The sequence below is a fragment of the Larus michahellis genome, chromosome 3 (assembly GCF_964199755.1).
Source record: "Larus michahellis chromosome 3, bLarMic1.1, whole genome shotgun sequence".
NCBI classification, from domain to species: Eukaryota; Metazoa; Chordata; class Aves; order Charadriiformes; family Laridae; genus Larus; species Larus michahellis.
In genome coordinates, this window is record NC_133898.1 from 39275094 (window position 1) to 39387145 (window position 112052).

General features: G+C 59.8%; 6 protein-coding genes across 32 annotated transcripts; 2 read left to right on the plus strand and 4 right to left on the minus strand.

Annotated features, from left to right (window-relative positions):
- The first annotated feature begins 1590 nt into the window (after positions 1-1590).
- On the plus strand, positions 1591-14819 carry NFKBIE (NFKB inhibitor epsilon). The gene is made up of 6 exons (XM_074579741.1): positions 1591-2100; positions 12407-12509; positions 13062-13293; positions 13438-13526; positions 13792-14040; positions 14318-14819. The coding sequence occupies exons 1-6, from the start codon at positions 1739-1741 to the stop codon at positions 14381-14383; spliced, it is 1101 nt and encodes a 366-aa protein (XP_074435842.1). The 5' UTR covers positions 1591-1738; the 3' UTR covers positions 14384-14819.
- A 1744-nt stretch (positions 14820-16563) lies between these two features.
- On the plus strand, positions 16564-23216 carry SLC35B2 (solute carrier family 35 member B2). 5 transcript variants are annotated; one of them, XM_074579746.1, is made up of 4 exons: positions 16564-16676; positions 19101-19294; positions 19558-19718; positions 21028-23216. In XM_074579746.1, exons 2-4 carry the CDS (start codon positions 19117-19119, stop codon positions 21964-21966), a joined length of 1278 nt encoding a protein of 425 aa, XP_074435847.1. In that variant the 5' UTR covers positions 16564-16676; positions 19101-19116; the 3' UTR covers positions 21967-23216. The 5 variants fall into 5 exon arrangements, with proteins under 5 accessions (XP_074435847.1, XP_074435848.1, XP_074435846.1 ...); XM_074579747.1 differs by having other exon boundaries at positions 16603-16672; XM_074579745.1 differs by lacking the exon at positions 16564-16676 and adding an exon at positions 17210-17277.
- Positions 23217-25251: 2035 nt separating this feature from the next.
- Positions 25252-31569, minus strand: HSP90AB1 (heat shock protein 90 alpha family class B member 1). 2 transcript variants are annotated; one of them, XR_012586113.1, is made up of 13 exons: positions 31311-31448; positions 31077-31223; positions 30691-30897; positions 30260-30419; positions 29926-30059; positions 29119-29436; positions 28522-28687; positions 28136-28326; positions 27713-27860; positions 27182-27450; positions 26945-27056; positions 26392-26725; positions 25252-25849 (listed from the first exon to the last, which is right to left on the minus strand). XR_012586113.1 is itself a non-coding variant. In XM_074579742.1 (12 exons), exons 2-12 carry the CDS (start codon positions 31221-31223, stop codon positions 25740-25742), a joined length of 2184 nt encoding a protein of 727 aa, XP_074435843.1. In that variant the 5' UTR covers positions 31311-31569; the 3' UTR covers positions 25252-25739. The 2 variants fall into 2 exon arrangements, 1 of the variants encoding a protein (XP_074435843.1); XM_074579742.1 differs by lacking the exon at positions 26945-27056 and having other exon boundaries at positions 31311-31569.
- Positions 31570-33202: 1633 nt separating this feature from the next.
- On the minus strand, positions 33203-68575 carry SLC29A1 (solute carrier family 29 member 1 (Augustine blood group)). 15 transcript variants are annotated; one of them, XM_074579751.1, is made up of 16 exons: positions 67486-68138; positions 65549-65692; positions 60950-61112; positions 58385-59352; positions 40126-40208; positions 39546-39627; positions 39098-39270; positions 38730-38869; positions 38387-38521; positions 38114-38211; positions 37633-37723; positions 37413-37504; positions 37164-37272; positions 36804-36889; positions 34872-35071; positions 33203-34217 (listed from the first exon to the last, which is right to left on the minus strand). In XM_074579751.1, the coding sequence occupies exons 5-16, from the start codon at positions 40152-40154 to the stop codon at positions 34106-34108; spliced, it is 1347 nt and encodes a 448-aa protein (XP_074435852.1). In that variant the 5' UTR covers positions 40155-40208; positions 58385-59352; positions 60950-61112; positions 65549-65692; positions 67486-68138; the 3' UTR covers positions 33203-34105. The 15 variants fall into 15 exon arrangements, with proteins under 15 accessions (XP_074435852.1, XP_074435855.1, XP_074435861.1 ...); XM_074579754.1 differs by lacking the exons at positions 65549-65692; positions 67486-68138 and adding an exon at positions 68467-68575; XM_074579760.1 differs by lacking the exons at positions 58385-59352; positions 65549-65692 and adding an exon at positions 68467-68575 and having other exon boundaries at positions 67486-67615.
- Positions 68576-69255: 680 nt separating this feature from the next.
- Positions 69256-89934, minus strand: LOC141740691 (uncharacterized). Of its 7 annotated transcripts, none has more exons than XM_074579766.1 (33): positions 88676-89934; positions 85396-85503; positions 83811-83966; positions 82973-83104; positions 82666-82857; positions 82494-82577; positions 82223-82341; positions 81948-82062; positions 81587-81673; positions 81153-81268; positions 80828-80972; positions 80499-80605; positions 80308-80389; positions 80003-80128; positions 79794-79925; positions 79267-79523; positions 78964-79087; positions 78598-78792; positions 78136-78291; positions 77395-77615; positions 76920-77097; positions 76444-76590; positions 75838-76236; positions 75376-75495; positions 72743-74290; positions 72261-72341; positions 71940-72026; positions 71704-71795; positions 71389-71474; positions 70749-70815; positions 70466-70623; positions 70036-70167; positions 69256-69824 (listed from the first exon to the last, which is right to left on the minus strand). In XM_074579766.1, exons 1-33 carry the CDS (start codon positions 89102-89104, stop codon positions 69589-69591), a joined length of 6414 nt encoding a protein of 2137 aa, XP_074435867.1. In that variant the 5' UTR covers positions 89105-89934; the 3' UTR covers positions 69256-69588. The 7 variants fall into 7 exon arrangements, with proteins under 7 accessions (XP_074435867.1, XP_074435866.1, XP_074435865.1 ...); XM_074579765.1 differs by having other exon boundaries at positions 70036-70170; positions 81587-81670; positions 88676-89931; XM_074579764.1 differs by having other exon boundaries at positions 70036-70170; positions 88676-89929.
- A 6499-nt stretch (positions 89935-96433) lies between these two features.
- CAPN11 (calpain 11) lies at positions 96434-109601 on the minus strand. Of its 2 annotated transcripts, none has more exons than XM_074579774.1 (22): positions 109502-109601; positions 106403-106685; positions 105719-105788; positions 104155-104273; positions 103879-104012; positions 103540-103708; positions 102865-102948; positions 102693-102778; positions 102440-102514; positions 101867-102027; positions 101615-101784; positions 101382-101393; positions 100906-101117; positions 100756-100795; positions 100423-100488; positions 100016-100073; positions 99853-99917; positions 98919-98987; positions 98709-98787; positions 98130-98246; positions 97996-98054; positions 96434-97763 (listed from the first exon to the last, which is right to left on the minus strand). In XM_074579774.1, the coding sequence occupies exons 2-22, from the start codon at positions 106646-106648 to the stop codon at positions 97737-97739; spliced, it is 2118 nt and encodes a 705-aa protein (XP_074435875.1). In that variant the 5' UTR covers positions 106649-106685; positions 109502-109601; the 3' UTR covers positions 96434-97736. The 2 variants fall into 2 exon arrangements, with proteins under 2 accessions (XP_074435875.1, XP_074435876.1); XM_074579775.1 differs by lacking the exon at positions 109502-109601 and adding an exon at positions 108406-108494.
- Between the last annotated feature and the right edge of the window lie 2451 nt (positions 109602-112052).

Genomic DNA, 112052 nt, shown 5'->3' on the forward strand with positions numbered 1-112052 from the left:
ATACACGCAAATGTCTATAAGAATTCATTCCATGATGATGCTCTAGTAGCATCTAGTATGTTACTTGAGAAAATGGCAAAGGTATTTTGGAAGGTATTTGATGGGTAACCTAGTAGCAGTTGGGTACAGAAAGCTGAAACGATAGAAAACCTGTGTGGGCGTCAAGAACATCAGCTGCAGAAGCACATGGAGCCACCACCAGAGTGTGAGAGGGACTGACATGAATATACGGCCCATGCTTTGGACAAAGCTGATAAGATGTGGGAAAAGCTCCTTCCCCTTAGCAGTTGTAGTCTTGTATCCAGGCAGTGCCAGGGACACCACAGGAGATACTGAAACAGATCCCAAGCGTGGGAGTAAAACTTGTGACTGGAAGTTATTGACGCCAACAGAGATTTCCCCTGCCTGCCTCCTGATGCCCTCACACCCCAAAACCTTTCTTCCCAACCAGTCAGAGGCACTTGTTGTGGGTCACTCACTCGCAGCAAGGCTGTGGTTGAAGGCCTGGTGGCCAGTGCTGGGGGAGTGACGCAAACCCAAAGTGGCAGCTGCAGCGCAGGAGGGGGAACTCATCGGTGCCTTGCATGTGGTTTGTGTGAACCCGTACCCACCACCAAGCTCTTCCCAGGTGAGCTCCAGTGCAGGTGTGTGGCAGGAAGAGACCCTTCCCCTCCTGCTGGGCTGAACTGTAAAGACTGGCACCCCACGGAGGCAGAGAGGCACATCAAGCAGTGAAAGCAACAAGTGAAACTGATTTTAAAGCATCACCTGCATTCAGAGCTGAGGGAAGTCCACTGCTTGGGTCACTGGAAAGTAACTAGACGAAGTCTATGCAGATCCATGAGGAACATAACTGGGTAGTTTTGATGTTGGAAGGAGAACAGTGAAACGCAGCCTGGTCAATCATTCACTGGGCCTTCGTTTGAGTTTCTCTTTTCAGCTTTGATCTCTGTGCCCCGGCTGCTCTTGTGTAAGCCCCGGCAGCCACTCTGGGCTTTGGGCTTTCTGTTTGCAACACAGAGAGGCGGCAGGAAGTGGCTGTACAGCCCACTGTAGTGGCCACCTAGCCTTTCCCTTTGCCTGTACAGGCAAGAGAGACAAGAAAGGTGTCTCAGTGAGTGAAACGGGTTAAACCGTGCACAGGGGAAAAAGCTCAACGTCTCGTTCTCACCTATCTCGGCTACCGGTAAGTGACATCCACCATACCGTTTCCCACAGAGCCTGCGGCTTCAGTCAGCACCTGCGCTCGCAGCAGCAGCATCCTCACCCACGCACCGCCTGGTTTGACGAGGTCCCTCTCCCACCCCTGACAAACCTGCCTGCTATTTAAAGAACCCAAACAAACAGGGCAGGGGAGGAGGCAGCTCCGGGAACGCATCGGCACCTCCCGTCACGAGAGCACAGCGCGGCCACCTCGCCTGCCGTGCCCACGGGTGGCTTTTCTCCCTTCTAGTGCTCCTGCGACGCCCGCGGGCAAAGCGGGCGGGGAGAGGCAATCTTCCTTCCTCCCTCCCCCGCCCGGTTTAGGGGGTGCCGGGGCGGCGGCGGGGGGAATCCCGGGCAGGCGGGGCCGGGCGCGGCTGAGTCAGTGCGGGCAGGGGCAGGAGGAGGAGCCGCGGCGCCTTAGCCTTCGCGCCGGCCGCCGCTCGCTGGCTTTCCGGCCATGAGCCCCCCGGCGGCGGGGCCGGGGTCGGGGTGGTGGCCGGGGCCGGGGAGGGCGGGCGTCGGTCGCTGAGCCATGTCGCGGGCGGCGGGCGGCGAGTGCCGCAAGGATGCGGCGGGCTGGGAAGGGGAGGACGGGCAGTGCGACTCGGGCATCGAGTCGCTGCGCTCGCTGCCGGGCGGGAGGGAGACTCCCGCCGCCGCCGACATCCCCCCCGCCGCTGCCGACATCCCCCCCACCGCCGCCGCCGAGACCCTCGCCACTGAGACCGCCGCCGAGGAGCGGCTGGACTCCAGCTACGGCTCCGGCGCCCTTGCCGAGGCTCTGGCCGGGCTGCCGGCCGCCTGCCGGCCCGAGGAGCCGCCGCCGCCGCCGCCCGAGGGGCTCAGCCGGCAGCAGCTGGAGGCGCTCACCTACGTTTCGGAGGACGGGGACACGTAAGTGACAGCGGACTCTGCCCTCCCTCCATGCTCGGGGGAGGCTTGCGAGCGCCGGGACACACACCCCCCCAGCCCCAGGCTTGGCCCCTAGCAGCCGGCCGGTGGCGGGGAGCCGGTGCCTAGAGATAAGCCGAGCTTTATCTGCAGTGGTCCCCAGCCCTCGCCCGAGGAGCACCCGTTCAGCCGGGCTGGGAAGGACTCCCCGAGTCCCTGTCCTGAGAGTCTCCCAGATTGCGTTGCACGCAGATGCTCAGCAGCCTGGCGTGGGTTTGGGTGGGTGACCAGTGGGGCATCCGAGCTGGGTCCAGCACAGTGAGCAGGGAGAGGCACTCAGGGCAACGTGGCACAGGACGGACCTGCCATTGGAAGCCAGCTTCCACTTGCTATGGGACTGCTAGCAACTAGAAGGTGGTGTGGGAGCTAATCAAGCCCCTCCAGCTGCCTCTTCCCCAGAGAATGCAACGTTTCCTCCCCGATGGGGAAGGCTTGGCTGCGTGAGGTGGTGTGTAAGCAAGACCAGAAACGAGATTGGCTATGCAGGGCAAGACCTTGAGATGGCTGTGTCAGGGCCACAGACCAAGCAACCCAAGAACTGTTTGTTCTCAGGTGGAAATCGCCTTGCCTTGCCAACCCGCCTGCACAGTCGTGGCTTTCAGCACAGTTGTGACGCACTCCCCACTATGGGGCTGCCCTCGTGAGCCTCTGACGGAGACAAGTGTTTCTCTTAACTTGGGGGGGGGGGGGGCTTCCCACATCCGTAATGCCCTCTTAAAGGCAGAGGCATCACGCTTGAGGTATTTGGTTTGGCTTCTGGTAACTGCCTCTAGCTAATCACGGCTCTTTCCTGTAGTACATTCCCTCAACGGAAGGTTTTCATCACAAGTGCACACACGGAGCATGAGCAAAGCATGCTCGCAGCTGAGGAGGGCAAAGCTTTGCCCCAAACCCAGACTGGAGCTTAATACTGAGTAATGGTGCAAGAGGAAGAGAAACTGAGAAGCACTAAGACGAGCGCGCATGTAACTTCAGTCGTGGGAGCAGCAAGGAGGCTCTGTCCTCGCCTGGCAGAGCACATCTGATTCTGAGGCTGAAGATGAGCTGGGAGCCAGCCCCAGTGTTTACTTCCTGGTTAGGAAGGAGCCTGTGCCTCTGCTAATTAGTTCATTAATGCTCACTTGTGGGATCTGCCCCGAGGATTGGTTGGAAGTCTCGCAGCAAGCAAGGTTAGACTAAACCCAGCCTCCCACGCGCTCCAGCCGGGCACCTGGATACTACTTTCTAGTCCTGGCCTATCTACAGGCTGGCTCTGGGGCTCCTTGGCATGGAGGAGCTTCACCGCCTTTCCCAGCTGTAACACTAGAGCCGAGGTGCCCACGGAGAGAGAGCCAGGGCTCTTTTAAGCAGAGCTGTGGAAGTAATGCCTCAGAAAAGCCCCCCGGGCTAGCCCGTCGTGGTGTGCCCAGGGCTTCCTGCTTGCTGCTCTTTAGGGAGTCTGGTAGATGCAGCTGCTTGGAGATGCTTTTGCAGCTTGGGGCTGTTTTTGTAAGGTGGCTGAGCCCTTCGCTTGTCAGACTTGCTTGGCCAGAGCCTAACACAAGCATCTCATTAACTAGGGGAACATTAATCGGTGGTGCCTTGGTTACTGTAGGCACAAGAAGCTCTCAGAGAGCTCTCCAAATGGTTGCAGTCGCTCTTCTGTTTTCTCTCGCTTGCAGTGCAATTCAGAACAGGAAATCTGTAAAGAGGGAGGGAGCAAAAAGTCTGCTGGCGGTGCAGCTCGTACAGCTCTGGGCTGGTCGTGTCCATGCAGGAGCCGTTTTCCTAGGATCTGCTCCCAGCACTGTGGGGGGAAAAAAACCCACGCTATTCTTGTGGTGAAAGCGGGGAGGCTGTGGATTTCTGCCTCTGCTATTCCTGTCTCTCCTCCTGACCCTGCGGCAGAGGTAGGCGGCATTTATATTTAGAAATGCTGAACATCCACCGCTCCGGTGGATACAAATGCAGACTGCGAGAGTGCCCAGCGACTCATTGAACTGCCACCGGTTTTGTATGCAAAAACAAGTCGGGGCTGATGGTAATGTTAAAGTCTAAGGAGCATTTGCTCATCCAGTGACACAAGGTCCCCAGAGAAAAGGGATCAGATGGCCAGAGGCTTCACCCCTTTCATCCAGCCAGCCAAACCCATCAACTTCTTTTCATGTCTGTCAGCAGCACATTTCCTTGTGTGCCTTGCTTGAATGTCTGCCACAAAACATCTCCAGGCCGAGAATTAAAATCATACTATCATTATATTTCAGAAGACTTGGGCAACAACGCTTTCCTGTAATTGTAATTCTGAAAATACAGAAAGCTCAGGGGTTTTAGCCGAGTAGTTGCTGTTTCCCCAGCCGCCCTGGCTGGTACCGAGTGAAGAGGAGCACCGGGCTTACATAAAGGGAGATGGCGGAAGTCTTGGTTGCCCATCCATGGCTCCCCTGGGCTCGCCCACCCGTGCCACCTCGAGGTGTCCCTGCCAGGGGGGCTGTGTTGGTCAGCTGACGCTTGGGCCGGGGGGAAGTGTACAAGGTGGAGGCAGAGGCTCGGAGCATGTGCTTGGGCGGTTGGAGTGTCCGCAGGATCTTCCCTGGATACCTGCCTGCCTGCCTCTGCGGGAGAGGAGCGTTAGCCCAGACAGAGTGAAGCAACGGGGCTAAAACTGGCTCTTCCCGTGCTCAGAAGGGGTCCCGCTTTTGGAGGAAGGAAATTGGCCAACAGGGGAGATGTGGGTGTGATGGACAGTGAAATGTGTGGGTGCCGTCTTCCAGGAATTGTTTGCAAAAACCTCACCCCCCCCATGCTGCCCCCATGCCACTGGTGGTCCCTCTGCCTCGGGGAAGTCAGAGCTGCAGTAATGGGGCTACAGCACATCAGTCCTTGAGAGGGAGAGCGGCAGAGCTGGCGCGGCAGGAGAGGTCAAGGACGAGGAACAGGCAGATGGTGGATGCACTTGGGGCAGTGGTACATATCCTGCTTATTCTGCGGCAGGGTAGAGAGCAAGCCCTGGGCGCTCAAGCAGTCTCCTCCAAGCATCCGTCTTTTCCTTGTGAACCAAGTGGTCTCCTCCAAGCATCCGACTCTTCCATGTAAACCAACTCCTTTTCTGCTGAATTGAGTCCCGATGGGACTGCTCTGTGTGGAAGCGTAGAGAGGGGCTTTCCAGCTGCAGGCATGGCTGGCTCAGAGCAGGCTGCAGGCAGCTTTATCGCTGTGCCCCGGCCTCCGGACAAGCCTAACCTTTGTTAGGATTTACTGAGGAAACCCCCTCCTTCTGGCCTCGCCGGGCAGATGCGTTAGTCCAGCGTCCTGGGAAAGGGGTGGGATGGGACCAGCTCCTTCAGGGTGGGATGGGATCACCTGTTGTGTTCCAGCACAAGGGAAAACCTCCTCATTTGCTTGGGCTTAAGGCAGCCTCTGCCAGCTCTGGAGAGGCAGAGTTGATTCATCAGGGTGGGAAACTAGGCTGAGCTTCCTCTCTCTGTTCTCTATATATTCTGTCTGAAAACACTTGAACACATGCTTCCCTTTCTGCCCGTGCTGGTCCGTGGGCCACGCACTTGTTTATGCCGTCGGTACCTGATGCCACAGTGATGGGCAGCTGGGTCGAGTGCATAGGGTCTTGCTTAGGGCCCTCTGGCTGTGCCGTGCTGCGGAAGGCTGGGGGCTGCGCCTCCGCAGGAGGGTGGCCATCTTCTGCATGGGGGCTCCGGATGCGGGGGTGAAGGTCGGGGGTCCCCAGCTCAATCACGGGAGGGAGGTCTCGGCCTCCTTCAGATGGAAAATGGGACCGAGTGGTTTTGGTTGGGTGCGTGTTTCGGGGAGGGAGGGGAGCAGAGGAAGCCTGACTTCCTCCTTCCACCAGAGACAAGTGCTGTCCCGTCTGATGATAAGAAATCACGTGCCAGTGATTCGTGGGCTGAGATGCCTTAACAAGGGCTTGGGGACAGTTAGTTGAGTAAAATTGGGGCCCCACGGGAACTGATGTTCTGAGCTCTTCTCCGTGTGATGGTAACCAAGGGGCCTTCCCCGCTGAGCCCTTGCCCGCGTGGGTAGGCACTGAGCATGAAGGCTCATCTTGCGAGGCCAAGGGCCACTTAGAACCATTCACCAGTGCTTGCCAGTTGTAACCCCCTCCCCCCATCTCGTGTAGCCCTGTGCCCAAGATCTTCCCCGTGCAGGGGAATGGAGGTTGTCCCCCTTCCAGGGGGGATGTTCCCATTCCAGGCTGCCTGCCGTCCAGTGTTCCTGCTTGCTCAGCGTGCATACCCCTGCATCCCAGCATGTGTGCCTGGGGGAATGTTCGGTGTGTGACATCAAGGGAAAGACCACTGTGAAAGAAGAAAAAAGGAGCAGGGGACTGGAGAGACACAGTTTTAGGAGAAGGATTAAAGATTAAAAGTGTGCAGAGAGCGCACGTGCTTGCTGGTCAAGCTGGGAGCCCCCCGCTCGGCTGGGCTGGGCTGTTGCCGGCTGCCCAGCAGCAGAATGGCCATAGTTAACAGGAAGCAGGGATGCCCTTGGTTTTTCCAGGGGGGGCTTTGGAAAGCTCCTTGCCTGATTGCCAGGGGAGTTTGAGTCCATCCTGCGTTGCTCCCTAGTACACCGCCATTGTGGGGCAGAGAAGAAAATGAGCCTTAATGTGAGGCTGGCCGGAGGGAGTAGGGAACCTGCTGTGTCCAGCATCCCGTGCCTGGACTCATCCCTTCCTCTAGGCGTGCTCAGGAGTTTGGTGAGCAGGGGAGGGCTTGGTGCCCCTCCAGGCGAGGGCGGGCAGCTCTGCACAGGCTCCTTTCGGATGCCTCAAAAGTTGCTGGCTGCCATAGGGGTCACACACATACAGCCTTGGCGTAAGGTGGGTAAGTCCTGGCAGCCCTCTGAGACCATGCAGGCAAGAAGAGATTTCCCCCCACCCCCTCCCCCTTCGGATGACTTCAGCCTGGCCTGGAGGAAGTTTCTTCAGACTTTCCACCTGCATACGTTTGCCTTGGAGCTGGGGAGAGGCACAGGGAACTTCAGCACAAAGGAAGGGAAAGAATGGCTGGAAATTTCCGTGTCCTGGGGTGGAGAAGCCTGATGCCAGGCTGTAACAGATCACTGGAGGTGGGGAGGGCTTCAGATCCTTGCACTCTGTGGGCAGGCTTGGCTACTGCTGGGAAAGGGTTGAGCTCAGCTAAATTAACAAAGAAAGTTTTGATTTCTGTTGGTTTGGTTTTTTTTTTTTTTTTTAATACAATGTGGATAAAAGAGGAGTCAGACGTGACTGTGTAGGAAGAGAGGCTGTGGGTTCTGAGCTGTGAGAGTGGTTACTGGGTGCCTCTCAGTAAGCTGCGTGGGATGCTCTCTGCGTCCCGGAGACGGGAAGCCCCTCTGACTGGGGCAGATGCAGGGCTGAAGGGGTGCCCTGAGGCCTCCTAGACCCACGGCTGGTGCCTCGTTAGAGGAAAATCCTGAGGCAGCGAGGGTATGTGCACGGGGCTGTAAATGATTGTTAGAGTGTGTTGTGCAGGCTCTGGCGAAGTCCAGGCACTGTCCTCTTGCAAGAGGCTGTTCTGACCCAAAGATATCTCTGTGTGTACGGAAACCGTAGAGCGTATTTTCCTCCTGATGGGCAAGAATGGGAATTTGCTTCATTTGAAATAGAGTTGCCACGGCCAGTGGACCTTTCAGGATGTTTACTGCTTTTATTGCAATCATTCGTTTCCCTTCTCGGCCCATGTCTGTGAAACCAGTCTGGAAATCCTCCTGGCACAGGCTGACCTGCTTTCTGGCTTGGCTCATCCCTGCAGTGATGGTAGTGCAGGACAGACCCCTCGTCTTGCAGGGGCCAGTCTGCGTGCATCTGGTGTTCGGGGTTTCTGCAATCCAGGACCCACCCGCCCACTCAGAAATGGAGCGAAATGCTCAAACATGTGGGTGGGTGCAGAGTCTAGAGGATGCAAGGCCAGGGGTGCAGTGCGTGGGTGAATGGGGCCACCTTCATCTCCCCACCTCCTCCTCCCCTATCTCACTAAAAAACGAGGTGCCCACAGCCCTCTCGCAATGCCTCCCCTGCCAGTCGGCCCCCAGCACCCCTCATCCAACAGCACATGGACCAGATCAGGGGGGATGAAGCCAATGGCTGGAGGGGCTTTGCCCAGGGAAGGGGAGAAGAAACCTGCAGAACAGGAGGCCCAGGGCAGGAGCAGAGGACGTGGGGGATCAGCCTACAGCCGGCTGGGATCTGCTGCTCCCCTGGAGCTGCCAGAGGGCAGCTGGCACAGTTTTATGGAGCCAGACAGCATCGCATTAGTATGTGGGGAGGAAGGGAGCTGGGCTGGGCTGGCGGAGGGCTGCAGGGCAGGACGGAGCTGCGCTTGCTGAGCCTGCTGGCAGAGGTTCATGCTGATGGCTGAGGAAGCGGTTAGCAGGTTACGGGGCTGGAACAGGAGAGCAGGGTAAGCGTGGAATTCCCCTGCTGTTTTCCTCCTAGCCTCGCTCTGCTCTCTCTCTTGCTGCTGGGGCCATTTCCTCCCCTGAACAAGTTTCTCTTGTGTGAATTGTTTGCATGATTTCCTACTGCTCCGCTCAGCCAAAATAAGGAGCCAGGAGCAAACTGTTCCCACTGCAGACAGTGACCTTATCTAGAGAAGGAGAAAAATTTGTCAAAGCAAATTCTACTGAATGCCGAGTCCCTTGTCCTGTGTGCTTCTGGGGTGAGATAGTGAAGGGAGAAGCTGCTTTGAGGACAAAGTGTCTTGCTGCACGGATGGGGGGGATCTGCACGGTCAGCCCCTTTTCTAGAGGGAGGGAGGAGGGTAGCCAGAGAGCTGGTGGGACTTCATCAGTTCTGCTTGTGTGTCAGAGCTGGGTGTCACCCTTACCCTTACTCCTTGCCCCCAGTTGCAGGCATCCTCAGACACGGACGTTTTTCCTACCAGGTGCTTGAAGTCACTCAGAAGCCTGGGAGATGGACAGCACTGTGGAAATGGGTGTTCTTCTGTGCCTAAACTTGTACCACCTTGGGCATGGCAGTACTGAGTGTTCAGGCTGGGGGACATCCCCTGAGACGGCCCTGACCCCTCTGCTCCGGGATCGTTACCGCTCTGATGATGGGTAGATCACCTTGTGCCAGGAATGCCCTGTGCCTGTGGGACCTTTGTGATTTCAGAGCACTAACGAGTCCCCTTGTGCCAGGATGGAGCTGGTGAGCAAGTGGAAAAGCTGAGAACGAGCCCAGCAGTCTGTACTCCCAGGCTGGCCGCGTTTCCCCTGCCCACAGCTCCTCCTTCCCTTGCCCTTTCCAAAAGCCCCCCTGGGCACACACACTGCCCCCCCACTGTGTCAGGCAGAGGTAGGGGGCCGTGGCTGGGTGACGAGGGGTGTCTGGCAGCGAGCGTGTATCTCTCCATCACCGTGCAGTGGCTGTGGGCGTCAGCTGTGACTGCTGGATGCCAGCATGAATGAGCCTGTCAGCATCTGGACCTTGCAGCTGCCATGGCAAAGAGAGGTGTGCTCGTGGCCTTGGCCGGAGGAAAGTGGAGATTGGCACGATGCCTGCATCTCAGCTCTCCTGGGCGCAGGAGGTTCCCTGCGTTAGCAGGAGACAGTCCTGATCCCTGGTTGGCATCGCCCCCCATGGCACAGAGTCCCTCGGTGCACACGTGCTCTTGGTGGGCTCACCCCAGCCCGGTGGCTTGGCTGCGATTCCCCTGAGCAGCTCACAGCTCTCGCAGGCGTTTCAGGAAGCTGAGGGCTGGCAATGAGGAAAGCGGGGAACGAATGCAGAAATGAAAGCGCAGGAGGAGGCTGCGCCCGGGTGGAGAAGGAAGAGGGAGGCGTGGGGGAAGTAATCCTTCAAAGCAGGCACGTCCCAGCTTCAAGGTGAAAGCCTGAGCTGTGGCCGGGTGGGGATGGTCACCCCCATCACCTCCATGGCATAGATGCCCAAACTTGCTTGGCATCAGCTGAGCCTCGAGCGCCTCCATCGCCTCATTGAGCTGCAAAGCCACCCAAGCCAGGAAGAGCGAGGTGGCAGAGGGCTGCCCGGGGTTTCCACCTCCCCTGGGTGACTGCCCCACTTGTCCCCACATGACAGTGCGGCACGGTGTGGGTTGTGGCAGAGGGGCTGGGGGGATTCCTGGGGGCGTGGGGGCTGGCTGCTGTGGGACGCGACCCTGAGCGCTGCTCTCTCCCCCGGGAGCCCGGCGTGGCTCTGGAAAGTGAAAGCTGCAGAGGTTTAAAGTTCAAGCCGTATTGCCTTGGAAAGTCCCCTATCTGAGCGGTCTTATCTCTGCAGTACCTGAAGAAGGCAGATCCCTCAGCCTCCTGCTGCACGTGGTGCCTGGGAGTGGGTTTGGAGAAACGGGGGCTGTCCCTGCAAGCGGGCAAAGGACACCTCAGTGCAGGTGCCACTGCTGGGACCGTGGGCCTGATGCAAAACACAGCAGGGAATCTCCCTGCCAGGATCATACCCAGGCCAGGGCCAGCAAGAGTGTGCTGAGGCAAGGGGTATTCTTGCAGCAGGTCCTCCAGCTCTGCCCCTTGCTCCTGCCCCCAGCTAGCCTGGCCTGGGCACCTTGGCTGTGCCCTTGCCCCATGGTCCACTGAGAGCCGCCAGACTCTGCCCGTGGGGCTGCTCAGCCCCAGCTCACAGCCCCCTCCCCTACCCCGGGGAGCACCGGCGGCGAGGGGGCACCCCATGGCGGTGCGTAGGCAAATGTGGGTGGCCTCTCCTTCCAGCGGGGAATTCCCTGCCGTGACCCGGGGCTTCCCCGGGGATGCAACCTCTCCTGTCAGCCTCTCTCCTGGCAGCAGGGTGAAGAGGAACTGGCTTTCTTTTCCCACCAAAGATGGGGCTCAGCTGAGGTTGGCCAGGGTCCAAGGTGCTGGCTTAACCCTCAGGCAGCGCTTGGGAGGAGGTGGATAAAGGACATTTTGGGGACTGGCCTCTGTCCACAAGCGTCCCTGCTGCAGCTGGTGAGAAGACAGCCCCAGCCCCGCTGCTTTGCTGGAAGACTTTAAGGTCAGGTCTTGCCATCTCGCCTGTGGAGGGATGCTGTCCATCCCCTATATTGCAGGTGCCATCCCAAAGCTGGGCTGTCTGGCAAGCGGGTTTTCTTTTCAAGGCTGGCACAGCTCTCGCCCTCCGTCCCTTGTCCCTGCCCACCTCTGCCAAGCAGCATGGGTGGCAGGAGCTCGCTTAGAACCCGGCCTTTGGTTCAGAGCTGATCGCTGCCAAAGATAAAAGCCACCCAGGGGCCCCAGCGCAGCAGCGAGGAGGTAGCAGGAGGTTCAGCTCATGCCTGCCATGCTCTGCAGAGCACAAGCTGCTGCCCGTTCCTCGCTGCTGCCTGCCGTGGCCCAAGGGGGCCGCCCTGTGGCAAGTGGCCAGTCCCTCTCCACAGGAGCACAGCAGGTCAGTGGAGGGGATTGGAAATTCCCTCTCGGCTTTGCCTCCATCACGCTCTGACCTAGCTGGAAATAAAACCTCTCCTTGGGCTAGGGGACTTCAGGCTGCTTGGCCACCCCATGGCCGTGGGGGCCACAGTCCTGAGGATGTGGGCTCCCTGCTAGCCACCGAGCTCTGACGGCCACACCTCTGGTGTCCCTCTGTGCCGGTGGGCTGCATGCTAGCCCTGCCACAGCAGTGCCGAAAGGGAAGGATGTGGCGGAGAGAAGAGGAAATTGGTGAGGGCCAGCAGACCAGCTGGCACGGGCACTGTGCCGCGCAGGTGATCTTGGACCAGTGCCGGGCTCCTGCCTGCCTTTGGCTGCCTGCCTTCATGGAGGGGAAAGCAGAAGTGCGGTGTGCAGCCGGCAGTGGGGAACTGGAATTCCCCAGGCAGCTGCCAGAGCCCGGACATCCATCCACAGCCGCCAAACCCAGCCCTCGGGCTCTGTGAAATGCTTCCCAGGCTCTTTGGACCCGTCCCAGTTGGAGGCTGGTCTTTGGGCAGTGCCGGGTCCGAGCCCCACGCATGCTGTGAGGTCCGAGGGAGGACTCTGCAGTGCTTGGCGGGGACAGGAGAGTCCATTCCCTGCGGGGATCAGGGCGAAGAACTGCCCTGGGGAGCCTCAGACCATGTTCCTGCCTTGTCCTGCTGCTGAGCTTCTTTGGGGAGAGGGCAGGATGGAGGAGCTTTGAGCTGGTGGGAAGGGAAGGGAAGCAGAAGAGGCGGGAAGGTTATTCCTCCATGCAGCAGTGGAGGATCTCTGCTCCTCAGCATGGCGCTCAGGACTCTTTTCTGGTTTTTTTTTTCCTCCCCTGTCCTCTTTATTCCCTCTGTAGATTGGTTCACCTAGCCATTATCCACTGTGTCCCAGCTGTGGCACTCTGCTGCATTGCTCACCTGCCCAGAGAGGTGCTGGAGATCCAAAATGATCTTTTCCAGGTATGTGGATGTGATAGGTGGAAGATGGGAGGAAGGGAGGTGCCACAGGCTGCTCCCTGGATAGATGCCCAATCCATCCGCCCTTTCCCCGGGACTCCCCCCCCCATAATTCCTTCAGAGCGTGGTGAAGGTCCTGTGTGAGCAGCCCCTTTTCAGGGAGGGGAAGAAGGATGTGGGAGATGCCCTGAGAGAGAGATGTGACAGCTCCCAGCACCGGAGGGTGAAGAGGGTGAAGGGGTCCTTTACAAGGCCCCAGGACGTCGCAGACAGACGCGGAGGGTGGAGCAGGCATAGCTTGGATGTGGCAGGGTAGATAACCTGGCCCCATGAGTGATCCTTGAGCTGAGGCGGATGTGGGGCAGCAAGTCGTTTGCACCCCCCAAGTGTCAGCCATGCTTAACCTCGGGACAGGGACAGGCTCCTGCGCAGCAGCCTGCCCGTGCCACCAGGCTGGCTCCTGTAGGCTGGCGTGGTTCATCACACTTGGTGTCCTCTGGGGCATTCCCCCGCCCCCCCGGGCTTTCCTAATTTCTGTCCCCACCTCCTCTCTAGACGCCGCTCCACCTCGCCGTGTACCTGGAGCAGCCCAGCGTGATCCAGGCGCTGATCCACAAGGGAGTGAACCCGGGGCTGCAGGACCGCAACGGCAACACCCCGCTGCACCTGGCCTGCCAGCAGCAGCGCCTGCAGTGTGCCCAGCAGCTGCTGCAGGCATCGGCCCCGCCGCAGGGCACGGCACAGCCCCACGGGCAACAACAGGACCTGCAGCTCCAGAACTGGCAAGGTGAGACCTGAAGGGCAAGCCTGGTCGCCCAGTTGGGGCAGAGACCATGCGTTGTGTGTGCAGGGATCCGGGAACACCAGGGATGGCATTCCTCAGTGTTGTCCAGGCTGACTGTGGCTCTCTCTCCCGTCTCTCCAATCCCAGGCTTGGCCTGTCTGCACATCAGCACCTTGAAGGGGAACATCCCGATGATGTCTCTGCTGCTGGAGAGCGGTGCCAACATCGATGTTCGGGTAAGGCTGGGCATAGGTGCAATGTCTGGGTAAGGCTGGGCACGGTGTGTGGCTCCCTTGGGCACCGGCCTCGGGGCAGGCACTGCTGTTGGGCTGGGAGGCACTGAATTTTGAGGGAGAAGAGAGGAAAGGTCCTTGCGGGGCTCTTGGGTGCCATGACAGAAGTCGGGTGGGGACTGCACTCTACCAAGGATGTGCGGGTGGGTGCTGCAGGGCCCGTCTGAGGGGACCCCGCACCCATGCCCCTGTGGTCTGTGGGTTGCAGGAGGGCACGAGCGGGAAGACGCCATTGCACCTGGCCGTGGAGTGCCACAACCGCAGGGCTGTCCAGTTCCTGCTGCGCAACGGGGCGTACGTGGATGCCCAGATGTACAATGGGTGCACCCCGCTCCACCTGGCTGTGGGCCGCAAGGATGCCGCCATCGCCGCCATCCTCTCGCACTCCGGGGCTGACACCCTGCTGAGGAACATGGAGGATGAGACAGCCCAGGACCTGGCCGATGGCAACGATGATGTGAGTCTGTGGGGTTGTATGGTTTGGGGGGAGCTCCTAGGGGGAGGTTCTAGCTCTGCTTGTCCTCCCCTATAGGGTGCAGGCGTTGGCTCTGGGGGTGCATGGGGTGACTGCTTGTTGCCTCAAGCCCTAGGGAAAGCCCAGCCAGGGTTTCTTGGCACTTCTGTGGGGAGGTGAGAGGCTGCAGGGCCGGGGGGGAAGTTCTGGGCCCCTACCCCAGCCCTGAGTGGAGACACGACCCTGGATCCTTACATCTCTGCACCCTTGGCCTTTGCAGCTCCTCGCCTTGCTGCCCTTTGATGATCTGAAGATCTCAGGGAAGCCCGTGGTGTGCTCTGAATGAGCGGCTGGACTCCTTTGGCCCGTCGGGCTGCTGCCTCACCCTGCGCTGTTGCCCTGCTGCCCGCTGGGACCTTGCCTGCCTTCAGTTCAGCGGGAGCAGAGACACTTTGGGAGACGTTATCATCCCTCCCTTTCCTCATTGGAAAAGTTTTGTTGCCCTCAGGCTGCCTTCTCGGAGGAAAGAAGGTGTCGCTATGAACACTACACACGGGAGGCTTTTCCTGTAGTATTCGTGCCCTGCAGCAGGACTGAATTTCCCTTCCTTGATATGGGTCTGACCTGTGGGGGTCTCCAGCTTACCCAGGGAAGGAGCAAAAGAGGACCCCTTTTCACGCTGTACGGTGGACGGAGCATCCTCTGGCACCCCCAGACGCCGTCAGAATAAGTGTGGGGTGAGAGGAGTTAATGCTCACTCTAATAAACATTTGTTCTTGCTGTGGGCGCCTGAGGTCTCATGTGATCTAACCCCCCCGCTCCCCCTGCTGAGTGGGGAGACTGAGCATTACCCCGGGTGCCCGGGCATGTGAGGGCTGCAGGGGCTTCCCCAGCCCGCCCGCTCCCTCCGGTCCTCCTCCCTCCCTCGCACCGCAAAAGGTGAGCCGGACCGCAGGGGCTTCCCCACTTGCAGAGCCTTTCCAGTGCTGGGGGATCACAGCCTGGTGCTCCGTTCCTGTCCTGAGCCGTCCTGCCGAGCGTCTGGCATCGCGGCTGAAGACAGAGCATGGCAGGTGCTGGAAGACCAGGTGGTGGATCCCTGCTTTTGCTGTCATGCCTGACATTTCGCTGCCTTACCGTGCCGTGGTTTCCTCTTCCGCAAAGAGGATAGAAAGATCCTGCCCCATCTCCTGGCTTGGGAGGGTGTTAAAAAACTTCTTCCCTGGGTTTTAGATTTCCCCCAGGCTGAAAGTGGCGGAGACAGCAGGGTTATCTCCACATCCCTTCTGTGGTTCAGCTCACCACCCTTCCCTGCCCCCTCTCCAAGCCAGAGGAGCACGTGCGACACATTGGGGAACCAGCAACAGAAGGTGCTGTGGGAATGGAGACAACCAGTGCGCCTGACCCTACCTCAGCCGGGGAAATTCCCCACTTGCTGCCTGGGAGCAGCTGCTATTGTTTGGGGCAAATCCTGGATGGCGCAATCGCCCCGAGATCCTCTGGAGTGAGCTTCCTCCTCCCTTCTTGGAAAGACAGATAGCAAGGGAATGCTGCCAGGAAAGCGGCATGAGTTCCCCCCGGCCACTCTGGAGCTTGCCTGGTCTCTTCAGCAGCCCTGGGCTGGATTGCTCCGTTTCTTTTGAATCTTTGCCTCCCACCTTCTGGCAGGGCCTCGACCCTGTGGCAAACAAGCCATATTCTGCTCACGGGCCTCGGCCAGCACCGGCCAGGAGCATGTGCCCCGTGGGGCTGCCTCCTGTGCCACCTTCGCAGGGGGCGTGGGGCACTCACGGGTGGCCCAGAGCAGGAGCGATGGGCGCTGCAGGAGCATGGTGGGGCCAGGGCTGCAGCTGGGTGGGAAGGGGAGGGAAAAGGCAGAAGCAACCACCTGAAAGGAGGTTGTAGCGAGGTGGGGGGTTGGTCTCTTCTCCCAAGTAACAGGCGATAGGACCAGAGGAAACGGCCTCAAGTTGCACCAGGGGAGGTTTAAACTGCATAGTAGGAAATAATTCTTCACGGAAGGGCTTATCAAGCATTGGAACAGGCTGCCCAGGGAAGTGGTGGAATTGCCATCTTATTTAAAAGATGGGTAGACATGGTTTAGTGGAGGTTTCGCCATTGTTAAGGTTGATGGTTGGACTCGATCTTAAAGGTCCATTCCAGCCTAGACGCTTCTATGGGTGAGCTGCGCTTTTTTATTTTTAATTATTTTTAAATAATTATTTTTTTTTTAATAAAGATGCCTTGTAACACGTTACTGGGTGGCCACCTGGTGACCGCAACCGGCCCTGCAGCCTTGCCTGGTGGCCCAGGCTGGGGGTGCGGGGCTACCGTCCCGGGGAGAAGGCCTCATCCCGCCCCACCGCCCCCCGGGCAGCGCCCCTGTGTGCCCGGGGAAGGGCGGGGATTTACCGGCCCCTTCCCGGTGCAGAGCCCGCCACCCGCGCCGGCCCGACTCCCTTCCTCCCGCCGCCGAGACACGCGTGGGCGCGGCGGCCCCTCAGCCGCGGGCCCTCCGGAGCGACAGGGGGCGCTGTGGGGACTCCAGCGGGCTAGAGTTCCGCCGCCGCCGGGAGCGGAGCGGAGCGGAGCGGAGCTGAGGGGGAAACCGGCCGGCAGTGGGACCGGGCCGCAGGTGGGTAAGTAAGGCCGGGGACGGGGAGAGCGGGATAGGGCCGCAGCCACCCCGCTCGGCAGGGGTCGGGCGAGGGCCGCCGCCGCCGCCCTGGGGACGTGGCGGAGCTGGGGGGCGGGCGTCCCTGAGGTGGTGGGTCGGTTGCCGGGCGGCCGGGGCAGAAAAGCCTTGGAGCGGGCCTCTCCTCAGCCCGGGGCCCGCCAGGCCCTGCCCGCGGCGGGGGGCGCGGAGGCCGCGCCCCCCGCCGCGGGCAGGGCCTGGCGGGCCCCGGGAGTCCCTGGGCGAGGTGGCTTCATGTAAGGGGGGAGCAGTAGCCCGAGTCTCAGCTCGGCTCCCTGGGTGTTCTGCATATTCCAGACTATGGCTCCTTTCATGCCCGCTCAGCTCCCCCCCCCCCCGCCCTCTCTCTACCTGTAACACTGGCCTCCCTGTTCCTTCCCCCCCCCCCTCCCCCCGCCCCGATCATGGTCGGGGGAGGGCAGAGCCTGCTGCACTGAGTCAGCTCTCGGGGCCTGGGAATTGCTAATGCAGGCATAGAGAGAGCCATTGTCCCTCTTCTTCACGGCCGCTGTGGGAGAGCAGAGCTGGGTCTCCGACCGTGGAGGGTAAAAGACAGGCACAGTGGAGCCAGCTGGCCTTTCGGTCTCTCTCGTCAGGTTGAAAGGGAGACGTGGCCCAGGAGTGTGGCAACCCGCCCTGCGGCTTGTGTCTTGACTTCTGCAAAAGCGAATGGCGTTCCGGCACCCTGCTGCGATCAACCGGGGTTACTTAATACGGGCAAACGCGGGAACATCGGGGCAGCTTCAGGCCCAGGTGCCTGCACCGAGCATTGTTCTTGCATCCTGCAGCCTGCGATGGTGCCCCTGCAGCAGGAGAGATGACAGGGGTGGAGGTGTCAAACTGCCTTTTCTATAGTGGAGAGATAGGGGGGGAACAGGAAGCAGGCACAGAAACCCACCCCCAGCTGTTTGCACTTCTCCCAAGGCTGGGAATTTCTGTGTCCTTTAAGTCACAGAAGGGAGATTTCAGGGTGAAACACAGCCTTGGCTTAGGTCAAGTTGTTGGACTCCAGGGTCCTGGCCACAGCAACTGAGGATAAAAGCCCCTCAGGTCTTTCCCAAGGGGACAAGAGGTTGGTTGGGAGGGCTTGTTGTTCATGAAGTGGCAGGGGACTTTCTTGCCTTTAAAGGTCTAAGTTTGTGAGTTTCATGTGAGGGCTACTAGACGTCACAGCTATATTATGTTGGGGCCAGGTACACCTCACAGGGCCTAAATTCCTGTGACTTGGGTTTTTTTTGGGGAGGGGGAATTAACATCTCTGTCCCTTTGTCACAGGAGCCCAGAGCTGCTTCTGGTGCAAATTTATGTAGCCAGCCCCACCTGGCCCCCAAGACAATCTTGAGGCTTTTTTCTACTGGAGAGACTGAGGCAGGCAGGGATGGAGCATGGACCAAGAAAACCTCCTACCCTGATGCAGGAAGCTGAAGCTTGTTGTGCGAGGGGAGGATCCAGGTGGTCTCAGGTGTAGGAAGTCCTTGCCAGCTTGCTCATTCTGTTGTTTTCCTGGTGCTCTTGTTCTTCGCATGGCCCCTGGATATCACAGGTTTGCCTCTGTGAGGGAGGGGACAGTGGAGGGAAGAAGTCCTTCAGGGAGTATTAAAGCTGTTTTAAAGCTGGCTACGTCACCACCTTAGGGCTATACCTGAAGAATATCAGCTGTAACTTATTGGATAGTCCTGGTAAAATCCCAGCCAGCCAGCTGGTAGGAAAGTTCCTTCCCAGCCTTGCTCTCTGGCTGTGTCTTGCCAAGCGGGTAAGCCCTGGTAATTTCCTCTGATCTGTGGGGAATGCCTTGGCACGCTTCCTTACAGGGCTGCGTGGGGAGGTGGGGGAGGTTGGTGGCCTGAGCCCTCCCTGGCTCTCCTCCACTCAGCTGGTGTGGCTGGAGGGGGAAGCTCTGAACCTTTTGGCCTCAGAGGAAGGTTGCTCTGGCCACAGGCTTGAAACATGAGCTGCTAGGTAGGAGTTGCTTTTTCAATGCAATGACCTTTTCTTTTTCCACCCAGGAGCTGTGCTAAAGTTTAACCTAAAAAGGTGAGGTGTGAGGTGCTCCTTACATTTGGAGCAAGGACGTTGTCAAAACCAGATGGTTACAACAGTGTTCAAATGCTCTCTCCATTCCTGTAAGTCCGAGTTTCTAAGTCCACGTGTTCCTAAGCCAGAGCAAACACCCTGAACAGAAGCAAATATAAATGTCTGTCGTGCTCTTAAACTCTAGAGGGCTTTTCCTACTTCACATGCTGCCATCATCGCTGCCGTGGGATCTGAGTGCTGCCTGCTGGTGGGGAGCAGGCTGGGTGGCACAGGCATGCGGAGCGAAGCTGGCCCTGTGCCGGTTGCTGCAGCCTGCCTCTTCATCTCTCTGCAGATTTTGCCTTCCCCTCATGCTGGCTTCCCTCCCTACCATGGCTGCTGCTGAAGAGATCCCCGCTGCCCTGCAGGAGTCTTGGGGGGACTTCTGGCTCTTCCGTTTCTTTATTAATGCTGCTGGCTACGCAAGTATTGTGGTGCCGGGATTCCTCCTCATCCAGTACTTCAAGAGAAGGAATTACCTGGAGACAGGTAAGGGCAGGAGCTTCCCTTCCACATCCTGCCTCCTTGTGAGCTCTCCACACCCTATTCGGCACTGACTGGTCATTTCCCTGACCTGCCAGGAGCAAGCCGCTCGCAGAGCTGCATCCCAGACCCATCTAGGTGCTACCCTGAAACATATTTCTCTGAGGGCCCTGCAGCAGCAGATGTGGAGGCTTAAGGAGGGAGGCTTCATCTCTCAAGCTGGTGCGGCTGTGGTTAATTCTGTCTCTATGTTCTCTTACCCCCTTCAGGCCGAGGCATTTGCTTCCCTGTCATCAAATCATGCGTGTTCGGCTCTGAGGTGAAGTCTCTACACCAGGAGGATGGCTCCCTGCCACCCCGAACAGAGCCCACCGAGTCCTCTACAGCCCGACAGATCTTCAAGCTGGTCTTCTGCGCTGCTGGTCTACAGGTAGGGGCCCTGTGCATGTGTGCCTGGCTCTGGGAGCAGGAGGTGGGCAGCAGGTTTGCGGCTGTCAGTTTCTTGAAGACCAAGGATGCAGTGCTGTCCTTGATCAGGGCAGGGCTGGAGGCTGGGACACAGACTCTCAACCAGGATAGCCCACCAGGGCTGCTGGGTCACTTCTAAGGGCTGTGGAGGTCATCCAGGTTGGGACCTCTTGTCTGTCCAATCGCAGTCCTCTGCAGCCACGGATAGGGAAAATTCTGTGATTCAGCAGATTGTTAGGGCTGCTCTTGTCTGGCCCTCACCTCAGAGGAGCAGATAGTTGGAGCCTTCTTATCACCCAGGCTCTTCTCTGGTTCACCTCCTGAGGCTGATGCACCCTGCCTTGATGGATTGCATTCAAATACTGGAGACAAATACTGAATTCAGCTACAGATAGAGAGGACTTTTTAATCTTCGTTTCGCTAAGTCTTAGCTATAGCCAGAACATCATTAGGAAGGGCAGCTTTTTAGGTCTATGAGGATTAAAAATAGAAATGTGGGCATTGTGATAGTAAAAACCCACACATCCCACAGCCAGCAGAAGACACCCACTCTCTGGCCTGTTATCCCAGTTCATCCAGACTTGCTGCGGGTCACCACCAAGTCCTTCCATCTCTCTGTGCCTCGGTTTCTCAGGAGAGGTGGTGTGGTGAGAGAAAGTCTGTGTTACTTCTGTGAGGGGCTTGGTACTGTTGCACCAGAAGTAACGGAGGTTACAGCCAGAACAGTGATCATCCCTGGAGGACAATTTTGTCTGCTGGGTTTGAAACCGGAATTGATTTGGATGGAAGAACTGGGCCTAGGGAGCTGGAAGTGAAAACCAATGCAGAGGCCACTGGGAAAACAGCCAGGACTTGCCGCGGGGAGCTGGCACTAAAACCTCAGCTGTGCATCAGTAATGTTCCCTGATCCTGTCAGTCTGGTTCAACAGGGAGCTTAAAGCATAACTGCTCACTGTACGCCAGGATGTTTGCTTTACGGGGCTCACTGTATGCCAGGATGTTTGCTTTGCAGGCCTTTCTCCCCTTGGAAGAGGCTGTAAACTGAGCAGGTTATGTTTGGGACGGGATGTTCCTGGTTGTAACCACATGGTACACTGGGTTCCCTCAGATGGGTGGAGTGGGGGGTGGCCCTGTCTCCCAGTGTCTCAGGGAAGCATTGTCCTGCAGAGGATGAGGCAATGCTGGGGCAAGCAAGGGGTCTGTTCTTCCCGTGGTTGCTTGCAGCTGCCATTGCGGGTCCTGACTCCCCCTGTGTTCCTCCTGCTTCACAGGCCTCCTACCTCACATGGGGTGTCCTCCAGGAGCGTGTAATGACAAGAACGTATGGTGCCACCGAAACAGACCCTGGTGAGAAGTTCAAGGACTCCCAGTTCCTAGTGTTCATGAACCGCATCCTTGCCTTCACGGTGGCTGGTCTGTACTGCGCCCTGACCAAGCAGCCACGCCATGGGGCTCCTATGTACAAATACTCTTTTGCCTCCCTCTCCAACATCCTCAGCAGCTGGTGCCAGTATGAGGCACTCAAATACGTCAGCTTCCCTACCCAAGTGCTGGCCAAGGCCTCCAAAGTGATCCCAGTGATGATGATGGGCAAACTGGTGTCGCGCAAGAGTTATGAGTACTGGGAGTACTTGACTGCTGCCCTCATCTCCGTGGGGGTCAGCATGTTCCTGCTCTCCAGTGCTCCCAACAGGCATATGTCCACCGTCACCACTTTCTCAGGCATAGTCCTTCTGGCTGGCTACATAATCTTCGACAGCTTCACCTCCAACTGGCAGGACGCCCTCTTCACCTACAAGATGTCTCCTGTGCAGATGATGTTTGGTGTCAATGTCTTCTCCTGCCTTTTCACGGTAGGCTCGCTCCTGGAGCAGGGTGCCTTGCTGGAGTCAGTACGCTTCATGGCCCGCCACTCAGAGTTCATGGCCCACGCTGTGCTGCTCTCGGTGTGCTCCGCCTGTGGCCAGCTCTTCATCTTCTACACCATCAACCAGTTTGGGGCAGCTGTCTTCACCATCATAATGACACTCCGCCAGGCTTTTGCCATCCTCCTCTCCTGCCTCATCTATGGGCACACTGTCACTGTCATGGGCGGCCTGGGTGTAGCCGTTGTCTTCATGGCCCTCTTCCTCCGTGTCTACGCCCGCAGCCGCATGAAGAAGCGCAGTAAGAAGCTCCCGCCAGGGGACAGCCCTATACAAAAGGTCTAAGGAACTAGGGCCATGGCATTTAAGCCATGCCTGCTGTCCTGCCTCCACTCGGGAGTACTTGCTTGATTTCTGAGAACCTGCTGAGGAGCAGGGTGGGGTATGGATAGGCTGGACCAATGACTCACTTTTCCACCTGCTTTTCCTGGGGAAGGGGCTGGAACAAGCCCAGGGAATGTTCTGGGCTGCTGCAGCTTCAAACCTTTCCATTTGCCTTAATGGGTCAAAGACTTTTAGCCAAGGCACGGGCCTGGGGGCTTGCATCCTGGGGGAAAAAACAGTGTGGGGCTGCTGGTACTCCTGCCCCACCTCTGTCTTGTGGCTTCTCTCCAAAGTCACCGATGAACAAGCGAGCCCTTTTCCCTGGCACCGTCATGCCTCTGGCTAATGCTCCTCCATTTCTGTCACTACTACAGAGCTCAGCAGGAAGAAAGGTAAACAAAACACTAGCTTTCTTTTTGAAACACCTTCATGTGAGGCAAGTCCCAAGATGAGCCTGTCCCAAGACAGGGGAGGTCTCAGCCCCCCTCCCAGGAGCTGCTCCAAGTAGGACAGGCACAGCTAAGTGAAGGACTCCCATCCTGTCCTACCCCAGGCCTGGGATCTGCTCTGGGGGCGGCACTCTGCAGTGAAAGCCAGTACCTCCGAGTTTTATTTTATCAGTTCCTCGCCCCTGCTCCAAGACACTTTTCTTCACTCCCTTCAGCCCAGGCTGATTTTTATGCAGAGACTGAGGCTGGCCGGTACGGTTCCCAAGGCTTGCTGAGTTGTTTTAGGTTGCTTTTTGGTTACATCCGCTGCTGTCACAGGCCAAAGGCTGCACTCGCCAGAAGCTCCGGCATCACCTCGGGGTGTCTCAGTGCCACGGTTTCTGGGCTTTGTAGTTGCCATTCAGAGAAGCACAAATAGCCCCTCTCCTTCCTGCCAACTGGAGGCACCGGCCCCAGCTTTACTGGGGCTTGGCCAGAGCCCCACTGTGCCTGGAGGGCTGAGAGATGGGGCAGAGCCTGCTTGCGGTGCCTTGTTCCTGCTCCACGGGCAGCAGGGGATGGAGCGAGTGGGCACCTGCTCCCCAGGCAGCAGGGGGTGGAGCAGTGAAAGCTGCTCTTCCCCAGGAGCCTGGGTTTTACTGGGTAACACTTTTCTCCTCAACACAACCTGACTGACAAGCCAGCAGGTTTTGGTACTTTTGAAAGGCAACTTTTTTTTTTCCTCTTTGTTTTATTAAATTAAAAATATGCTGCATATAGTGCCCTGAGGGTAAATATTCTTTTTAACTTTTATTTTTTTTCCCATATACCTGGAAGGAGGGGAGAGACTTCCCAACCCTTCCTGCGTCCCTAGTCTCTTTAGGACAGCAAAGCTATCTTTTCTTTCCAAACACAGGTGCCTCTGCCTTTGCCCAGGCAGGTTATCAGCCAGGGCTGGACCCAAAGCTCCAAGGCCTGACAGGGGGAGCACAGCCAGGTTTGGATCACTGGTGGGCAGGTGGAGGAGCTGTTAGCCTGGTTCTGATTTGGTTCCTGGGTTCTCTGCTTGGGCAGCCACGGTGGGTGTAGCTACAGCCCGCATAGCTAGAGAGAGATGGTGCAGAGGCTTGCTGAGCACCTGCCAGCCAGGGCCCTCCGTGATGTAGCACAGCCCTGGAAGAACCCGTCCTTTATGGGGTGCACCTGCACCAACACCAGCTTCACAGGCCACACACCAGAGCCAGTGAAGGCTTGGGGGATGGATTGTACATCCTGCTGGTACCTATTGGGAGGCCTGGTGAAAAACCTTGGCTGTAGGCCCATGTATTCTAGTCATGGTGAGGTCTGGGGTCAGAGACAGGACCTTAGCCTAACAGAGCTAGAGAAAGGGGAGACACAGGTGAGGGCTACGAGAGAAATAGAGGAGAAGACTAGGGACAGGAGCTGCTTATCACAGTGCTGAGTTAGCTGAGCCAGCAGGGATAACAGAGCTGGTGCTGAGCGCAGCCCAGGCTTCAGAGCACTTGGCTCTCCAGCAGTTCTACCTGTGCTCCTTCTCGTACCTCCAAGCTCTTGAAAGTGCCTGTGCAGCCTCACAGCACTTCATCCTGCCCCTACAAATTCCCCCAAATGTCTGCGCCTCCACCATCTGCTGACTGAACATGGAATGGTTATTTTTTCCTTTGGTCAAAAAAAATAGGTTGTCTGCTAGGTTAGGAATGGGATACCTCTTCTAATTTACATGTAGATCTAAAGAAAAAAATTATGAAAAAACAAACATTCTAAGTTAAAAAGAAAAATTGACTTTACTGATTCATTATTTGGCAAAGCTTTCCTATAGAAAGAGAAATCTTACTTTTAAACCATTTTTTTCTATTGTCTTAGTGAAAAAAAACCCTACCCTGAAGGCATTTGCTAGCTCAGCTCCAGCACTGACCAAGCAGCCTGCACCCAAACAGCTGCCACACTGCCCTGTGGTGCCTTGGTGTGCAGTGAGGGACTCCAGCAAGGCCCTGCCTCCTCCCCTCCCTGTAAAAGACGGATAACTGGCTAAAGCCCACTCCATTTTGTGCCTGTGGTTGCTGGCAAGCAGGCAGCAGGAGAACTTGATGTTGGTGTCACTTTCCCCTGACAAACCCCAGGGGCCATTGTTGCCAAGGGTGACAAACCCCGCTGCTCATGGAGTGTGAGCTCAGTGCAAGGGGCAGATGAATCAGAGGTGATGACCCAGGTTTCTCAGTCATCTGGGACACAGGCAAAAGCCAGCGGGTGGCCAGATACTGCCAGCCCCCCAGGGCTGCAGATGCCCAGAAAGGGCAGGCTGGAGGTGGGAGGAAAGGAGGAGTCTAGAGCACAGAGCAAGACGAGTTTGGCCTAAGAGCTGAAGCGAGGCAGCTCGAATATGGTCCTGAGCTGTCAACTCCACCCTGCTCTGCACTGCAAGGGAACACACAGGTGGCTCCTGCCACAGCTTCTGCCCCCAGGGACACTCAGACCAGCCAGCAGCAGCGCAGGCTCAGGTCCTGGCTCAGCTTGCCCAGCTGATGTGTGCAGATTGGAAAGGTTTGTTCCCAGGCTGTGGGGCATGCAGCGCTCTGGGTGGACAACTACTGCCTGCTGGAGATGACCCCACCTGCACAGCAGGTATTTCTCCTATCTCCTTCATGGTGCCTCGTGGCAGCGAAGGGACAGAGATCACCTAAAGCAGGGCTCTGAAAACCAGTCAGGGAAGGGGAGAGACCAGCAGCCCAATAGCCTCAGGCACAGGCTAAGAACCTTTCCTCCGTATGGTAGGCATGAAACACAAGGGACCCTGCTGTGTAAACCACATTCTTTGATACTTTAATTCCAGTAGAACAAAACAACAAACATAATCAAACAAAAAATAACTAAAACAACCAAAATACAATATCCTACCCTGGGGTTTGAGGGAGGCAGCAGCTCAGAGGAAGGGCTCTCCCACCCAGATGGAACAAGGGCAGTTTGATGCCTACTGGGAATGTGGGAGACCCATGGCAGGGATACAGGGGAAGCCTGATGCCTCCTCATCTCCACTCCCCATGAGCTGTTCCAACACAAGCAGAAAGACACAGAACAGACAGGCCTCAGGGCTGCCTGAATAACTCACTACTGACAAGCAGGCAATCACGCTTTCCTGCACCCTGCCAAAAACAACCCCAACCAAACAAATCCAAAAAATTGACACCACCAAGGAGTCAGTAGCAGCTGGTGGGAGCAGACCCCCTTCTAAGCAGATGTGAGGTGGGGCAGAGGCCTGGCAGGTAAGGGAAGAGGCTTCCTCCTACTTTAGTCTACCTCTTCCATGCGGGATGCATCTTCATCTCCCTTGAGCAGGGGAATTTCATCATGGACAGCTGCACTGGGCTCCTCTGCAGTTGCCTCATCTTCATCAATGCCTGGGAGAGGAGAGAAAGGAAAATATGAGGCCTCCAACTGACACCAAGTGATCTCAGAGGAACAGCTTCTCCCAGAGCAAAGGCTGGCTCCTGCTGATACAGCCTGAGGGACAGGGCTATTGGTACCTAGTAGTTATGGCAAGCCACAACACTTTATCATTTATATTTTTGCCTAAAAAAGCCAGTTTGGAGAAATAAGTTGGGTGCAAGCACAAGCTGTTTCACATCTCCCATGGCAGGCTTTTGACATTCACTATGAAGAACTGAAAAGCCTCAGCTTGTCATCTGAGCAGCCTGATGGTGGCTCCTGGCCTCGTGGAGGACAGGACAGTGCACTCAAGAGCCCTGAGACCTCCCAAAGTACCTTGTTCCAGGTTTCCACTTGCCCCTGGCTACCTTACGTACACAGCCAGTTCTGCACAACACACCAGCATGGCTCCCTTACTGGCCTCCCCCTGCCCCAAGACAATTACACACTAGCCCACTCAGATAACCTGCTCTCAGAACCTGCTCCAGGCCCGAGATGCTGCATGGACACCTACCAAGGCCCAGTTTTATCATCCTGTAGATGCGGTTGCAGTGGGTCTGGGGATCTTCCAAGGAGAAACCAGAGGACAGCAGAGCAGTTTCAAAAAGTAGCACCACCAGGTCTTTGACAGCTTTGTCGTTCTTGTCAGCATCAGCCTTCTGGCGGAGGGTTTCCACAATTGGGTGGTCAGGGTTGATCTCCAGGTGCTTTTTAGCCATCATATAGCCCATAGTAGAGTTGTCCCGCAATGCCTGAGCCTTCATGATGCGTTCCATGTTGGCTGTCCAACCATAGGTGCTGGTGACAATGCAGCAGGGAGACGAGACCAACCGGTTTGAGATAGTTACCTGCCAATGTAGCCGAGGGTTAGCTGAGCAAGGTCCCCATATGCCCTGGACTGGGCCCAGCCACAGCACACATGATACCCCAGGTCTTTGCCCAAGGTTTGCTTAGGGACACCCCAAAGCAAGCAGAGATCCTTCAAGCAGCTCCAGGACTGTGGCACGGAGCAGTTTGGACAGCTCAGCCAGCGCCTTCAGCACCCACTGCACGTTTCCCACACTTACCCTCTCCCATCACTGCACGTATTTGGGTCAGTGCCCATCACCTGCAGCCTGGCTGCTTAGAGCAAGATGGTGCCGTGCATGCTGGGACCTCCAGTCTCCTTTAGCGGCTCCTCTGCAGGAGATGACGGAGATCAGAGGCATGCATTGAGCTGGGGCCCTTGCCTGCATCACGGAGGGCCCAGCCCCCTCCCTCCAGCCCAGGACACAGCCCTGGTCTGAGCTCCTTGCCCATCTCACCTTCTCCACCTTCTTGTCCAGGATCTCCTTCATGAGTTTGCAGAGGGTCTCAAACTTGGCCTTGCTCTCCTCCATCTTCTTTTTCTCCTCCTCATCTTCAGGCAGCTCCAGCCCCTCCTTGGTGACCGATACCAGGGTCTTGCCATCAAACTCCTTGAGCTGCTGCACGCAGTACTCATCAATGGGCTCCGTCATGTACACCACCTCAAAGCCACGCTTCCGCACACGCTCCACAAAGGCTGAGTTGGCAACCTGCTCCTTACTCTCCCCTGGGTATAGAAATGAGATGTCACCAAGATGTAAGAGCTGGTTAACAGCAGGACAAACAGCAGCAGTCTCTCAGAGCCCCTAGCATAAAACAGGCTGTAGCCGGGGCTCTAGACCTGGTGGTCTTTCCCCTGCTCCCAGAGATGGGCTGTTATTCAGCAGGGAGAGCCTGCTGAAGGCAGCAGGACCTACCTGGAGAAATTTGCTTGAAGTTAGGGCTGATAGGCAGGTAACCTGCCTCCACCTCACTAGTGCACGGCTCACCTGTGATGTAGTAGATACTCTTCTGGGTCTCCTTCATACGGGACACATACTCTGAAAGTGAAGTCACCTCATCACCTGACTGGGACGTGTGGTAACGCAGCAGCTCCGAAAGGCGCTTTCGGTTGGTTGAGTCCTCATGGATGCCCAGCTGGGGGCAGAAGAGATGCATGAAGCCTCCAGGATGGGACTTGCATGCACTTGGCCACCCTCAAGGCAAAGCTATCTCTGCCCATCCCCTAACCATTTGAGTCCGGGGCCTAGAGCAGCCAAGGGGCCAGCTGCCCACAAAGGCTCTTTGGGGCACTTGCGAGACCCCCCTCTACCCTAGCACCCAGGCAAAGACACAACACAGGGACAAGCCTGCTCCTCAGCCAAACAGGTCATGGGCCCCTCCCTCCTCCAGGTGCAGGGTGCCCAGCTCACCTTCAGATTCTTGGAGAAGGCCTCATAAAATTTTTTGTAGTTCTCTTTGTCCTCTGCCAGCTCAGCAAAGAGCTCCAAGCATTTCTTCACGATGTTTTTGCGGATCACCTTGAGGATCTTGCTTTGCTGGAGCATCTCACGAGAGATGTTCAGAGGCAGGTCTTCTGAGTCCACAACGCCCCGGATGAAGTCTGAGCAAGGGAAATGAAAACATGAGTCAGGTTAAGAGCTCCAAGCTTCATCACGGGAGGAAAAGCGCTAAGACACTGACTACTGTGCACCTGCACCAGCTAGTGCCTCAGACAGCCGCTTTATACTAGGAGCGGTACCACAGGCTGTGGGGGTCACAGCTCCGCAGTGGGAGTCCAAGGCAAAGGGGCTCTTACTTAGGTACTCAGGGATGAGCTCGTCACAGCTGTCCATGATGAAGACACGCCTCACGTACAGCTTAATGTTATTCTTCTTCTTCTTGTTCTCAAAGAGGTCAAAAGGGGCACGGCGTGGGATGAAGAGCAGGGCCCTGAACTCCAGCTGCCCTTCCACGGAAAAGTGCTGCAGAGCCAGGAAGGAAAAACAGCTGCTGGAGTGCTTTTCTTCTACCCTGTCCCCCAGGACCTGCTGCACGCAGGCTGAATTGCCGTTCCTCAGCACTGGGGCTGGTAGGGGGGCGCAGGAAGGTCTCTATCATCCAAGCAGCCTGCATTTTCCCCTCCTCAGGCCCCTGCGTGACAGCGCGCTCTGGCATCCAGCAGGCCTGGACGGAGGAGTTGTGCTTCTCTGAGGCCCAACGCCCTCCCATCCTGCTTCTAGGCTGGCACTGCCAACCCCTCCACCTGCACAGGAGTCCCAGTGCAGGCTGGGGCACCACCAAGCGGCCCAAGAGCCCTCAGTCCCACTGAGGCACAACCATGTGTTGGCTCTGGGTATGGGCTGGAAAGGGGCCCTCTGTCTCTCCCTGAAGGGCAGGGTGGCCCAGCACCCACCTTGACAGCCAGGTGGTCCTCCCAGTCATTGGTGAGGCTTTTGTAGAACTCGCCATACTCCTCCTGGGTGATGTCGTCAGGGTTGCGGGTCCAAATAGGCTTGGTCTTGTTCAGCTCCTCATGGTCAATATATTTCTCCTTGATTTTCTTGGTCTTTTTCTTCTTGCCTTTGTCTCCCTCCTCCTCCTCCTCATCAGAGCCCACATCCTCGATTTTGGGTTTCTCCTCATCTTTGGATGCTGACTCTTCCTCTTCCTTCTCACCTTTCTCCTCCTCTGCCTCATCATCACTGATCTCTTTCTCACGCTCCTTCTCCAGCTGTGGAGAAAGGGACAAGCGAGAGTCAGGTTTAGCCCCAAGCAACCACTATTAGGAATCCTTTTGCTCCAGATAAGAGAAATGGGTGTCCTCCAAGGCCCAACAAATGCAACATCTGGAACCAGGGCTTCTCCTAAAACCAGCCCTCAGAGTCCCTCCACAGCTCATGCTACCAAAAGCTGTGTCTGAGAAGATGAGACAAAGGGCAGGAAGCCCTCCTCCCTCCATGGCTGGTTTAGATTACCTCCAGCTGCACAAATCAAAGGCCAAAAGTGTGGCTAGATACACCTTCACCTCCAATAAGCTCCCAGCCTCAAACCACCTCTGGCCACACGAGCCGGGAGCACCACTGCTCAATAACCAGCAGCTAGGAGCTATGGCAGGGAACAGAAAAGACTCGACTCTGCTTTTTCTGGGCTCCTGCTCATAATACCACCCACACCTGCCTCCAGCTTTCCAGGGAGTCCCCACAGTCCTCCCCTTACGTACATAGAGTGTGATGGGGTAGCCAATGAACTGTGAGTGCTTCTTCACCACCTCTTTGACACGCCGCTCCTGCAAGTACTCTGTCTGGTCCTCCTTCAAATACAGGATCACTTTGGTGCCCCGTCCAATGGGCTCACCTACGGTGGGGGGAGAGAAACATTAGCATTTCAGTGTATGGTGTTAAAGAGCAAAAAACAGGTGGGACCAGCTCCTTGACCCTAAACAGTACTTGACACCTAACATTAACAAGCGTGACTGACAACGCAGCACAGCTCTAGGGAGCACCAGGAAAAGGGATACTTCTAGCAGAGAAATACACTTGGTTTTTTGTACGTACCATGGTCAGTTCGGACAGTGAAGGAGCCCCCAGCTGACGACTCCCAAGCATACTGCTCATCATCATTGTGCTTGGTAATGACAACCACCTTCTCAGCCACCAGATATGCAGAATAGAAACCCACACCAAACTGCCCAATCATGGAGATGTCTGCGCCAGCCTGTGATAGCAGAGAAAGACTGATAGACCAGTGAAGAGACGGGAGATGCCAGCAACTTATTCACAGCAGCAAAGAACTGGGTCAGCATACAGAGAAAAAGAGGCAAGCGCCAACAGGCAGCCAGCCCTACCCTCGGCTCCTCCCTGCTGCCGGAAAGGTGGGGAAGCACACTTAGGTAGGCTGACAGCTCCCGCAGCAAAAGGCAGGAAGGTTAGGGTTACACCCCAGTGAAAGCCTGTGGCCCAGGCCTTAGGGAACCCACACAACCCACCTGCAGGGCTTCCATGAAGGCTTTGGTACCCGACTTGGCAATAGTGCCCAGGTTGTTGACGAGGTCTGCTTTTGTCATCCCAATGCCAGTGTCCACCAGGGTGAGCGTGCGGTCCCAGGGGTTGGGGACTATGTCGATCTTAAGGTCCTTACCGCTGTCTAGCTTTGAGGGGTCAGTCAGGCTCTCATAGCGGATTTTATCCAGCGCCTAGGGGAGAGGGTGATGCTCGCCACAGCCTCCCTCCTCAGCAGCCACCTCCCTCCCCCCAGCACCACAAGCCTCGCAGGTCGCCCAGGCACCAGCCTCTACCTGGGCACCCCCAGCGGGACATCATCCCCCCCCCCCACCAACGGAGAAAGGAAGCCACGAGGAGGGCCGGGGCTCACGTCGGAGGCGTTGGAGATGAGCTCCCGCAGGAAGATCTCCTTGTTGGAGTAGAAGGTGTTGATGATGAGCGACATGAGCTGGGCGATCTCCGCCTGGAAGGCGAAGGTCTCCCCATCCTCCTCCCCGTGCCGCACTTCCTCGGGCATCTGCAAGGCAAGCAAGAGGCCGTTCGTACCGGGCGAGGGAGGTCGCCGGGACACCGGCCCCTGCTCGGGACAGCGCAGCGTCCTTACCGCGTCGGATACAGGCACCGGCAAAAGAGTATTAACGCCCACCGGCCGCCTTTTATAGGCACGGGATACGGCACCGCTCAACCGTCTCCTTCCGCCTTAAAACGGCCCGCGGCCGAATCACTTGTGGGGCCTACCAGCGTTGCCCGTTAACGGTGTGGGGTTGGGCGGGGGCAGGAGAGCAGCCATCAGCCTCACGCAGCTGCCGGCTGGGGCTGCCCGCCGCCCCTCGCCGCGGCGCTCGGAGGGACGCGGTCTCCGCGTCCCTCCGAGCGCCGCGGCGAGGGGCGGCGGGCAGTCCCGGCGGGGGACTATTTTCCGGCAGCGGAGGAGCACCGTCGCGGGTGGGCAGTAGTGGTGAGGCACTTCCAGAGGTTTCCACGAGGGTCAGGGTCAGTGGGGCCATCTCCGGACCTGGGCAGGGAATGGGGGGATCCGCACAGCCCCGGGGGGGTGCCAGCTGTCCCAGCTCCGTGCTGCGGCTGCCCCGAGAGCCGTGTGGGGTAACCGGGAGGCCTTGGGGGAGAGGAGGGGCCAAGATGGAGGGGACCGGCCCTGGTGGTGGGGACCGTGTCGGGGTCTGAGAGCAAAGCAGGCCCCTTTTCCCCCTTGGAAGTTGGATGCGCTGTATTTTTAGTGTCTTAGGGACAATAAGATAAGCTTCATCCCTTATTTTCCTTATTGGGGCTGGGGGCGCACAGGCCTGACCGGCAGAGGAAGCTGGGGGGGGGGGGGGGGATGAGGGGACCCGGGCCCCACAGTTTTTGGCTGGGGGTCGCCGAAGGATGATGGCTGGGAACGATGAGGGGAGGAGGCCGGCTGGCAGGGTGGTGTAGTCCCCCCCCAGGAGCAGGAGGTGGCACTCCGGCTGTTCCCAGGCGCAAGGTGGGGCTGCCAGGGGTGTGTGCCACGGGTCACTGCGCCCCCCAAAATATGCAGGTGCATCCCTTCCTGGTCGGAGGTGCCGAGGGCAGCACCCCCTTCCCGCGTGTCCTGGTTTGAGGTAAAGCAGAACCAACTTTCTGTTCAGTAATTTTATTTCTCAGCTAGGCGTCTTCGAACTCTCTGAAATTATCAGCATGTTGTGTCTGAAAAGGTTCGTTCAGAGTGATAAGACAGTTTGTGCCAAGGAATGGTGTGCACAGAGGCTCTTGCTTATACTTACTGCTACAACAACCCGAGTCAGCTAATTTTGTTATTTGCCCCGTTGGGAGGGTCAGGAGCGGAAAAGCGTAGAGGGGTCCCACCTGCAGGGGGGACCGGACGGGACAGGTGACCCAAAACTGACCCAACAGGGTATTCCATCCCATCTGCCCCATGCTCAGTATAAAAGCTGAGGGATCAAAGGGTCAGTTCTCTTCCTTCAATGGCTGATGTCCGAGGAGGACCCTGTCTGTTCATCTGCCTTTGATCCTGATCCGTGGGCTCCTGACTCCATCTGTGGAACCCGGTTCCCACTCGTGCTGAGTCCAGCCTGGGACGTCCCCAGTGCCTGCTGGTGACGTCATCCTGAGAGCTTAATAGGGTTGTGTGTATACTGTATCTCTTTCATTATTTTCCTTTTTATCTTAATTTCTAATTCATTAAAGTTGTTTAGTTTCTTCTAAACTCGTAAATCTCTTTATCTCTCCTCTTCCGCTCTGTACACAAGAGGCTGGGGGGGTGCATCTGTCGCCAGCCATTGGCCAGTTTGGCCAAAACCTCGACACCATGCTGGCCATGTCCCCGTAGCAGAGAGCCACTGCGCTTGTCCCTGCAGGGGATGCACATACTGCTTCACTGCCTGATGATGGCTGCAGGGGACACAGGAAATGCCAGTGCCTGCTCCCTTCAGCCCTTGCTGCTCCACAGCCCACTCTCCCCTGTGGTGACAGAGACACACGCATACCCAAAGGGGCGTTTTGGTCTTTTTTTATAGAAAACAGCAACTGTACAGACACATTTACACAGACGAGGGATAGGAAAGCCAAGGGAGAGGTCAGACACCCTGCTTCCCCCCTGCAGCACAGGCAGGCAGGGAAGGCAGCCTGTGTGGGAAGGGAATTGCCTCTCGCAGCCCAGTGTGGGGGCTCCTGTCACACAACCAGGGGGTGGGAAGAAAACAGTGGCAGAATTACAAAAACAAAAGCAGGGAACAAAGGCAAAGGAGAAGGTGAGAAGGTGGGTTGTGGAGATCTCTTCCCTCAGCTTAGCCATGGTGTTGGTTTTTCATGTGGGTGGGACGCAGACCTCTGTGTCCCTGGGATGCTGCTGGCAGGGGGATGCGCACCTAACAGAGAGTGGGGATGGAGAGGCTGGCGGGGACTCTCCTCCCCATTTGCAAGTCTCTTCAGCAGGAGAAGTGGTGTGGGATGTTTCCAGGCCCCCTGGAAGGAGAGGAGAGCAAGTCCCTAGGTGCCTTGGGGACAAGGGCAAGAAAGGGAATAACACTGGATTCCAGCCTTCAACTCTGTCGCAGAGGAGGAGGCTGAGAATGGCTTTTGGCCTTGAGCTGGGGAAATAACACAGCGTAGGAGGCGACTGGACCTCTGTGAGATCCCAGGGATCTTGCACACACACACAGAGCATGGGAAAGGAGAAGGCACATAGGCCTGAAGGCATCACACAGCCGAGCGTGGCAGGAGCCAGGCCAACCCTGCAGGAGTGGAACCGTCCCTGGGTGTAATGTCTGCTGTGGCAGTGCGATTTGGCAGGGGCAGGCGTGAGGTGTTATTTCCCCACAGTGCCGAGGTATCCAGGGCCTCGGAGGAGGATGCGGAGCCGTGTCTCGGTGTCCCTGCACCCTCTGGGTGCCTCTGCTAGATGAGAATTCGGAACAGGAAGGAGACGGCAGCTCCTAGGGCCAAGCCCAGCGACAGGAAAAAGGCCATGATGGCTCCAGCTGTCTCTGCTTCGTGGGCAAGCACTTTCCTAGGAGAGAAATAGGTGTCAGACCCGGCCTCGGGGATGTGTGCCCTGTGCCCTGCTGTGGGTTGACCGGAGAGGTGGGAGGACGCCACAGAGGAGCCAGAAGCTGTGCTCCTCTGCAGCAGAGGAATGGCAAGAGCAACTCCACCTTGTCTCCAAGAGCCTGCCTCCACATTACGGGCTCGTAGAGAAAGAAAAAGTGCATCAGGCAGGCTGCCCTGAAGCTCCCGGCACCAGGGACACCCCTCTCTGACTCCTGCCCTCATGCACTGCAGCCTGCCTGGCTGAGCCCCAGCTGGGCTCCTCGTGCTGCCTGTGCTCCCGCGCGGGACAAGGGCTGCTCACCCTGCTGTGGGTGCTGCGCCATGCTCCGCTCCCCTCCAGATCCCCACTGCATCCAGCCCCTTCCCCAGCCTGGCAGTGGGGGGAAACGGAGAGCTCAAACAATAGCTTCCTCATCTCTAGGATATGGAGGCACAAGGCTGGAGACAGGACACAGGGGTTGTGTCCCCCGAGGTGGTGGGGCGATCCCCCTCTGCGCCTGCATCCCCTTGGGGTGTGCTCACGCCAGAGCTGGGCAGAGCCAGACTCCAGTTGTGCTGGGGCTGGCATCCGGGGGTGTAGCCAACCCTTCCCCTGTCCCCAGCTCTTACTTACTTGGGCCCGAAGCACATGCAAAGGCTGGCCAGGTAGCCATTGGAGATGGAGAAGAAGATCATGAAGATGATGTACCAGGCGTCATGAGAGAATACGACAGGCAGGTAGTAACGGGGTTGCACGTTGCACAGCATGAAAAGGGGGATAAAGATGACTCGGAGGGCCACCATCACTGGCAGGAGGCAGCTGTCCTTCCCGGGCTGGGAGAAAAACACGGGTCACTGAGCAGCTGAGAAGTGGACATTCCCCATCCCATGGCATGCTGGCAGGGGCTATACAGGGCTGTCCCTACTGCGCCAGGGCTGCGGAGGAGCCACAGAGAGGGCAAAGTTGCTGAGAGACCTTCTCTGCTGCAACAAATCTCAGCGTCACCGCGTGCTGTGGTCAGGAGGGTCCTACAAGGTCTGAAAGTCCTGTCCCAGCTGACTTGGAGAGGAGCAGCACTAGAGCCAAAATACCGAGCTGGGCTTGTAAGCGACTGCTAAGCCCTTGCTGGAAACAACAGGCAGGCAGGCAGGAGAGCCTCGTGCATGCTCACGCAATCTCCTGCAGCGAACCACGGCGCAGGACAAGGCTGGCTGAGGTAAATCCCCTCTGGCACCTCAGGGCCTGCAAACTGGGCTTTAACCAGCTCTTCAGCCTCCTACGCCATGGCCCAGCTAAGCGGGGTGAGGTCCAGCAATCTGGGAAAGGGATTACGCTGGGGCTGTTTTGGACAGTGCTGGGAAAGGCACGGACTGAGTTACGGTCTCCTTGGATCCCAACGGGGTCCGTGGACACGTGAGGCTGGGATGAAGAAGGAAACACCGTCCTCCTGTGTTGTCCCTGCAGCTGTGACCGAGGCAGCTCCTGGTACGAGACATGGCTGGGTCCATCTGGGGTCACCTTGGTGAGGTGCCAGGGTCACAGATGACAGGTCACTGGTCTGGGGTCAGGGGAGACCCACAGCTGCCTTGGGAGCTGTGTGGGCTGGCGTAGCCATGGGACGCTTCAGGAGCAGAGGGGGAAGCTGAGGTTAGGCCAGCTGTGGGCAAACCAGCAAGAGCAGCAACAGCCTCTCGTGCCTGAGGAAGAGAAAAGGAGCGAGCGGGGCCCCAACCAGGGAAATGAGGCCCAAACCACACACAGTCAGAATTTCCACACAGTCTTGTTTTGGAAACATCTCCTGCTGGGTCATCCCACCATGGAGGCTGCGGGCTGGACACCAAGCAACACGGCCAATGGCCAAGGACAAGGGCAGCCAGCAGTGATGGCCAAGGGAGAAGCAGCTCCAGGCCGTGGGGAAGCCAGACCCGGACAGACCCCACGGCACGTGGTGCTGAGGAGCTTCTCTAAACAAACAGCCCAAACAATACAGGGGGAAAAGGCGCCTGGGGGGTAGGTGAAGGGTCAGGAAGAGACACAGATGTGAAAGCCCTTTTCCTCACCCACCCCCACCACAGCTCCCATCACTCAGCTCCAGCAGCTCTGAGCCAGGCAGGGGAGATGAGAGCATGGGGATGTGGCAGGGGACAGCTCTGTCACCCACATGGCATGGCTCTGCCCTGCTCCCAGGACAAGGCTTTTTAAAGCAGCTGTGTCCTGTGCGGAGGCCAGAGGTTTTATTTTGGGCTGCCCTGTCTTTCACCCTCTTTTGCTGCCGCCGTCCTGCCTGGCTGTTTGCATAGCTGGAGTGAAGGTTTGTTTACAGAGGCTGAAATGGAGGAGGCAGCTTCATCCAAGCCATGCTGAAAGAAGGGTGGGAGGAGGACAGAACAACACTCTGGTTCTCGGCTCTGACCCATAAATCTCTGCTTAGGACTTAAAGCCAAGGCAGGAGTCAGCTCTGCACCTCTTTCTTCCAAGCCATGGATGGCAGCCTCAGTGAAAGCCGTGGCCGAGGGGCCTGGGGATGGAGTCTGCCTGGGCATTTGTTCCCTGCCCCATGCTTACCCACGTGAAGAGGGCAGTGAGACTCCGTCCCGTCCAGTCGAAGACATTAAAGAGCAGGAAGCAGGAAACAGGGATGAAGTAGAGACCTGCAGAAGGGGGAGAAGGTCACTGACAAGCCCAGGGTGCCCCAGGCCCTCCCGCCAATCGCACGGAGACTCTATTTCAGGTCTAGGTCCTCCTGGTTTCCTACTAAGGGCTGGAATGGTCTCCCAGCCAGGCCAGTGTCTGCATCCAAACGACCATGCACATTGTTTCCTCCTTCCCTAAGGCACACCTACTGCTTCAAGCCCCACTTTCTTTTCTCCCATTTACCTTGTTCCCAGTTTCCTCCTACCCCACCCCATCCCTGGCCACACTTACCCCATCTGTTTCCCTCTCCGAGGACAGTGGACACCTTAGCTGTGATGGAAGGAAAGACGCCGATGGTGACAGTGAAGACGAAGCAGACAGACAGAGCCATGACCCAGAGCTAGGCAGGTGAAAGAAAGAGGCTGGTACCAAAGACAGGCCAAGAGACCAGTGCAGGGCTGGTCTCCTCTCCCCATGCTCTCCTACACCTGTGCCCATCCCCTGAGACGAGGGGCAGGGCAGGGGTTGCTGGCAACTCACCTTCTTAAAAATAGTGATGACTGAGGGCTTCTCATCAGGGTTGTGGATAGGGATGACCTTTGAGTTATTCTGCTCCATCCCATTGGGCTCGTCTGCAGGGAAAGACACAAGTAGGGCATATCAGATCCTAGAAAGCTGGGATCTAGTTTAGTTCTTCTATCTCATTCTTCGTCTCAGCTCTTCCTCTTTTTCCTTCCTCTTCCTCCTCTCAGCCCCTCACCTTTCTTAATCAGGTCTCTCTTGGTCTCCAGCTCTGCATTGTACACACGGTACTCTGTCTTGTCCTTCATGGAGTAGTATCGGAAGAAATCCTGCAGAGAGACAGCCACGGAGAACTCATTCATGCGTAAGGAAAGAAGGCTGCCAGGGGCTCTGTGGTAATAGCAGATGTGGGTGATATGGGCAAATGCAATATGGGGAAAGTATTCCTTCCACTTCTGTCCGATACTAATGCTTTCCTGCTCACCCAGAGCCTCGTTTCCACAAGGATATTGGGGGTATCTGAAGCGGGAAGTATCCCAGAGACCTCCTGGGGTTCTCTCGTGGAGCTCCCCAGGACAGGGGAGGGCTTGCCCTGAACCAGGAGGTGTGGAGGCTGGTAGGAGCCAAGGCTGGGGTGCTAGTGCGCCATGGTCCTTGTACTGTGATGCAAAAGGTTCTGTGTCCCTACACCCTTCCCCACCAGGACGACAAAGTCTCACCATGCGAGGCAGAAGGATGTAGGAGAAAATTGCCAGTACGATCGCCACACAGGCCGTGGTGAAGTAACCGATGAAGCTTTCAGGTTGCTGGGCGCCAACTGGGAGCACAGGAAGGGAGAAGACCAGGGGGGAAAAGGAAGAAGATGATGAGGGCTGAGAGGGGTGAGGCCCTGCTGCCATCTCCCACCTAACCCTACAGCACAACCCCAGCAGATTCTGTTGACAGCAGGGCTCTGGGATGGCCCTGTCACCCACAGGGCAGGGATTACTCACTGGCAATACTGAAGATCATCGCCAAAGCGGCAAAGGTGCCCGCCAAGCCCTGCCCACTCATGATGGGAGCTGTGTAGCTGGCAGGCAGCAGCCCTGCCAGCCCAAAAAGGCTGCTCTGGAGGATGGCGCCAAAGGCTGCAAAGGGGCGAGATGAGCAGAAATGAGAAACCAAAGGCAAGGATGGATTGCACCTCTGTGGGCAGCCAAGGCCCCTGCCCTGTGAGGCAAGGCAGGTCGCCCTCCTCCTTGGCTCTCCCGCGGTGAGGTTCATGCTTTTCTCCCCGAGAGATCAGCCCCAGCCATGGGGCTGTGCCCCCTTCCTTCCCCCTGCTGCCTCACTCACAGTTGATGAAGACGATGCTGATCATGGTAAAGACAAAGAAGGGAAGAGGCTCCATTTCGACCTTCACCATGATCGCGGTGATTAAAAACACCAGCCCAATGGCCACCAGGCTGCCCAAGATGCGGATCTGCTGAGGAATCCTGCAAGAGATGGGTCTTGGTGAGGAAAACCCACCCCCGAAAAGCCTGTGATGCTGGGGCCAAGCTTTCCCGTGGAAATCGCAGCCAAACCCCAGAACAGGAGACCGGTGTTTTGCCTTTGACTTGACTGAACGGGCTGCAGCTTGGCTCAGTGCTAGGGCAGAAAGACGGGCCAGGGCTGGGTGGTCCTGTGTGGGCTGCCAGGGGCAAGGACGGGGCAGGACTCACCGCTGGTGGATGAAGGAGTTGAGGCAGGTGAAGATGAGGAGGGGCACCATGGCGCAGAGTGTCATGAAGTTGTCAAACATGGACTGCAGGTAGGAGGGGGGCAAGGCAGCCCCACTGGTCTGGTTCCACAAGTGGCTTGTCTCCTCTGGATCCGCAAGGCGGCTGATGAAATACTGCGAGACAAGGAGCCTGGTGGGGACGAGGTACCGCAAGGCCTCCCCCCAGCACACTCAGGCCACCCTTGTCCCCCCTCCAACACCACTCGCAGCCCAGGGCTCCTCCTGACACCTCAGTGTCAGTTGTTCCACCCAGGTGACCCACGCTTCTGTCTCCTGCATGCAAATGTGGGAGCTCTACACTATGCAGTGCTGCCACACCTACAGCACGGTCCCTGGAGACGACAGGGAACGATTAGTGTCATGGGCAGCAGCAGGAGGGAAGCCCTCACCTCCCTGGCAGTCATGAAGAAATTCCATGGCAGCAGCGTTCCCAGGCCAAGGATGAAGAAGATCAGCCAGACAGCCTTGTACCTGTGGAGGGGACAGAGCGGTTTGGAGCGTGACAATGGTCAGGGCAGAGGACAGGCATCACTTCTGACTGTCCCCGACCCTGCAGCTGGAGGCACCAGGAGGATGGTGGATGAAATTTATTGCCGTGTCCCTGCCCCACAGCCCTTGCTATCCTGGGCTGCCGGAGGAGACGTGGTGCCACAGAGGGTCCATGGGAGGTCCTCCCTGGTAGGGTATGAAGGTGGGGGGAAGCTGGCTGCTCCTCGGCATGTGGCACCCAGATGCACAGTGGCCACTGCCAGAAGTGGGAGGGAGTCAGGCTCCCCAGGCATGTCCCGGCACTGGGGACTGTTTACAGCCTGTTTGCTATGGAAAAGCTGACAAGAGAGATCATCTCGGGGAAGCGAGAGCTCAGCAGCCCAGTGAGCATGCCGGCGAGGGGGTCCCCCTGATGCTGGGTCCCAGTATCTCCTGGTATCCTGGATGTGCCCCCACACCCACCCTGCAGCCCGGCATTACCTATCTTGGGGCCCGTCTCTTGCTGTCATCTTATGCAGCAAGTGTCAGCGCAGGTCACAACAAGTCTCGTGGCTGCTCTCCGTCTGAAAAACAAACAGGATTTTATGGGGGAGTGAGGGACGCAGGCCAGGCAGGGACAGTGCTGGTTTTATCCCCCCGGCCATGCCGCCGGCTAAGAGCCAAAGAGAGACAGCAAATGGTGAGAGCACAGTGCAGCAGCTTTGGAAACCTGCGGCTCGGAGTCCTTCAGCCGAGGGGCTGTGACACACGGCCTTATTGGACCGGCTGAGGGACAGCACGCCTTCCCTCCGAAAGGGAAATCGCTTTCCTGAGACGCCCAGGCTGCTGGGCACCGGCTGCCCGGCTGCTCCACAGCAGGCTCTTAAGGGATTTGTGAGCCTGCAGCTCCCTGTGTCCCCAATCCTGGGGCTGTGAGCGAAGCATATCCGCAGCGGGCTGCGTCCGTCCCCCCCGCCCTCCCCACCTCCCTCCAACGCACGGGGCACGGCGGCACAAAAAACACATATAATTCAGCAGCTTCTCCGGCCAGAACTACAAAAAAAAAAAAACCTCCCCGTTTCTGATTCCCGCTTCTCTGGGGCTCTGGCAGCCCTGTCCTGGGTCACCTTGGAAAGCCAAGGACGTCCCTGGCACTGCTGTCCCCTCCCGGCTGCCCACTGCTTCTTTTCCCCCATCACCACCTGCCCGTGTGCCCTGGCGTTGCTCTCCCCGAAGACAACCCCAGAGACGCAGCCCCAGGACCCCTGAGAAGCGACATTCCCTCCCCGGCGTGTGTGTCGCCGTCCCCCCCCCCCGACACTTCTCCGGGGACAGAAGGGGATTAGCCGCCCCGCAAAAGCCGCAGGCCTGCCTTGTCCTTTTCCAGTCCGGGCGTCGCAGCATGGGATGCTCCGGCACCTCTCCCAGGGCTTCATCTGCAGCGGGGCTCCCGGCGCTGAGCCCCCGGCCCCCCCGGGGCATGCCACCCCCCCACCCCCCCCCCGACCCGAGCCGAGCGCACCGCCGCCGGCTTTACAGCATCCCCGCCCGCAGCCGGGCAGGTCGGGCGTGGGAGGGAGGAAGGAGGCAAGGCTGGGAGCAGCATGCTGGGATCTGTAGTCCCTGCCAGCCCCGGCTGTGCCTTAAAGGCGGCGGAGCCCCGTCCCTTGTCGCAGGTGCCCTGCGTGGGTTTTTTTCCGGGCACCGCTCGCCTCCCGCTCACCCCCGGCGCGGTCCCGCAGGTCGGGGAGCCTATAGCTACGATGGAGCCCAGACATAGCCGGCAGGATGCGGAGAGGGATTTTGGCTGCTTGGAAAAGGCAGAGCAGGCTGACAGGTACGTCTGCGTGGGACCCAGAGCCCCACCAACCCGGCAGGTGCCACCATGTTGATGCTGTGGGAGCCGTCTGCAGCGCAGCTCCCCAGCCTTCCCACGCAGACAGCTCAGGGCATGACAGCTCCTGCTTTGCCCTTGCGAGCCACCCGGGCTTCCAGAGAAAAGATCCCAAAATCCCCTCCCGGCAGCCTGCCAGCCCCTCTGTGAGCAGCAGACGCCCCGAGCCCTGACTCGGAATTAGCAGGGGGATCTGCAAGCACGACTGCCACCCCCTCACCCACAGAAACCCTGCCGGGGACACTGCTTGTCCCCAAGCAAACAGATCTCACCCCCAAACAGGCAGGATAACCCCAGCTCCCCCTTGCCAAGCCAAGCCCCCGCTCCCTCTCCCAGCCCTCCACCAGGTCACATCACTGTCCCAAGAAACAGGGGCAGGGAACGATCCCACAGACATACCTGGGGAGGACAGAGCCAGGGAAAGCCCTGTTGTTCGCTGTATTTGAAGGTGGCCTGTCCCCCCGCTTCCGCACCCCCCTGCTCCTGGGGGTGAGCGTCAGGCCCCGGCTCAGGTCACGGGGGCTGGGGCCATGTGGGTCTAGTGGCATCCGCGGAGGAGGAGGAGGAGAGGTGTCGGATACCAGAGCTGGCACAGGGCCCGGGGCCCGCTGCCCAGGCGCCCATCCGCAGTGCCCCGGGAAGGGAGGAAGGGAAGGGTGTCGTGGAGGAGGTGGCAGGAGGCAGGGGCGGCAGGGGTGATCGGGAATCAGGGGTTGCCGGGGCAGGGCACTAGGTGCTGCTCCGCCACGCTGTTTTCCCAGCTGCCTCCTGCTTCTGTCCAGAGAGCACCCGCATCCCTGCGCCAGGAACCCGTCCTCCTTGGCAGGCGCTGCCCGGCTGCCCAGCCGCAGCCTCCTGCCTGCTCTGTTTGTTTTCTGTCTCACTTCGCAAAGTGCCTCCTAATTTTTTCTACAAAGAGCCGGTGCCTGCCAAGGGGCGCACGGGTCAGCACTCATTACATCGGGAAACGCGTCCAGCCACCGTCTCTTACAAACAACCCTACAACCAACAGAAAAGGTCACATGAACCAACACCAGCAGCAGGTGGCAACCCTGCTCCGGGTCCCGGTGAGAGCAGACAGGGGGACAGAGGCCACCCTTCACCTCCCAGAGGAGTCTCCTGATGTTTACCCCAGCCACCAGCTCTGTGGTCGCACAGCCTGGGGGACAGGGGAGAGGAGGAGCGATGCGGAACCTTGGCGTAAGGACATCCATTTTGTTCCTGGGCGTAGGGCGGTCCGTCTCATCCCTTCAGAAGCAATGTGTAAGCGGAAGGAGCAAGATAACAAGGAGTGGTCTTAAACCACAGGCTAGTGCCTCTGAGCAGGTACAAACAAGAGGTGACACAATTTTAATTGCCCATTCACACCGCACAAAGGCCTTGACAGAAGTTAAGTGACACGTGCGGTATTGGGGCACACACAGTCCCACTGCCAGCCAAGCTCCGGCCAGGAGCCCACAGCAGGGCCAGCCATCACCAAAACCTCCTAACTTCTGCAGAAAAACGTGCACCGCAGGACAGCCATGCCTGCAGGCAGCCATTTGTCACCGGGCTTTGGAGATTTCCCTACCCCTTCCTTCCCACACATCACCTTTTCTCCTGCTTCTGCTGCCTTCACCAAAGGCGAGCACAGTGCACGCTTGGCTTTCCACTCAAGAGCAATACCACGGTGCTGGGCAGGGATGCTATGGGTTTACACGCAGAAACACCAGCTCTTTAAAGAAAAGTCCTTTCTGCCACACCAAGCATAGCACCGTCCTTGCAGTCCCTAGACAAGGGGTTGCCGTCAGGCCCGATGGCGAGCACCCCGTGTCCTCCTGCCGCCACGTGTAGGGGATCACTTTGCAGGGATAAGGTCAACACTTCCTCCGAGCACGGCCAAAATGGGGATGGGCCAGATGTCTCCCCAGGCTTCACCCCATCCCCTACATCCGCTCACCCCCCTGGGTGACACCAGAGCCCTCCCAGCAGGAAGGGCTGATCGAGGGGCCCATCAAGGTTTACCTACAGACAGGGAACGAGCCCAGCACAGGTGTGCAAGTCACGTGAAGCCCTGGTGGCTGTGACCCAGCTGGAGGATGGGAAATACTCCGAGACCGTCTTGTTTCATGAGATTTCATGTGCGTGTCTGAACTCTATCCATGTCATTCACGGGTCCTCCTACCTTGTGCCGGGGTCCAGGGAACCAGCCTGCCGGGCAGCGTCCTGCCTGCTTCCACCTTCAGCTATCAGCTGCGGGGACACGTGCTTGTATTTCACAAGACATATGAGTGTGCGTGATTGTGTACCATCACCACAGCGCTGTGACGAACATAAGCCCTCCCAAATTAAGGGCAGGTACCCTGGGTCAAATTAGAGGCTGCTCTGGCTCAAAAGCTTGTCTCCATCAGAGGGCAAAAGCAGATGCCAAGAAAGGGTAAGAGCGGCACAGGCTAACTCCCTGACTGCTCCCCCAGCCCCCGAGCTGGGAGGGATACGCTGTTCATATGTTTTGTAGCCCACAGCAGGTTTCACTTCTGTGAAATCCCTGCTTCCCCCTCTAACTTGGGAGCCTCTGCGCAAGGGCAGCATCTCTCCCCGCGTGCAAGGCCTCGGCCAGGGCTCCCTCGCCATCAAAGGGTGGATGAACATCGGAGTGGCTTCTCCACGCCAGCCACGGCTTTACAGGCCTGGATCGTATCCACCCTACAGCACGTTTTCCAAACAGAGAAATTCTAGCTCACTTAGTCATCCAGGCACAGCTCCACGCCTTCGGTCTTCCTTATTGCTTTCCTCCCAGCCTTCCCTGGCTCCCCTTGACCCTTCCAGAAATGCTGGGGCTGGGGGCACAGAGGGACCGCGAGGTGATGAGACACCAATTTGAAGAGCTGCAAAAGGCTTTCCTGCTTTGTTTCTGCTTTGTCACTCACAAAGATGATTGGATGACTTTTACATGCACGAAATAACCGAAATAGCCCCAGGCCTTGCTGCGAGTGGCCAGCTCAGCATGTAATCTTGTTTGCAGATTTGGGGCTTCCCTGCCCACCATCTATCCCTCGATTTTTATGTAAACTGAATTTCATCTGCCTAACACCCGGTGTTGTAATGGTCTTCTGTACTCTTCCTAGCTGGCACTTGTCCCTATAAACCTGAGTAATCCAATCGCCTCAGCAAGCCCTGTCATCTCATTGCTCATTCCCTATTCCAGGTTGCTCACAAACATGTTGAAAAAACATGGGACCCAACACAGCGATCTCTTTCCACCACGAAAACTGACCGCTGACTCCTACACCCTCCTTCCTGTTTTTGTACCAATTATGGAGCCACGCAAGGACCTTCCCTCTTGACCAGCCAGTTCCCTTAAAAACTGGGCTGAAAGCCCCAGTTGAATGTTTTTTTGGAAAGGAGGCACAGGTGTCCCAAGCCCAGCGTCCCTCTGAAACGCTGCCCCAGCTCAGGGGCCTCCCCCGCTGCCCACGGACCCTGTCCCTGTGCAGGCGCCTGGGCGGCACACCAGATTCACCGGTCAGCTTTTCCCTGAAGTTCTCTACAGCCCTTCTTAGAAACCAACGTCACGTCTCTCCCCCCTCCCAGTCCCCGGGGGCCGGGGCAGTTGTGAATGAATGACTAGAGGCCACATGTGACAGCCAGACGGTTCACCCTCCCTTTTCTTCTGGTGAACATCGCCTTGCCCTAGCGACTTGCTGCTGCCTAGCTTTGCTTTCTAACCTTTCCTCTGCAGATGCCCTGGGGAGCCTCACAGCAGATGGTGGAAGAAACTGCTCAGGTTCTTCTGGAGTGGACAGAGAGGCAAAATCTTCACCTGGCTTTTCTGCTATGGCCTCTTTCCTCTGATCCCCCGTCCCCCCAACGGACTGCAGCAGGCTTCCTACTCCTGATGTGCTTTGCAAGCAGTTCCCATCAGAGAGCTGATAGCACTTCCTATTATTCTTGTTCTTCTTTCCGTGCCCTACCTCTCTGCAAACAGGCTTTGCTGCACCATTTGCTCCCCCCGTCTGCTCATTCCTGCGTCCTGAGGAGGGAGCTGGGCGAGAGAGCGGGATGGGGGCAATTCTGCCCCCCTCCTTGCCTCGCTGTGTGTGGACGAACCCCTCTGCACCCCAATGGCCTGGGCTGGTGGAAAAAACCTGCAAGGCAGTCTGTGCAGCAGGGTCCCTGGGCAACATTTCTGACCTGCTTCACCTTGCTCCCTCCATGGGCAAAAGGAGAGGCAGCTCTAGACCCTCTCTGCCTTCAGGCTTGTGGCACTCGCAGCCACCACGCAAACTCCTTAGCAGGAGCTATGGAGGCTGTCCCCACTCCCACCACCCATCGCCGGCTGTTATCTCGGCTGCCGGGTGGCGCGGGGGGAGCGTTCAGCCCCGCGGTGTGTTTTGAACTGCACACACCAGCCAACTGCAAAGTCCCTTATCTGGAGAGTTCACGGAGCCCCGAGAGGCTCCTCAGGGGCCCTCAGCCCCGGCAGGTAAAGCAACCCAGCTGGGCAGCAGATTCCCCAGGGCCCGGTGGGACTCCAGCGCTGTCCCTGAAGGGCTTCCCACCAGGGAGAAGGGAGCAGGCAGTGATGGGGCAGAGCCAGCCATACAACTCCCCTAGGCAATGCGGCTGGGACTCTTCCACCCATCACCCAGTCCCCACTGGGGCTGCTGAGTGGGTTCCCAGCCGTGACATATGGCTGGCCGAATGCCAACAAGGGGGCCCTAGCGATGGCAGACCCACGATGAATGCACACACCTCTCTCCTCAGCACACGGCAAGCGCCCAAGCCTGGGCACGCTTGGTCCCTGGCCAGAGAAAACCTCTCCAGGCACCCAGGCAAGACCCCAGAGCAGAGATGGGTGCCACCAAACGCTGCACCACCCAGCCGGGTCATTGCCTGTGATGGGGGGACATTTTAATGTCACAGGAAGAAGCTTACCAGCTTGGTTGGTCCCAGATCCTCGCTCCTGGTCACTTCAGGCCACAGGACTGCGGGGACGGCACAGCCTTGGGAGAGGCAGGAAAAGCCGCGCAGATATCGGAGCAGTCACCTGCTCCAAGGCTAATGGTTTGGAGGTGCAGGAAGCGATACAGTGCCCCGGGGGGGGCAGGATTTAAGGGGGGGTACGTCATTTCTGAGGAGGCGTCAGAGGAGGAGAGATAAGCTGCTCTTGGGAGCCTGTTTGGAGAGACAGGATTCATAGGGGCTCTTCCGAGGAGCTGGTTTCCCTGATGGCACCTGCTCAGGCCGCTGTCCCCAAGGGAAAAGACCATCCCCTTCAAGGCACAACCCTAACCTGCTTCTCGGCAGGAGGCGGAAGAAAGCATGTTTTTCCAGGGCTAGATTTGGCTTACATTTGTTGGAAATTTAGAAAAATAAAGATCCTTTCTCCCAAGGGCGGAGAGAGGGATTTGCTCAAGGCTCCACTCAACGCAGCTGCAGAAACCTCCAAAAACAGGCAGAAACCACCTGCAGGACCTGGATGGTGCCTGGGGCTGCCTGGGGTGGGGGCGGAGGGTGGGAAAGTGAAATGACCCACTATGGGCAGGCACAGAGGCTCACACCAAGCTCACACCACCCAGCCATGGCTTCGAGATACCTCGCCCCAGATCTTCATCCTCACCTGGCATCCTCTGCAGCCAGCAGCCCCCCGGCAGCCCACGTCTGCAGGTCTGGTCCAAGCCCCCTCAGGGGTGCCGGCGTGGCCGGTGGAGGTTCTGCCTGGCTCTGCCTGGGACCGCGGGGAGGCGGGTGCTGCGGGAAGGGGTGCTCCCCTAGCGTCAGCCGGGGTACCGCGGCGGGAAGAGGCACAATGGGAGGAAGCCACATTTCCGCTTCCCAATGGAGAAAATCCTACAGGACCCCTGGGGAGAGCAACCGGACACCATTAATGTAAAAATCAGCAGTGGCCAGAGGCAGCCCTGAGTCAGGAGCAGGTCTTCCTCGCACGGATGAGCCTGGCACTTGGTGCACTGGTGGCACAGGCCACCAGATACCAGGACAGCCATACACTGATGACAGAGGCAATCCCAACCATGCCACAGCACAAGGCACAGTGCTGGCTCCTGCCTGCCCACAGCCTGGCTCTCCTGCAGGCAGGTGACACTCCTCATCTCCACCCAGCTGGGTGGGAAGAGGGGTGCTACCTGCCAGGCTGGGGCAGTGCTCAGGTAAGAACCCCTAGGGCATGGCTGCCAGATGCATCTCTTCTGCTTTAGCAGCTTCCCCCCCAGTCACGCTCGGGCTTGCTCAAGAGGAATCCCCATCTGTACAGATGTACAGATGATATCTGGGCCAGCCACACCTTGGGCACCAGCAACAGCACGTTGGAGGGATGGGCTGAGCCTACTGGACCATGTCCCCATTTCCCCCTCATGTCTGCAGCTGAAAGGAATGAAGGCGAGCTCCGTAAAGAGGAAGAACACAGCAAAACAAGAGGAGACCAAAACAGGCTGTGGCTGATGAGTCTGAAGATAAGGACTCAACGAATGCATGGGAAGAAACCAAGGCAGGCCAGACTGGGAGAGAGTCCCACAGACAAGGAATGAAGGAGAGGGGCAAGATGAGTTTCTCCATAGCCTGCCATACCTACTAGCAACACGTGGCTACTCCGAGGTCACCACTCAGGGAGCAATAATGGGGGGAAGAGCAGGACAGCAGAAGGCCACCTGCCATTGGTGGCCACCAGGGTGCTGGGATGGAGAGGGGAGAGGATTCCTCCTTCATTGCTTCATGTTCCTGGCCCTAGAACTGAGCTTAGAGCTGGCAGACCCAGGAAGGAGTAAGGCCAGGAACAACACAAGGGAGCTGAGCAAGGAGCAACCTGCAGCGAGGGGCTGGGAGAGAAGGATGGGGATGGCTTACGCTGCAGCCAGGAGGTTCTCAGAACAGCCCTGCAGTGAGGGGGAAGGCATGGGGGGCTATGAAATCATTGGAAAGTTCAAAAACCTCTCTAAATCCTTCCGCAAGCTATGCACGAGGTCTCCATTATGCATGGAGCCCCTGGCGGAGGAGGCTTGGAGGGCTCAGCTCAACCGCAAACACACTCTCCCACCCCAAATGGCACTGTGCACTTTATGAGGGCTCCTCTCCCCCAGAAGAGCCCAGGACTTGCTCGCTCGACCCCCAAAGCACAATTGCTTCTGTAACAAAACCCTGTGCGGGCCAGTCCAGCCGCAGAGGTGCCCAGGAGAGGAAGGGCAGGAGAAGCCAGCCTGCCCACAGCAGCCCTCTGCCCACTGCCGCCCAGCCACCTTCCACACCCCAGGGCACGTTCTCCTCCTAGGGGAGAGGCCTCGTCCTCCCAGCTGTGGCTCCTTCCCATAAGGAGCACGTGCCGGACGGAAACGTGCAGTGCTGGCAGCAGGCAGGACCCCCAGCTGCTGAACCACATGCCCCTGGGCCATGCTGCTCCCGAGCCCCCCCGAGCAGGTGGGAGAGCACCCCCGGGGCTGGATGGAGCCGGCCTTGCCCCTGCACCCAGAGGACTCGGCGGAGGGGACACAGCGGGCTGCCAGCCCTGCCCCGGGGGCTGGCACAGGGGCAGAGCTCATTTTGTCCCTTCCCAGCAATTTTTCAGATGTTGGTCCAGGCTGCACAGCTGCTTCCACTTTAGTCCGGGGGGGTGAAGGAGTGGAGCCAGAAACAGAACAACACAATCTTCCCCTGGCGGCACCATCTCCCCAGCTCCCCAGATTTGGCGGGGTAATTCCTCCCTGCTGACCAGCAGCCTCCCCCCGGGCCAAAGCAGGGATGGACACGCAGGGGCCAACCACCACCAGGCCTGTGGCAGGTTGAGGTTGGCTCCGTCCTCCGCATGTCAGCTGTGCCTGGCGTCCAGGACAGAAATACAAGGGCTATTTTGGGTTCCCGCAGACCAAAGCGGCCTTTTGCTTGTAGGCCAGGTCAGGAACAGGGGCCCTGGCTGACCGCTGCTTTCGGCATGAAATGTCCGCAGCCCTACTGGGAAAGGGGATGGCGAGCAGGGAAACAGGTTTTGGCGTCTGCCGTGGTCCTGCACGGTCCCTCTGCCAGCCACCCGTCCTGCCAAGGTCCCGCTCGCTGCTCGGACAGCCGCAGCGTCTCGCAAACCCCGAACTGGCTTCAGCTGCTAAACGCAGCCATCTCACAATGGACAGGGATATGATGGGTCTGTTCCAGGAGATGGGGCACATCTGTCACCCCCTCACCCCTTTTGTCCCAGCCAAGGGGCGCTCCACAATCCCCAGAAACAAAAGGAGGGAGAAGGGATGGATGCCCTAGCTGGACCTGAGTCGGGGGCACTCCAGGAGCCACACACGCCTGCACATTTCCCAGCTGACTTCAAATTAGGCTGAGGAGAAGGAAGATGCTGCCTGCTGAGAGCCGGGCTTGCCACGTCCTCACTCTGCGGAGGCTCCAGAAGAGCCACATGGGCAGCACACAGTCTGAGGAACGAGGAATCAGAAAGCCAAGGTGGCAGCATGCCATCGGCGGCATGGAGCAAGCAAAGGACTTGGAGAAAACACCCAGGGCGGAAACGCCACCTCTGGCACCCTCTTCCCTCCTCCCTGAACAACTCGGCTCTTCCCCAAACGGCCTGGCAGGACTAAGGTCTCACATGTGGAGCCAGAGCAAGGCTTGAGGCGGACACCTCCTTCGGAGGGAATAAGTCAGAGCCCAAACCTCCCGCTCTTGGCACTGGCCTTGGCTAGCCCACGGCAAACAGGAAAACCTCTGTGTGAGTAGGATCAGGCAGGGAGAGCCAACAGGAGGTGGGGAGCTCACCCCCGCGTCTGCCCAAGCCCAGCCAAAACAGACTCTCCTGCACAACCAGCAATAATAAGCCCGGCCACAAGTAGGAAAAGGGCAAGTCACATCCCTTCCAAATCCCATACGGCAGACGCTGCCACATCCGTTGCAACCAGCCACCACCTGGTGTGCCACAGCCATGAGGTCCCGAGCTGCCTGGGACCGTAAGCATCCTTCGGGATGCCTCAGGCAAGCATGGAGACCCCTGCATGGGAGCCCCCAAGCGCTCTGCTCCTGCCAAATTGTTGCTTTGGGAGAGGCTGGCATTGGTTTGCAGGCTCTGCTGGCATCCCAGCCTCCTCCACATTAATTTGGGGAGCAGAGGAGACAAGGGCAGCTCTGAGACTCCCAGCTGGGAGACCCAAGGGTACTGTAGCCTGCGTCAGAGTGGACTGGCCACCCAGCAAGGCGTCCTGCCAGAGCTTGCCAGGGTGCCTGAACACGCTGGGGTGCCAATGCAGTCCCACAGCGATGCAGGCGATAGGGAGCCCTGCTGACCCCTGCTGAAGCAATCCCTGTCTGGCACACCTCGTCCCCCTTGCAACCGCAGGGAAGGAAGGGAGGCACAGCTGGTGGCGGATGATTCGTATTTGTTTACCGGCAGCTGGGGCTATTTACTGCTGTTGGGTTTAGTTTCTGGTTGAAGGCTCCTCTTTCGGAGCCAGCCCAGCCGCAGAGCCCAGGCAGGGCGAGCGCAGGGCCCTGTAGCAGCTCCCTTGACACCCTGCGAGGCATGGCTCCTGCCCCCCATCTCCCCGGCACCCCACTCCCACTGCCTCCAGGGTAACAGCCCCATACGGGAACGTGCCGGCAGATCGATTCCCTGATGTGGTTCACCACACGGTTACACCAGCCTTGTATTGCCACGAGGAGAGGGTGTGAGAATGGGAAGGAGAAGCTGCAGGGGAGGGTGGATGGCTTCTTAATAGCTTGGCTGTGTTGCCGTTGGTCTGCCTTCTCCTGTGGTTAATGGATAATGCTCCCGCTCTCGTCAGGACGGCATGGAGACCTACCCAACGCTGCCGGCCTCAGCCGCAGCCCAACACCTACAAACCCTGATGGGCTGAAAGCACTGTGCTCCCCACACGTACCCCGCAGCAGCAGGCTCCCCGAGGGGACAGAGGTCCCTTCCAGGGCAAATACCATTGTGGAGCTCATCCACAGCACCAAGGGAGGATATCCCAGGCAAAAAAATGGAATTGCCTCCAACTTGGTCCTGAGGCCAGGAAAAGACAAGGCCTGTCGAAGACAGGGCAAGCAGCTCCTTCAACCCTGAGCCCCTGGCCAGGACCAAGAAGGGAGCTGTGCCACACATCCCTCCCACCTCCCCGAGCTGTTCTCCAGGAGCAATCCCCAAGCCTAAAAGGAGGGAGCTCCTCTCATGAGGGTTTCCCACGAGCAAACCTGTAGCAAAACTCAAACAGGGCTGCCTACCCCAAAGCCCTCACCGTCTTTGAGCTCCTCCGGGCGAGCCGGCCCTCGGTTGCAGATGTAAATCATCTCCCTGTCCCTCTGTGGCATCAGTGGGTGGCTGTGCTAGATGTGATGAGGCAGGCAGAGGTGAGGACCACACGCGAAGCCACAGCATGGGCAGCAGCAGGAGAAGACAAGCGGGGTGTCCCGGGCAGGACGCCCCTCTACCCAGCACCCTTGCAGGAGGCTGGGGACATTTCAGTGGCTGTCTGGCGGTGCTGGTACGCATTCACGTTGATGGCTTGTCCTCGGTACAGCGAGGCTGATGACCCAGTCCTGCTGCCGTCGCTCAGCCTCGGTATGTGGCCAGAGCGGGCTGTTCACTGGGCAGGAGGCTGGCTGCATGACCCTCTGCTTCTGCCACTGCTCCCGACCCAGCTGCATCCCTCCCAGCCTTGCTCTTCTCCACCTCCAGCCCCTGCCTGCCTCCTCCCTTCGGCTCGCTCCATGAATTTCCAGCTGGAAATTTCACAGTGAGGTGCTTTCCCATCAGACAAGTCCTAAAGGACATGAACTAAAGCAAATCCCACTGGCAGTGATGTGGTGGGAAGAAAGCAAGAAGGCCCTGCGGAAATCTGCCTGATTTCCTGCTGCCGCCTTCTGCGTGAGCCGGGAGGCAGGCAAGAGGTCTCTGCTCCCCTTTGGCCTCAAAAAAAGCCAGTCTCCTGGAGATGAAGCCTGACTGTGCTCACTCATGGCTTAACTAAGAGGCTGAAAGACAGCACTGCACCCAGAATGCCAGGCTCACCGATTTGTGTCACGGATGGTGCATGACAGCCCCATATATCCAGTGCTTTGAGCCTCCCCTTTCTCGGGGATCGGTGAGACCAGGGAAAAGCCTGCTGCAAGCCAGAGCAGGACCAAAATGTCACACCAATGATGTTCTTCACACCACCAGCATCAGCAACGAAGTTACAAAGTGCTAGTGCTATCCCTACGCAACAGCTTCCCTTGTCCCATGGGAGCAACAACCCTCGTACACGTTCCTGACGCAGCACCACGGCTCCTCTCCCACATGGGGACCCCTGAGCCCATGTAAAACCAATCCCCCTACCAGGTCTGGGGGGTCTGGAGCGGGAGATGGGGCGCAGTGCTGCACTGCAATCTCAGCTGGGGGCAGTGGGGTCCCTCTGGGCCATACATCCTGATATAACCAAACCCACCCAGGGTCTACCCCCTGCTCCGCATGCTTCTTTCCCCATTCCGCATCCCCATCTTGCATGCTCTTAACCTAGAAAGCACTTGGTCTTTATCGCACTGCTTAATCAAACCCTAATAGCTGTGTGGCTGTTAAAACCCTGACTCCTGCCCATCTGCAAACGCCTGTAGCTCACTCTGCACAGTGCACCTGAGCTTGCTGGCAGCTGAGTACAAGTTAGCATGGAGACGCGACCCCGAGAGCTCGTGGTCCTGCAGCCCCAGGGCAAAGCTGGGTGCTGGGAGACTCAGGAAGGCACAGGGAAGCGAGTGGAGTTGGCACTGTGGGGTTGGTACTGAGCTGGCGAGGACCGCAAGCAAACAGCATTCTGCTGATAAGAGCGGGTGTTGCAGCTTCCTTAACACTTGTCAAGGACCAGGATATTATGCTGGACGAAAACAACTAAGATCTACGTGTGTCCCAGAGAAAGCACTGGAGGCTGCCTGCTGGCTTCCCAAAGCCGATGGCCAGCATCTTCCCATCAGGACAAGGCAGGCAGGTGCTCCTGGACTCCCTCTGGTCCGACGGGCCAGTCCCCAGCCCTGACTCTGACAGGGGAGCTGGGAATGGAGCCAGGCAGAACGAGGAAGGTGTAACACAGGAGTACATGAATGGGTGCCTTGTCTTCTGTGCCCTGGCTTCCCCCCAGACCACAACAAGGAGGGACACAGGTCAGGCCAGGTCAAGAACAAGGCCCATGGTTCATCTTCAAAGAGGAAGAGGCTCATTAATACCTCCCAGCCCAAGATAATGAGAGCAGGGATGCCATGATGGGGAAATGATGCCAGCAGTTAACTACGCAGCTTAGGGAGGAAGGGAGAATAGGGACAACTGCAGGATGGAGGTGCCACGTTGCCCTGTGTGCTGGCGCTACATTTGCTGGTTCAGGCTGGAGCGAACTTCTTCATCCTCTTCACTCCAGGTACCTGGTACAGCGTAGGCCCTCGCCTCTCATTTGTGCTAGCTGGGGGGGAACAGCCACTCTGCAAACCGTCTTCTGGGGCCTATGTTACAGCCCTCGGTGCCATATGGAAAGTGTCCCTGCTCCGTGAAGACCTATTCAGTGAGCCAAGAGCAAGCCTACCTGTCTTTTCCAGAAGGAAAAGGCAACGGTGGGAGCAGGAGTGCTCCAGAGGGCACACATGCGGCGTCAGCACTGCACTGGCACTGTATCAACGATCCACGCTCAGACAACCAGTGAATCTGAGAGAAAAGCATCCCTGCCTAGTCACGTCCGGAGAGAGCTTTGTAGTGAAGGCAAGCCCGAGGGAGCCCGAGGCTGTCCAGCAGCTCACAGGGGCTGGTGAGCGGAAACGATGCCGCCAAGCCGGGATGCGGTGCAGGAGGGGAGTGGGATTTCCCGTGTCGGCATTCATAGAAGTCCCTCAATTGTGTCGGCTCGCAACAGGCAACTGAGGGGCCATTGGGCTGCTTCCTGCTTCGGAGCAGCCGGGAAGCGCATCCAGCTGTGGCCAACAGCTGCACAAATTCCTCCTGCAGCCCCTAGCCCTGGGGAATCTACTGGGCTCAAGGATACAGGCTCACTTGTCTGCGATCCCACAGCCCCAGGGCTTGGCTGCTACTGCCTTCCCACACAGCCCGCAGCTCCACAGCCCGTTCCCAAGAGGCAGATGGGAGCGCTGGTGAGTATAGGCAGAGACTGTGTTGGTCTGGCAGTATTAGCACCTAGCAGGGGTGTGAAGCTCAGATTTAACTAGAGGCTCAGAATTAACTACAGGGGTGGGGATGACAGCACAAAAGGGCTCCACAGGAGCTCTCCGCACTCCTACCTGGACCGGGCTCTCCCTTAACGCAGCTGGTTTGCTCAGGAATGGAAAGAAACACTTACTGAAATCTTCCACTGCATCCCACAGCCAGCTCGGAGCATTTTCTTGAGCAGGACCTGGAGCAACCCCGGCCCAGCAGCTTTGCTGCCAGCCAAGGGGGCTCTGCCCCGCTGCTTGCACAGCGGCACATGGCGCCCAGCCCATGTGCCTTCCAGCCCCTTCCCCACAACGTGCACCCGGCTGCGACACCCAGCAGCCCCTGTCATGCACACACACACACACACACCCCAGTGATGGGTAGAGATGCACATCCCTCCGGACGGAGGACCGCTGCACAAACCCCTCGGTGAAGTCCTGCATCCCAGGCATCAGAGAGAGCATCAGCCCGCTTCGCATCCCCCAAAAAAGCCCAGGCTGGCTGCTCTGCTTTCGCATCCCCCCCCAAAACCACGTGCTCTTCCCCCGGCAATAACTACGAAAGGGGATTTGGAGTGGCCCTGAGAGGCAGCGAGGAAGAAACCACCCACCCCACACACACATACGCACACCCCCACCCAAAAAAGCGGCACTCTACGCATCACCCCACACAGGCATCCCAGCCGCGACCCACACGCCGCCTCCCCGCCACGCTGCGGGGCCAGATCCTGAGCTTGCATCCCCCCCCGGCTCCCTCCGAGGCTCCTAGCAGCGTTTCAAAGCTGCCGGGTGCGTGGGGAACCCACGCACCCGGCAGCTTTGAAACGCTGCTAGGAGCCTCGGAGGGAGCCGGGGGGGGGGGGGAGGTGGGTGGGGGGTGTTTCAAGCCCAACGACTTTGAGCCAATACCTTAAATACGGTCGCCCACCGCTGTCCCCCCCCGGGCTCCTTGCCGGCTCCGGCGCTTTCTGTCCCCGATGCGGATGGGAAGCCACCTCCTCCCTCCCCGCTTCGCAAGCTCCTCCTCGTTTTTTTGCCGCCTTCAGCGCCACGCGGTTCCCGTGGGTTGCCGGGGGGGGGGGGGGGGAGGGGGGGGGAAGGAAACCCCCACGGGGAAGCTCCCCCCTTTTTTTTCTTTTTCCCGGGTGGGGAGGAAGAGAACGGGGAAGATGCTCCGCTACCCACCGCAAGGGCGAACCCACCTGCGCCGCTCGCTTTCCACGCCGCGCCGCGCCGCTGACTGGTGCCGGCCCTTCCCTCCTCTGGGCTTGCCCGCCCCTGGCTCCCCCCACTTTCCGCCCACCCCCCCGCCCCGCATCCCCAAGCCGCGCAGCCGGCGGGGAAACCCCTGGCCCTCCCGAGCCCGGGGTTTTTAGCAAAGCACAGCCTTGGTGGAAGGCGAGCAAAGTACCCCCCCTTTATGTTCCCGGGCTGCACTCAGCTCCGAGTCCCTATTAATACCCATATATTAGTAAGTAGCTCTAAAGGGAGTTATACATTATATTATGGCTCTACATGGAGCACGAGCTGGGATCTGGGATCGTTTTGCTAGGTCCATCGCTTGTCCCCAGTGCCACATCCTAATCTGGACAAAACCCCTTTCTGCTGGCGGTCACCACTTGACGGGTGCCTCGGAAAATTCTCGGCAGGCAGCGATCGGTTTGGCTTAGAAATTAAAATCGGAAGTTAAAACACCCCGGAATGCCCTGGAAGATTCCCATATCTCTCAGCAAGATGCTCTGTAACGCACATCTCCCTGCAGAATCCAAACACCAAGCTTGTATTTTAAGCCAGACCTGCAAAACATCAACACGTAAGCAAAATATATACTTGTGTTTACATATATATATATACACACACATATATATATATATATCTGTTTACGGAGGGAACTGAGGACAGCTTTTTGCACTGTACATTCATGGTGGTGCTACCCAGGAAGGTGGATGTGCAGACCTCTCTGAAATTTAGCAATTCCCCCTGTATCCAGAGGATATAAATATCGTGTGTAGCCAGTATCCAAAGGGCAGGCGTGGACTCTAAGCTGTTTTTATTTTCAGACTGCTTGCCTCCAGGTTCCTATCTCTCTGGAAAAGATATCTACTCCAGCGTGATAAAAGCCTGTTGTTTTGCTTAACAGTGCCAAGGTGCAGCGGGATTCCGGGGGGGTACTTTGTCCTGCAGCAAAAGGGAGTGAGTGCACCTGAATTCAACCTCAGATCCAGGCGGTTAAACGGTCTGCAGAAACCTTTTTAATATAGCTCAGTGTTTTGAGGTGCTTCTGCCGGCAGCACAGGGCCCTCCTCGCTCCCCCCGTTCACCTACGCCATGCGGCCGCAGGCAGCAGCACCAGGAAGTCCCTGAAGCAGCTTCGACTGCGAAAGCGTTTACTCCGTTAATAAACAGCCTCGGAAAATTCTCGTCAGCGATCGGTTTGGCTTAGAAATTAAAATTGGAAGTTAAAACACCCCCGAATGCCCTGGAAGATTCCCATATCTCTCAGAAAGCTGCTCTGTAACACACATCTCCCTGCAGACGCCAAACACCAAGCTTGTATTTTAAGCCAGACCTGCAAAACATCAACACGTAAGCAAAAAGTCCTCAAAGCCAGGGAAAAAGGCAATGGGGACAGAGGTGAGCCAGCTACCAGTGCTTTCTGAGGCACAATGGGGTGTCACCCTCAGGAAGCTACTCCTTCACTGTCCTGCTCGGTCTCAGCCTCTGCCGCTGGATCTCTCCCTCTGTGCTGGTGGGTAGGTACTTGTTGCTGTTACGAGTTTCTGGGGTCAGCTAGGAGGGTGCACTGAGAACACAAAGTGAGCAGCAGACAACGTCGTCAGATAGTAAGACAGGAGGCTCTTGTCTTAAATGTAAGATTCATATCGGATCAAATTAAATTTAAAAGCTCCCATCTCCAATTAAGCTTCTGCTGCGTCTCCTTGGCAATGACAGATCCAAGCCCCATGCCTGCCTTTCTTCAGTCCACTATCCCTAAGCCTTTCCCATCTGGAAAGCCTTCTTCTGGGTGAGCTACAACAAAGGCAAAATCTCCTCTCCTCTCCTCTCCTCTCCTCTCCTCTCCTCTCCTCTCCTCTCCTCTCCTCTCCTCTCCTCTCCTCTCCTCTCCTCTCCTCTCCTCTCCTCTCCTCTCCTCTCCCTCTCCTCTCCCTCTCCTCTCCTCTCCCTCTCCTCTCCTCCCCTCTCCTCTCCTCTCCTCTCCTCTCCTCTCCTCTCCTCTCCTCTCCTCTCCTCTCCTCTCCTCTCCTCTCCTCTCCTCTCCGCTCCTCTCCTCTCCTCTCCTCAAAAAAGCAGAATAGAAGGGCAAGGTCGCCTGCTTTGAGATGTCTCATATCATCTCCTCTCTAGCTTTGAGACACGCCACACTGTCACCTGTGGAGCCCTAAGAGCCTCCGTGGCCGTCCCCCAGGACATCGATGCCACGGCACCTCAGGTCCTTTGTTTCCCCGCGAGATGTCCACACTTGCTGCTCAGCAGCATGAGCTAAAATTTGAGCATCGCTACAATTTTATTTTTCTACATAAGCTCCAACTTTAGCACAGACTAAAAGCTGTGGGAACCGATCCCCCAGGGACTCCCCAGCACACGGTCCAGACCGGCGGTGCCCAGACAAACTACCACTGTGCTTCCAGACGCCAGGACAAGGCTCTCAGCATCTTTAAGAGCCTCAGACCCTGCTGGGAGGAGAAATGCCACAAAATTTACCTTTGAGTGGATATTCTGGGAAGTCTCCGCTTCAGGACAGGGTGGATGTAGCCACTGCCTCACCCCAGGCTTTCAGCAGCGGGGTGCGTAGCACTTACCACCACCAAAGTACAGTTTAAAATGTTCTCTAATTCACAGCTCTGGTCCTGCCTGCACAGCCGCTCCCGAGCACTGGGATCAACACCTCTCAGTAGAGCCGTATCTCGGTGGAGACACGGGGCTTGAAATCCATTAGCACTGAACAGACGTCGCAGCCACCGGTGACCGCAGGCAGACGGGAGGCCAGCAGGAATACCCGAGGGGAGGCGAGGAGAAAGGCAGCTTCCAGCTCATAAGCACAGCGCGGGCCTCTGGCTGCTTCTCTGCACGCAGACCTGCATGACCACCCACCACCCACTTGCAGGGTGGGCTCTAATGGTGCCTTCCTTCAGGCAAGGAGGAGACCCGGAGCAAGGAAGACACCCGGAGCAAGGAAGACACCGTGGAGTGAGGAAGGCTAAGGCTGGGAGAGAGAGTCCATTAAAATTCAACTCTGGCTGGTGCAAGACAGAAGAAATTTCACTCGTGGGGCTTGTCTCAGGAGAGGCACTTCAGCCCCCTGAGGGCCACGTCCGCCCTCAAGAGCGATGCACGGTCCTTGAGCTGCATGGTGCCAATGCTGGCATGTGGTCTCAGGGGAATGACACCTCCTCCGTGAGGGAAGGTGACAAATCACGCAGCCGGTGACACCTCACTTACTGGCCCGCAAGCACGAGCCCTTGCTGAAGGGCCAAGCTGCCTTGCTTCATCTTGACGGGGCGCGTTGCCTTTGCAGAGCCTTCTGCTCCCAAGTGAGTCTCGTGTTCTCGTCTTCGCCTTTGCGAGTACAATAACAAGCCTCCCAGAAGAAGCAAACAGCTACGGAAACGGTTTCCGCTCCAAACTGGAAACAGCTGGTGCTTTGCCCAGCACTGGTACTGGGCCCAACGCTGTATGACAGAGTACGACACATAGAACTAGGTGTTTCTCCCCTGTGTGATTTAGGCAAGGAGAAAAAGTAGCCTCCAGCGGGGCCCAGGGGCTTGTTGCTCTTCCACCCTCTCCATCCCCGAAGCCGCAGCCTGGTGCCAAAATACGCTGCCGCTGTTGGCAGACTGCTGCGCTCCCCAGAGCAAAGGGAGAAGGCAGAGCCCTGCTTTCCCAGCAGAAGGCAGCCAGCAGAGCCTTGCATGAGGCTGGGAGTCGCACGGACACGCTTCCCAGGACATGCTGGTGGGGCTCATGCTGCCCAGCCCTTCGAGTTTTCTTTCTGAAACCTCAAATTTGCACCGTCACCTGGAGCCCAAATTTGTACTCTCTGCTCAAAACTAGCGCGTAACAGGCAGAACAAACAGGCAAAGCGCTCTCCCTTCACAGACGCTGACTGCCAAACCTTTCACAAAAGCCCTTTTTTTTTTTTTTTTTCTCCCCCTCTTGTAGCAATTCCCTGCTTCAACTACAATGACAAAATCCAAAAGGGGAAAGCAAACAAACAGCTGGTTTGGAAAGCAAGAACAAAAAGGGAGATTTATTCCAAGCTGCGGGTAATGCATCATATGAGCTGAAGGAATATTTTCCGTGCCTCTTGGGCAATATTTGAGTTTTAGGGCCTGAGGAGCCAGGCAGCATTTACAGGCACTTGGTGTCTCCGCAATCCTTTACACTTGGCACCCACATCAAATGGTTTCCTCGAGATATTTGCAAGTGCTTTGCAACTATACATTAATTAACCCGTCAGCTCTCCTCTACAAGGAGATTCCCCTTTCCCTCTGACGTGCCTGTGCTAGGGGCAGGGGAAATTGAGGCACGGTGAGGCCGTCAGCCTGCAGCAGGGCTGAGGTCGGGGAGGGCTGCACGCCATCCGGCTCCCCTTTCCCTCACAAAACCACCCTCCCCTTTGCACGCACGACGCACAGCAACAGCGTTTCCCTCCATCGGGTGCTGCCCACCCCGTCCCAGAGCCCTTGGTGCCACGGAGCAGAGAAACAGAGAGCCAGCGCGCTTAAAGGGCCAAGCAGGCAGGCAGGAATGGGGCTGGGAGTGTGGGGGGGGGGGCAAGCAGATTAGCAGCCGTATCCAATTCTCTGCACGTGTGACAAGGCAGCGGAGCACAGCCGGGCTGGGAAAGGGAGAGAAGGGGCATTCTAATCAGTCACATGAAGGGAAACACAGGAGATGCCGGACCTCTGTCAAGTGCCAGCAGGTTATTAACCTATTAGCCAATGGGGGGAAAAAAAAAATCACTACAGGCTCCTGGGAATTCAGTTATAACGAGACTGCAAGAATCCTGGATGCTTTGATAATCAACAAAGCATCTCAGCCTCTCGCTGAGATCAGCTAATGGCTCAGGGACTGTTTTAATTCTGCTGTTCCCTTGCTGGCCGTGCCTGGCTGGGGTCCTGGCTCCAGAGCTGTTGGCAAACCCTTTTTTGGGGTGAGAGTTCCCTGGTCTTTGCTTGCTGGGCTCCCAATGGTGACCCCCCCACCCCGGGACCTTGGTGCCCTGAGTTTTGGGGAAGGAGGTGGTGGGGTGGAGGTGGTGCTCACCTGATGGCCTGAGCCCGGCTGGGACGAGGTAGGGAGCAGGTCTGCGATCCCCTCCTGACCTCTGCCCGTGGCACGCAGATCCAGCCGGGAACGTCACCGCTCGCAGGGAGCCACGCAGATCTCCAGCGCCCCGCCGTCCCTCTGCTTCCTCGTGCGAGCCGACCTGCCGGGATAAAGTCAGGCAGCTTCCCTGTGACTTCTTCACTAGTGGGCTGAGGGCAGCAGGACCTCACTGCCAGAAAAGCAGCAGCCCTGTCCGAAATCCTGCAAGGAGAGGCAGGGAAGAGGGAGGCACTTGCTGCTGAGTGGCCTCCCTGTGCTCGGCATCCCCCTGGCTGGTAACACCGAGAGGCAACGGGGTGACACTGCTGCTCCCAAAGCTCATGCCCCCTGGTGAAAAAACAGCCTGGGGACACAGCAGGGAAGGTCCTTGTCCCTGAGTGCCTCCAGCCAGTGGCAGGGCCATGGGTGTTTTCCAGCTGGGCAAGCAGAAACAAACCCCATTGTCCGCCAAGCGGGCACAGCGCAGCAAGGGGCCTGGGGCGGCCACTGGTTTCCCAGGGGGTGGTGGGGTCCAGCCAAGCTCCAGCCCCTCTCAGACAGCTGGAGGAGAGGGCTTGATGCCCCCATGGGACAGCAGCATCTTTGGGATCGGGGCCACTTCCCAGCTGGCAGGCTGGTGGAGACGCAAACCCACCGGCCCAAGCCACTGCTGAGGGTCTCCCATCCCCTCCGTCTCCTGGGCCATCCTTCCTGCAGCAATCCCTCCCTCCTCCATCCCCACCCCTCTGCCTCCCTCCCTGCATCCTGCACATCTCCCCTCCCTCTCTGCACCAGCCGCACTGCTGCTGCCCTCTCCTCAGCACCCACTGCCCGTTTGCTCTCTTGTACAAGCATTTACTGCCTAATGACACCAATTAGTCGTGGAGTTGCTGGGTGGCTAGTTATTCAGTGACAGCTGCACAGCCACTGGCCAAGGGTGAAATGTTAACCCCGGTGCAAGCAGTTTTCATATGCCAGGGGCTGAACTGAGACCTTGTTAAACTCAAGACACACAGTGTGGGCTCCCATCCTCACCGGAGGAGCCGGAGTTAACCCCTGGCACGGCAGTGGGAAGGGAACACCCTGCAGCATTCAGAAATGGCAGCCCCGGGGCACGGGCCACTCAGAGCACCCTGTCATCCTGTCGTGGTCTCACCCCGGGTGTCCTTGGCGGAGGATGGAGCTGGCGTGGACGGAGGGAGCCACACTATAGTCAAGGTCATCCGGCCCATTGAAGCAGTGCCACATCCCTCTCCTTGGCTGGCAGCACCAGCCTCCTGCGACGACGGAGCAGAGCCATTGAGGAAGGAGGCGGCTGGAACCCAGCCACCCTCGTAAAACGCCACGGGGGAGCTGCAGGCAGCTGGGAACCAGGGAACCTGGCAGGAGGAAAGGGGGTGGCAGCTGCTGTGTGGTCCTGCTCCCCCCCCCCCTCCGCCCCCCGCAAAGCCCATCTACGCTCTGGTGAAGCCAGGTGCCCAGCGGCTCCCTGGATCTCCAAGCAGCGTCTAAAAGGCAGAAGAAAGCTTTCTGGAGGATGGCTGAATCCCAGCCCTGAGGGACAGCCTGAAGCCATGGCTCCCCATCAGCCTTCCTGGGTTGCCCTGGTGGCAGCGGGCAGAGCCGTGCTCCGACTCTTGGGGCGTGCAGCTGCAGCCACAGGCTGCCCGCCCTGCCCGCTCCCCAGACGGTCTCTGCAGCCACCAGCACCATGGGGACCATGCCACGTGGCCACGTGCGGAGATGAGGGCTCTAGACACAGCCCCAGGAGCTCCCACGGCCACGCTGGCCCCCGTCTGTGCCTGGCCCAACAGTCGCTGGCTGGCGTGGCGGAATTCAGCTCTGTACAAACGTCTGGCATGCCTGACTAAATCCTGTTTGGAGACTAAGCCCACCCCGTCATGCTTTCCCCCTTGGGCGAATCGGCAGTGGAGCTGTGGCTGAATGCTCCCAAACATTCCCCAGGGAGGTCTCCAGGAGAGCCCTTTCCCACAGCTTCCAACAGTACCAGCCGTTCATCATTTCCATTCCTTGCCAGTCATGCTTCCGCGGGTTCCCAAGCCGAAACGTGGTCTCCCAGGCCACTCTGTGGAGCCCAACCATGAGGCATCAAAAGAAGGGCAGGCCGAACACATGACCAGCAGCCCGGCCACCAGGATCACCCTCCCTCCCTCAGCCCCTCCGCAAAGCCGAGCATCCACCCTTGGGGCAGAGGAAGCGCTAACACTGCCTGGGAAGAAGGAAACACCTGGGGGGTGGGTGAGGGTGGGGGGGTGTCCTGAGCCCCTCACGCGTGGGGCTGGGGGGACATCGCCAGGAGCCTGCAGTGCCCCACGCTCCTGCTGCTGCGGCAGGGGGGTGGCGGGGGGGGCCTGGAAGAGTTTGACTGGCCTAGAGGGGGCCACCAGCTTCTGGTAGCTGTCTGCCCTCGCTGCAAAGCGGCCTGACCACGAGTGGGGCTGCGCTGGGGGGCTGTGCTGTGGGTGGTGCTGGGGGCTGTGCTAGGGACCCCCCCGGCGCAGCAGCCGAGCACCCACAAACTCATCGGCGGGAGGCGCGGGCCGGTGCTGCCCCCTGCTGGCGGAGCCCGGCGCGGCACCACCGTGTCCCCCCCCGCGCCTTGCGGCGGGGACCCGTCGCGGCGGCCCCAGGGTGGGCGGCCGGCTGCTGCGGGCCCCCTCCCGTGACCGGGGAGCACGGGGAGCCCACGGGGAAGGGCTTAGCCGGCCTATAGGCTTAAGTGGCACCGCAGCATGCGGGGGGTGGGGGGGGTGGGGAAGCGGAATGGGGGATGAGAGGGGTGGGGAGCGCAGCAGTGGTGTGCTCCGAAAGCGGGGAGCTGAGGGCTGGTGGGAGGGGATCTGGCCTTTCCAAGCCGGGAAGCATCCCCAGCAGCACCCCCCACCCCGGGCAGGGGGCTAGGGACAGGCGGGCAAGGGCTTCAACGCTGGGCCCCCAGCGGCCCCCGGGCCTGCCATGAGGATGAGGAGTCAGCGGGCTGGAGCAGGGGGATGGGGCCATCACCGGCACTGGGAACTGTGTGAGACCAGGCACCCCAAAGCGTGGGCAGCGACTGGGGTGGGCTTGGCGTGTGTGTGCTGTGCTAACCTGCAGCTGAGCTGCAGAGTAGGGCTGGGGACGAGTGAGAGCTGGGAAAGCTGGGGGGGGGGTAAGCAGGGAAGTCTAAGGGCACAAGCTCCAGCTCTTGGATTGATGGGGGTGAAAAGGAGCAGGGCAGCCTTTGCCTGCAGGTAACATACCATGCAGAAGGGCAGGGATGGTGTTAGGAAGCAGATTTCAGGGTCCTGCTGTCACCCAAGGTGGATCACATGAGGACACGACACAGTGACAGTCGCCCTGAGCATGACACCTGTCCTGCGGTGGCTGCGCTTGCAGCTCAGCTGTAGGCCCCAGAGAAAGGGGTCCTGCCTGGTCCCCTGTGAGCCCTGAGTCTCGCAGGGATGGGATGGGACAGGGAAAAGCATGAGGTGCACCTCCTTGGCATGTCTCGCTTAAGACAACTTGCCTGCTTGTCCCCACCGCCCTGGGCTATAAGGCAGCCAGGAGCATCCTTGTCCCTTGCCAAGTGCCATAGGGACAAGGGGAGAGCTCCTGGCGCTGCCTTGCCAGGGGCTCATGGCCTGAGGCTGGCTTGACATATCCATCCTCAGCTGATCAGGACTCACAGACAGTCTCCGGGGAAACGCAGCCTGCTCTGCTAACACTGCCACCCAGACCCAGTAAAATCTCCTTCCTGGCCAGCCACAAGGGGAAAGTCAGCCCTGACAACAGCAGTGGCTGGCTTCCCATGAAGACACCCCCCCCCTTCTGAGAAGGAGCTGCAGGCATCACCTACTTTTCCACTCTCCTTGCAGGACCTGCCGTCTCTAGTGGATCCAAGCGGGTGGAAAAGGCTCGCCTGGCTTTCGCTAGTGCTGTGTCCTGGGACAGCAGAGCCGGGAAGCTTCGCAGCAGGGCTGAGCTGCTGCACAGTGCCCGGCAGTGCTGCTGCTGGCCCTGCTTTGTAGCCACAGTCACGGAGGTGCTAGGATGCTTGCAAGAAGCCAGGCTTCTTGAGAAGAAAGAGAGATCCACAAAAGCTCGGCTTCCCAGTAAGCCCCGGAGTGGCTTGTTGCTGCCGGCCGCTCAGGTCAGGGCTGCCATGGTCAGGCTGCTCTGCCGCTGCTGCCCACATCCCCTGTCCCGCTGCTCCCAGTGCCACCCAGCTCACCTCCAGAGACACTCCAGCTGCTCTTGGCAGGGAGCAGGAGCTCCTTATATGTCTGTGTAGGAGACAGCCCATGCAGCACAAGCAGGCCACCAGCAGCAGGTGGCTGCGCTCCTTCGCCGCATCCTCCATCATCTTTCCTGCACGGGCCTGGGGACCCTGACAGATGAGTTTCACTACCTCCTACCACCTGGCCATGCCAGCTTCCCTCGCTCCTTAGCTTTCCCCATCCATCGCAGCCTCTACAGAGCCTGCTCCCTCCCCAAAGCAGCACCAGGGCATGGGAAGGATAGAAGCAGCAAGCAGTGGCGGGAACCCTCTTTTCTCACCTTTTGCATGAAACCTTTACCGGGGCGACAGAGCAGCGCCCTGACCTTGAGAGGCACCACGGATGCCGGGGGCAAGGGCCGCGCTGCAATCCCTGCACTGCCTGTACCTTCTTCTCTCTGTCCCCTGCACGCCAGGTCAGGCTCCTGCAAACAAGCCTCGGGCTAAGCCTTGGGCCCCGCGGGCAGCTGGGACCTCTGTACCGGGCCAAATCACGCCGAGGGCAGATGGGGGAATGGCATGTGGGGAGGAAGGAGCTGGATTGGGAATGGTGCAAGGGCAGAGGGCGGGGTCCTGGCTCCCAGCGTTCAGCCTACAAATAGAAAGGGTCATGGGAGAGTGCCCAGCTATAGGGACAAAGGGCTTGCGAGAGGCAGATAGGGCTGCAGAGGAAACCCCGGCTGGGAGGTGAAGGGTGGCAGAGCCCCAGGAACTCCAGGAATAAGGGGGGCTCCCTGGCAGGGTCCCCCGGGGTGCAGGCACCTCTGGGGCCATACAGGAACATAAGGGACTGGTGGGGCAGGGATGCAGCCAGCACTTAGGGAAGGCTGGGACTGACACAGGAAGGTGATAGGGGCTGGCAGAGGTGGCCGTGCCAGTCCTGGGGTGACATCCCCATGGGCAGGGTAACCAAAAATTGTACCCACTTGGCTGGTGCTGGGGTATGTGTGGGGGGAGACGTTTGCTGCCCCGTGGCACTGTCCTGGTGCCAGCCATATCTCCCAGGACAGGTGCCCTGCCCAGCCCCATGGGGAGTCCCGGATGGGGAGGGGAAGGCAGCAGCACCCAGTACAGGCAGAAGCACAGGGGTGAGCACGCTGGGGTCAAAGCACCCGTCAGACAGCCTGTCACTCCCCCAGCACCCCAACCCCAGCTGCCCTGCACTGCCACGGGACGGGTGCCAGGGTTTCCCTGGACTGCAGCTGCCACCACTGCTGGGGTCCCCGCTCTGCCTCGGCACCCACCCGCTCCCATGGCTGCTAGCACTGGCCCTTAACCCCGTGCCCTGTTTACAGCCTACAGCGGCTGTCCCCAGCCCTCCGTCTGGCATGTCCCAGCCCGTGGGACCCAACGCAGGGAGCTCCTGCCTGGCCCGGGGTGGCCCGTGGCACAGCCACGCTCGCTTACATGTTTTTTTCCGGAGCTGGCAGGCTCCTTCCCGCGGTGCTGCCGGCTGGCAAGGCAGGATCCCGCACCGTTTGGGCAGAGGGCTGCCAGCAATGCAAGCCCGGGGCTCGCCAGGTCCTAGCGCGCTGCCTGCCACGTCAAGGACACAGCACAGACGGGCGCAGGACAGCCCTCAGCCCCAACCCAGGGCCAGCCCCGCTGCTCCCACCCCTGCCTAACCCTGCCTCGCACCCCACTCTGCCCCGGATCCCCCAGCTGCAGTGCTCGCATCTGTGAGAGGGATGCTGCTGGGATCACCCTGCTGCTGCAGCCCCAGCACAGAGATGCTCTGTGTTCTGGCTTTTCCTAATGCTGGTCCTCCTGCCCCTGCAGCCCTCCTGGGGACCCTGTCCCGGAGGGGACCCTGCCCCACGATGGGGGGCATTGCCATGCTGTGAGTTTGCGCAGGCAAGGAGGGCAGGATGCCAGCAGCCAGCCACACCACTGCTGCTCCCCCTTTTCACTTCCCCCTGCAGCGGGGCCAGGCTCCGAACCCTCCTCGCAGCCATGGGACCGGAAAGTCCCGGGTCTTGGTTGGGTTCCCAGACCTCTGTGTCCCCCCGCCTAGGGTGGGGGAGCGAGCTGGTGGGTGATGGCCCCAGGACCTCAGTGCAGCCCCCAGCTGCAGGGTGACCTTGCAGTGGGACTGCGGTGCAGCCAAGTCCTTGGCTCGTCGGGGGGAGGATGGCAGACAGACCCCCTCGCCAGTACCTGGGGGGAACAACTCCTCTCACCCCGCTCTGCCTGCACCCTGCCTGCACCCTGGCCTTACCTCGAGGGCTCAGCTCTCCCAGTGCCAGCTGGTGCTGCCTGCTGCCGCCTCGCTGCCTGCTGCCTCCTCGCTGCCCGGTGCCGAGCGGGGTCGGGGTATCCTGGGGCGGCGGGTCCGGGGTGTGGAGGCTCTGCAGCCGGAGTGGGTTTTGGAGCCCTGGCGCTGGCTGGGGCCGGCTGAGCACGGCTCCTGCTGGCTCAGCAGGTGAAGGCTGCATGCACGGGCGGATTAGCGGGGAGAGGGAGGGGAAGCGGCTTCTGCCATAGGAACTGCAAGCAGGATTCGTCAGCGGGTTGCAGCGGGGCCGAGCGCCAGCGCGAGGAAGGAGAGAAGGGGAGGCTGCGGGTGAGCAGCCACCCTGGACGGACAACGCAGCCCGGGCGAGGGGGACAGCCCTGGGCACCCAGAGCAGTGCTGCGGGTGCCAGTATTGTCCCTGGGATGAGGGCACCTCTTGGTGGCACGTGTCACCCTGTGCTGCTGTGCTGGCCATGGAGGGACGCTTGCTGAGCCCCCACCCCATCACAGCTCTGCATTGGCCCCACAGGGCCGGCGGGGGGGGACCCTCAGCAGCACCCTCTGTCCCCTCTGCTGGGCCCCTCAGCTGCTCAGGAATGAACTGGCGCCTGCCCACCGGCTGCTCTCCTGGTATGCGCGGCCGGAGCCGTGAATGCCGTGCCTCGGCCTCCTCCCCAGCCAGCCGGGGCTGGCCCCCCACCAGGACATCCCCCCTCCCAGTCCCAGCCACCCTCTCTCCTCTTCCCATTAAGGCAGCACAGGCGGCTGAGCTTCAGTGCCAGAGGAAAACAGGTGCCGGAGCCAAGAGCGATGGAGCCGAATGGAGGGTGGGGAGGCACAGGGGCAGCACAAAAAGCGCGCACCCCTCACACATGCATGGCAGCACCCCTTGCCAGCATTTCCTCCCATCCCTTCCTTGGGAACACAGAGAACATCCCTCTGCAGGTGACACTGGGGTACCCACCTCCACCTCGCTGCCTGTCCCCAGCCCTGGGGACACCGTGGGGAGGGAAGAAGGGGTGGCAGGAGCAGCCCTGTGCCCACGTTTCTTCTCTCCCAGCCCTTGCTGCAGAGCTGGGCTGCAGCCAGCACTTCTATTTTAAGCCCGACAGTGCAGATGAGGAGGCGAGGGGTGTGCGTGGCCAAGCCTCACAGCCTGCTGGGGAGAGGCCCCGCTACCCACGGCCCCGGAAACTTCCCCATCTCCCCCCCCGGGGCTGGCACATGCTCGGGAACAGTCTCGACCAGCTGCTCTTTCCCCTTCCCAGCACAGGCAGGAACCAGGGCAGCTGAAGCCGGCATAGCCCGGTGAAGTTATTGCAAACTATCTGGGATGCAGGAAGCCCTGGGGGTACGGACACACTCCCCTGGCCCCCTCCATGGCACATAGCATCCGCCTGCCGTGACCTGGGCTGGTGGCCACCCTGCGAGAGAGGAAGGGCGGGCCTGGCAGGGCTGCACGGGCAGGAGAATTTGCTTTGCAGGCAGCGGCTTCCCTGCCGAGCTCCCGCAGCAGGGAAAAGGGGCCCAGGTGGTGCCCTGTGGGATTAGCTGGGCTGGGTGCAGGCGCAGAGGAACGACAGGACAAAGCACCCTTGTGAAAGGTGCCAGACAGCTCAGGCTTTCCCCCCAAGCAGGAACAAAACCCGCTGCAAGGTCCCCCTTCATCTGAAGGTCTTTCAGCAGGGACCACCTTGCAGAGCCCCTCTCCTCCTGCGCCGGCGGGTGCTGCTGGAAATAGAAACTCCCAGGCTTAAGCATCTGTTTTTTATTAAAAACATCCACCCCTCCACCCCTGCTTGTGCTGCATGTCAGCAAGATGCCTGGGGAGCCAGCAGCACCCAGGGAGAGCACCCGGCGGGCAGGCAGGAGGGGTGCTCAGCACCGGGCTGAGGTCTGGGGTGGCAGTGGCTGGGGCACGGTGCAACCCTGGGGCTGGCTGGAGCAGAGCCGCTTGCCACAGCGTCTCGCCCCCAGGGAGGTGGCAAGTAGTAAGCTGGTGCTGGGAGCAGAGACCGGGCCAGGATGGCACCTAAGAGGAGGAAAAAGGGCAGGCTGGGGCTTTTCTTCCCCCCTCAGCTGAGTCTCACTCCTTCTTCCCAAAGAACTTCTTGAAGACGGATTTGTTCTTGGGGCGAGGCGGGGCGGGGGACTTCTCCCCCAGCGTGTCCCGTGGGCTCCCCGGCCGGGCCACGAAGGAGTGGCAGCGTGCCCGTGGCACAGCCGCCGCTTGCTCCCCGATGTAGAGGGTGACTGAGTAGCTGCTCCCAGCCTCCACCGGCTCCTTGGGCACGGCCACCGGCGTGATCTTCTGGTAGGTGGCTGCAAGAAGGAGCAGTCAGTGGGGAGGGCAGGGTGCCAATGGGTGCTGCCAGTCCCCCAGAGCCCTCCCCGAGTGGGGGACTGCAGCCCAGGGTGCAGGGATGTGGGACAGGGTGGGTGCTGGAGCAGCATCGCACCTGCCCTTGGGTGTCTGTGGGGACAGGGGAAGTAGTGCCACCTCCTGGCAGTGATAGCGAAAACAGAGACGTACCTGAAGTGAAGGAGTAGGACCTCCTCTTGTTGGCCACCAGCCCGAAGTCGTCTTCTTGGCAGCTGTTGTCCCACAGCCCGGGGGACCCCCTGGGAGACCACTGCTGCTCCCTGTGCCCGGCCCCATGAGCATCTTCTGAAGCAGAAAAGAGACATGTCATAAGGCAAGGCCACCACAGGACACCCCTGTGTCAGCCCCAAAGAGGACAGGGAAACTTGCGTGGTTATCCCTGTATCCCAGGAAGTGACAGAGGTAACTGGTCTTCCCCCGCCACCATTCCTGGGCAAGGGTCCCTGGGACTCCTGGCCCAGACCCCATTGAGTTCAAGACTGACCAACAGCCACATTCTCATGGTCAGCTCCCTTGCATCTCTCTGGGCTGGGGAGAGGAGACGGGGGACAGCAGGAGCCCAGCCAGGCAGGAAAGTCACCTGCTGCTGCCGCAGCCCCATCGCCTGGGCTGTCCTGGCTGCCCAGAGGCCGCTGCAGCCGGGCGTTTGAGCGGGGTAGCACCACGATCTCCTGGCTCTTGGCGGTAATGACCTGATGATGTCCCTGGAGGTGGGAGCTTCCAGGGCTGGGGACCTTGCTGAAACCGGAAAGTAGCAGAGATTTAGTGAACCAGACTGGCCCACCGATGCCCTGCTGGAGCAGCACACACCGGCAAGAGAGTTGTAACAACGAGACCTGGCTGGCCGGCTGCTGGCTACTCACCCCCTAGCACTGCCGGTGCCCTCAACACGCTGTGCTGCCGCCTGGAAGTAATCCACTTCGGGGAAACCTGAGGGCACAGCAAACATCCTGCTGGGTGCTGGCAGTGCACAGGACCATCCCATGGAGCCAGACCCAGCTCCAGGTGCCCACACTGCATGGCTGACCCCTCCAACCTCCTGCTGTAGCCCCTGCTCTTTGTCCCGCCAACCACCCTAGGATTTCATGGCGGGGCCTGAGCCCCCTTGGGTATGGGTACAGCAGCGGGAAGACCTCAGTATTACAAATCTCCTTGCCTGAAGGGCAGGCAAGGGGTTTCCAGGCCTCGCAGAAGAGATGGAGGAAGACCAAGGCACAGTTATAATTTTCCCGACACTGGCTTTTTGCTACTGAAGCTGCACTGACGTCAGTTGTGCTATTCCTGATTTATAACTGTGTATGTGGTGTGAAAACAAAGTCTCCAAATCCTGCCTGGCAAAGAACTGCCATTCCCGAGGCAGGTTAGGAGGATGCATAAATCAGAGACAACACCCTGCTGCTTCTCTTCTGACCTACCCCATGTATCAGAGGGCTTGGCGCGGGCTGCACACCCATAGTAACCACATATAGCTGGGCCCCTGCTCCGCTGGCAAGGGCTGCTCACCTGAGTTTTGCTGCAGCTTGGAGACCCATTCGTTCATGAGGGGCTGGGAGGGGGCCCTCAGGAGGTACTCGGAGCCATCCCGCAGCCTGCGGGGGAGAAAACAAGTCAGCAACGAGACCCAGGTGGGGTGCCCATACCACAGCCCCCGCCAGCCTGGGAAAGAAGGGAAGTGGGTGAGAAAGAAAGAAGGAACCCCTCATCTAAGCACTGGCTGGAGGTGGCCCTGGCTAGGGGTGTTGGTGTGTGTCTGTCCCAGCAGGGACACATTCGGGAGGACTGCGGTTCGTTAGGGTGCCCCGGGTTGGGGTGACTCACTGAAGCCTGAAGCAGTTGGTCTTCTTGGTGTACTCAGCATCTGGGGTGCAGACTGCCCCGGAGAGGTTCAGGGGAAGGGCCACCACGGAGCTCTGCAGCACAGGGAACAGCAAGACCAACAGTGGGGTTGGCAGGCTCTGCCTTCCCTGGATGTAGGGGTGAGGACAACCTCACTTCCAGGTACCCGCTACCAATGCCAGCCCCCTCCCATTCCCCCCTCCCCTCCCTCAGCACACCTTGAGACTGTCCCTGCGGTCCTGGTAGAAGCACAATGTCTGCCTCATCAGCACAGCGTGGAAGAGGCCCCAGGCCCGGCAGTTGGCCTGTGGGACACAAGCAGGGGACGGCTGTAACACCAGCAGGTTTGGAAGACAGGCGGTCCCCTGCCATTCGAAATGCCCCCCAGTCCTGGTGGGCTCTGCCCTCCCAGCATGGCCAACACCACTCCCATGGTAGCACCATAAGCATCCCTGGCTTTGCTCCCACCCCTAAACCTAGATCCTCCCTCCACCGCATACCAACAGCCCAGCCCTAAAGCTCCATAATCATGCCTGTACCTTCCTCCCTCCTGTCTGCAACACATGCTTCCTTTCCAGCGTCCCCTCCATCATCTGAAACTCCGTTTTACCAGGAGGAACCTGCAAGGAGACAGGGGGTGAGTGAAGCAGCGCGAGGGCCAGCTGTGCCAGCTCAGCCCATGGGCACATGGGGTCCACCTGACCCATCCCCGCTGGGCGATGCCAAAGTGGGAATGGGATAACAGGAGCAAATTTGTGGCCTGGGCTGTTTGTAGGCTTTTGGGGTGAAGTGCTGCCTTGCTAAGGCTGAGGGCTGGTGTGGGGTGCCGGGCTGCAGGGACCCCCAAAGTCAGCACCTAGCTCTTCCCCACCCCCCGCAGCTGGAGCAAAGGGGCAACCTGAGTCAGGGAGTCCCCAAACACAGGTCACATTTGCTGGAGCAGGTAATCCAGCTGCTGCCTGGGGTGACCCCTGACTCCCTACCTGACCCTGAGGGAAAGCCCCCAGCCCATGGCTCTCACCTTGCTGCCCTCTCTCTCCTCTTCCCCATGCCTCCACCGATCCCGGGCGCCCGGACTGTCCAGTGGGGCTGCAGACGCCAGCTCCTCCATGCGGGGGGACGTCCCGTGCCCGCTGGGGCTGCCATCGCCACTGTGCCCCACGCTGGGGCTCTTCTCTCCTGCAGGGCTGTGGAGGAGCCGGGCGGCGGTGGGAAGGGTGAACTTGGCCACCAGCACGTTATTGGCCGCTGAGAGGATGAGGGGCCCACCGGCGGTGGCATCAGGGCTGGGCAGGCTGCCTACCCCGCTCTCTGGCCGGCAGTGGGCACGGCTGCCTGCCCGTGGGCTAGGTGCCTGCTGCTTGCCCGCCCCATCCCAGATGGCCTGCAGCTCCTCCTCCTCTTCTTCAAACTGCCCGTGGGCAGGGTGGCAAACCTCCCCAGTGCCTGGCACGGGGCTGGGGGGCTGGGGGGACCCCAGTGCCCACTCGAAGACAGAGAGCTGGGTGGGGGCGGCAGGGGAAGTTGGGGACCCCCCAGGCTGGCCGCTGCCAGCTGGCCGCTGTGTGCGGGCAGTGCCAGGGATGGCTCCTGCCCTGCCTGGGATGGCGGTGGGGGATGATGGCCTGAGCTCCAGCCGAGTGCCTCTGTGATGCCTGGCCCTGCTGGCGGCGCTGGGGCTGCCATCCTTGCCCAGCTGGGTGGCCAGCTTTTCCCCCTCCTGGCTGACCCGCTCATGCGGCACGCTGACATGGGATGGCCGGCTCGGCCTGAAGTCCAGGAGGTCTTCAGTGGCGCTGCCGGGATGCTGCGGGCTCCAGGGCTCCTCCCCGGCACGGTGTGCCCTTTGGCGGCTGTAGCTGGGGTTGAAGCTCACTTCCTCGAACCACGTTCCTCGGTCGCCCTTGGGGGATGTCCCCAGCCCCTCGCTGGGTGCCTGGGGAATGCGTCCATCCACATCCACCTCCTCCTGCCATCGAGCCCTGTGTGTGCCTGTGGGCTCCCATGGTCTCAACCTCCTGCCCTGCCTCTGCTCCTGCCCCTCCACCTCCTCCCGCAGTGCCGTGGCCCCTCGGTGGCTCCCCAGGACCGCCACGTCCCGGGGCAGCTCCAGACTGAACACGGAGCCCAGGGACAGATGGGGACACGTGGTTTTTGGGTTGGGTCGGCGGGGGTCCCCGGTGGCTGCCCCGCACTCGGCATCAATGTCCCGCACCAGCGGGTTCCTGACGTAGAGCAGCAGCTCCCCGAGCTGGGGTCCAGTGGCGGCGGCCGCCCCCGGCCCCCCCTTCCTCCGGCCGCATTTCTGAGGCCATGTGTTGCTGGGACCGTGGTGCTCCTCAGGCGCAGGCTGCAGGGAGCTGGAGCCCATGATGCCCTGCAGTGTCAGCAGCCGGGCCTGCTCGGCCCGTGCCCGCTCCCGCCGCTGCAGGCTGTTGAAAAGGGAGCTGGCCCCGGCTTTGGGCAGGGTGTGGGAGGCGGCCGGCGTCCCAGTGCTGGATGCCGGAGGGCGGCGGACGGCAGCAGGTGGCCTCTTGGCGTCGGAGGTTTTCCCGGCCCCCACCTGCACCTGGGGACACAGAGCAGGAGAGAGGGGTGATCCCCATGGCCGGGCCCTTCATCACCCCACGTCAACCGCCCCCTCTCCATGCTGCGCCTGGGCAAGCAGGGAGGCGGGGGAGCTGGCAGCCGAAAATGCTCGCCAGCGGCACATGCAGAGCTGGGAGCAGCATGGCTTCACCCCAGCTCCCCGAGGGCTGCTCTCACCTTGGCGGAGGCAGGGCAGAGGCAGGCAGGGGAAACCCTGCCTGTGATGGAGTCGTCCCCCCCGCCGCTGTGGTGCAGTGGGGGCTGGCTGTGCCATAGCGTTCTCCATCAGCACCGCTGTCCTCCAGGTCACCACTTTTGGTGCCTGTCCCTGCCACCCCTGCACGTCCCCAGGCAGCAGAGCACTCGCAATGGCAGGGACTGAGCATGGCCCCTTCCCTTCCCCTTCCCCGCACACACCCTCTCCAGCCCAGCCACAGCCCTTCTGGATTTTTGGGGCCACAAGGATGAAAGCAAACGGCTTTGCCTGTACCCCTTAGGCTGGACCCCCAAGCGTCCTGGCAGCCCCCCACCCTGTCTTGACCCCCTCAGGCCTCTCTGGCTCCCTGCCCTCTTCCTTGGGCCGCCCCACGGGGAACCCGGCTATGGCAGCCCTTGGGGCTCCTTGCACACAACCCTTTGTGCCAGGCCTGGAGCAATAAACGGATGGAAGCCCCAGCAAAACGCTGAGCCCCCAGCCCTGGGGTTACAAGCCATGCACCCCTGAGCATGCCCCCCCAACACGTGCACCCTCACATGGCCCCATCCGGCTCTTCCCCCTTCAGTTGGCTGCAGGAGGGACAGCTGCAGCCCCCCAGCAATGGCTTGCCTTCCTCGGCCACCAAAACCACTTACTCAGGGAGCCAAACTGTGGCCAGACCCATCCGAGCCCCCTCCTCGCATGCCCCAGCAGCCACACTCTGGAGCCCATGGCACTGGGAGGGTTTCCCCTCTCCCAGGGGACTACCACTGGCCGGGCACGGTGGCACGGCCAGGAGGGTTGGTAGCAGGCGGGTTCACGCCATGCAGCCACTCTGCCCGGCATGCAGCCTCCCCCAGGGATGTTACCTCTTCCACCGGCTGGCGAGGCGGCTTTCTCTTTCGCTTTAAACTACCCCAAGTGTTTCCTAAAAGCCCCTGGCAACGCTTCCAAAAGGTTTTACAGCCTGAGGGTTTAGTGGCAGGGAGCTGAGCGGGGGGAGAAAGAGACAGAGAGAATTGAGGGCAGAGCAGGCGAGGAGCCACAGCAGGAGAGCGCAGGCAAAAGAGGGTGGCAAAAGCTGGTCCTCAGCCTTTGGGCATCGCTCAGCATCGTCACAGCCAAAGGTCCCTCTCCTGAGACTGACACAGACTAAACAGCTCATTTGGAAATGGCCCGGGGGATTGCCAGCATGGGGGCTACCCCACAGCCCTCAAAGCCCCCCAGTCTGCGTGGGAGCTGCCCTGGCTGCACGGGGGTGGCTGGCCCTGGGACCTGCGCTGGGTGCTCACCCACAGTGCTGCCAAAGCTGCCTACTGTCCCCCACGTACCGTCCGCGGTGCCTCCTCCCCTGGCCACTCGCCGCTGGCCACCGGCTGCACCTTCTTCTTCTCGCCCTTCTTGCCAATGCTGAGGATGAGGTTGACCGTCCCCCCCAGGCCGCTGGGGCCCCGTGGTGGCAGCAGCAGCGTGGAGGTCTCAGCAGGATCCCAGACAACAGCCTCCTCAGGGGGTTCCATGCTGCAGGGTGTTGAGCTGCTGGGCTCCCCCCAGCTCCGTTCTGCTCCCAATGGGGCATCCGAGAGGGGTGATGCTGGTGGGGAGATGGCCATTCCCGTCGGCATCTGTGGCTCTGATCCTTGCACGAGCTTGGGGAGGGAGCAGGGCATGAACGCTGCTGGGCTGCGGACGCTCTCCAGCCGGGACCGAGCACACAAGGCACGCTGATCCTGGAGAGCGAGGCAAGAGAGGGAACGTGGAGGAAGGGCTGCTGGGGCCAGGCACTTTCTCAGGACAATCTTCCCTTTGCTTTGCCCGTCGTGCCCATACCCCAGACAAGCCTGGGGCACATCCCTCCCCTTCTGCATCACCTGCTCCATCCAGTGCCCCTGCTACCCTCAGCCTCGAGGCCGGTCTCAGCATAGTTGGGTACTCACTTGGCCGGTGAGAGATGCGCCTGAGGGGCTCTCTGGGTCCTGTCTGTCCTCCTGCTTGCTCCCCACGTCCCGCTGGTGCCTCTGTGCTCGCCAGCGCACCAGCACCCAGCCCAGCATGCTCTGCAGCTCCTCCAAGCGTTCCTTTATCTGAGGGGAGGAGAGATGCTGGGCAACCCACGAGGACACCCAGCCCAGGGACACTGGCCCTACCAGGACACCTCACTATGGAGCAGTTCAGGGGGTTTTGGGGAGTGGGACAGGGTCAGTGGTGTCACCTCAGGTCTCAGCATGCATTGCTGGGTGACACCCCTTCCTGCTCTGAGCAGCCCCAGAGATGCATGGCCGGCCAGAGATGCATGGCCGGCCCTGTACCCCTTGCAGGGGCTCTGTGCCCACACCTCACTCTTTCCACCAGTGACTGTCCCTGGAGGATTTCAGGGGGTGCAAATATGGCTCCCCCCTTTCCTCGCCCTTACCGTTGCACTCAGGTAGTGCTCCTCAGACACCAGCTGCTGCCCCGCTGCCGCCAGTGCCTCAAACTCCTTGAGCTTCCCTTCGATCCTCCTCTCCAGCTCCTCACATGGAATTTCCGGGAGGCCGTGGCCACTCGGGCCTTCGGAGAAGATCTGAGCCCGCGTGTCCTCCGTCCAGGAGCTGTGGGCATGTAAAAGAGGGGCTCAGGAATGACCTGGCCCCTCCTCAGCCCTGCCACAGGGGAGCCATTCCCACGCGCAGGGGTGGCTGGAAGCAGCTCGCCGGGGTAGCAACAAATCTGGTGGGGCAGGGCGAGATGCACAGCCCATTGTTCCAGGCTCCCCGTGGTCCTGCCCAGCTGCAGCTCCAGCACTGCCCACGTACTCGCCAGCAGCCCATGCTCTGGCAATGCTGCGCTCTCACCAGCTTCCCCCCAACCAACCGCAGAGTCAACCCCGATGGCTCATCGCCACTTACATCATGGCTAAGTAATCCTTGAAGAAGTTCCGCAGCCGGCCAGCCTGCTGTACGCGGGCCCGGGTCTCCCGCAGCAGCTCCCGCAGCTCTGACCAGGCCCGCAGTGTCCCCTCCACCTCCCGGCTAACGGGGCACATCCTAGCGGGGCAGAGCTCTTGCAAGTGGGCAGCCGCCCTCTCCAGCTCCTCCAGCTGCCCCTGCAGGGTCTCCGACACCGCACGCTGAAAGTGGAAAAGGTTCAGGGTGCATCCAACCCCTCTGTGCCCAGGCTGGATTCCCCTGCATCCCAGGATGCAGGGATGGAGGGGAGGATGTAGGGATGGAGAGAAGGATGCAGGGGTGGAAGGGAGGATGCTGGCACAGGGGCTGCAGAGAGGGAGCAGAGCCACCCTTGGAGGGGAGGACAGGCAGAGCCGAGGGCTGCCTGGTTTCCCGGCTCTGCCCATGTGAGTCACCTCCCTGCCGGTAGCGGGAAGATGAGTGAGGTGCTGGCAGCCGGGCGCTGGCACACGGGAGCTGATGCAAGCTCTCTCCCTTTGCCTGGCCCGTACTGGTGGAGAGGAGCGGAGCGGGGCAGGGCTCAGCTCTGCTGGAAAATTCCACCCCGGCCCATGACACCTTGCCAAGGCTTATGGCACCTGGGCCCCCAGGGACCAGCAGCACCTCCCCAGGAGGGCCCCAGCCAGCCGGGACACCTCCCCACCACGGGCATGGCCAGCCACGGTGCTCCCCAGGTCTCACCTCCATCTCCTGCTGCTGGCTCAGCAAGTCCTGCAGCCCCTGGAGGTCCTTCTCGCTCTTCACTGCAGTGAAGCCGCTCTCTGCTTGGGCTGTGTCTCGAGCCAGTGCCTCTGCTCTGCATCGAAGGGCCTCCAGGCACGGGGACACCTCTGCCACCTGGATAGGCAGGGGGAAGAAGAGAGATGAGCCCTGGCATGGGACCCCTGTGCCATCACTCATCATGCAGCCCCAGCCCACCCCAGCCTGGGGACACCCTGCCATGCGTCTGCAAAAGGGCAGGGAGCACCAGCCCTGGGAGGAATGGGGATACCAGCCTCGCACAGCGCAGTCCCCATGTATCCCAATGCCCTTGTGTCCCACTGGGACCAGCTGAGGCACATGCCCTTTCCCAACTAGCTGGCTTGTCCAGCTGTAAGTGGACCACCCAGCTGCATCCCCAGACCCTCCGTCTCTATCCCCTACCAGCCGCTCCAGGCTTTCTGTCTCTGCCGCCACCTCCATGACTCGCTCCCGCTCCTTTGCTGCATCGTTCAGCATCTCCACAGCCTCCTGCAGCTCTCCCAAGGGTTGGCTCATGTCCTCGCTGCTTGGTGGCTGCCCAGCCTTGACTGAGAGCAGGGGAAAAGGCCCCTGAGAGCCACAACACCCGCTCCCTGGCTGGAGCCAACAGAAAGACCAGGCATGAGAGAGATGAAGAGTGACCCCCCCTGGGTAGCTGGGCTGGTGGGAGGCACGCATGGAGTCCCCTTGCCAGCCACAGACCAACCCTTGGGCCTGTCCCAGGTGCAGTACAATCAATCCTGAGGGACGCCTGGCCCCGCTGCTCACCGCTGCAGGTTCCTGCCGGCTCCGCGCCTCCTCCTCTTGCAGGTCCTGTAGGAACTCAGACAGCACCAGGGAATCACGCAGGTCTGCCGCCCGGCGCCGCAGGGCTGCCTGCACACGTGCCAACCTGCAGGGAAAGGTGCCTGTCACGGGTGCCAGTGCCCTCTTCACCTTCTTGGGGCGAGTATCCTCCTCCCTGCACCTCCCTGGGGCGACCATCCTCCTCCCCACAAGTCCTCTGGGCAAGCACCCTCCTGCCTGCCCTTCCCAGGGACCAGAAAGGAGGGACCTGCCCCTGGGACTCACTTCTCCTCTACCATCTCCACCTTCCTCTGCATCTTCCTCGCCCCCTCGTGCTTGTCGGGCGACTCACTCGCCGCCTCCTCCCGCAGAGCCTGGAGCTTGAGGCCGCACAGCAGGAGCTGCCTCTCCAGCTGGCCTGTCTCCTCCAGGTCCTGGCGCAGCTCTGCCGGGCTTCTCATGGTGGCTGGCTCCGAGAGTGACCCCGCCACAGCTTGAAGCCACCGTTCCGCCCGGTCCAGCTCCCCCACCAGCCTCAGTGCCTGTAGGGAAAGCGGGGAGCCCATCAGCCTGGCTCTGAGCTACCCAGGGGAGGCAGGAGCCACCCTGCCACCCCACTTCAGGTACCCTGGGCACTGGCAGCTCGGGTGGCACAGTTGGAGCAGTGCACAAGCTGTGATGCCAGCTGGTGATGTTGGTGCCAACACTGCAGATCCCATCCCTGCAGGCACTGGCCTCGCTTGACGATCCCCAGCAAGCTGCTTGCGATGGGGCCATGCCCCTGCGCCCACCCCAGCCCATCCACCACGTACCTTATCGATTTCCTGCAGCACGGCGCCGTTCTCCTGGTGTTTCCTCTGCAGGTCCTCCCATAGCTCCCCCAGCTCCCGCAGCATGACCTCCACCTGCGGGCTCCCCGGGTGCCCCACCGGCACCGGCTCCTCCTGGGAGGCAGGGAGAAGGGTTAGGATGGACGCCTGTCTGGTGTGTCCCCCCCAACTCCACACCCAAGGGTGCTCACCAGGAGCACAGCCCCGGGGCTGGAGCTGGGGTTCAGGAGCTCCCGCTGCATCTGTGCTGCTTCTACGTCTCTGAACGGACATGGGGGGATGCCGGGACACACATTCTCCATGTGCGGGGACATGGTCTTGCCGGGGAGCAGGGAGACGTGGTGCGTTAGTGCCCACACCAGGGACAGGTGTGCGTGCAAAAGCGTGCATGCCCACAAGCAGCAGGAAGGGGTCAGGGAAGGATGTTCTTCCACCCCAACACTGGCTCCCCTGGCTGGGCTGGGAGCAAAGTAGGTGACTCTTGGGGAAACATTACCACATTCACTGTCTGGCAGATGTCCTGCACCTGGCCCTCCAGCTGCTGCGTCCCCCACTCAGCCTCTGCCTCTCTCCTCCTCCTGCAGAGAGGTGGACAGTCAGGGCAGCTTGCCCCTTGCACAGGGGACTGCCATCCCCATCCCCTCCAGCTCCATCCTGCTCCCTGCAGCCACTTCCACAAGACAGTACCTTTTGATGTCCCCTCCATGAGGGGGCTGCCCCATTGCTGGAGAGCCAGGGCTGCTCTCCTCCCCTCTTGTATGCTCCGCCGTCTTCCCTGGCACATCCTTTGGCACCTACGACACAAGGGCTCCCGTTCCTTCTTTGCCAGCCCAAAGTGTGCACCACTTTACCCCAGGACCCCAGCACTCATCGCCTCCCATAAGTGGTGGGGCCAGGTCACAGGCATACTCAGCTTGGGCTTTGCCCAACACTCGAACCCCTTTTCCACAAGCTTCCCATCCTCCCATGGCAGAGGTGCTGGAGATGCCCAAAGGAAGGCAGACACCCGTGCTCACCGTGCTCCCAGGGCCTCTTGTCCGTTTGTCTCCTGCTTCCTTCCCCATGGCCCCACGGCTGCTATCATCTCCTCGGGGCTCAGTGGTCGGAGCCATGGCTTCACCCCTCGGGGAATTGCTCACCAGCAACGGAGCCTTCTCTGTCCTGAGAAAGGGGTGCAAGGGAGGCCCAGGGGAGCAGAGGATGGAGAAAAGAGAGTCCTTAAGTGGAGCTGGTGGCCCAAAGAGCCTGCCAGGGCTAACCCAGGTCTTTCCCCAAGCCTCTGGCTCCATCACTAGGGGGTCAGGGTTGGGACCCTGGGTCTCCTGCCAGGCTGTGCCCTACCTCAGCGCCTGCTGGAGCTGCGCCCAGCTCTCCTTGACATCTCGGTGCTTGGGGGTGACTTGGGCTGCCAGGCTGGGCTGCAGGCTGAGGAGCTGGGACACGGTCACGTCCAGCATCTGGAGGAGAGAGAAGCCGGGGAGCAATGACAGGGCTGGCGAGGGATGAGCCACTGCAGCCATGGTGCGAGTGTGTGATGGCAACCCACCACCAGCCCTGCGGGAGCAGGGGAGGTGGTGAGAACCAAGCCTGGTTTCCTGCTGCCCCTAAGGCAGCTCCCCGATCCATCACATGGTCCCGGCCACCCCACACAGCCATGGGGTGCCCACTGAGCCCCCAGCCCTGCTGGTGCCAGCGCTGACCTGGGAAGGCACACATCCGCACTCCGTCGGGATGCTCCCCAGGGCTTAGAAGACGAGGCAGAGCCTTGCACTTACCATCACCTGGCTGGCTATGTCTCTGACATCCCGATCCCGGCACGGCTCACCCTCCCCTGGCTTCCCCACACCGCAGATGCTCCTCTGCTGTAAGAAGAAGCTGCAGTCAGCGGCGGGAGGAGGACAGGGACTTGCCCTCAGCTCCAGCAGAAAGGGACACTGCAAAGCTGAGCTTGCTGCTCTGGCTCCCCTTCTTACATCAGGCTCCGTCCCTCAGCTCTCTCCCCAAGCCCCAGGCTGAGGGTGCTGGGACCACAGGAGCCCCCATTGCAGGGGACGAGAGCAAGGTGCTGCCTGCCCAGTTTCACTCTGGCCATGCAACAGCCACGCAGCAGGCTGAGCCTGGTTCCAGTGCTGGTACCTTGGCGTGGATGGCCCCAAGCAAGGCATCTGCTTGCTGGAGGCAGGCGGCCACCTCCAGGGCCAGCTGCAGTGCCTCATGGTGCTCCTTCAGGGTCCCCTGCAGCCGCAGCCACCTGTGTGGGTGGAAGGGGAGAGGTGAAGGGCAGCCCCCGCTCCTCTGGGGAGCTGTGCAGAGCTGGGGCGAGTGGGGGGCAGGCAGGAGGTTCAGGGGTCCTGCTTCAGAGCCCGTCAGGTCCCTGTTGCCCCTGCTCAGCCCGTATGTCCTCCACTCACGTTTTGTTGAGGTGCTTGCGCCGAGCTGAGATGCTCCTGCTCTCACTTTTGCCTTGTTTCTCCAGCTTCTGGGCCAGGCTGTTCAGCTCCTCGTGCAAACTCTGGAACTGCTGCTCCTCCTGGCCCCAGCAGAGAGAGACATCATCATTCTGTGATCCCCTGGCCATCCCCTGGCATCCCTCCTGCCCCCCTCTCAGGGACCTGCACCATGCCCCAGCCTCGTGGGGTTCAGGGTGCCCAGCACGCCGGTGGTCCCCCAGCAGCTTCTCACCTGCTTCAAGTCAAGGATGCGTCGGGTGAGCTGGATCTTGTCCGGGCTTTCCTGCAGGAGGGCTGCCAGGGAGGGCTTCTCCTCCTGGGCCAGGAGAGGATGTGAGAAGGCAGGGGGATAGCTAAGCTGTCCCCCTTCCTGGACCATGCTCCCCGCTCCCCATGCCCCACACCTTGTGCCTGATCCATGCCTCCAGCCGCTCAGCTTTCCTGTTGAAGTCCTGCAGGCTCCGCAGCCCCCCCAGGGCTTTGCTCTGGCTGGCAGCCGTCTGCTTCAAGAGCTGCCACTGGTCCCGCAGGGCCAGCAGCTGCCTCCGCACCCCCTCGGCACTGGGGCTCGCCCGCCATATCAGCTGCTCGCCCATCTGTGGGGACAAAGGACCCACTCAGCATCAGGGGCTCCCAGGGACCATCCACTGCAGAGAGCCCGGGGCTGCGGGTGCTGTGGGGAATGGGAGCCTTGCCGCTGCCTGGCCTCACCTGGTTGAGCTTTATCAGGGTGTTCTCGAAATCCTTCATGTCCCGCTGCAGGGTCTGAGCCACCTCCTCCCAGTCCTGGAGGTCGCAGCCGTCCTTCATGTCCCGCAGCTTGCCTCGCACCCAGCCCTCCGCCTGCAACGTGGGAAGAGCCACATTGCCGGAATCCCGAGGACGCGGCTTTGGGGACGCAAGCCCAAATCCCCCCTCAAAGCTGCGACAGGGACTGGAGGGCACCCTTTTGGCTGACAACCCGTTTGCTCCCAGAGCCAACAGGCCAGCGAAGGGGCTCAGGACAGCATTGGTGGCGATGGAGGTGGGAAGGTGAGCAGCATCTCACTCCTTTCCAGCATCTGCCCCAACCCAGCAGGAGAAGCCGGGGCCCCACCGGGCAGGCCAGACTGGGGGTGTCTGCATGGGGCATCCCTGCATGAAGCATTCCCTCACCCTGCTCCCCAGTGCAAGCACCCATGCGCAATCCCCAGCATGGTGTGGAAGCTCCCGTGCCCCCCCTGCGCCATCCTGGTTCCCACGCCACTGGGGAGGGAGAGGGGCTGGGAGGAGGAGGAGGAGGAGGATGAGGGACGGGAGGAGCGTGCGCACATGGGCAGGAAGCAGGGCCCTGGTGCGGCTGACCCCCTCTCCCCGGGGCCGACAGCCAGGGAGAGGCGGCCAAACATGATCTCATGCCACAACCACGGCTTCGCTCGGGGCTGGGAGTTCAGCCCTCCCCGCCACGCACCCCACCCCACAGCTCACATGAAAGGCTGACGGTCCCGTCCCCACCCCCACCCCCGGCTCCCCATGCAGCCCCTTGGGCAGGGACCCCAGCTGGCCTCACCTGCAGCATCTCCCGGTTGAACTGGGCTACCAGGGGGCTCGGGTCGAGGAGGGGGGCCATTCCCGCGCCGTTTCGCCCACTGCATCTCAGTGCCACCACGGGGTCCTTGCCCTTGGGGCTCTCTTTCCGGGGTGATGATGCCGGGGGACCTGCCAGCTGGGGTGGGCGGAGATGGGGGGGATCAGTGTGCTGCCCCAGGGAGCCTTCCCCACTGCCTCCCCAGAGCATTTCAGAAGCCAAAGTAAACAAGGTCAGCTAGCCTCGTCCCCAAGCCCCCTCCTTCACTGACATATTCGGGGTGCTCTCTCAGCACCCTGAGACACAGCTCCCCTCTAGAGAGGCCACACTGGGGGATTTTGCGGCCTCGGCAGGGGGCTGCCAGGCTGCCTCTCAGCCCTGGGTCACTCCAGGCTGGTGGGCTGGCACCCAGCACCCAGGCTGGACTCTACACCCGCTTCAGAGGGGGACGCCATGCTTGCTGCCCCTCCAGCCTGAAGCTGCACATCCCTGTGAAGAGCATTCGTGTCTGTGGCATCATCTATTTGGTGTCACCCCAGAGGAAGGGATAGGATGGGGGTACATGGGGCAGATGCCCGACGAGCTCAGCCCACCGCTCCTTCAGGGGTGCCCGGAGACCCCCATCCCAAGCGAGCGGCGGTGGCTGGGAGGTGGGGGCAGGAAGCGCAGCATCTCCGCTGGGGCTCAGCCTCGCTGGCGGCTGGCGCTGACGAAACTCTCTGTCAGGGCTCCAGCTCTGCCGGGGGTGACAGCGAAGGTCAGCCAGGGAAAGTGCTGGCCCCCCTCCAAGCTCAGCCCCGGGCCCAGCTGCACGCAACCCAGGGGACGGCACAGCCACCCGGGCACTCGCTTCCCACCCTGCTGCCCGGGGATGGGGGCCTCACCACACACTAACCGGTGGCAAACCGGAACCTGAGCATCTTCAAGAGAAACCTGAAGGCACAGGGCTCACTGCCTCCTCTCACCAGGCAGAAATTGCTCCCGGGGCTGGGCCAGAGCAGCTCTTCCTCCCCGAGGGACCTTGTTGCGAGCGGCCCCATGGGGTCCCAGCCGCCCCCAAGCCCACCAGGGCGCAGTCTCCCGGGAGCCTGTGGAGCAGCAGGGTTCAGGCAACTGTTTTGGGCTCTCTAAGCACTCTGGCATGTGCTGCCCCGCTGACGGCATGGGAGTCGCTTTTCAAAGTCTTTCTGACTAACCACAAGAACTAGAGAAATCCTCTGGCCTTTTTTTTCTTTTTTTTCCCTCTTCTTTTTTTTTTTTTTTTTTTAAAATAGCAACACATATTCTCAGACCCTCCTGCGACTCTGGGATCTTCAGTTTCTTGCCATGGCCAGAACTGGAGGAGCCCATAATCCGTCTCCCTTGGAAGTGATAAAACCTCTGGGTGCTGGCATGGGGGCTGTCCCCTCACCCTGTCATGCCCAGCTTGTCCCTTCACTCATTTAAAGCGGCGAGGCTCCATCCAAACCTGTGCCTGGGCAGACCACCCGCGTCCACCCTCACTTGCTCAGCCCCAAGCTGTGCCCCTGGGTCAGACCCTCTAAATGGGGAGGGCAGGGGGACGTACCGCATAGAAGGGGGAACCTCTGTCCACCGGAGAGCAGAAACCACTGGCCCGGGGACTCCTGGCCTCCTGCTGCTCATTCTCCACATCCACGTCCTTCCTGAGGAAGACCTAGAGATGGGAAGGCGCAGCCATGAGCCTGGAAGTGCTCAACTGTCCCAGCAGTCGAGGGGATGGAGGTGCACACATCCGTCTCCCCCTGCCCTGGACCAGAGGAGGCTGCCAGCAGCACTCAGACACCACTTGGCAAGGCTCTTGCCCACCCCTCCTTACACATCCAGGCCAAGATACTCCAGGCAGCATCTGCAGCTCCTGCCATGCATTCGGCAAATGGCAAGAGCTCTAAGCTTGCTTTGCTCAGCACCTTCTCCACTTTTGCTCCCCCCCCACCCCACCCTTTTTTCTCTTGAATTGACTCCAAAACGAGCAGAAACCCATTCAGTGGTCACCACTGGCCCCTGGTCATCTAAGGATACTCAGGGTCAGCCCCCCCGCCCATCTCTAGGACAGTAGGGCAGAGGCACGAGGGTACAGGAGGACATTAACTCCACCGGCACAAACCCGAATCCTCCCAGCTGCTGATCCTTGATGTCTGCCTGTCTGAGAGGCAAGAGTTAAGGGGGTGGCTGATTCGGCAGGGAAGGGCTCCCATGGGACAGGGGTGCGTGAGGGTGGGAGCAGGAGAGGTAGGAGGAAGGAAGTCCAGGAGCCACTGCCAGGCACAGAGAGGAGGTCCAGGATGAACTCCGTGTTACCTTATCCTTAACAGAGCCCAGGCCCGGGAGGAGAGGTGCGTGGGATTGCTTGGATCATGCACAAGGGCCGTTATTCTCATCCTTTAGGATGTATCTTTTCTCAGGCTGTTGGATACAGCAGGCCGATTTAGGGATCTATTTAGGATCTCCTTCCACTCCCTCCCTGGGGCCACCTTGCTGTCTCTGTAACAGCCATCCAAGCCTGCACAGGGCAGCACAGAGTGGTGGGCAACGTGCTGCCCTGACACCTCCTCCCTGGTCTCCTCTGGGGCTGCAGCAAATGGGGTTGTTGAATCAGCCATAGCCGGATCCAGCCCACCACTGCTCGGACCACTCCAGCATCCAAAGGGGAGACAATCCAGGCAAAGCAGAACTCCCTGCCTGCACAGAAAGTGCCTTCCTACCTTTCCGTGTGACTGAAGAAGAGTCCCAACATGGATGACATCCCCCAGCGCTACAGCTGCTGCCACCAGAATGACTCAGGGCCCCATGAGCAGCCCAACAACCCTATAACCCCTGGGAGACCAGCACCACTGGACCTTTCCAGGGGGCTGCGGAGCCTGGCTGGTGGCTGCAGAGGACAGACCACGGCACCACGCCACAGCATCCCATCCCGAGGAGGAAGAGCAGGCAGGGAGCAAGGCTGAGTCATGGCCCGGCAGGCGCAGCGAGAGCTCAGCGCGTCTGGCAGGAAGGAGGGTGCCAGAAGAAGGCATCCCCCTTCACAACTGCAGGGCTGAGAGGTTTGGATGCCCGTTTAGGGAATGGCAGGGAGCTAAATGTGAAGTGCTTACAAGGCATAAGACTCTAGGAAGTCCCTCTTCTAGGCAGCAGCGTCCCACGCCAGCTGCAGCCCGTGATTCCGCCCCCCTCCAGGGCTCAGCCATGGGAGACATGCCTGCAGGTGACACAGGAGCTTTATTTAAAGTCCCCGTCTCGCGATCCGTCAGCCGCAGGAAAACAGGGCTGCCGGCACAAGGATGACTTCATCCTTCCCGCAGAGCTGCTCCACTGGGACTGCCCCTCCTCCCCGGTCCCTCTGGCCGGAGCTGGGTCCTTGCTCCAACAAAACAACAAACTCTTGCAGCAACCGAAGGCTGGGAGAGGAGCTGTGCCTTCCTTGGCATCTGTTAGGTGCTGTGCTAACCACTCCCCAGCAGGACCCTGGCCTTCATGACATGAGCAAAGCCAGGTGTGAAATAAGTGCAGCGGCCTCAGCTGCCTCCTCTGTGAATGCTTCTTTCCCTCATTAAAAGCAAAATTAACATGGCACATGTGCTTGCTACATTTTCATATAAGAGTAGGTGCCAGTGACTTCTCATGAGCAAGACAAGTAGGGCCAGACTCTCCCGGGCTGCACTGTGCTTATCCCAGAACAGTCCCCCGTTCTTACAGGGCAGGAGAGAAGGGCAGAGACAAGGGCCGTGGGGGAATGCTTGGGAAAGCCCTAATGTGCCCTGCATGGGGGACAGCATTCCCTTCTCTCTGCCGGCTGCCGTCCCGCCTAACACACGCCTTTCCCTGCGCCCTGGCTCTCCCTCTCAAAGCTCCATCTTGCAGCCTGCCCCCCCTTCCAGCTCCACCCCCCCAAACCGGACAAGCAGGAGGGGCCGATCCTGGCAGCCTCCCGAGAGTCCCGCACCACACCACCACGCTGAGCACGTGTCCCTACCTTATATGAAAGAGGGGAGCCCTCATGCCGATGCCCCTTGGGCTGCGCAGACTCCAGCCGCCCAGCGAGGAGCTGCCTGCATGCCGGAGGAAGCGGCAGCTCTTGCGAGGCCGTGCCTGGCCTTTATTGGCAATGAAGACGAGGATTTTGGCAGTGGGCTGTGCAGCTCTCCCTAGAGCTATCCCGCCGGGAAACCAGCTGTTGCGGGTCAGGGTTAAATCCCAAGGAGTTCCTGCCTGCTCTTGCCAGCGATGGCTAAGTCTCCGAGCTGCCTTCTGCCCCATTGCAGCCACACAGGGGGTCTCCTGGGCTCCGGCACTGACAGATTCGGATCTCTGTGCCTGCTAGCACTCACACTTGGAGGGTGGGGTTCCAGGAGCCCTGGGTCCTGCTCCTAGCCTTGTCCTGGCTCTGCCTGGCTGTGTGGCCCTTCATGAGTCACTTCCCTTCTCCCAGCCTCGGTTTCCCCTCCGGCATGCATGAGAGCAAGTTCCCAGCTCCCCCGCACACAACTCCATCTTCATGGGCATCCCTAGAGCTGAGCCCTCCACAGCTGGGGCTCTAGGGCAGAGCTTTTCTGATTCATCTTAGCCCTAGGGAAAGCTTGTCTCCAGCTCGCCTGCAAAGATCTCCAGCCTGAGGGTACCAAAAAGTACAGGGTGGGGGGGAAGAAGGAGGAAAAGAAACTACCCCAGGAGCCCTGTAGCAAGTGCTGCCTGCAGGGCTTGGGGACAAGGCAGCAGGGATCCCCTGCCGGGGTGCAGCCTCCCCGGGACCTACCCAGCCCCTGGCAGCCAGGAAGGGGGAACTACACGCAAGCGGGGAGAGCAGGGCACAGGGTACGGGGAGCGCTTACCTTGAACTGAGCTTTCCCTGTCCTGCTGTTGTTGTTATTGTGGTTCCTCTCGCCGCCGGTCCGGGCAGGGTCCCCGGGTCCCCCCGCATCTCCCGGGCCAGCCTCCCCGTGCCAGTTGGACAGCGTGATCTTCTTAATGGAGCGGGCGAGGGAGCTGCGGTTCAGCCGCTCGTCGTCGGTCCCCCCATCCTCGCCGGGGCTGGGGCTGCGGGGCTGGCTCTCGGGGGCGGCGGGGCTGGCCCGGGCTTGGGCCAGGTAGAGGGAGATGCGCTCGTTGAGGCTGCGGCGGAGGCCGCGGTGGTTGTCCAGAGCGGAGGCGAGTGCGATGCCGGGGCAGGCGTCCCCGGGGAAGTCGGCGGCGCACTTGGGCAGCGAGAGCTTGGTGCTGATGGTGAAGGGCTGCACCTTCCTCGCCGTGCTGCCCGACATCCTCGCCCTCCCCGCCGCCGCCGGGCAGGGGGACAGCCGAGGCACCGTGGGGCGAAACGGCGGCGCGGGTCCCCCGCTGCCCGGCAGCGCCGGTGATGGAGAGCGCCCGGGCGGCGCCGGCTCCTTCCCCGGGGCGGGCGGCGGCGGGGCCGGCCCTTGCCGCGGGGGCGCTCAGCGGGGCGGCCCGGCGGCGGGGGGCAGCGGGGCGGGGGGCGGCCCAGCTCCCATGGCCGGAGCGGCAAGGCGCGGACGGAGGGACGGACGGGCGGGACGGACGAACCCTCCGCCCCCCGCCGGGGCGCGTCCCCTCCCCTGCCCGGGTCCCTCCTCCCGCGGCGGGCGGAGGGGAGGCGGGGGGTGAGGCTCCGCGCCCTGCCCTTCCCCGGCGGGCTTCAGTCGTCCACCTTCTTGCGCAGGTTGAGGAGGCAGAGCAGGCAGGTGAGCAGGGCCTGGCGGCTCTCCCGGGAGCGCAGCCGGCGGCCCAGGCGGCGGAGAGGCGGCAGGAGGCGCTTGCGGGCCAGCGGCAGCAGGCGGGCGAGAAGGGCGCGCAGCAGCGGGGCGGCCAGCGGCGGGGCGGGCATGCTGGCCCCCCGAGCCTGCGGGCGCACCGTCAGCTCCCCCGCGAGGTGCCCAGCAGCTCTGAGGAACCTTCGCACCCGAGAGGGATGCGGCAGCCCCGAGCGGGGGTCTCGGAGGGTCTGCGCCTCTCTGGGAGCGGGGGCTGCTTGGGGGAGAAGCGCTGGAGGGGACCGCTCTCCTCCCCACCTCTTCCCCTGGTCCCTCTTACCCTCCTTGGGATCCTTCCCGCTCAGCCCTTTCTCCCAGAGGAGCCTGTGCTGCTCAGCTCCCCCCACGTGGACTTGCCACCAGCCCAAATGGCAGGAACAGCTCCAGAGCATGGGACAACAACAAAAAAACCCCCACCAGCTGTCCATTTAAATGCCCCCCTCCTCCCAGGCCAGACACATGCTCCCTGTAAACGATACTGCTCCTCAGCCCAGGACCCCATTTGTCCGGGTGGCAGTGCTGGGGGAAGAAGGGGGGCGAGGGAGGAACATCTGCCCACCACAGAAATGTACGCTGTCAGGACAGGGTTCTGTTTCACTACAAGGCTTCGCTGAAGCCCCTAAGCAAGCAGCCGGCTCCAAAATATGCTTGCCTGTCATTCTCTGCCAGCGCCAGCAATTGCCACCCTTCTCCCACAAGGGCCAGGAATGCAGACCAGGCGGACCGCCAAGGAGAGCAAGCAAGGGATGCCCCAGGGCACAGACCAAGGAGCAGACAGGGCACTCCAGTGGGAAAGAGCTGTGATCGGGGCTCCAGAGCAGCTGGTAACCAGCGTCCCAGGCTTTCCAGCTGTGCTCCCAAGCTGAGCCTGCCTGGGGCAAGCAGCCAGGCTCCCGCAGGCCAGGGGAGCACAAGCTAGCCAGGGTGAGGGTGCAGGCAGGAAGGTCCGTGCCTTGCATCTGTGCCCTTCCGCTTCCCTCCTGCGCCTAACCTTTGTTTTGTTCCTGGTGGCTGTCTGGCTTCATTTCCTTCCCTTGTTGTTCCCTTCAAAAGCCCTGCCAAGGCCCTACTCTTGGCTCCCACATAAGCAGAATTTAGGAGAATGAGCAGACACGAGGGACTGAAAGCTACTGCTCCGTCTCCCAGCCTGCCTGATGCAAGCTGTCCCTTGCCCAGCGAGTCCCATCCAAGGGCGGTTAGTTCAGCCAGGGTGACCTTTCCCAGCCCCGCAGATTCCTCTCAGGGAGCCAGCCCTGGATGAGGAAAACGGGCTGGCCGTGCCTCAGCACAGAGACACCATGTGCCGAAACCAGAAACAGCTCCCCAGACGGCTCAGCTCCAGGCCCGGGAGCTACAAGGACCGGGGCTGACGTCAGCCCCTTGGGACTGGCCTCCCGGAGCCTCCCGGGCTCCAGGTCTGCCTCAGTCAGAGGGTTCTGGCACAGGCACACTGCTCCACTGCGTGCTGCCAAGCATGCCAGCGGTGTAACAGGGAGTGGGAAGAGCCCGGGTGAAGGAAGCAGGAGCCAAAGTCTTGCTGCAGCTGTGTCAGGATTTACCCTTCCCTGGGAGGGTGCTTCTCCCCTTTTATCAGGGAGGCAGCAGGTGTGGTGCTTGTTGCCTGCTTTTGTGACTCCTGGGTTTGCTGTGCTGCGACTGAGCCTGGGTGAGTCGCTGCCATGCTTCGTGCCTCAATTTCCCCAGCTGTACGGCCCCAGGGGGAACATCCCCTCCCTCTGCAGAGGGCCCTTGCAGCATCCTGCCCCTGCGCAGGCTGGGGACCACTGGGATGAAAAGTGCAGTGCCGTTGGTCAGCGGTAGTGACCACAGTGGAACACAGGGAGGAACGGAGATCTTATTCCCCAGGGAGCCTTACCTATTCCTAGGAGAAGCTGTGCCTGAGCTGGGGGAGCCGCCCATCCTTCCATGCCTGCTGGGGGAATCCTGTCCTTCGGTCCCAAAGGGAAAGGGAGGTGCCGGCCAGGTGCAGAGGTGTTACAGCAGAGGTGTTGCAGCACTTTCCTGGGGGCATTGCATCTGAGCGTTAAGTGGCAGAGATACACAAGGTGGGGGTGGAAAATCCCTTGGGAACAAAGAGGCTTCAGTGTGCAGCCTCTGCAGAAACCTGCACCCTCCCAGGGAGGGAGGGCGGGCAGGAGGGGTTACCCTGCCGTGAAAGCCAGACCCTTGCAACATCCCAGCAGTGGGCGGAAAGTGAGGCAGGGCTTGTTTGCCAAGCTCTCAGGACTCGTCAAGGGGCAGATTTTTGTCTCTCCCAAAAATGCAGGGATGTTGCCGAGCTGCTTTCCCCATCCGGAAAGTCAGGGGCTTTAGCCTCCTTTCGCAGTTGGGCAAAAGCACAGCCCAGGGAGGTGAAGGGACTTAACCCTGCTCCTCTGGTGAGTCAGGCACAGAGCTGGGGAGAGAATGCAACCTCAAAAAAAAAAATGAAATCCCACCAGTATCTACTTCCAAACACAAGATTTAGGACACCGGAGTCCTGTGCTCACGTGTAAAGCCTTGCTGTAACCTTTTTGATCCACAGATGAATTTGTGCTCTTGCAGTCACTGCTCTATCTCTCAACCCTTTTTCTTGTCTATCTTCCATCCCTCTTCACCAAGGGGCTCAAAATCTCTCACCAAGTGGCTAGCTTCTTTTTTGCCAGGTACATATCAAGGCTGCTTCCTTTCAGGGGTCCATTTTCTTTATCATACCGATTGTACAACCAAGTATCCCCTATTTAATTGCCAGGGAGGGCTGGGATCCACTTCCCGAGCCCAAACAGGGACTATTTACTCCTCCGTAGCACTTATTTCTCTCAGGTGGTCAGTTGGCAGCTGGACATCAGCCAACAAGGAGCAGAAGACGCCCCTGGGTGGCACAAGGCAGGCATGGGTTCCTGGGAACCCTGTGGATGGAGCAGCACTGGTGATAGGAAAGAGGGCTGGAAACAGCCCAGTTGCAGGATTTCTCCTCAGGATGGTGGCAGGACTGTGCAGAGATGTCATCTTGTCTTCTCCTCCCTGCCAAACCAAAGCCCTGGGGATTCAGCTTGCCCAAAGCCCAACACCTTCCTTCTTGCTGCTGATCCCACAGCCCACATGTCCTCTGGGCAGATCCCAGGGCTGGAGCCAGCCAGTTCCTCCTCCTTCTCTGGGAGAGGATGACCCTCTGTGAGGCCACCTCGGAGGAGGCATGGTTGGAGGGTCAGGGGTGTGGGACACGCCAGCTTTTGGGCAGGATGTGGCTGTGCTTTCTCCTGGTGTGACCCTGCCTGGTCGCTGCTGCCTGTCAGTGGAGAGGAGGCCGCCTGAGCATCCCTGTGTCCTGTTGCCCAACAGGCAAAGCCATCACGGGCTTTGGAAGCGGGCCAGATCCCTGGCCTTTGCCCCATGAATGACCTGCCGGCACCCAGCCTGCTCCAAGGACAGCATCTCTGCTTTGCGGGAGGGCAAGACCATCGTGCCACCTCAGAGGCAGGCGCAGGGGACAGAGCAACCATCAGCACCTGCCAGTGCTTGAAGTGGCTGTTGCGTGGTTAAGGCTCCAGAGGATTTAGCAGGGAGCAGGGATGCTGGGAGAAAGAGCATGGCGCTCGGGCATCTCTTCACAAGGTGTGCAAGATTTGCATAGCACTGGGAGCTAACAGAAATGGGGGAAGAAGATGAGAGGTGCCCAAGAGTCCTTTGTTTGAGGAGACCTCACCCTTCTGGCAGGGACCCGAGAGGGTGTGGGTGGTGGGGACACCAGTGGCACCCAAGCACCCGGCCCCATGCAGGAGGAACGCGGGCCATTCCTGCTGGGGAGGGATGCGAATGCTATAAATAGTTGGATTAACGCACCACGGCCAGGCCTTGGAAAGCCCCAGCCCATGCACATTCCCTGTTGCTGGCGCTGAGACGGCAGCTGTTGAGAAAGGCCGAATCCAGCAGCTGCTGCCCGGTGCTACTGGCCCCCTCCCCATGCCCCCAGCCCTCCTGCTCCCCTCGTGGGGTGGCCGAGCCCATGGCATCCCTTGGCACGAGGGAAGTGCCAGCTCTGCGCTGGTGTTGGCGCTGCTCCCCGGGATGGCGGTGGCTGCAGGATGCTCCCGCTGCCTGGCTGCTGGTGCCGGAGGGGTGAGGAGGATGGGGAGCGGGGGAACACCACCGAGCTGCGAGGCCATGCTGGTGGCAGCTGCTGCCCACGCACATGTCCTCGGCTGCGGCGTTCCCCAGCCCTGGCTGGGGATGCTGGGCTGGGCCATGGCCCCCCGCCCGCTGTCTCTGCTCGCACAAAGGCCCGTTGTGCCCACGGGACTGACATTCCTGCGGCCACGGGCCCGGAGCAGAGTTAAGCACAGCAGAGGGGGAGATGAGGCCGGAGCCCGGCTGCCGGGGCAGCTGGTGGGGCCAGGTGGGAACGGGCTGCAGTCCTGCCCCCCCGTCCCATGCCTGGAGGATGGACATGAGCAGCTGGTGGGAGAGGGGAGACCCCCAGGATGGGCAGGCGGCTGTGGGAGACAGGGACACAGGGCCCAGGGTGTGGGAGGAGATGCTGGGGAGCAGGAGCAGTGGTGCTGTGCACCCATAGAATCATTTAGGTTGGAAAAGACCTTTAAGATCGTGGAGTCCCACTGTAAACCTAACACTGACAAGTCCACCACTGAACCGTGTCCCTCAGCGCCACGTCTACACCTCTTTTAAATATCTCCAGGAGTGGTGACTCCACCACTTCCCTGGGCAGCCTGTTCCAGTGCTTGGTAACCCTTTCTGTGAAGAAATTTTTCCTAATGTCCAATCTAATCCTCCCCCGGTGCAACTCCTGTGACTTGATATCTCTCTACATCTTAAAGCCGTAATTCTGTGGTCCCATACATACAGATGGGTGCTGCCTGCCCACTTTGTGCGCTCCCACCCAATGCAGACCCGTGGGATCGGTGTGGGAAAGGGGGGAGCGGGCTGGCTGGTGCCCATCGCAAGACAAACGCAAAGCTACGAGCAGTGTCGGCCACATCTGTCCCCTCTTGCTCCTCACCTCACACCAGCATTTAAGGACCCTGCTGGGCCTCCTCCTTGTCCCCTTTGCAATGAGGGGAACGAGCCAGGCTACTCTTTGTGGCATTTAGCTAGCAGCTGGGGACCCCCCACCTGCTGGCCCCCGGCCGATACTGGTCTGCCAGCTGCTGGGGCCAGCGAAGGAAGGGATCTGCCAGCTGGCACCCGGAGGGAGGGAGGGAGGGAAGGGGCTTCTATAAGGCTGTGCCGGGGGCACCTGTCATCCCAAAGCCAGGGCGTCACCGTGCCCTACAATTGGGCCTGTGTGTGTGTGACGAGGTCCTGCAGCTGGGACAGTGATGACAGCTCTGCATGCTTGCCCCTGTATCCCCTCCCCACCTGAGCCCTTGTTTCCCAGGGCCTTCTGGGTTGCACGGAGGAGCAGGGACCCCGGGCTGGCAAGCCCCAAGGTACCCCCACCCCATGGGGGGAAGCTCAGCTCACAGGTAGCCAAGAGCCAAGTGCAAGTAGCCCATCTCCATCCAGCCCTGTAGAGCCTCAGGAGGAGAGGGCAGCCTGGGGAGGCAGCTGGGGGCTTGCTCCCTCCTGTCATGGCACCTCAGCTCCTCTCCATGCTCTGAGCCAGGCTGGCTTGCCCCAGAGCTGGGTGATGCCCCACTGTGGGGAGACTGGCCCCAATGAGCTGGGTTGGCACAAAGGGCACCCACATGAGGGATACTGAGGTGCTGGGGGGATAAGGTGTGGAAAGGCATTCCTATTCCAAACGCTGAGCACCCCTGGGGCCATCTGGGCTGTGATGTCCTTCTGGGGTGTCAGCAAGGGGCAGGACGCACACGCTGACAGCAAGTCCTGCTCTGAGCCGTACAGGGAAAAGCCCCACCACCCGGTCCTCCACTGCTGTTTTCACCAAAGGCAAGCTGCATGGCCTCAAAGGAAGCAGGGGAAAACACCAGCCTCCCACAGCCCCTGCTCAGGGTCACATACCTCGTGTGGTCCCTTTCCAGGGTCCAGAGGTCCAGGCTGCCCTCCACTCCCAGCTGCTCCACGGTTAACTCCGTCCTATCCCCTCCCCAAGACACCTTTCTTTAAGAGCAGACCCCAGCTCTGCCACCGGCAAAGGAGACCTCATCGAGGGCCCGTCCAGGGCAGCAAACCATGACCAACATTAGTCCACCCCAGCGCAAAGTCGGCTGGGACAGACCCAGCCTCACCGGCTGCTTTCCACCACTGCCAGGCTGCTGGTAAGGCAGGGGGACAGCGAGTTGGAACTGCTCCAGCTGCTTGCATGGCAGAGGCACCCGGCAGTGCCCTGGAGTCTGCAGGACACCATGGCCAGACCCTGGGCTCCCCTAGCATGGCTGCACCCACATCCCTGGGGCACAGGCTGGGGTGAAGCTGCCCTGGCTCCCCATCCCAGCCCGGCACTAACACACTCCTCCTCCCACCAACACCAGGAAGCAAGCACCGGATTTTCCTCCACTTGAAAAATCCCTGGGATAACCAAACAGCCCTGCTAACACCATGCCGCTTGCTGTCACTTTGAAGAGCAGCGCTCCCTTACACCTCTCTTAAACGGTGCTGCCCCTGTGTGTTGGTGTTGAACACCCCCTGCAAAGGAAGATGTGAGTTTTTATAAAATCCTTGGGAATAGGGACCACCCCGTTCCCCATGGCAAGACCTGTACCTGGTGGTGCCCCTCCATCCATGGCCCGGGCTGGACAAGCAGCACGCCTTGGGCTTGGCTCCGCATCTCATTCCCCCCAGCCCCGGCCACAGCGAACAGGAGGAGGACGCGACCCCCCAAGTCACTGCCTGGGCCACACGTCCAACAGATCTCGGTTTATTCCCGGAGTGCGCAGTGAGCAGGGCGAGGAAGCAGAGCTGCCGGGCAGGCAGCAGTGGTTATTGCTGCAGGCGCCTCCTCCAGCGAGGACAGGGGTCTGGGGGAAGCTAACTGCCTGCTTCTACAGGGCAAAGGATGGTCACCTGCCGCCAAGCTGGAGCCACCCCAATACCCCAGAAGAAGGTGAGGGGAGCGGAGGAGCACAGAGAAGTGCAAATATGTTGGCACTGGAGCCCATCCACAACTGGGTGAAGGAACCCAATGGAAGAGGGGAGTGTAACAGTGTGGGAGGGTGAGAGAACGGGGAACATCCCTCCCACCCCCCCAACTGTGTGCAGAACAGTCCACAAACCACCACTTCCTCCTGTCTGGAGAAAGGCATCACCTCTTGGGTGCTGCCCCCCCCTCCCCAGCCCTGCTGTAGGCCATAAGGAGGGGCAGCGGATGCCCCAGGAGCTCCCAGGGGTGGGAGGGGAGGCCAAGCCCCTCTGACGGTGGTGGCATTGCTGTGCCTATGAGGAGGAGAGAAGCTTCTGCTGCACTACAGGGTGGCACATGTTCACGTGGTGGGGGAGCCCCCAGACATTCAGTGCTTAAGTTGCACGGCTTGACCCAGCGGTGCGGCAAAGGCAGGGGCACGGAGGTGGCAGAGATGTGTTGAAGGCCACGCAGAAAGAGGCAGTGGGCTCCATGCTTTGGTCGTGCTTAGTGGTGATGAGTGCAGTGCAAGGGCTTCAAGAAGAAGAGTGTGGCCCTTCCTCCTCCCAGAAGGCCACTCCGGCTCCCTGGGAACCCTCTGCCTCTGCCTGGGCAAGGCAGTACCTGCTGATGTTCCCGGGTGTGCGCAGAGACAGGCAACGTGTGCCAGCAGGGATGGGACGGCACTAGAGCAAGCGATACGAGTCCCCCCTCTTTTCCCCCTGCAGCTCCTGCCTCTCATGGCTCTGCAGCCGGCCCCCAGCCTGCTCCTTCACTCCCGCCAAGCTTGGTGCAGGGATGCACAGGTACCCCATGCTGCCCTCCTCTTGTTCTAGGGTGGGGAGAGCGGACGGGGAGAGTGGAAAGAAGCCCAGCCCAGAAGAGGAGAAGGGCATCCCCTGCCTGCCTTGACCCCTGGTCCACCAGAGAGGGTGGTGTGAGGCTCGCTGGGAGGCAGGGCTGGTGGCTCAGCGTGGGATGGAGCAAGGGGGGAAGAGTATCCTGTGTCCACAGATCCAAGGGGAGGCACTTGGAGGGGGCCTGGCCTGCCGAGGTGTCCCAGCCACAGCAGATCTGTCGTGGCTCCTAGCCGCACATCGTCAGCAGCAGCCACTGGGAAGGAGAGGGAGAAGGGGCTGAAGTATGCCCTCATGTGTCAACTTTGACAGCCCTTCAAGAAACATGGAGCCCGCAACAATCCTGTTTTCTCATCTTGATCTTTTATGGGTTCCTTCCCTACCCGAGGGGATGGAGGGCTTTCTACCACCCACCCCAGGGACCTCATTCACCCTAATGCCTTGTCCCCTTGCCTCCCACCCTACTACCCACTGGGCTGAGCACTCACCTCGGTAAGGTTCATGACAGCAGTGCCAGTGCCTTCGGGGTCCATGCCGTGGAAGAACCCTGCAGGGGCACAAGAGCAAGGTGAGCAATGCGTCCCTCTGTCCCTGCCCTCCCTGTCCCAGAGCCACCACTCACTGAACATGGCCTCCAGCTTCACAAGGCAGCAGACAAAGTTGTCAAAGTCCACACCCATGTCAGCGTCTGCATAGCGGGCCACCACCACCTGATGCAGCTTGTTGTTCAGCTTGAAACCTGCAAGGCACAGAGCAGTCAGCACCCCAGGGAGGCAGAAGGGGAGGGTGTAACTATGAAAGTCCATGCCCCCACCCAAAGGGACCATGAACCCACCCAAGGAAGGGCACTGTGTCCAGCCTCAGCAGGAAGAGGGGATGATCTCTCTGGAGCCATATGACTACTTAGCTCACTGATCCACCCCAGGCCTCTGCTTTACCAGGATGGGACCCTAAAGGTCAGAGGAGGACAGAGTCAGGACCACCTTCTGTGGATCCCTAACTCCAAGGCTCCAGCACTTGTCACAGATGGGGTGGAGAGAGCCCAGAGCAGACATGGGCCACATCTCACTACCACAACAGTTTGTCTCCAAGCATGCAATATAGGCTGGTTTCACTCTTTTTCATCTACTTGGGACAGGGGTCCAACAGCAGGAGCCCCCTCCCCAGCCCCCAGCCCAGCCCCATCCTTCTCCAGACCTACCGGCTGACTCTAGAGCCATGCGCATCTCATAGGAGCTCATGGTGCCTGACTTATCCAGGTCGTGCTGGCGGAAGATCGTCTGCAAAAACATCACAGATGATGTGAAGGACTGGCTCTCCTGTGGCCTCCAGCCTGGTTGTCCCCTTGCCCCGCTGCCCCAGGAGGGGTGCTACCCCTGTGCAGTGTGCCATGCCCCCAGCTCCTCCTCACCAGCCAGCTCCGGATCTTGTTCCACAGGATCTGGAACTCCACCAGCCCGAGGCGGGCACTGCCATCTTTCTGGGGAGCAGAGGGTCAAGGAGAAAGCAGCCAGCAAAGGGGGTGGTGTAAAGGCAAAGCCATCAGATCTCAGCCACCCGAGGTGAAAAAAGCCTGCCCACACTTGGCCTGCCCAATTTTACCCCCAACTTCCCCTCTCTGTCCTGCAGCATCAGCAAGATCAGAGCCTGCAACCCAACGCAGAAAGTGCAATGCTTGAACTAGCTGCCGTGCCACTCCCCAGGAGCAGCTGTGCTGCTGCTGTAGGAAACACATCACTGTGGTGTCCTCGGAGCGAAACTGGGCTGGCCTGCGGCAAAAGGGAATGCTGGAGGGCCAGGCTGGAGAAGGGCTCGGAGGTGCTCCTCTACTCTCGCCTGACCCCTCAGCTGCATGTCCTTGTGCAAGCAGGAGCACAGGCTGTGGCTCCTGTTGCTTTACACCTCTCATCCTCAACTGCTGCACAGGATGGTTTGGGGGGAAGGAAGCCAACAGCCCTTGTTCCCTTCCAGGAGTGCCTCGAAAGCTGGGTGGCATCACGGCACGTCAGACTGGGGAGCCTGCAGGGAAGGGAAGCACAGGGCCCTTCCTCATGAAGGGGAAGGTTGAAGGCGTGAGTGGGGCTGGGCTAGGCTTTTGGCAGAGCAGCCAGGGCCCAAACCAAGCAGGGGAACTGATGACCCTTTCCAAAACACCTGCTGCTAAAGCCCAGGTGTATAGGGCAGGTGGCCCTGAAGCCAGAAGGATCCCTTCCTTCCTTCCCTCTCCTGGCTGAACAGCCTTGGCATGGCCAAGAGCCAAGACCCAGCTCCCATGGAGAAGCCTTGCTGCCGGCAGGCTGAGGACCGGGGAAGCTGGCCCCCTGCCTGCGGCACCAAGAGGATACATCCATCAGGTTGACCATGTTGCGGCACGAGTCCAGGCTGAACCCGTCCGTCTTCAGATCTTTGTCTGAGGAGGAAGGAGAGGGTTGAGCACATGCATCAAGACCCAACCTGCTAAGCAGGCCTGGACCATGGGCAGCAAAGGGCGGGAAGGGCAGCACTTACGTCTAGCGATGACTCTGTTCAGAATAGTCCGGAGCTCAAAGACGCTGATTTCCATGTCCTGCAGCAGGAGCAGAGTTAGCAGCCACCCCTTGCCTGCTCTCCACCCCACTTGTGGCCATTCCCTGACTCCTGCCTAAACATCTCTGCCTTAATCACAAAACATCAGGGTGCCACTGCATTTCCTGCATGCCCAGAAGAGTTTGGGACACAGCTGAATGCACCTTCCCCAAATCTGCTCCCATCACACCACCCCTAAGGGCAGCTGGGCTGAGCCATGGCAGGGATGGACTTGTCTGCAGGGTTGGACTGAGCAAGCCTGGGGTAGGCTGGAGCTCTCATGGCCAGGGGGTTGTGCTCCATCCCCTCCCGAGGGCAGAGGCCCCAGAACTCAGCACAGCTGTACCCACCTCCCCTGCCAGCTGCTGGAACATGTTCTTGAAGCCATCCTCTATGTCATCCTCAGTTATTTCCTCCTAGGGTGACACAGGCCAGAAAGAAGAGGTTAGTGGTCAAACCCAGGCTCTGCCCTGCCTCCCAGGCTCAGCAAACCCAAACTGGAAGGGAAGCTCTTCTTTGTTCCTCTCATCTTTGTTACTTTCCACATCCCCATCACCTCAACCCTGCAAGCCCCTCTCCAGCCACAGTGACATCCCAAACCCAGGCAGCCACCTCCTGCCTGCAGCTCCTCCTCCAAAGCCCCAGAGCCTCAGTAGCAATTGAACGAAAGCAGCAGCTCCTACCTCATCTGCCAGATCTGCCGAGATCTCCTCGTCCAGCTCCCTGGGGGAGAAAACAGGAAACCAAAGTGATGAGCCCGGTCCCCAGTCAGCAGGCTGCCTGCAGTGGGAAGATGTCCCACCACTCGCAGACACAGCCAGGCAGGGACTCACGCTGTGTCCGACTGCTTCTCGGTGAAGACCCGCAGGATGAAGTCGGCCTCCTTGTGTGGCTCGAAGGTGGAGGGCACAACAATGTACTCGCCGGGGGGCAACCGGATCTGGTTGCTCACCTCCCGCAGGTTGATGAAGGTCTCGGACCGTGCCCGCGACTGGTTTCGCAGGAAGAAGTCCTTCTTCAAGTGCACATTCTGGCTGCCCTGGGCCTGGGGGAATGAACGTACTTGTGGACCACAGCCCCGCAACAGGGGGGACCCACAGAGAGAGGCGGAACCAAAGCCAGCCCTGTTGGGCAGGACATTCCTGTCCTGTCCATCCAGCAGGAGCCATCCCTCCCGCATCAAGGTGGCCAGCACCCATTAGCCATTGCCATCATGGTGGGAGCTTCCACAACACGCATGTGCACCCATTCCTGCCCACTCTTGCGCTCCCCTCCAAGAGCGGGTAGGCTCTGGCGGCTCAGGACGTACCTCCTCAGGAACCTGCAGGGAGGAGAGAAAAGGAAAAAAAAAAAAAAAATCAGAATCCCAGTACCTGGCCCCATCCCTTACAGGGCAGGAAGCACGGGACAGGGGACATTAATCCATGGATCAGCCAAAACAGGTGGGAAAGGTTTCCTTGAGGACTTGGGTGCCAGGTCCCAGCAGGACTGGCAGGGCTGAGCCGGTCCCCAGGAAGCAGCATCGGGGCGGTCAGGGGTTACCTCATAGACAGCAAAGCCGATGGTGTGCATGTCACCCCCCACCCGCCGCTCCCGTCGCCGGTGCTTCTGCATCAGAGCCACCAGGAAGCTGCAGGCCACCTCATCGTCCCCGGGGTCATCATCCTCTTCCAGCAGCTTGATCTTAAACTGGGGGTTGATCCAGAACGTGGCTGGGAGGAAGCGGACACGTAGATGAGACACCCGGCTCAATCGTGCTGCCAAGAGTGGAGATGCAAGGGTGGGAGATGGTACCTGGGTGATTCCTGCAGCCCCCAGCAGTGCTCCCTCGGCGCCACGTGCCCTCGAACACCTGCGTGTGCCACCTGCTGAGCTCGTCCTTGGTGAGGGCATCGGGGGTCAGGTTGCAGATCTCCAGCCTGGAGAACTCCCTCATGAAGTCCCGGAAAGACATCCTGTGGGAGGCAGGCAGAGGCTGAGGCCAGTGCACAGCTGGGGGGAAGCAGGAGAGCACAAGCAGCTCCAGACCCAGCCAGCATTTTGGGAGAATTAAGTGACAGCAAGATGTTTTGCCCTGAGCAGTTATAGCTCATTTAAAGCCTTCTGCTGGGTTTGGGGAATTAGGGATGTTTAACCTTCCTAGGTATTTATTTTGCATTTAGTTGGACTGTATTTCCTTGAAGGGAAGAAAATTATTAACTAGATCAGCTGAGAAAACACTGGCGGGCTCTCTGGTGCCAGAAACCCAGCTCATAAAGGTAGGTCATGTGTTTCAGGCGAAGTAGGACCACAGGATCTCTCCCCAGCTCCTCTGCTCCTTCCCAGGCTGGCTGCTGAAGAAGTGCAGGACTTTGCTCTGGCACTCACCAGAACTCTCCATCCTCCATCTTCAGCTGCAGCTCTTCCCTGTCATCAGGGTCAATGTTGTCCCACTCGGAAGAGCTGGAGTAGCAGGAGAGAAACAATTAGATGAGGAGACTACTCAAGGTGAATTGAGAGCACTTCAGAGCTGGCCCTCAACTGCCCTCCTCACCGATGCGAAGGCCACTGCATGCTGTGATCTTCCCCTTGGCAGTGCCATGCACTCGACTGCTCTGTGTGTCCCATCTGACCAACTCACCCATCGCTCCAGGCTCCGGTCCACTCCACCTGACCCCAGGGGTTCCTGATGCGGATGAGCTGTTCCTGCTGACCTCGGTAGTTCACCTGCCGGCCAGTGGACACAGGAGATTGAGCCCATGCCACTGGCCAGGCTATTTGATTGCTATTAAAGTCTCACATAACCAACTCACGTCTCTGAAGGCTGTGACAGAATAGGCATGGCCCTTCACCAGCTTCTTGAAGGTCACTGCTTCCATATCAAAGGCACTTGTGATCTGAGGAGAATGTGCAAAGCTCAAGTGAACAACAGTAAATTCATGTAGTCCTATTCCTACCCCTTCCCTCCAGCGTGTGGAGAATTCCCTGTGCTTTACACTGCTCCAGCAAAGAGAGGCAGCAGGTACCAGAACCCTCTGCTCAAACACTGCTGGCTGAGGACAACGTAAAGACATTTTCCCAGCCAGAAGGCCCTGAAGATCCATCAGGGAACCGCCCAAACTTCAGAAAGCAAGAAAAGGATTTCATGAGAGAGAATGGATGGAAAACCCTGCTCCAGGCAATTCTCGTACGCTGACATAAGACAAGGGCCGAGCTACAGGCAGACCCTTGTTCAACAGCCCATGCTTGAGAAGGACATTCCCACTCCATCCAAAGCACCCTGTTCCCAGCAGCTGGGCTGCAGCTCCACTCACTGCCCCGGGACTATCACGCTGGCTCTGGAAAGGGTGCTCTGCTAAGAGGGGAAAGAAGTAACCTCCCGCCCGGTGTCCCAGCCCAGGGGACTGCTGACACGGTCTGTGACTGCAAGGCCTCACTTTGGCCATGGCTGGGGCAGATCCCCTGGCCCATCCCGGCACACCACTTACGTCGATGGAGCAGCCCAGCAGGGACCCCCTCTCCAGCGCCTTGCGGATGATGTGGCCTATGTTGCGTGGCGGCCGCTTGAGGTCATACATCTCTGCCACGCCGCCGGTGAAGTCCTCAAAGCCCTCGGTGGTGCTGCCCCCCGAGAGTGCCTCGTAGCAGCCGTTCAGCCTGAGCACCGGCCGGCAAGAGGAGCACGTGAGGTGACAAGGACATCGCACACTGATGCTCCCCAGGCACCCAACAAAAGCAGGGCCAGGGATAGAAGAGACCCCCTCCCCTCTGCACAGTGAGGTGCCCTCTCCCCCACCCACCCATGTGCCCGCTATGGGGGTACCCACTTGGCATAGGCCTTCTCCAGCAGAGCACTCCAGAACTCAGTGCACTCTGCCGAGTGCACAAACAGGAGCTCTCCGTCCTTGGTGGGCAGCTGGTCGTCCACCACCACGTCCACCCACTCACCGAACTGCCAAATCTGGGAGGTCAGGAGAGAGCGGGGTGAGCTCAGAGCATCACACGACTTCCTCATCACTACCCCAGAGGGATGCCCTCAACCCACCATCCTCCCTCCTGCCCCCATTCCACCAGCCGTGGAGGGCCAGGAGCTCGCAGCCCACCTGGAAGTGGAAGATGCCAGCATAGTCCTCCTGGAAGCTCTGCCCGTGGGGCACCACACGGTGCAGGAGCTCCTCGTTGAGCGTGAGGGAGCCGATGGCAGCCAGCAGCCAGCAGTCACCTGGGGAAGGGGAGGAGGTCAGTGTGAGCACCCACCACCTCCCTTGCTGGGAGGGCAGGCTGTGGATGTGTAGGAGCCCACAGCGTGCTCTCCATGCAAATGTTTGGGGCTCCCCGGCTCAAAAAGCACATGGAGAAACCAGAGATGGTCCAGCAGACAAACGGAGCTCAGGGAGACAGGCTGCCTCGGGGAGAAGAATTAGCTCAAGGCAACAGGGAACGGTCCTCCCTGACCTGGAGCCTGTATCCAGACCACCACATACAGACCACGCAGCACCAACAGCCCCCTCCTGCAGCCGTTTATCTAGACAATCCTGGGACTCATTCGTATGACTGCCCTCCATATCGCAGACAGTGAGTTCTGCAGCGGAATTACACTTTGCATTTAAAAAAAACATTTCATAGAGCGAGAGGTTTAATGCTGCTGCCCTGGCTTCTCAAACTGTGAGCAACATCACCGCACTTTTCCTTCCAAGTGCTCTTAACCACAAGTGCTGCTCCAGGCCAGCACTATGCTTTAAATTCTTGGCCTTGTTTCCCTTCTCTCTTTTGCCTTTGAAGCCCGTCACACCTTCGCCTTGAGGCTGGATAACCTGTACCGGGCTGTGGTTTGACAAAATGGCATTCCAGACTTTTTAACGACCAATTGAACACCACCGCAGCGCTCTGGGCTGTTACCTGCTCCGGTTAACACCTCAAGTTTGCTCTAATTATTGGATACATTAAATGTGGTCAGCCCTGAAACCAGCGTGCTACGAGTGCTAAGGTACACGATACTCCTGATCAAGTGCCCAACTTGATCCAGATCAGGACGACACTCTTGGTGATACCCAGATCTGGTTCTGATGACCACAAAATCCCATTTGCCAGCCCTGCCAGCCTGTCCAGCCCATTAACACTGCTCTCCTTGTCTCAGTGCCTCGGCCCCAGGAGACACCCCTGGAGAAATGACAAATCACCACTTGTACTCTGCCACACTGAGTTGCTTTGCAAGCCCTTTGTCATGACCAGCACATCCTCACCTCAGCTTGTTCTTGTCATCCAGCTGCTACCCCTCACCATTTACCAAAGCAGGGAGCTCTTTGGAGCAGCTCCTGTCAGCATGTGTCAGGTATGGATCCACCCAGCATCTCCCCTGATCTTAGCATGGTCAAGCTGTGCATGCATCAACCCATTTTTGTGGAGCCTTAATCTGGAGCCACCAGGAGGCAGAGGGTGTCCCCCGCCTTCCAGTTTCCACCGCGCTAGATGGGAAGGAAGCCTTTGGTACAGAGGCGGTCGTGCAGAGGCTGGCATGAAAATGAGCTACACGGGCCTGGGGAAAGGTGCTGTGAAACTGGTCCACCCTCAACCTTACACAAAAACATCTTCTCCAACCATGCCAGCCCTCCCCAGCCACTGTTCTCCAGACACAGACAGGTCTGGGGACAGAGCTCCAGCACTCACCCAGAGCCCCCTGGCAGATGTCTGTCCGGGTTGCACCACCAACAATGAACTGAGGGTCATCCACTAATTCCTGCAGGAGAAGGAGAGAATCAGATGCCAGTACTGGGTCTCAGCAGGGCCTGGGCTTTGAGGGGACTGGCACCCACTGCAGCTCTGACTCGGGAGGAAGGTTATACAGTCCCCCAGAGATGCTCCCCACCTGCCCTCTGCCAGGGAAATCTGCTTGACCGCAACCCCAAGGTCATCATGGAGGTTGCAACCATCAAGGTCGTCAAGACAAGATCTTCTGATGTAGCCATGGGAGGACACGGCTAGACAGACTAATGGCATTCCCCTTGCACTCATGGCACCAGGGGATATTTGTACCCTCAACAGCCCCAGTCACCAAGGGTGAGACATCCGTGCCAGAACACCTAGAAGCAATGACATAGTCTGCCCATTTTAAAGCCCATGGTCTGCTGCCCAGAGGAAGCCCAGCCTGCTAGACATGATGCTTTTCTGAGCAGACGCTCACGGGGTATTGCTCTAGGCCCTTGGGAAAGGAGGCTGTGGAGCACTCGAGGGACTTTAATCACCGAGAGGAGCAAGCTGGGGCCAGGTTGCAGCTTGGCAAACCACGTCAGTGCAGACATTGCAGGGCAGGGATGCCAGTCCAGCCCGAGGAGAAGCAAGCACAGCACTTACCGACGGACGCTTCCACTCCACCCCCCGCGTCTTGCTGGAGTGTGGCCCCAGCTCCTTGAATCCAAGGGCAGAAGGGCCGGCTGGGAACTGGGGGTCCCTAAAGAGGGTGCCGCTCTCAATGCACTGCTGTTTGAGGGCCTCATAGTCTTGGTTGAGGTACTTGACGGCGTTGTTGTGTTGGCCAACCCCCTCGGCTCTCAGGCGGTCTCTCTGCAGACGGGCAGCCATCCCACCAAAGGGCATCATGGCTGGGCACCGGCACCGCTACCTTCAGCTCCGTTCCCTGCAAAGAAACGGGTACGGCCAGGCTGAGGCAGAGCCCGGTACCTGTGTACACCCCCCCTGGGGACATCAGACATTTCACACAGTGCCAGGCTCGGAGCCCGGATCCCCAGTTCCCCACCACCCCCACAGCAGGGACCTTCTCTGTCAGCATTGCCCCAGCACGGCGAGCAGAGCTGGCACACAGAGCATCCCCTGGCTGGGCCCAGGCGCCAGGAGGGCCTCCCCACATCCCATCCCCAGCAGAGCCCCCTTCCGACCCACGGCCTCCAGCCCGGCCATCACAGCCCTGCTGTCTTTGAGGGGACACTGAAGGAGCAGAGCAGCTTCGAGGGCCGGCTGGGAGGAGGCAGCCCGCCACGGCTCTCCATCCCATCCCATCCCATCCCATCCCATCCCATCCCATCCCATCCCATCCCATCCCATCCCATCCCAGCTGTGCAGAAAGGCCGAGCCCAGAGGAATTTCAGGCGCTTTCCGCCCCCGGCAGCTTCTCCTTCCGGCGCAGCTTTCCCGGACCTTCCCTCGTCCCGGCGCCAGCTCCCGCCCCGCAGCTTTTCCTTCTCCCTCTCCCTCCGCCCCGGCTGCCTGAGCACTGAGTCAATAGGGCAGGGAAGGGAGGAGCCCGGCCAGGCAGAGACAGCTCTATCTATGGGGCCGGCGAGGGAAGGAAGAGGCGGGACGGCCCTTCCCGGCGCACACGGACACTCACCCGGCCCGGGATGGCTCAAGCCTCGCCGGCGGCCGCAGCGCAGCAGCCGGCTGGGAGGCCCCCGGGAAGAGATGCTGGGTGCAAGCGGGGGAACCCCGGCACCAGGAGACCCCCCCCCGCACCGCACCGATCCCTCGCCATTTGGTCCAACCCCCCCCCAGGCAAGCAGGGTCGCCTGCAGCAGGGACGTGGGGCGGGTGCCACCACCGTGGGCCCACCGGCAGCCGCGGCTTACCCTGCCCCACTCCCCAGCCGTCTCGGCTCCCGCTCAGAGGGGGCTGGTGCTGAGTACTCCGGAGGTTTCTCCGTGTGAGGCAGCGGAGCGGTTCTCGGGAAAACGACCCAGGAGCCAGCGACCCACTGAGAGCAGTGGTTTGGGATGCCAGTGGCTGGCTGCTGCCTCCCCAGCACCCCGTCCCAGGGGAGCTGGGCACAGCCTGGCTCCGGAGAGGCAGCTCTCCTTGCCCCAAAGTCCTGCAATAGCTAGGGGAAGGCAGGCAACAGCGAAAAGGGGGCTGCAAGCTCTTGGCACGTGCACAGGGCACAAACCTGTCTGCTAACCCAAGGGGCTGCTCTAACCAGAAGCTTTTCAGGAGGAAAATCCGCTCCTCCCCATCACCCTTCCTGCACCGGGGATGCGCTAAATCCACTGCCCTTCTCCAACACAGTGCAAGTTCTTCATTCCTCTATGATGGCCCCAAATCCGTGGAGCTTAGCCCTTCTCCACCACCCCCTCCCTCTGACTCCCGCTTTGCAGCCAGCACCTTGGCAGCCTCTCCCAGCAGCGAGACACTCGCTGCCTGCAGAGCCAGCGGGATGGCTCCTCCGGTCTGAGACGCTGCCCAGAGCCTTTGGGGGCTGCAGGAGCAGGAATCCCAAATGCAGCCGGCCGCACAGCCTCCAGCTCCCACCTCCCCAGCACTCACACCACAGCCTGCCCAAGAGCTGGGGAGCTCCCCTTGCCCGCAGCCCCTGCCAGGCTCCCTGCACCCTCTCCCACCCTGCCTACCGGCACTGGACATGGCTGCGGACACGGGAGCTGTGTGCTGCAGAGACATGAGCACCGTGTGAGTTATTCTTAGCTCTGTGGCTCAAAATACTCGGGAAGGTTGTGCTTGGTGGCAGACAGAGGTCACGCAGGCGCAGAGCAAGGAAAAGCATTTCAGACCCCAGGTCGTGACAGGAACCAAGCAGGGCCTTAAGCAATGGGGTTGGCTGCTGACACCCTCCCCCAGGCTGATGTTGGTGGACACTGCAGGTCCTCCCTGGGAGAGGAAAGGGCGTGCAGAGACAAGCCAAGCCCCCAGGGCAGTTTTTCACACCAGCCAACGTCCAACCACAATATGATGCTTTCCAATATCAGAGACACCTCTGATCCCTCCAAGGTGGGAGCAGAAAGATATGCTGGTCCCTGCAGGGTCCCCGATACCTCTTGCACCTTAGCACATACTTAAAAACCACTGGAGTGCATCATTGCTGAAGTCCTGCCAAAAATCCCTGCAGACCTCTAGTTCGCCAGCTGCTCTTGGAGATGGAAGGAGGGGGGAGCTCCCTTCCTCAAAACCAGCCAGGCCGAGCCCAGACATCGCATCCTGCCGCATACTCAGCTCGGAGCACGGAGCCACAGCGGCCCATAGGGTCCCACACTGCGCAAAGCAGCTCTCAGGCCATTCCCAACCCTCCGGCTGCCAAAAAACATCCTCGTTTCCCCCACCCTTCCCTTTTATGTTCCCCGCCCCATCCCCCTCGACGAAGATGCGTCTCGGGGGTCGGCATCGCATCCCGGGTACCCAGTTTACTCGCCGCCCTGATTCGGGAAGCCCCCGGGTCTCTGCGGCTGCGTTATCTAATGCAAAAATCCCCACGGATAATAAGGGGATGCGGGGAAATAGGCAAGCCTGGAGAACCTCAGAGCCTGGGGGAAGCAGCCGGGGGGGGGACCCCGCCGACGGGCGGGCAGGGCTCCTCCGCCGCGGGGGCGTTCGCCCCCGCGGCGGAGGAGCCCTGCCCGCCCGTCGGCGGGGTCCCCCCCGCTGTGTTTCCCCCTGTGCTGGGGGGTCGGAGAAGGGTGAGGATGGGGAAGATGGGGGGGGGGATGGACTTACGGAAGCTGCCGCCGCCACCGCCCTGTTCGCTTCAGCCCAGCCCAGCCCGGCTCGGCTCGGCTCGGCTCGGTACGGCCCCGCGGAAGGTGGGGTTTCGGCGGGCAGGATGTACGAGAGAAGCCGGGAGGGGGAATTAAAGGCGCAGCGACCGCTCACAGCTCCCGGGAAAGGTTTTAACAAGAGATGCCGGTGCGATGCCGGCTGATCCTGTCACCCCTTCCCAGCTCCCGGGGATGGGGGGTTGGGGGTGGGCAGCGCCGGGCTGGGCGCGCTCCTTTCAACTTTGCTCCGAGCAAAGGGATCGGTGCACAGGGATGGGTGGAAGGAGAAGAGGAAGCAACTTTCCCCTGGGAAAGGGGATTGGGGGTGACATGGCACTGCCCCACGCTGCTGGCACACCAGCTCCACTGGGTGAAGCTCTGCGCTGCGCCCCGTTCCCAGGGCTCGTTGTGCTGGTGGCAGGGCTGAGCACGGTGGTCCCAACGGGTGTCACCCACCGTGGGCTCCCTTCTTTCCTCGTGCCTGGGGAAGCTGTGCCTCACTCCTGCAAGCCCAGGCAGTCATGGCCAGCAACCCTGCAAGCCCCGGCAGCCACGGCCGGCACCCACCCCACCAGCTGCCCCTCGCTGCTGGGTGCCAGCAGGGCCCATCCCAAGCAGGTCCCACTGCCCTGGGGCTTCCCGCAGCAGGGCTGCCCATGCGTGCCCTCCGTGACTCATGGTCCGGATATGCTGGGTGGTGCTGTTGCCGACAGGCATGGCCACAGTGGGGCTCGGCAGGGCAATGCACAGCCCACTGTGGTGCAACGTGGCTTTGTCTGGCATGGCATGGCCCAGCATGGACTAGCATTGCTTGGCCTGGTGGGCCTTAGCCCAGCATGGCCACCATGGCTTGGCCTGGCATGACCACCTCAGCTGAGCCCAGTTCAGCATGGCTTGGCCCAACCCTACCTGCCCCAGCCCTGGGAAGAAGCTCTACCCTGCCATTCTTCTGCTGCCAGGGCTGAACATGGTGGTCCCAAATGGTGTCACCAACTGTGGGGCTCCTTCTTCTCCCCTCTTAACTAGTTGCAACTGGGGAGGCTGTGCCCATAGCACCTCACTGGCATCCAGCTGCTCCCCCAGGCTTCACAGAGCACCGGCTTTCTAACCCACCCCACCTTGCCCCAGTGGGGCAAATGCTTGCTAAGCAGGGAGCAGGTTGCAAATGGGGTCAGGATCTGTGTCCCTCGCCTGAGGGAAGGACAACCAGGATGGTCAAAACCAGCTGTACCATGGTCGTGCTGCTGCACCCACAAGGGAACGCTCTGGCCCTGGCCAGGACCCACCAGAGCTGCCCTGTCCCCATCCCCACCTCAAAGAGCCTGCCACAGGCAGCTTGTTCTGCCCACCCTGGTGTGGAGGAGGCTTTGGGGTGCCCTGCTCTGGGTTGCCGCAGCAGCCGCTCCATCGTTTCATCAGCCAGAAGGTGGCTTTGTTGCTGCCAACAGGCTGGGAGTGTGGCGGGGTCCCTGCTGGGGTCACCAGCCAGCTCTGCACTGAGCTGCAGGCAGCAATGTGCCCTCAGACAAGGAGCAAGCAGACCTGTGACGCCAGGGCTGGTTCCTGCTTTGGGCTTGTGCCTGAATGGCTCTGACAGCTTTTTCTCTGGCCTTGACCACCACTGACCGCTTGGATCCAAACAGGACAGTGCCCGTCCTTGTTGTGACCCCGTTCTCCTCCCACCTCATTGCCCCTCGATGGCCTTTAAAGCCGCTTTCACAGCTAATTCTCCTGGGGTAGGAGACAGCTCCTGTGTAATCCTGTCACGCAGGCTGTCCTGGGTCCTGCCCCCTCTGGTTGGGACCAGTTTCCATCAAACACCTGCACAAATACCTGTGCAATTTCCTTGTTCCCTTCCCTCAAGCTTCCCTTTGCAGCCATGCCTGCAGGGACTTGGCAGCAGCCACTGTTGTTCTTTCGGTCTTTGATTCTCTTTGTCTGTGCCCAGGCATTGCCTCTTCCCAGCCTTTTGGCAGCAGGGTGCCAGGGAAAAAGAGAGCTTTTTGTCCCCCGCCGATGCTGCACTGCTGGCATGTGAAGCCACAGAACCTGAACACAGCGAGGTGGGAATGGAGCTGGAGTCACTTGTCCGTCTCTCGGAGGCCTGCCCCACACCGCACCTCTCCGTTGTGCCGTTCTCTGTGCGATGGCCACTCTACACAAAGTAATGAGCACGCAGCAGCTGCCCGGGAACACACTCCAGCCTGGAGCAGGGAGCAGAGCCAGGCGCTGGCTGCTTGCTGCCTGCCCCCGTGCTTAGGGAATGGCTGAGCTACACGCAGCATCACAGGGCAGGGAAGCGCTCTCAGCCAAGCTGCGCTCCGGGGGTCTAGCACCCCTCAACCCTTTCCCAAAAGCTTCAGCTGTCCACCCGAAGCAGGCTAGGGGACAGGTTCTCGGATAGAGATGGCAGGAGCGGCCACATAAATTGCTATTGGGACTGTAGGGTTGGGCTGATATCCGCCACCGAGGATACCAGCAAAACTCCCCTCCCACACCATTCCCAAAGC

Excerpts from the sequence above, each read along its gene's own strand:
- NFKBIE (XM_074579741.1), top strand. The coding sequence starts at position 1,739 with ATGTCGCGGGCGGCGGGCGGCGAGTGCCGCAAGGATGCGGCGGGCTGG. Across the intron at positions 2,101-12,406 it reads GTTTCGGAGGACGGGGACAC|ATTGGTTCACCTAGCCATTA; the intron begins GTAAGTGACAGC and ends TTCCCTCTGTAG. Across the intron at positions 12,510-13,061 it reads TCCAAAATGATCTTTTCCAG|ACGCCGCTCCACCTCGCCGT; the intron begins GTATGTGGATGT and ends CCTCCTCTCTAG.
- SLC29A1 (XM_074579761.1), bottom strand. The coding sequence starts at position 40,154 with ATGACAGCAAGAGACGGGCCCCAAGATAG. Across the intron at positions 35,072-36,803 it reads TCACTGCCCTCTTCACGTGG|CCCGGGAAGGACAGCTGCCT; the intron begins GTAAGCATGGGG and ends TTTTTCTCCCAG. Across the intron at positions 34,218-34,871 it reads TGCATGTGCTTCGGGCCCAA|GAAAGTGCTTGCCCACGAAG; the intron begins GTAAGTAAGAGC and ends TTTCTCTCCTAG.
- LOC141740691 (XM_074579764.1), bottom strand. The coding sequence starts at position 89,104 with ATGTCGGGCAGCACGGCGAGGAAGGTGCAGCCCTTCACCATCAGCACC. Across the intron at positions 82,578-82,665 it reads AGGCATGGATCAGGCACAAG|GAGGAGAAGCCCTCCCTGGC; the intron begins GTGTGGGGCATG and ends CTCCTGGCCCAG. Across the intron at positions 78,793-78,963 it reads GCCGGCAGGAACCTGCAGCG|CCAGGGAGCGGGTGTTGTGG; the intron begins GTGAGCAGCGGG and ends TGTTGGCTCCAG.
- CAPN11 (XM_074579774.1), bottom strand. The coding sequence starts at position 106,648 with ATGATGCCCTTTGGTGGGATGGCTGCCCGTCTGCAGAGAGACCGCCTG. Across the intron at positions 99,918-100,015 it reads GAACAGAGTCATCGCTAGAC|ACAAAGATCTGAAGACGGAC; the intron begins GTAAGTGCTGCC and ends CTTCCTCCTCAG. Across the intron at positions 98,055-98,129 it reads GAAGCTGGAGGCCATGTTCA|GGTTCTTCCACGGCATGGAC; the intron begins GTGAGTGGTGGC and ends GTGCCCCTGCAG.
- HSP90AB1 (XM_074579742.1), bottom strand. The coding sequence starts at position 31,223 with ATGCCCGAGGAAGTGCGGCACGGGGAGGAGGATGGGGAGACCTTCGCC. Across the intron at positions 28,327-28,521 it reads GCTCATCCCTGAGTACCTAA|ACTTCATCCGGGGCGTTGTG; the intron begins GTAAGAGCCCCT and ends TCCCTTGCTCAG. Across the intron at positions 26,726-27,181 it reads TGGACAAGAAGGTGGAGAAG|GTAACTATCTCAAACCGGTT; the intron begins GTGAGATGGGCA and ends CTACATTGGCAG.
- SLC35B2 (XM_074579743.1), top strand. The coding sequence starts at position 18,925 with ATGTCTGTCGTGCTCTTAAACTCTAGAGGGCTTTTCCTACTTCACATG. Across the intron at positions 19,295-19,557 it reads AAGGAATTACCTGGAGACAG|GCCGAGGCATTTGCTTCCCT; the intron begins GTAAGGGCAGGA and ends TACCCCCTTCAG. Across the intron at positions 19,719-21,027 it reads TCTGCGCTGCTGGTCTACAG|GCCTCCTACCTCACATGGGG; the intron begins GTAGGGGCCCTG and ends CCTGCTTCACAG.